The sequence below is a fragment of the Dromaius novaehollandiae genome, chromosome 2 (assembly GCF_036370855.1).
Source record: "Dromaius novaehollandiae isolate bDroNov1 chromosome 2, bDroNov1.hap1, whole genome shotgun sequence".
Classification (NCBI taxonomy): Eukaryota; Metazoa; Chordata; class Aves; order Casuariiformes; family Dromaiidae; genus Dromaius; species Dromaius novaehollandiae.
Genome location: NC_088099.1, coordinates 143,395,327 through 143,517,222, shown reverse-complemented (window position 1 = coordinate 143,517,222; position 121,896 = coordinate 143,395,327). Strand labels below are relative to the sequence as shown.

Here is a 121,896-nt window from a genome sequence, read left to right as displayed (position 1 = left end):
TGTACAGTAGGACAGCTGGGTACTCAGTAGCTTGATGAGAATGAGTGACTAACAGGAGGAAAAGAGATTTTTCCGGATGCCCTGGAAACCACAGAAACCTGTTCCCCTCCTACAATATGCTCTGCCTTGACCCCGGTCTCCAGCACAGCGCACGTTGCACCCAGACCACGGCAGGGTCCGAAAGCGCCGTCCTGGACTGCACTCCCCACATGTCCCAACGAACAGCACACACCGCGTGGGGGTCTTTAATGTACTTGCGTTTCCTGGGCCCTGTCTGCTGTAGACATTTAATAATGTTTTACGGGAAGTCGTTTTGCTGAGTGGCTCTTAAAATGTGAATGCTTCGCAAGCTGAGTGCTTGGAAGTACTCTGTCGGCAGAGGCCGTGGGGCAGCGAAGCGAGAAGTGTTTCAGCTGGTGGGAACTGCAGCACCTTCAGTGTTTGCAAAGCCCAGGCGGTTTCTGATGCAGCTGGACAAGGCTTTAGCAGTGTGACTCACAGGGTCTTTAGGAAAAACTGACCCTCTCCTGTTAGGAAGAAAATGCTCCTCTTGCAGCTCTTCAGTGAAGCTTTAGGGGACTCGGTGGGCAGCAAAGCCACATTTTTCATCATCTTTCCCATTCCCAGTTCCCAGTTCATGCTGCCCCAAAATGATGCTTTCTCCCAGCTCGGCCTGGCCCGGCCCAGCACTTGTGAATGGCAGGGATGAAGGCCCGGAGCCTTCGCTGTCCTCCCCCGAGGCAGGCGGGAAGGACGGTACCGGGGCCCAACGCGTGTGTGGCCATGCGCATCCCGGGAAACCCACTGCGCCGTGGCCCCGGGAGCCCTTCCACGTCGCTGTCCTGGGAGGCAAGGTCCCGAGGTAAATAAAGATCTCCTTTCACTTCTGCCTTTTTTATGGCTAAATGCTACATTGTAGTATGACCCTAACGGAGAGTGAGGAAAATGTACTTTGCAGGACTCTGTTACACTGGAAGCTCTTATAGCACAGCCAGCCTGGAGGCGCACTGAGCGTGCAGGGTGCCCGGGCCGTTTGACCGAGGCACCAGCAGAGCCACCAGGCTCCGATCTGTTTTAAGCCTGTATTAATGTGCAGCTCCATAAATAGGCTGTTTTTCTTTTTTTAATCTCAAGAGGAAATAGGCACTGGTTTCAGCTACCTGCCAGTGGGATTTGAATTACTTTTAGCATCCCAGTGCTAATCCCAGCTCCAAATTTAACCCAGGTAAAAATTTGAAGAACTTAAGGACCATGCACAGAGCCGCAACAGGAGCGCGAGACACGGCCACCTCCAAGCAGGGCAGTCTGGAAATCCCTGCGGTGACGCTCGGCTGCCTCTCCCCAGCAGAGTCGGGTCTCCAAGCGACCAGCCCCAGCTGCGGTGCCACCAGCACGTGCCCTGCCCTGCTCCCTTCCCCAGGCTGCGTGCTAGTCATCTGGGGCTAAAAAATACCTGCAACCTGGAGAGGGTTCAGCCGTGGCTGGGAAAGCATCAGTCAGCCAGCTAGGCTGGCCTTTCCCAGCGTTGGAAGACTGGCTCTCAGCCCTGTGCTGTCCTTTCCTTATTTTTTTTCCCTCAACCGCCCAGTGATGCCTTGCCACACAGGGGGCCCCGTGCCTTGCCCTCTGCCTTCAGAAAACCGTCTTAGCAGCGACGCTGGTGGCGCAATTCAGCCTGCTGCAATGTGCCAGCCCACGGCCGACGCATGGTCTAAGACGGCATTAAGCTCTCCAAAGAGGCTCAGCTGGCCCCAGCGCTGTGCCGTCGCCCCGTGCGCGGTGACGTTCGCCCTCAGCGCCGCTGGGTCTCCTCCTGCGGGGTGCTGAGCACACAGGTCAGCTCTGAAAGGAGAACTGTGCCGGGGCTTATTTCCCCCTTAATGGTCAATTGTGAGATGAGTCGGGCTTTACCTGGCGAGGATGGAGCGGGAAAGCTGGGGCGCTGGAAAGAGCCCCCCTTCCTCCCGAGGCTGCGTCAGCCGTGCGCTGCCCCCACCATGCCTCCGAGTTTGGGGGCCGAGGGCGAACCCCCAGGAATAGCCTTGGGGCAAAGCACGCGGGTCCGCGGTGGCACCGTCCCTCTCCCTCCCCAAGCGCCGTTGCCGCAGCGAGGCAGCGCCCCGGTGCGCCGTGGGTCCGGCTGGCGGGGCCGGGAGGCTGCGCTCCGCCAGCGGCGACGGCGGCAAGCGCTGGTCCGAGACCCGCTGCCTGGACCGTGGGGGTCAGCAGAGCTTCCAGGCGGCAGCGTGAACACAGCGCCGGCACAGGCCACGGAGCTAGCTGCAGCAGAATATTTATTAGTAGGAAAGAACATTTAGGGGATTTCAGTAGGAGAATTTGTCTGAACCTTCGGTATCCACCGTGCATTGGTTTTCATCAAGTTGGTTAAGGTTACATATTCATATAAGAAAACAAAATAATTCATATTTAGGTGCAATCAGTAATTCCAGTATGAAAAAGCACCATGTCACAAAACAGTTTACAATACAAAATTCTTCAAAATCTAACATTTAAAAACAATATTTGTTCAACAGTAGTAACCATACAGTAAAAAAATTCTTATTTCCCTTCAAACAATACTGCTTATATATTTTGGCACTGAAAAAACTATCACAAACGCGCCTTTTTAATCACACAATGATGTTTTGTGAGTGTCTATATAACAAGGGAAAACATGCTTTTGAAGTCAGTCATTTTGCTAGGTGCAGTTTGAACTGCTTTCTCCTTAAAAAAAAAATAGAAAAGGAAAAAAAAAAAAATTCGTAAGCTGCAGCATGTCCTGTCTTTTGGCCCAGGACACAGTTGGGAGACATCTCCCCTCGAATAAGTCTAGCCTGCCTGAAAGGCTGGATCCAAACCCCTCTTCCCTCTCCAACCCCTCTCCAAACCTTACAAGAAATGTAGAGCTAAACTTCCCAAATGGTCCCATCTTTTATGGGCTGACTGCAAATTCTCCCTACATTAAGCACCCCAATAAGATTCTCGCCCCAAACTCACAGCTCAGGCTCTTTTTTTCTTAATCATTAATATGTAATTACTTTTAAATTTTAGTTGATTATTTTTAAATTCACACAAGCTGTCTTAAAATGTAAACCCATCAGATTTGTCCTGACGCAGCCGATACAGTCTCAGAGGGAACAGAGCATGCACATGAGTGAGACTACGGATGAGAAAGCTTGCTGGTGCGGTCCCGGCAGCGTGCCCAAGCGCGGGAGGCGGCCGAGGCCCTTTCGTCGCGGTTTCCCCCTGCGGACTCAAGGCAGGCGATGACTGGAGTCAGGGGAGCCCCCAGCCCGTCTCGGTCGCTCGTAACCCCGACTGCAGCCTGCTGTGGTGGGGCCTGGCACGCTGTGTGCATTCAAAACGCTTGAATCCGTGAGAGAGAAATACAGAAAAATAGACCTTTCAGGAAGAACTAGTTTCTGCTCAAAACTGACCCCTATTGAAATGAGAATGCAGGTATTCTACTCTAAGTGAAATGACGGCATCCGTGTGCAGCTATCACAGTCCTTTAAAAAGGCTGATTCTAGTGAACATGCATTTCTTTGTGCTATCTCTATAAGCTGAGCAATAACAAAAAAAATCATTTTAAATAGTTTTTACATTTTACATCAAAGATGCCACTACGAAAACACAATAATTAACACATTAATTAGTACAGTCTTAAAAATGCAAACCAACGCTGGTAAGACTTCCATACATTCTGCATATCGTATGTACAGAAGAGAAGAGCTTCTCAAGAGGAGAGGACAGTCATCGAGAGATAATCTGGGCTTTTTTTCTAAGTTGCATAATACAAATACATTATCAGCATAAGAAAACTTTACTCTGACACTAAGAATTCAAAGAAGGTCCTAATTTAAAGTTGATAGAAGGGGAAATGATGCGTGTGCTGAGGGGCACAAAACACATACACAACCCTCCACCAAGTTCTCTATCTCCTCTTTGACTTGACCATCTACTTTCATTTTCCAGTGGGGTTTAACACGTCACGCTGCAGGCACACATTCCTAAAGCATGCAACAGCACGGAGACATATCCTGAGAGCTGCCCTCAGTCTTTCTGAAGGCAAATCACCCTTAGATGTCATTTCCAACAGGTTTTGCCCGGCTAAGAGCTGGCTGGAGAAAAACTAACACATCACAACTGCTATAGGTAAGTATACGCACGACACTAACAGTTCTAGACAGCCATAAAAAAGCTATACGGACCTAATTCATTTAATTAATATTTGTCCCTCTCCTTTCTGAGTTGTAAAAGTCTTTCTTAGGATATGTAGGTTTGCTTAAAAAGCATTGATCTAGAGAGGTATCTAATTTTGCCAAGACACAGGATACGCTGAACTCCATGCTGCTGCGCTCAGTCTGCCCTTGGTAGCTTGTTGAAAATTACATTTGGTATCTCTACTCTGCAATGTTGAAACAGCCTAGGGGACCACAGACGAGAATAATCTCTTTGTGGAGTCGTCATGGACTTTGAGGGAGTCCATTCAGCTTTTGGCCATGGTGTATTCCAACTCATTAGTCTCTACAGAATCAAAAGTATTTGTCCCAATTTACACAGACAAGTCTATAACTATTTTCTTCTGCATCTATCATGTCATCTACTGGGCAACATTTAAAAATGAAAAAATATCAAGTACTTCTGTCAAAAGAGGCAAATATTAGTCACCTCTAGTCCAAGAACAAAATAGAACTGAATGTACAAATGTCAAATGTAAGACCTCTTGGATGAAGTTGAAGTGAGCAAGTGGAAGAAATAAGCATATTGAAATGCAATCCAAGTTTCCCCTTGCAGGAAATGTGCTGACAAATATGATCCCCAACTTAAAGAAGCACTTTATTTTTACTAGGCACAGTGAGGCCACCTCTAGAGTAGTTGCTCAGGCAAATCTGCTCTTGGGACCATTGGGACTTTGCTAGCACATAAGCTAAAAGACCAGCAGGACTGCATCTAAGAGGAGCCAAAAACAAAAATCAAGAACACAACTAAAACATGAATAAGGAAATCAGACAGAAAAAAAACAATGAAACGATCTTCTAAAGCATTCAAATGACTAATACGAAGCATCATGTTTTTAGTAAGCTTCCTTAGATCTTTATCAGATTGAAACTCTGGTTTCCTTTTTTTTAATTCCAGATACTAAGAAAAACTGTTTGGCTGCCCTGGAAATGGGAATAAGCTAATGACAGGAGATAAAAAGGTGATTGTGTCAGGGAACTCCGAGTTCTTTCCCAGATAAGTGTGTAGTAGCTATTAATCCTCCCTCTGTGTGCAGTCAATTAACAGAAGAAACAAAGCCTAGAATTTAAGAGGATTTTCTTTGGTGAGTTCACTAATCATTGTCATCCAGTTCAGTGGGGGAATGTGAGGCCAGCCCTGAATACTGCTGAAACCCCTATCCCCAGGACAGAGAAAACCAGAGACCACCCCCTTCACAAGTGCTTTTGACAGATGGCTGGAAGAGTATCAGCCCGACATTGCTGCGCCAGAGTGTCTCCTGGACCGTGGCAGCTGGATGCTGCAGGCAGCACTGGGGCACCGCACGCCGAATGTTGACGCATAGGAAGACACTGTTCCTGCCTGGAAGAAATCAGTTCTCTATGGAATAAACCATGAGAGTGGAAAACAAACACTGGTTGGGTTCAGTCTGCGGTGGATCAACAAATGCACATATGATAATTAAAACCACATTGTTCCAGAGGTTTAATGTGTTCTTGAAATGTTTAATACTACCATTACTTAATAATAGTAAATAAATAGTGTGGTTGGCAAGGTAAACACCAGGGGGCGAAGGTTGGGAAGCAAATCAGAAGCTGTATCACATAAGTGCGTCAAGCCTGGCTCCTCCAGATGTCAGGGGCTAGTGTTCGTCGTTCATTCAGAGACAGAGGGTAGAGGTGGCTACTGGAAGATGGTAACAAAGCCTCTGATGGCCTGACACCCTCGGCGCCTGCCCTGGGAAAGTGAGAGCATCTTTAGTGTAATACCAGCGCAAGAGGGGAAGATCTAAGACATGTCTGAACTGCACAATAAGTGAACCCAGCGGAGACGGTGACCATCGTGTGCTTCAGGACCGGGAAAGAGCTCAATGGACTGAAAAAAATCAAATGACAATCTTTGTGGAAGGACACAGAGTTTCCAGCCTTAGCACATCATGACTTTGTTGGGACTGGGGTAATACGTGAGGGCAAAGCAGCCCAGGGAGTCACATGGACTGAAGCAGTGCAAAGGAGCTATTCTGTACTGACTATTGCTAAGGGTGACTTTCACCTTGTGAATTCAGACTTCCATCTAAAGGCAGAGATGTGACTTAAAGTTTTTCTTTTCTCTGACCTTTTCATATTGTTCACTACTACCCAAGCTTTTTTTTGCCTCATTTATTGTGCATTAGTTAGCATTTTACAAGTCACATATTAATCTCAACTATACATTTTAAAATAACACTATGACCTGTGGGAGCAAAAAGGAATTAAATCTGTACATCCCCCCAAAAAGCCTCACACCTGCACTTTCTGGCTATTACTTCTCAAGATAGGCAGAGTATACCTGAAAAGTTTGTAGATCTCATACTGTGAAAATCCCCAGCCCTGAAACAACTTCTATTTCAGTATGGATAATTTGTAACCAACAGTAGCAGAAGCCAAACTGGAATAATGGATGTTGCTAACTGAGACACTCAGGTAGCCAGAGATGGTTTCTGGGAGGGACTAGAAGATTCACTTTGCAGCTGACTGATCATCCTACAGTTCTGAATTTCAGAGGGATCTAACTACGTCCAGACCTGTCCTACAATGGTCCCAGTTTCTAGTGTGACTGCTTTTCATGCCAATTTACAAACTGTGGTTCTTTTTTTTCTCCATGTGCTTAAAGCACAGCTCTTCTCCTGTCTAACATCCTATTCTTACCTTAAAAAGTTGATATAAAATGGTCAGCACAGGGTTCCATGTTGTAAGTGCCTCACACTCATTTTGCACCAAACATTCTCAGTTTGCAGGTGAAGATCTTTTCACCTTCAGCAGCCTGAAAAACATCATTGAGGCTTTGAAAGTCAGCTAGAATTTTTCCTTCTTGTCTACCATGACCAGGAGGAAAGTTCCTGCAGGCAAAATTTTGCCCTCAGTTATGCTTAGGAAATGCCATCTGGTCCTCCTGCCACCCATTTGTTTGACTTCCAACAGGGACACACTGAACAGCTTATGTTGCTTATGTGTAAGAAGGGACAGAGTCATTGTCCTTCTCTAGCAGCATGCTCATGCTAAAGGTGAGTATTTAAAGGGTATTTTGTCAGCATGCCTGACACTGGATGCACCGAACACAGAGCTGCTCAGTTAGAAGGTGCCCTTTTTCTCGTACTCCTGTCTCACATCAGACCATGGATCTGATTTATCACTGCTGTGTATCTTATCTCTCTGGTGCACAGTCAATGGAAAACTCTGCCATTCAGCCCTGAGCGTTGCCTGACTGTCTGATGCTTGCCAAGTTTCTTTATGCTTCTAAGCACATTTCCTGCCCATGATGCCAAGGAAACTGACTTCCCCCACTTTCAGACTGCTACATGAGATCATATCCAGTAAGATACAGAGTAAAGAATGCATCCAAATACTTGTGCGAATGGCAGGTAAAATATTCTGCTCCCCTGGTCTTGCACCAGTTACCTGACACCTAATTTCTGAGCCCAAAGACCATCTCACCACAGAAAACCAAATAAGCATCATTAGAAAGACAAAAGGAGGTGCTGATGTAGTGAGATATTGGGAGAGGTCTTGGCTTGACCCTCCCCTTCCACATGTTTCACTCGGTGTTAGTACACCAGGCTTCAAAAGGAAACTCTTAGGACCATCAAGGATGCCTCCTTGCTACATTACTAGGATGTTGCATCTTCATCAGTGCTATTAAAAAAAAGATGGCTTTTTAAAAAAGGGGAGACTGCTTACAGCTTAGGGCATTAGTTCTGAAGTAAGGGATTTCCTCCCCACACCCGTGAGCTCCCAGCGAGCCTGCTGCCGTCACCGTGTTCCCCAGTTCACATGTATGCAGAGACCTACAGCCACGGCAGAGTTCCTATCTCAGCTTAGTTTGAGGATTAGGACTCAAGATCAAGTTACCACAGTTCACCAAGTTTCCATGAGTCAGCTGAGCTGTGGTATCTCTTCCTGTACGTGCTTTCAGCCCACAGCAAATGCAAGGTAATGCGACTTAGCCTAGTCTACGGTGAAAGAAAATTAAGCTAAGCCATGTTACTTTATACTTGCCATGAGTTAAGAGAGCACGCATGCAGAAAAATCCTGTGGCACAGCTCATGGGGGGGGGGGGGTGATTTATGAAACTGTGGCGACTTGGTGATGTGTGAACACTTCTTGTGCCAGTACGCGCTACTTCTGCATTTAGACCTCTTCCAGCTATAGAATTTATGCTCTTACAGCTTATTGTTTTAAGCAGCAGTATCTAGAAAATGTGGAGGTCATGTATTGTAACAGAGGACCATGAAAGATGAACTGCCTCAACAGTAAGGTAAAAATCCTAAAAATGCCTAAGTACAGTAAGAGGACCAGCACAACTCCGTTTCCCTCAGGAACATTCACTACTGTGAACACACAGGTTTTCAAATAATGTTGACATATTGATCTTTCTTCATTTCCTCTCAAACCCTAAGTGCTCACAAAAGCATATACACACCGGTTTTACAAAGGTTATGTTCCCTGTTTCCAGCCCCAGAGCACAGTAAAACCAAGACAGGCTGCTGCAGATAGCATAAGCCATAGTCCTCACTGCACATCTTCTGGCCCAGAATCTAGATCAGCCTGGTAAGTTCACTGGGAATGCCGGGTAAATGGGGCTGTCATTTCTACCAGTTAAGTCTATATGCTGGACATACTCATTCTTTTATCTGGATAACACATGAGTCAAGGTTACCTCTTGCACATGCAAGCATTACTGGTGAACGTATCTACGGCATTGAGAGGTGATGTGAAACAGCATGTACTTCCTGCCGTCTTTCATGTGTGGGAATATTTCTAATAGATCTCTTGAAAATGTTTAACTTCCCGTGTTACTTTATACAGGATAAGTCTGAAAACATTCTGTTTTGAAAAGATTTATGAAGGCTATTACGACTGTAAATGATAACAGTAGCAAAACAGTAAATTCCAATCCAACACACTGCATACCACTACTGTTTTGCTGATCCGAGATCCGCAGATGTTCATATAACAAATTCAGTTATGGGTCACTTTCAAAGTATGTGTAGAGTTCATTTTGGCAGAGATAGAAAGGGACAGTTAATAATTTAAAACAATACCAATCATCAGTGGTAGTCAGGTAAAGAATAACCTTAGCTCACTCTGTAAATGTTTATACAATATTCTTATCTCCAGTTACGTCCTCTGCAGCTGTAGGCTAATTCTTATTCTTCCAGATTTTGTGAACTGTGGAAAGAATTACATCTCCACTGGCCTGGGGTCATGTCACAGGTTGCGTTTTCAAACATGTGTTGTAAAGCATTAACACATGAGGCAAGCCTGGCCCAAAAAGTCCAAAACTACTGAGCTAAAACAAGCTGGGAGATTAGGTTCTGGGCCAGAAATATCTTATAAAACTAAAAAGAGATGGAATGCAGTTGCTTAAATAAAAGGCAACATTTTAATAGTTTCAGATAAATGCAGCTGCTTCCACTTCTAAAAAAAAGATGGAACTGTAGAAGGTATCCAAATACATCTTCAGTAAATGTCAACTTTTACTGGTCTGCTTTTGATCTGGAGGCCTGCACTGAACCCAGAGATTAGAATTTCAGTGTTTTTAAATAGACTTGAGGGTTCCTCTAACACGTCATTTAATTCTCCCTGTGCAGTGGTGGTGATAGAGCATCTCAGGAAGTGGCTGGTGCAGCAGGACTGATTGTTTATATCTGACAAAAGGGATGTTAATCAGTGTATGTCCACTGACCTTCATGGAGCACTTTGCAGCAATCTAGCCAGGTTTGTCCTACTGAAAAACAACCCTCAAAGCACAAAAGAGAGAACATGGCTTTGAATATGCATGAGGTGATGGATACAGAATGTCTCCAGGTAAAACTGAAAGTTATCTCGAGGAAGGTAGGCACAGGCTTTTCTTTGAAGGAATAGGTTTGCACACAGGATGTCTAATGAAGATTCGGAAGAACTAAATAAGAAACATCTCCATCAACTAGAAGAATTTGTGCCAGTGATGTTTGTAACAGCTACCAACACTAAGTGTTGAAATCTGTTTGTGTCTGTGTGTCTGTGTTTGGGCCTCTTTTACTTTCTCACTTTCACGTATACCCACACACACCTCTGCCCAGTATTTCACTGAATTTTGCAGGAATACATCGTCAGTTGGCTCTCTGTGATCATTTGAGACAAAGGTGTGTGCCTAAAAGTACTTATCAAGTATGCTTATCCACTGGTAATTTTAGTACAACTGATTAGGAATTTTATCTAAATTAAAAGTAAATTAAAGATTTACTATGCGCTGCATATTAAACCTGGCAAAGCAAATGGTACTGAAAAATTAAGTCCAAGAAATTTTATCTCTTATTGTTGTGCACGCTAGCTAGTGTTCAGCAAAAAATTATTCATAACTCAGCTACTTCTCCATGAGTTCTAATTAGTGCTTAGCTAATCCTCATCTGCAAAGCAGACTTATTTTACTTAGTTTATTTTAAATTAAGGCTACTTGGGGATTAGCGTCTACAAGGTCACTTGACACAGTGCCAACCTTGCTGCTCAGACAGAGGTTACTCTAACAAGCTGACCGGTCCCCAACACTGTGCGCTGCCTACACGGATACCTCACCAACAGGATCACAGAGCAGACTCTAGCTAACAACAGATTACCTCCAATTTAGTCAGCATAATGCCTGCTGTCGCTACAGCTTTCCTCTTGCAGCAGTGCTTGTAAAGCCACTAAGCAATCCCACATATGCATACTAGCTTTGAATACAGCAACTCTGACCAAAGGATAAAACTTTGCAGCAGCAAATTTCAGAACTCCTGCATCTAGGCGAAAAGATAAACATTCAACATTTCTCTCAGAGCTGATCTTTTTTTGTTGTTTTAATTTTTATATATATAAATATACCATAAAGCGTACCATTTCCTTGTTTCAGTACAGATTTTTGAACTTTACTAAAATAAATGAAATATAAATGCTACAATTTTATGCTTAAAACAAGTTTTGATGATAGCCTTCCTCTAAGAGCAGGCCCAGAACCTGCTTTAACTACACGGAGAGAGACAAAACCACCCCCAAAACTTTATACTACACAAGAGCATTCAGAACAGCAGATTTGCCTCAAGTTTAGCTGCTTGCAGGTGTTGCATTATCCATTCAGTTGAATGCCCACTCTCCTTAGTAGAAACTGCTTTTTTACTAACCTGAAAATTTCACATTCAACATGTATCATCTCCCTTAAATTCATTGTCAAGACCCAGTTTCAACATCCATGTCTGCCTTTGCTGATCCCCAATGGCAAGAGGTATTGTCTGTTGTGGATTTTGGGATCAGGACTGCAAATTGCTGAAGTTTCAGATAAAGCCACGTGAAATCAACCACTGTGAACCTACTAAGCCCATTGATCTTTGTTTTCTCCTTCTCCTTCACAACCTTGAAAATGTTCACAGCATTGAAACAAGGAGGCATAGGTGCAGGGGTGCGGGCAATATAGTCCTCACCGGCTTTGCACACGCATACTTCTTTGTGATACTGTCTTTGAGCTTAACTGGTGCCTCCTGGGCAGGGAGCAGAGGTGCGGATGAACTCTACCCCTGCTGTAACCCTTTTGCTTCAATCTCGACTACACTTTCAGGTCCTGTGGGTGACTATTCAGCTACTAAAGCAGCAATCTCAAATTCGTCGATACGTTTTGCTGCCAAGGGTTTTGTCGTCGTTTTTTCTTTTCCTTCTCATTGCATACTTTCCAAAACAGACACGTTAAAACAAAAAATAAAATCTTTAAAACAATGATAAAACCACAATATCTGTTTAAAACAGTACTGCCTGTGCTCTGGACAAATCGTAAAGAGCAATTTAGCATTCTTATAATCAATCCACAACAAAAGAAGCTATAAGATGCCACAAAAGAAGGCATAATTGGCCATACAGAGGCAACACTACCATGAATGTTGTTTGGCAAGGAAAAAAAAAAAGCAGATACATAATTCATCCAAAGAAGGGGTTCAGAACTGCCCGGCGCTGCTGGGGTCGCACTGCAGGAGGCGGACGATCGACGGGTCGCTCTTGGCGCCGCGGATGAACTCCTCCAGGGAGAGCTTTCCTGGAAGAGAGACACAGCGTCGCTCAGGGCGCCCGCGCCGCCGCCGTGCGCCCACCGAGCCTCCCGCCGCGGATGGAAATCGGCAGGATGCCAGGAAGGTCCCTGGGAAAGCGGAGCGGTGCCTTTCCTCAGCTGCCTCCCGAATCGCTTTCCCGGCGGCGTCTGAGGAAACTGCCGAGGCGGGAGTCCCCCAAACCCCCCTGCCGGGGCTAAGGCTGAGCAAGGGCGACCGCTCGAGCCCACCTATGGCAGAGGCAAGACCTGGTCCCCCCAGCAAGCCATGTAGTGGACGTACAGGGTGGTTTTGTTTGCTTTCATTCAGCAACCGCCTTTCTAGGGAAACGCCAGTACTTGTGGACTCTGAAAAGGATTTTTAAAACCCTTGAATGCAGGACACCAGCACATCCATCCCTTGCTCCTCTGTGGAAAGCGTTGCGCATCTATTACAAGATTTCCCTTCCCCAACGTTAAGTTCATTAATTGTCAGGAGAAAAAGGTAATTTTAGGGGAAAAAAAGCCCTGCTGCAGGTGTCTAAGCGACGTTCCTCAAGCAGCGCCCCTCTCCAAACAACCTGGCCAGCTGCAGATTACCTCACCGCAGTCTGGCTGCTTTCACGGAGCAGCAGCCACCGCTTGTTTTCCTTCTCAAAAAAAAGAGGAAAAGTGGCGGCCTGAAACACGAAGCGGGAGATAAGGCCGTGGGTTTGCACGCAGGCTTCTGGCAAGCAGTATGATTAGCGGGCGTAATCTAAAGCTTTTCTTTGCCTCCCAAGTTGATGAATATTTCAAGCCCGCTCGAAAGCCCAAGAGCGCTGCTTCGGGGAGCGCCATGAAGAAGAAAGTAAACACCTCGCCTGCCATTTACAATACGGTAATGGCACCAAATTTCCCAGTTTCCTGTCCCCATAACCCCTTCCCACCCGCCTTTCCTAACCTGCCAATGGCACTTGCTATTTATTTGCGCGACAATCCACAGGTTGTGACCCAGGTGCTTGGGGACAGCGGAGACGAGACCAGCTAGTGCGGGAAAACAGCCTTTCTCCTCCACGTGCGGCTGCTTTCCCTGGCATTAGAGGGGGCCGCAGGGCTCCCGGCCCCTGTGGGTCGCCGCGCGCTGCCGTGGCACCACGTCCCATCGGAGGGGCCGTGCAGGGGCTGCCCGGGCTGCTCAGGCCTCCGCTGCCGCAGCAGCCGCCACCGGCTGCGGCCCGCTCCTCTTCCCTTCCCCGCGTCCTCCTGCCCGGCCGAGCCGCCTCTGCGTGCGGCAGCCATGCCCACCGTGGCTCCGCCTGGAAGGACGCGGGAGGTGGCATCTGGCTGAGAGGGACCCCCCACGGGCACGCAACGGCCTCCTGCCCCCCTGCCCCGGGTAGGCGCGCGTCCCCCGGCGCCTGCCGGCAAGCCTACCATCGCGGTTGGTGTCCATCTGGCGGAAGATCTTCTCTGTCCTTTTCTCTGGTGTTGACTCATCTTCCGGCATCTTCATTACAGAAGAAACCATCTTATAGATTGCCTGTGTGATATGACAGGAGCAAAGAGCTGGTAAGAAACACATTGTCCTAATGAAGTGATATGATTATTTAATGGTGAAAGAAATAAGTAGAAAATATCGCAGGAACATCAGCCTCGATCTGCTCTCCAGACTCCCCATGGGAGTCTAGTGGCACCAACGCGTACGGTTGCTCTCTTCAGTGAGATATTTATTTATGAAATAATGTGTTTCCTTATTTAGTCACCGTTGAACACAATCTGGGTTTGGACTGAGGTTACATTTTTCCTTATTAAAATAGTCTTCAGATTGATTTATCACTTTTACAGCATGTTAGGTCCTTGCAGCTGACACTACTTGGGGAAATAGTAAGACAACCAAGATCCCGTCCTGCCCTGCGGTGTACTTGGCGTTTCAGCCACCGTCAGCTGGTTTCACATCTTCACTCTGCCTTCCCCTTACCTCATGTTTGCTTTCCCTCCGTTCGTTTTCTGCCTGCTGGGAGGGCAGTGGCTCACTCCCTAATTTTGCAGCGTGTGGCATATAGTGAAGACTTGACCAACGACAAGGTGGCCTTTTCCTTTAGGATTTATGTGTGTACACAGCTAAAAAACCCCGTTCACAATTTGTTCCACAGAGAGCAGATGTTCTAATCCCTGATAAAGCTGGTGCCACCCATAGCTATTCTTTGTGCAGACAAACCCATTAGTCATGTATGGTATCAGCCACCCTTAAAGGAGGGGTAATGTTAATTTTAAAACAAGAGAGAGTCATGGTCTCTGAACTGGTTATCCAAACATTGCCTGCAAATGAGAGCATGCAGAATAAGCAAACTGCTGTTTTGCCTAGGAGATAGCTTTACAGAGCCACACAGAGCATCCCGATTAGCTGGGACAACAAAAGCAGTCAAACTGCTGTAGTGTGGTGGCCTTGGTGGAGCCTCTCAGCCATTTTCAGAGGCAGATACATTAGCCCAAGGCAGCATTGCCCTCATCTGACCAGCTCCTTGTGGTTGTCATTCCAGCTCGTTAGGCTCTAGCTAACCAGCACTGCACTGGGCAGCCAGCTTGCCCTCCAGTCCTTGTCTGTAGATGTGGAATGCTTTTTTCCATATATTCAAATTCATGCCTCCCCCCCAGCACAGTGTCTGCAGCAGTCAGTTGATAACTTACTCTAGACATCATTACTTTGGCTATTTCTTCTCTGCTTTTGCTTCTCCTGCTTTGGGAGGCTTGATCCTTGGCCGAGGCCCAAGATCACTCCCTTTACCTCCACTGTCTAGCTTTTCCATTCATGAAAGCACTCTGCCTTACCTTTTCTAATCATCTGGCCCAGGGGTCCCAAAGGGACTGCTCCTGGGGTGTGGCAGCACAGACTGACCAGCTGGAGGATGCTGTTAGGTAACTTAGATATTTTACCCTCGCACTAGTGAGCATCCACTTCCTTAGCCATCTCACTGGCTTCTCTTCTGTCAGCAGAACTAGCTCACCTTTCAGATCTCCTAGCCTTTAAATAACTTGAAGCATTACACCCTGAGAAAGGCATTTCTCTGTTTAATTAAATATTCATCACTTATGCTCAATGCAGTCAAACATCTGCTCCCTCAGTTATGTCAGTAATGCTGTGGCCACAGATTTCCTGGTCTGCCTTCCAGTAACTCTGTAGCACTGGTTATAGGACCAAATGGAAGAACAGAGGAGAACATTTCAAAATGAACAGTTGCTGGCTGAATGGAAAAGTGATGGGCACCCATTTAATCATCATCATCCTGATCTGCACTGTTGCAAGTGCCCAAAGGCTCCCAAAAGAATTAGGATGCTACAGAATTGGGCAGTCTCTTAACACAGATATGGATGCTGTCCACACAAGATTGATCAGATAGCCAGGAGAAGACAAGAAGGGACAAATATACAAGCAAATGAACATAGGGATAAGGGAGCTGCGGGAAGGAGGGAACAGGGAAAGGAAAAAAAGGAGAGGATGGACAGTCAGAATGTACACCTGCCTCTTCTTGGTCAGCAAGCAAGACATGCAGGGGTCAGAGCAGAGATGAGGCTTATAAATCTGCCAGTGTTTAAGCATGTCCTGTCTGGCTTTTGTGTGGGATAGGAGGAAGGGTGGAGGGGTCATTCCCTCACTCTGGGTGAGAGGACAGCAAAGCAAAAAATCTGTATTGAAAGTGTGGGAGGAATGCCATGGATTGGGAGTGCAGTCATGTTTGCTCTGATCAAAGTAACCATAGTAAGAATATGCAGATTTTTAGGACAAAAAAAAATTGTTTCAACATGACTTCATCCTACAGGGTCCTTTTCACAGAGGCGTGTGAAGGGAATAACAGATGAGATATTCTAGGAAAGCCAGATGGGAATAACATAGTAAACGTTCTTTTCATACTGAAAATGGTTACTCTGGACAAATTCTTATGGTCTTACTCAGAAGTTCAGTGGGAAGTTTTCCCAAACTAAAAGCCAGCTAAAGCTGATTAAGAAACTTGGGACTTGCCCCATATTAATTCAGTGCAGCTACACTGAGTTCTTTATTGTGAGTTTAAAAGAGAAAGCTTTCAAAGGAAGTAGGTTTCATGCAATAACAACATGGAACTGCTTGAAAGTGGTTAACTGTGGCCTATATAACCTGGGAACGAAAGGCTGCAGGGGCTATGGAGAGCTTTCTCCACACCACATGGCACAGAACTCCTTGGGTGGAAAGGCAATGGTGGCATTAAGCAGGAGAAGATATGGAGCAGGTCATCAGCAGAGTCATTCGGAGTCAGGGTAGCCTTCTCAGGTAGGCTTCCATCAGGAGGGCTTGATGCAGCTCCCTGAGGTCCGTCAATGTCACCAAGAAATTGTGCCTTAGGATCCCTGTGTGTGTCACTGGAGCAAGCATAGACTCCAGCTTCATCTACAAGTGGCTAATTCCCTGCTGAGCTCTCCCCTTTGTTTTTCCACGTACATTTGCATGAATGGCAATGCATGATTTAGTGCAAATTTTACCCTGTGCACCCATTCACACCTGTTTTGCTCCCAGCTGCTGTCCAGTGTGGAATTCGTGCCACTCTGTCTGCTATTGCTGAACTTGGTCCAGAAACCTTTGTGGAGGCCGCGCTTTCTTGTTATACTTGGCAAAGTATCAAAGAACTACTTATGGTGATGGCAGTGATGACAGCACAAATTTTGAGGCAATCCTTTTTACTCCGCTGAAATAAAATGGAAGAACTTCATCAGCTAAAATGGTCTCATAAAGAGAATAACTGGCCTGAAAAAATTGCTCTCCTCTCCATCTCATGGGGATTTTGATACTCTCCTTATTGAGAGCCATATCAGGTTCTGTTTCTTCCTGACTTAAAATGTTAGCCTAATGAAAACATTGGGTATGCTGTGTTTGTAGTAAGCTGAAAGTGCTGGTTTCATCTCTTGGCTCAGTATTCTTAAGGTGCCTTATGATTCCACACTCTAATAAAATGTACCCTTAGCACTGGATTCCATCTCTTATTTTAACTCTTATTTTAAGAAAATCTTGCCAAATATGTCCCATTTCAGCAAGGGGAACAAACACAAATCTTCTAGCTAGTTCTCAGCTATTTTTGAGTTGCCTGGGCTATTTAAATTGTGGATAAACAGATGAGAGACACAGAAAGCATTTCTAGAGAAGAGCAATCTGAGAAGATCTGTGGCAAGGTCTGTCAGGAGGGCAGGCTACAAAGACTCTTTCCACAGTGCTTTGCAGATGTGCTGTGCCTAGTAGCTATAACACTATTCCATGGACTTTCTTTCATTAGGCTCTGTGAGGGACAACAGTGAGTCCATCACAAATATCCTTCATGTTATGTGGTCCTCCAGTCTGTGCTGCCAGCTCCATACATGTGGATGGTTCATGTATTTCTCTAAGTAGAGCTTTGGGGAGACTTGTTTAGGGGAAGGTCATGTGCAGGCCCTTTGGATGATGAGTCCGTTACAGGCTACGAGTATACGGTAAACATTGCTATGGTAAACAGAGCTTAAAGGAATTCAGGTGCTTTGCCCTCTAGCCCGTTGTTTTGCAGAGAAATTGGGCTTCAAAAAACTGCTATTGACCATTCATACTCATCTCCCTGGCAGCTGGCCAGTTACAAAGGCTCCTGTGGCAGAGGAACCCCGAAATATCCTTGGGTGACTGAGGAAGGGTCCCACCAGATTGTCATGCATGGTGGGTGTCAAGATGGTGGGCTGCACAGGCGCTCCTGGACAGACAGGAGCACTGCGACACGGTGCTCATCAATCCAGCAGCCTGAAACTCTACTAGGAAAGAGGATCCTGGCCCAGTGTCTTTAGCTGGTATTGGGGCTACATCAGTCATTTGCCTGGCAGTGGGAGGGAGTGACGATGTCCCGGAACGGCCTGCAAACAGCTTTTGATGTTGTCTACAAAGTCGTAAGCCCCGATTTCACGCTATTGCTAGGACCCTCTCTCCCTCACCTTAACCAAATAGCTCTGTGGTTTCAGCGTTGCCACTACTGGTGTCACCAGCAAACACCTTGTGATGTTGAGCAAAGAGTGCAAAGCCTTCATCGCCAGCAGCAATGTTAGATTAGACCATAGCATGAGAGAGGAAATGCAAGTAGCCATCAACGTGACACTGAAAACGACTACAGAGAAATGACTTTCAAAGCACAAAGAAACTCAGACTGAAAAACAAGAAATGCGTGTCTTGCCTCTATGTTTTTTTCAGATACAGTAATCCCAGGGGCACCATGGAACAATAATAGGGGCAGCATTTTTCAGTGAGGCTATGACTTTTACATTGATGGTATTTCTCTTAGCATTCATTTTGATGTATTGTCTCATTCAAAGGTCTTGATGAAAACATAATAAATCCTCCTATATCAATATGCAAATGTATGCTAGATAAGGGACTTGCAATAGGTTCCTGTGAGACATATCAGAGATATAACAGAGTTCTGTTTTTCACTATCAGAAAGATTGTGACAGCTGAGGGCCCCCGGAACACATCTGAAACAGAATCCTGCCTTTCCATATTCAAAAATAATCATTGGTAGGTGAAAAGCTGTTTTTAAAATAAATCTAATCACTATGCATCAAGGGAACCTCTAAATAAAGCAGGAAAATATGCTCATTTACTTTAGTTTCACATTATCAACCAAACGTGCTTCCAGACACTCTGCAACAGATCTTACCCCACTGGGAGGAGATATGGGTGGGAAGTGCGATACAGGGGCATCAGTATGACCATTAAAAACAGGAAGGAAAGAACAGGCTGAAATACACAAGCAAATTGCCTCCTGAGAAGCTCCATTGCACTAAGGGCAGCTCCTCTGTCTGGACTGATGGTCTGTGGTACAGAAGTGACTGCTGTTCAGGCGCGTGAGCCTGTTTGTATCCATAATCAATTTTTATATGGTCCTTCAAAATTTGGGGCGAGAGTAAATGAGAGAAAGCATATGTCAATAAAGTTTCAGGTGCATTCTGAAAGGAGGTGAGAGCTAAACCTCCTCCCAAGAAATGTAGTGCTAGAACAGAGGGATAGAGAGCAACATGTGCCTGCCATGCAATATGAATGTAGCGGCAAAAAGCCACGAAGTCTCTCAGGTGCTGCAGCTGTACAGCAAGGGAGCAGAAAGGCCAAGCGGGCTGAAGGGCCAGGCTGAAAACTATGTATGCAGCCCCTGTGGAAGGAGAGAAGAGAGGTGGCTGTCTGTGACAGTTTGAGAAAGGGCTCAAGGGCCATTCAGGTCTGACATTGGTCAAGTTTCTCTGATCTTCAGTTTCTCTGACCCCAATGAGTTCTTGGACTCATTGCTATCTTGTGTTTTGCAATTTTGCCCATATACTGAGTGAGCCTTGTGAAAAAAGCATTTGAAAACTCACATCAAGTAACGCATACAAATGGAAGAACATGTCAGTCAGCTTGCATGCGTGTAGTAACTCACATGGCCCTGTGTGACACTCACGTGTCCATTTGTTTTTTTCCCCTTTTGGCTGCAAAGAATGCAATTTTAGAAATATTAAACAAAAAGATTGCTTCCACCAAGTGTCCCAAATTAACAAAATATAACCCTATACTGATCCCTGAGCTGCACCTTCATTTCATGATGGCATCATGGCTGTAAAGAATGATGCTACAGTTGGTACCAACAGGACTATGAATAGGAGGCAGAAAATGTCAGCATCTAAACAAGCTGGTGAACAGATCTGTGGCAGATGAAAAAAAAAGCCATGTTTCCTTGCTTGGGTCACTACGGAGAATCCAGCCATCAATATTTTAATTAGATTTGACATGAACACAATTGTGGCCTTGTTCTCCATGTTTGCAAATCTTTTGATCTCAGGAGTTTATATTGCTGTTCAGCACTTAGGCCTTCCCTGCCTAACTGACAACAGTAAGGGGCCCTGCGGTCCTTGGCGCCTCTTCTCATGCTGAGGAACAGACACTTGCTCGGGTTGGCCTCCCTCGTGTTTGCTTTGTGCTCTGTTAGCTCTTTTGGGATTCTCTTTATTTTCTTTATGAAGAGCAATACAGTTGGAAAAAAACAATAACTGACAGCCTGGTTACCTACCAAGGAGAGTGAAAGATTTGTGAGGAGTACCGCATCTTCTAATTCAAATATTCAATGGAGTTTGCCGTGACACTGAGACAGGGATATGTCTGAGTCTGCTTTTTAACTCAGATACAAGAACACAAAAAAGAATAATTGAAAAAAAACCCCCTACATTTGCAGTTGAGCCTTGTCTCTGCTCTTACTGAAATTGTGAGAGTGCTAGTGTTTGCTACTGTCTGGAGGAGCCTTGGTAGAAAGACAAGCACAGCATGCATTAGAATAATTCTAAACATGCAGTTTGCCATCAGAGATCATAATTTGTGGGCATTTCTTTCACTTGATTTCTAGCACAAATATAAACCTGAATAATACAGTACATATTTAGCACTTCAAAATTTCCAGTGAAATAAAGGTTCCTGAAAACAGGCTTTTTTTTGACAGTGCTGCATTGCACAGATTCAAGCTGTGTAAATATACTACAGAACCAAAAATGCTTTAAAGCTTTCAGTAGAGTGATGTGCCTTAGAGGTAAAGACATGTTAGAGAAAGACAAAATGAGATGGAACTCCTATTAGCAACACAAGAAAATGCATCCAGGGTAGTTGTGTATGGAATCACGATAAACCCAGGTAAGGTTTATCTGTAGTGGCAACTTAATATGAAAATAACTAGATGATATTAAGCATGCAGACCTTGCTTGAATTAGATGATTAGATTGAAGACAGACATCTTTTAAAACAAGTCAGCTGGTTCTTTATAACAACATAATTTCAAAGTAGATGTGCTTTCTATTGCAGAGGGAGCCTGCCTTGCTTAAAAGTACACTACCTGAGTGGGTTAACCTGAGAGACCTACTCAGGCCAATTGTAATTAACTGACAAGCCAGGTCTTCCCAGAGGACAAAATCACATTTATCAGCAGGTTAGTTGCTGTGCTGAAGAACTCCCAAAGGAGTTGCCATGCAAATGCCATGCTCAGGAAAACCTGCAGTGGATATCAAACGCTCGAGTTTGGATTGTGATAAGATCTTTGCTTATATTCAAGCAAATATACCGAGATCCAAGAGCATACGCCCTCAAATGCTGCCAGAGCTTTTCCTTCAGTGTCTCATTGAGACTTTGGTTCACAATTTGTTTGAAATGAGAGAGGTATAAGGGTGCCTCTGAGCAGAACATACCTGCACAATTTCCAGCATCTCTGACTTACTGATGTAGCCGTTCCCATCAAGGTCATACATGCTGAAAGCCCACTTCAGCTTTTGCTCCAGTTTACCTCTCGATGTTACGCTCAAGGCTATGATGAATTCTCTGAAGTCTATTGTTCCATCTCCATTAGCGTCAAAAGTGCGGAATACGTGTTCCGCAAATTTAGAAGCGTCCCCATAAGGGAAAAAGTTCCCATATATTTTTTTAAACTCCTCCATAGATAAGTGTCCACTTGGACAGTCTCTTAAGAAGCCTTTGTACCATTCCTGGATCTCGTGTTCTGTAAAGTCTGTACTTTCTAGCAAATCTTGCATGACTTCAGGGCGTAGTTTGCTGTTTTGTTTTCCCATGGTGTCAAAATGTTATCTGCAGAAGAAAAACAAACACATTATTATTATTATTATTATTTATTATTAATAATAATTATTAGCTTGGAGGCTTTAGAAGAAAAGTGTTCTGGATTCTGAGTTTCCTGACTACAGTTGACTCCAGGGAATTAATTTAAAGTCTGAGCAGTGTCCACTACTACAGGCATACTCTGAAAAAATTAGCAAGCCCAATCTACATGTTGATTACATTGTCTTTTCACAGTCTGGAGAACAGTAATTACACTGAATTTATTGCCATCCTGCTTTACCTTTTAAATCACAATGTAAGCAAAGAATATTACAGGGTGTAGGCTGACTGGTAGCTGTGTGTTACAACACAACCTACATCCTAGTCATCCAGCTGTCTCAGGGACCTAGCTTGGATGAGCTACATATTTTTGTACCTCTGGTGGAAACTAGGGTGCTACAAAGGATTGCTTTTACCTTGTTTTCGCTCCAAAATACGATCAATATGCATCTGTAGTGCACACTGAAATCAGGAGCTCCGAAGCACTTCTAGATACATCTCTCCAGCCAAAGTCAGAGCAACAGAGTGACTCCTAAGATGCCTCCCTTGTTCAGCATGGAGCAATTCCCATTTTACTTCAAATTTGGATAAAGTCGGAAAAGTTGCTGGTGGTGAATTTTTTCCCCCTCATAAACTATAAATGTGGTTTTTAGTTCTCCCTGTAGTCAGAAGTTGGAGCTTCTAAGTAATAGTAAGCTGGGTGGCCAAGGTTATTTGAAAAAAATTCTTACAAAAAACCCCCCCAAAAGTAAAAAGGAAAAGAGTGTGCATACAACTGGAAATTCATTTCCCTTAAATTAACTACCAAGAAATATTCCTGGATACCGCTTTTATCTCCAGTGTTTCAGTTAAATCACTTTAATTATATTTTATTTAAGGCAAGTTGCTACATATCACGTTTTTCAGCAGATTCCCTAAGGAGTGATGCCCTTTGGGTTTTAAGTTTTGAAGCCTGAGCATGTTGGCTCTGAAGAACAACATCATTAGTTTTACTGGAAGTTTAACATTGTCCCTGAATTATGGGAAACCATTCTTTATCAACAGAAACCTGCCTAAGAGTTTATCATGTGAAAGACAGTCACAACTTAAATCTGAGGTATGGATAACTTAAGTAGAGTTGTGAAATAATTTGTACGAGACTCCGATACTGTTGTCAGAATGGAGTCTCTGTGCCACAGAGATGAATTTATGAACAAAATCTGGAGTGGCTAGTGAACATTCAATAAGATATCTTTTCCAGATCAAGATAATATTTTTAAATAATGGAGAATAAAATGGTATCATAAAATGACAGCAACAGCTGGTGAAAAGTGTACTATCTTTTGTAGCTAATTACTGCCTCTTCTATTAGGCACTTGGAAAGAACAAATTGAGGCTCCCCTGACGGATGCTAATTTTTCTTATGGTGAGGTTCGCTTCTCCCCAAAGTGAATTTGAACTCCCAAGGCAGCTTGAGGATCACCTCCTTAATCTCCTGTGTTTTTGTATCAGAGCCACCAAAAAGTTTTTTTCTCAAAGGCAAAAGGGTAGTATCCATCTTAGAGGCATCTAAGTCTCCATAGGATCCAGAGATGACTGTCTAGAAGTTAGAAGTCTAGTCTAAGCTTATTGCATCTACAGCTGATGGAGAATTGGCTCCCCCACCCAAGAGGGGAGTCTAAAGGGGTGAGAAGTACTGCCTGCTGGGATCCTCTCCATCTCCTGACCATTTCAGGGGCCTGGATGACTAGTTTAATCCAAATGAAGCCTTTTCTTCCCAAAGTGTCTCCAAAACACTTGCAAGGTGGAAAATGCTACCTCAAAGGTAAATATCCCTATTGCCTCTCCTCCTTGCATCCTGATCAAAACATCTCACAGTTTTTAAGGACTGTGAGCTCTTAATACCCTGAAAGTGGCAAAGAAGCCCTAATTTCTACAGGCCCAATCTGACAGCTGCAAAGGGCAGCCGAGGGTTGCATTACCTTCAGTGGGTGTTGGATGGGGTCCATAATAAGCAACCTGGGAATTAGCTGAATGAACAGATTACATTAGGGCAGCCAGATGGGTTGATGTCAGGCAAAAGGACACAAGCCAGGTCTGCCAGGAGGATGGAAGAGCAACTGCACAAGTGAAGTGCTGAGGCTTAGTTTAATGGAGCACCAGTTTAATAAAGAACAAACCAGCAAAATCCCACAGTAGTTAGCAGCTATCCACACCCACAGTCTGCAACTATTACATGGCCCCAAGGGCTGCACACTTTTCAGACCATTACAGTAGAAAGGGAAGACACCTGAATAATGTGCAAGCCAGCTGCTGTAGGAGTGAGCTGGCATTAGCAATATAATCCCTTGCTGTTTTTTAATATCTCAAACATTTGAAAATGCAAAACTCAGCTTATACATTTCCAGTCCAGATTCTTTTGAAAAATAAACTAGTGAGGCAACATTTAGGCAGTGGCTTTCAAGAGATAGCCAATGTAAATGTGTTTCACTCCAAAAAAATGATGTATTTATAGCTGCACAAGCCTGCAGGTGCAACATATTTTTACCGAATAATAAAAAACATAGCAAAGCATGAACACACTGCAGTGTACTGTTAAGTGAAAGTATCACGATCAGAAAAATCTATGTTCTCCAGGCATAATGGGAGAACTAACTATATATGCCTTGCAATAACAGGCTGAAATTCACAGCCACTGTGATGTCAGACAACATAGTTAAAATCCGTAGAATTATTTCCGAGTCCAATTGTGATGAATTTGGATCATATTCTTTGCCTTCAGAATTGTTCCTTATTAATAGGTTGTGCCCTAGGAACCATAACAATGGGATTTATTGTGCCTTTTCTGTCAACAACAGATCAAAATGCTTTTGCAGTGCAAGTACAGAAAATCCTTGAAGACACTTGGAGATCCTTAGAATCACTTTGTACACTGCTGTCTGCCTCTTCAGGATAGAATAGATTATGGAGAGAGTACAGTGGGCTAAGGAACTTCCAGATAACAATGGCAACAATAAATACATAGGATAAAACAAATTTGGGTGTGATTTTAGGCATTTTTCCATGGTATATCACCTCTGTAGAGCCTTCAAAATTCTAACAAATCATTAAATGTTAATAATACAGCCATGCAAGTAATAAATGGATAACAATTACAGTGGCAAAGTAAAATTTTGACTATACCCAGAAGTAAATATTGGGGATATGCAAAACAAAGAGGAATTAAGTGTTTAATGATGATGTTTAATTGCATTTCTTCTTCTGATGCAGTGGTGCTAGACATAACATACATGAATGACCTCCTAAATGGGAATACATGACATACTTAACAAAAATATTAAGGTCTTGATTCTGAAGATAATATTATATGTTAAAAATGTATTGGTATAATTGAAGAATTGGTATAATTTCAACCGACAACTACATAAGATCAAAAAGGAAGCTATCACTACTATGTGGTTGCTATGGAAAGAATCCTTGTGTGATGATTATTATAGCAAATGTCATAGGAGCTGCTCCATAAAGTAAATATTTAGAGCTAGCTCTAATCAGGTCTAGAAGTGGAATTTTTAAGTTGAGACTGAAGACAGAGCTTTTTGGCAGACAACAGGCTGTGACAATTCAGCATCTAGGAGAAAAAATAAATCAAATGGTGACTGACACTACCCCAACTGACTTTCAGTGCAGTATATTGTGTGCAGACAAACCTTAATGCTTTTTATAGCCTTCAACTTAAACACAGAGAACTGACTGGACAGAACGGCAATGAACCCTTATCCTATCATGTCTCTCTTGCCAGCAGTTTGCTGCTGTTCACTTACAGTTTTTACCTAGATCTGAAACCTCAAGGTAAGGCAGACATATCGCCTTGCTCAATCAGCAGCCTTGCAGGAGCTGGGAACCTGCCTTCTGGAGACTAGAGCAGCCAAGAGCATGCCATCAAACTGGAGCTAATTCACCACCATGTTAATGCAATGGAACCATCTGAACATATTTCTTTAAAACAAATCCCCCCCCCCCCTTTTTTTTGCTTTTTTTGTTTGGGGAGTAGCTAACATCAGCAAGTATTAGAAAGAGTTCTAGCAATGGCTGTGACGTGGAGCGCACTAACAGTGTTGTGTATTCTACTGCCTGCAAGAACTGTGGCTCTTTTATCTTGACAGCCACCATATAAAGACACCCTGTCTCTTCTTTTTGTCGAGCCCAATCTGCCAAAGACAGCAAGATACCTTAATTTCGATTTAGGCTTTAAGTTGGATGAAAGGCTGCAGCTGAGAAAAAGTATAATGAGAAAGGGGCACTTGTCTGGCAGAAGTGTTGCTCTAAGAAGGGAGAATTTAGAATATTGGGTACTTTTCAGCTAACAAAGTACGAAGCCCCTGAAAGGTGCAAAGAACCAGCCTGCAGAGATGTCCTGCTGGAGATGTTTGCAGTGGGCATAACAAGGCAAATCGCACCATAGGCTTGGCTACAAAGATCATCTATTTAAAAATGAAGGCAGACAACTTTTCAGAAAGAAATGATGAGAACTCCATTATGTGATTTCAGTGCTACTACACAATTTAAGATTAGGAAGCACAAAACAGCAAAAAAATAAGCTTTAGGCAACCATCTTTCAGTGGCAGAGAGATATACTAGACAAGGCAGGTAGCCTTTTACACAGCCAGTTTGTAAAATCCTAAACACAGGATTCACGCAAAGGCAGCTCTGGGTCATGGAAGGAGAACATTTCAGTAACATAGTACTAAAGCAAGCAGGACACTTCTCTGGCATAGCCAAGAGACAGCAGGTTGAGACCAGCACTAGCTCACTTGGCTAGCTGAGTGAATATGTCTGTATAATCCTACAGAAAATGAGGATGAACTATCTCTGTTTCATTTTCATTTGTCTTCAGAAACTGTCATTTCTTGGTTTCTTTTACACACACATTCTGATCTGTTTACAAGGAAAAATCCATTTATGGGGCAATGCTGTCTTTAACATTTCTAACACATAATTTGAGAATTTCCTTGAGAATAGCAGTCGTGGGATTTCAGTCTCTGCCAAGCAGCTGAAGAAGTTCCTGACAACTGCTGCAATGAGCCAAAGGTTTAACAAGACAACATCACTTCTGAAACAACATTGCCTCCATGCAATGCTACTATCTAATAGTCTCAAGAAAGTAGCACTCCAGTATGAGTCAACCCCCCAGTGGCAATGCCTAATGGTTTGTCTACAATATGAATGCTTTGTGCAGCCTACATGGTTCTCCACTCACCATCACCATTGTCCTTTTTCCTCCAGAGTAACTATTGACTACTACAAAAATCTGGATATGTGACAAGTAGGCTCATTACACCATCTATCTCTCGGTCTGTCTACACATCTGGACATGGCAGGGATCTCAACTTCTTCCACTTTTATCCACCAATAGTCATCTCCTGTGACTGCATACTAGCCTCCACAATCCAGTGTATAGGGCTCCTTCCAGCTAAATTCTCCTCCCATCACTTTCTGCTACTCCTTCTACTAACATCTCTGCCTGTCATTGTGTAATTCCCCTCTGTCTGTGTTGCAAGCTCCAAGAAAGGGTCCTGCTCTGTTCTGGTTGACCAACCAGATCTCAAGCCATTTCATAGGAAGGATTTATAGCATGGGATCCCCCTACCCGGCAGTAAAGACAGGATATGAGGAGAAGTGAGTGAGAGAGATGTCTGTGGGAGACTGTAGGGTCTCTCAGGTCTCCTTTCCACTTTTCTGGGAAGAAATAGATGTCTCACCTGGAAGATGCAATTCTTCTGGCTTCTGGCCTTCTGGTCAGTCTTGTTTTCAAGTATTTGCTGAAGCAGAGGAGAGAGATGCATTCGTGCATCTCCTGAGCCCCTCTATCTTGCCTACCGGGCTGTATTGGAAAAGCACAGCCAACTCCTGCTCTCACTCTCCAGTGAGTTCACTCCAGTGCGAGGAAGACCTCAAACCCTACCACAAGGGAATGTTCAGACCTGGGCATTCATGGTCCAGCCCCATGACACTGTCTTACTGCCATGGAGTGGAGGTTGGATTGGTTGCATGTTCCCATGGCTTCCAGGCCAGAATTTTGCCTTGCTCTCAACACTTTTTGTAGAGCTGGAGCTACTCTTCCTTTTCCTCTGCCAGCTGCTGTCATTGCTTGCTAAAGCTTCAGATGCCAAAGACTTCCACTCTTAGAGTGTGTGGCAGTCTCTGCAAATTCTGCAGTAATTTGTGATCAAATGTATGCATGTCTCCAGATGCTTCTCTCTGGTTCCTCTTTATCAGTTCCCTTACAGAATGGGGGAAGGCATGTGCATTTAGAAAATCCAGGTCTTAGCGAACATATTCAGGGATAGATGCTGAGTTTCCCTCATAAGGTCAATTATTCCTTCAGGCTTTAATACTCCTAACTGCTCTACAAGCCATGTAATGAGATGGTTCAAAGCAGCAGCTAGCTGAAATGACACATTTTCTTCCCATCTGTGTATACTGTTTCCCTGGAACACTGATATTGCCACGGCCTGGTAACGAATGCAAGTCCCACAGTAAATGCACCAGTATGAGGGCAACGCACTGCTTGTCATCTTGTAACTCTCCAGTGAGACTCAGCTTAGCAAGGTAAGGACCTGTGTTCAGCGATCTCTGCAGTGCCCCAGCATCAGGAAAGCTGTGTAAATGTTCACTGAGCTCCTGATGAGCAAGTCAGGCAGAGCACTTTTCTTTCTCATTGCTCTGATTTTGCCTTTCTGATGTTAACAGCCTCAGAGACACTTCCAGCTGTGCTTTCTACTTTCTGGTGCTAGTGAACAGTTTGATGCCAATGGAGGATATCACTCTTGGGACACAGTGCTTTTGGGTAAAGCAGTAACTGCACTGGAAAGAATAACTTCTCTGGTTTTAGTTTCCTGCAGTGAAGAGCAGACTATCTGGTCAAGGGGTTTTTCTTCCCAGTTCTATGGAAAACTGTCCCACAGCCCCTTGGAAGCATCCATGTTGTTTCCTTCTGGCCCCTTCTAGTTTGTTTTCATACTTCCATTTGAATAACCACTATGGCAGAACTTGCCAGGAAAGGTTTTTGTTTAGTTTTTTTAAAGCAGCATCTCAGAACATATTTTTGAAAGAAAACCAAACTTATTAAAAAGCACACAGGGACTTAACCAAAAAAAATAGAGAGTAAAATTTTGAGCCTGCCATCCTCAATTAATCTGCTTATATTGGCAAACAGCAAAAAATGGATAAAATTCACAAGCAAGATTCATTAAAAAAATCTGGCATTATTTTATGAATATTCACAAGGAATAGCATAAAATATATTTGCAGTGCAATATAACAAGCACACAATGCCTGAAACATGTACCACAAAGTAAAAACTTCTCTTAAAACTATAGCTGGCAATACACAACAGGATGGAAGAATCATGCAGGAATGCAGAGAGAAAAACAGAAGAAATTTATTTATTAACAGAAGAGACAGTGTGCACATACACCACCAAACTGCCATTGGCTACTTCATATCCTGTGCATTACTCGGCTTTGTAAAGCTGGTTCAGTCACAATAAATGTCACTGATTTTAGACTAGGCTCTTAGGTCTAATTCCAGGATCCTTATGTTTTTCCTGCTGCAAGTTACTTTTTGTTTCATGTTACCTTCCTGCTCCTCCAACTTCCTTACAAACCCTTAATCCTTCCCCTACCGAAAGTGCTCCTATTTGCTCTTCGGACAGTATTAGGTTTTGTGCTCTCCTACTACAGCCTCCATGAGAAGCTAGAGACAAGAATCAAAAATAAAACCCTTGTAGCACTGTCCTTTAAGAGAGGTGGGCAGGCCAAGCAGGAGCAGCTGCAAGGCACTCATGTGCTTCAAACTTGGAGGCCCTTACAGACATCAGACATCAAAGCCTAGGCCCTCGTCCCTTCAGATTACCCTGGCAGAGAAATGTTCCAGCTGCTCCACATTGTCTCCCGTCTCTCTTTATCATGATTCCTTTGTACGCCTTGGCAGGCAGTGGGGGCAGAGGAAAGGAGAGGGAAGGAAGCAGAAAGGCAGTGCCTCGTCAATAAATGCTAATTTATTGCTATCAGGATCTTCAGCATCACTGGGTTAACTGGACAACAGCCTAGTGTTTAATCACGTCACTCTCAGCAACGCTCACACTTTCCGCTGGGATCGTTTTGACAAGCTTGCGGTGCTAGGGGTTGGAGCAGCAAGACGCCTCCTCGCCTGCCTCCCGCACCTCTGCACCAGCTTCGGAGCCAGCGGGGCCACCGGGCAAGGCCTCTGCTTCCACAGCATTTCCTGTAGGGCTGAGTGTGTGTGAATATTTATAGCATTAAGAGGTGGAGGAAAAGACCACATTATGCAGATCTGCATAGAATGGCGTATTGTGCAGTGACACCGCTCTCATTCACGGTCTGTCACTCTTTCTAGTGTAAAACCCCAGATTTAGGACGTAGAGCTTGTCTATAAAACTACTCCTAATTTAAACTTGGTGTGTATCTATGCATTGAAGGGAAATGTCTCTGTATTTGCTCATATAATGGACGCTGTTTGTTCCATCTCCCTTCATTAGATTTTGCCTTACATATGGGCACGGGGACATGGTCCAAATCTGTTCTTAAACCTCTGGTAATCAGCTACTTCCTACTGGATTGAGAGCACAGCCACCATGCGCAGGAGATAGAGCTCACTCACCTTAGCACAAAATCTCTGCCATTTCAGGCAGAGTGCAGCTACTAAGGAGGTTTTTAGGCAGGTTTTCTACTCAGTTAAGGTATAACTTGTATCTCCATGTGGGGATAGACAGGCAATAAAGACTGCCAAGAAGTAGAAATCGAACAAAAAGGGGAAAACTCACAGATACATGGTTAAGCCCTCTTCTAGACTGCCAAAGAGTCCCATTATTTGATGTCATTTCTTCCTCATCCTTAGAGAGCTCACTAGAATAAAAATCACATCAATATTCATGTGCTTTTTTGGTTCATAATTATTCTTTCAGGAAGAGCTGAGGAACAACAATTTACCATAGGCTTTGTAAGAAAAAAGTGATTTGTTCATTAATCCTGACCAGAACTGTCTAAGGTCTTTAAAATGACTAACTCTTTGTCTTCCAGACTTCAGATGATTCTGTGGGGAATTAGATATATTTTTATATATTTGATTTCTTCGAACTCTCTGGAATAGAGCATTTTTCTAAAAGTATGTTTGCCTCTGCCTAATTTTTCAAGCTAAAGGGGAACAGAGACTTTGCTACAGTACATTATGACATCCAGCCTTGGGAGGGTGCTTTTCCAGCTTTTATCGCATTCAACTGTTTTACTAAGCACAGGACATTTGCGGTATTTATAAACACCGGAGTTAAGCTAACAGCAGGGGAGCTGGCAGTATCTCTCAGCCAGTTCCAGCTGGGGCTGACTTTATCTAGTGGCATTCTTTCAAAGGGAGACCATATATCAAGATCCCAATGGTGGACTTTTTCTGCAGAGATTGAGCCTTCTGTGAGAGTAATATGGGACCCTAATGTTTCTTTGCTTAAAAATCCCTTTCTGGAATGTTTTCTAAAATGCTTAACGTCACATTTTTCAAGTGCTCAGTACCCACAATTAAACTTGGACTTCCGAAAAGGAACACAACTTCCATTTGGACACCTGTGCAATAGGCAGCTTTTCAGAAAGAATCTGTAGCTGGTAAACTGAGATCTCCCAGATAACCACACCATTTATTTTGGTACCTAACAAGGACCTGAGTGCTTTAGAAAAGCCAACCTACCTACATGTCTGCGTCACTGCAATTTGTCTTTATCCTGATATTCACATCTTCAGTTACGTCAAACGGAATTTATCCTCCCCTCCTCTGAAGTGCCTCTCTCCTTTGTATAAGGCACCCAGTGGCAGTAACAAAATCTTCCCCAATACACCCAAGCAGACCAGTCATCGAATTCATTTAGCAACAACTTTATCAGGTTTCTAATCTGTCCTACATCTCGTTCAGTCCTTTTATGTAACTATATATGCAATACCTTTGCTGCAAGGTAGTGGAAACTAAAGCAGAAAGCTACTATTGCACAAAGAAACATGAGAAGCCTATGTGAATTCATGATCTTGTCGGTTTTTTTAACTTTGAAAATAAATAGCATGTGACTCCCAAAGAGTGACATTTGTGCTTAGTCTACCCTTAAAAAATTGTTAACAGATGGTCTCCTATCCCACAGCAGAGACTCGGTGTTGACAGATATAATGAAAGCATGATCTTGAAAAAAACAGAGCCATTAACTGGCAAACTAGATATTCTTAAAGATGCTCTTATGATGGGGAAAATAACGATAGCGGAGGTTTCTACCTGGAGAGCGACTGTGAGTTTTTGATCTGTCTTGAAGAAATTTAGTGGAACTTTCTCAGGGAAAGCAGGGAACAGGAGAGTGGGAGTGGGAGGTTTTGGCAGCCAGGATCAGAATTTTGTAAGGAGATGGAAACAAGATGCACTAAGATAATGTTGGCGTTCACAAGTTTATAAATATGAATGTCCATGACAAGGATTATTTGTCCAGCACCGAGCCCTGTCAAGTCTGACTGAACACAAAAGATCCTAAAGTAAGGGATGATATTTATGACTAGGCATAGTCATTGTAGGAATTTTGAAAACAGTTTTCAAAAAAGAGTTTTTGAACTACAGAGAAAACATTAATTTTTTCACTTCATTGTTTCACTTCTAAGAATTTTTAAATCCTTGATCTTGCAAGATGAGGATGTGAATTACTGGCTCTGGAAGAAATGCATTGGGTGAACATTTTCTTAGTAGAACCTGTTTCTATCAGATAATGCAGCTTAGTTGAAATCAAAATGTTTTGTGGGAAAAGTGTCACGTTCAGGAAAATAAATTCTGGGAAAATGTCAGAATCAATCATTTCAACTTTACCATTTCATTTTAACAATGAGAAAAGTTTCAATTTGACTTTATCTTTTTATTAATTTTGTTTTGACTTTTATATTAGATGTTAGTTTTAGTGTTACAATGGTTTTGACATTATTGAAAAAAACAATTCATTTTCAGTGAAATGAAATAACTCAGTGTTTCCAAATCATTTTTTAACTTCCATCCACTGGGAAATTTTGATGTTGTGTTCCAATTTGTAATGAAAATAAATATAAATGTCAAAATTTCCTGTGGAATGGGAATTTCAGATTCTAACCAGCTCTAATCAACAACAAAGCCATCTGCTTTGTATTAATGACTTGGGGCAGTATGCAGCACTGCTGAACAGGGTAATATTCTGCTCTTCAACATAGTTCATAGAAGTCAATGACATATGGCAAGTTTATAACTCCTAGTAGTCTAGGGAAAGTTTGAGGCTAGCCATTATTATTCTTCATACTGTATTGCCAAATTCAAGGAATTCTTCATTCAAACCCAAGATTTTCTTGGGAATGTATGAGAAAACATCCTCCCAGTGACATATGGCACAGTCTACAGCCCCTACATTTAAAGATAATTTGTTTAAACAGATAGATCCTTCCTGAACTATAGTACAGTAAGATACTTTCATTTTACAAAGGTTTTAAATTGTTAATTCAAATAAGCTATTTTCTCCATGACAAATTCCTATTTTTGAACATTAATAGGAAGATAAATCTAATTGTTTTCAATTTTCATCACTCAGATGAGTCATAATTTGAATTCTATTTGAGAAGTCATATTGGCATGATGGATTTTAGCACCAATAAAATAAAATAACATTTTGATACTGGTTTAATACACCACCTGTGTTATTTTCCCTAAAAACTCTTCCCCGTCTTTACAGATACATTCTTCATGCTGCAGGTAAGGTATGGGAAGAACACATATTTGTCCCCAAGCTAGTTCAGCAATCCAGTCTACTAGCTAAGCTCAGCTGTGTCTCTTGAAAAGTTCCATGTGGACAAGAATGCAGTTAGCTTTGGTGATGATGGTGCCTCCTTTTTTTCTAATAATTGGATGATTCAAGCTGCTCATCAAGGTTCTACTCAACCCAACCAGAACTAAACCCCCTTACAGGAGCAGTACCATAAGCACGGGGTAGTGGGCAGCCCAAGGAAGGTAATCCTCCTCTCTCTTCCTCTGTAGCTAGGTGCTCTTCAACCATGAATGTAAGTCATGAGGTAGAGCAGGCAAGGAAGAGTTTCACTCTAAACTAGTAGACCAGACACTCATTTGGGTGAGAAAAGAGCTTAGGCTCCAGACCCCAATCCTTGGGTGTCTGTATCTTTAGGGGCATCTCAGCACGAAGGGAACCATCTTGGGAGTGAGGCTTGCACTGCTCTTAGTGTCATTTGTAGATAAGGTACGCTGTGCTCTCCATGGGAGAGGCAGACGCTTCACTTAAGTGTACTGATCTGCCCTCTTCAGACACCTCTGATCCTTATGCAAGCAGTGGAAAGAGGGAACAGCCTAAGTTAAGCGGAGGGGGGGTCTCCCACTGGCACATCTTCGAGGTACCTGCTTTTCTCTATTGCCTGTCTGGGGAATGTGGGCACCTGATCCGGGTGGGCTGGACCCAGCTTCCTACCACAGGTGTCTGATGCAGAGACACTGGATTCTCTTCCCTCCGGCTGCAATTTGCACACTAACTTCATGGGAAACTCAGCCTAGATATGATGGATGAGGTTAATACAAGAAGACCGATTTTTAATCATTTTGAAATTCAGGATGATATCCAGTCCTGACAGTGCACTCTGATAAACACTAATCCATGTCTTACCCAAATGCTAGTTCATGCATAAGACAGGGTGCTACCTGATTTTAGAAATTACTTAAGGGGAACAAATTTGGAAGTTTGGGCAACATAGTAAAGGTCAGTAAGCAAACACCCTTAAGAGGCATAGAAAAGCATTTTACAAATTAAGTACAGAAATGATTTGCTGTGCTTCTCTCTCACACACACACATATGCACACACTTGTGTAATCTTTATGTTCTCCCTATTACTTTTTATCCCTAGGCAAAGCAGTAACAGTTTCCCATATTAAGTACAGGTAGTAGCTACTCTTATAAACAATACTGTTTTACAAAGGAGACCTTGTAATGGCATCTGTGATTCAGTCGTAACATAGACTCTAGTAAAACAAAAAACATTTATGAGCAACTAAGTCAAGAAAAAATATTTGGATGTTCATAGCATCACCCACATTGTACTGAGGAATTCTGTAGAAAAATCAGGACGGAATCTAGACTGAAATATCTAAATTATCTATTTGAATGCTTTTCTGCCTTCACTGAAAACTATTTTGTACAAAGCCAACTGAGATGAACTCCTCTGCAAATTAAGGGGTTAACATCCTCTGAGGAAGTAAACAAAGCTCATGAGATAACTGTTTTCAGACAAATAAACCGTTTTTTCTCATGTGAACAACAAACAATTTATATTATTGTTGAGAAGCATACGTGGGAGCACCCTTTCTTTCCTTGCAGAGTTTAAATTCAGGAATATCAGATATTACCCAATATGGAATAAACTGTTACTTTCCACCACTTCTTAGCAATTCTAAGAAAATAAAAATGCTGCTCCTATTACATTCTCAGGCCTGTTTACTTTTGCCTCTTTACTGTTTTCAAGATGTCAGCTTCTCTGAGATTTCAGTTTGCCATTCGCTTTCCTTGTATGTGGCTTCTACTGCCTGTCCCCATTTTTCATTTCCTAGGACTTCTGTTTACAGTAACCTTGATTACAAGATAAATCCTTTGTTTTTTTATTTCTCTTTTTCCCTTTTATTTGATTTTTCTCTGCTATTTCCTAACTCCTTAGAGCAAATGTCTTTCTTCTTTCTCCTGTTATCTTTGAGAAAGTCCATGTCACATCTTTTCTTTTCAATTTTTCTTTATTTCCTCTGTATTTCTGTTCCCAGTGTTAGTGTTTCCCAGACGGTACAGTGTGTAGAAACAATATCCTAACAAAGAAATATGTTATGACCCAAGCAGCAGGGTTTGGAAGCTTTGGAAGAAGGCCATTTGTAGCAGAATCTCTTTCTCTCACATGAAGAAATCTGCAAAAGAAATAGGTAGTGAAGACCTATTCTGTATCTAACTCTCTGCAAATTATTCCCATTTCAGCCATGTCCTTTTGTCTTGCTGCCTTTGTCTTAATGGTCAAGTACAGCTGGTACTGAAAGCACTTTCTGAACTTTGTCCACAGCATCATAACCAAAGTTTCATTAGAAAATCAGATATTGTTGATCTGTTTCATTTTCCTGGGAAGCAATACTTTCCAGACATGGAAAGGAGTGGAAACAGTATGCGAAATGCTGACTCTAACCAGAATTTTTTGCCTGTCACTAATGGAAGATTAATCAGTTACATAATGATAAATATTTCAGATCCATTCAGCAAAGTATGCAGTTACGTACTCATAATCTCACTGATATCTGTATCTCTGGCCTTATTTGTTCCAATTTCTTTTCTTGCTCCGTATGCCCCTATATAATCTTCTCCCTACAGTAACCTTAACTTCTCGCATCCTCAGTATCATATCTTATAAAAATAAAATGCCTTGCATTTGAAATTGTCCTCCTCTCACTCTCTGCTACATATACCTCTTAAGATGTCCTTAAAATATCCTCAGGTAACAAATCTTTCTTCCACATTATCTTCACCAATAATTTATCTCCCAACCTACTCCCTGAACACTCCACACTTCCTCTCACTTCATGCATCTAATGTTTCTTAATTCTCTCCTCTACTACCAGTGTTATGAAAATCAGTGAAGCTTCACTGCAGAGAAATGTCATGAACACTGAAGAATCAGCCCACTGTTTGTAAAGTGCCATATAAAATCACCATACAAATTACTTATTGAATAATAAAAGCACATCCTGTTCCACCAAACATGTCTCATATCTTAATGTTCTAATGACTTCACTGGAAAGTCACTTAAATCAGTGAGCAACACAGGAATCCTCCCGTGAATTGCCAAAGGAATCCTCCAAGAAAGATTAAGAAATTGATAACTATGCAAATGTATATAGAACTTCTGGCTTTTTACTTGCTTTTTCTTTATTAGAAGGAGGATGTTCCCCATGAGAGTTACTGCTTTTTAATGAATGTTCTAGGAAAATGAGCCATTCATGAAGAAGCAATATATATTTCATGCAAGGTGCTCTAAAATCTATCACTTGGCTAAATTAAAATGGGGATGTTTTCACATTGTTTTCCACAGAATGATAAGACAGTCACTTTTCAACAGTTTACCAACTGGCACTCTGTAAGATTAATTTAATCTCAATCTTTTATTTAGTCTAAATGAAAGATGTAACTGTCATGATACCATGAATACAGTTCAAACCCCTGCATCGTTCATTCATTTGTGATCAGATGGGAATTGGTTTCAGTGACCCCATAATGATTTATGAGACCTTGAATTATCATATCGTGTCATTCCTCTGGTTTTTAAAAGGCAAGCATTAAAGTCGGCTTTGAAATTGGTTTTCAAGCACTTAAAAAAACCTCCAAAACAATCCCACACAACAACTTGGGGAGAAAGCTGGAATTTTCTTATCATTGCAAAGGAGTAGGAGTGGGATAGAGCAATATCCTAGATTTTGGCAGCAAACCTTTCTCCTGGCAACTTCATTAAACAGCCATTCTCGCTTTATGACTTACCAGCAGAGAGCTGGCATTTCTGAGCATGACTGATGGTCCTCCCTGTGCTAACAGAATTAGAAACATCAATAATTCTTAGATTAATTGCTTAGAAAATTTCCAAGAGGCAAACATTTCCTTATTTATAGACCCTTGTTTTCTGCTGTAGTCAAAGCAGTAGAGGTCAAAGTTCAACTACATGTACTTCACTTAAAGGATAGGATCTCGCTACTCTGAGCTATACATGAGAGCAGAAACAACATAGGCATCCGTGCTATAGGGCGGGGGCCTCATACGGTGAGCCCCCAAGTCCCAGACCCTGAATAAATCCCGACTAGCTCACCACTATGCAGCACAAGAGACCTGCAAGCACTCGTCTCACCCACGTATCTGTATTTCCTTCCAAGGGAGCATGGGATGAGGTCGCATTAAGGGCCTCGAAGAGGGACTACGGGGGCACCAGGAACGTGAGCACACTGAAGGGAATCTGTGCCCCACGACACCGACTCCACCACAAGGAAGGTTTGCATGTGGCTACCAGGTGGTAAAGAACCTGAGCTGGCCAAGAGGCCAGATCCAGATCCATGTGGGAATGACATGCTCTGCTGGAGTACTGGCAAAACACTTCTAGTAGCCACCTCAAGCACAAAGCTGAAACCGAGGGATCTGCTGCTAAAATGAAAGTCTCCTCACTTACATTTTTCCTCTTGCTCATTCAAGGAAAAAAAGGTTTCTCCAAACATGTTTCCTGCAGCCTTCCCCACCCGCTGCCTAGATATGCATCTGAAAATCCAGCAGTGGGCTTGATTTCTGACTGGAAGTCTATATGAGTGCTCCTGAAGACTCCACATGCTGCAGCACAGCTGGGTACCATCATGTCATCCTTGATGTTACAAAAATTGTGTGTCATCTCCCTCTTCTATGCTTGCAATGGATAGAAAGGGTTAAATATCACAGAATTGTGTGAGAAGAGATAAATACCATTGCTAGAAGTTGTATTTGTGAAGAAAGGTAGTATCTTTTACTTGAGCAAATAATGACTCTCACAGGTACCTTAGCAGGTCAGACAGAGCAGTGAGCCCCAAGCTAAACACAGGACAGAAACAAATGCCCATAAATTAATCCTTGATAACATGCTAGAAACTTGTCAGAAAAGGGCAATTAGCATGTGTGGAGCAGAGAGGGGTATTAGTGGAGGAGGAGGCAGTCATTAACATCTATGAAACAGAAAGAGGCAGGTAGCACCTGAAAAGCAGTGACGGATTAGTGAAAGTGTGGTGAGAGAGAAATTGCAAGGGGCCACAAACTGTGTCATGCCTAAGACCATGGCCAAAGTCAGATGTTTCAAGCTCGCTTTAAAGGTACTATATAGGTCTTCCTGTAAGGATCAGGACTGTGAGGCCAGCGCTGGAGTGGCTGTTTTACAAAAGAAGATTTTCCCAGTCATGTTTACGTGATTTTCCCAATAAAGTACTTCTCAGTCATCCATGTGAGTTCATTCTGACATGTGGACATTATGTAGTCTCACATTTTTCATCTCAAAGGAGGCAGTTAATGCTTTAGAAGATATGTATCATATTTGGGAAAAGGTATGTACAGAACCCACTGATTTTGAAGGTCTTGAGGGGCTCTGGCAAAGGCTGTGTTCAGCTGATCTTTCTTGGTTCCTTGAACAATATACTTCAGCTGGTGAACTGGGCAAGGTTGGAAGCTATTGGAAATCAGGTGGAAGAGCTCCAGGAAAATGTATTTCAAGGTGTGATCTCATTCCTGCACAGACTATTATTCTTTAATGACTTCTCCATATAGATTCCAGCCTGCAAGACTCAGCAGTATATGTCAAAGAGGCATTCTGTTTTTTCCTAGTATATGAACTAATCTAATAAAAATATTTCCTTCCACACAAATCTCCCATATTCTCAGACCATCATGATGATAACACCTGTACCGCATTATGTGGACTAGCATATCCATCCACACAAACACATGTGTTCCCATGTCTAATTCTTGATTGGTAACAGTAAAGTACAGCATAAAGAAAAGAACGAAACTCCCAAATGCTCTAATGGGTTTAAACACAGGCATCTCACAAGCAAGCAGAGGTTCAGCTTTGTCAGCATCTTGCTGACTAACAAGTTCAAGCTGCTCATCTATACACATATGCAGATGAAATTCTTTCCTTCTACCCCAAGGCAGAAGATAGGCAGAATTGCACGGGCCTAGGACAAACTCAGCAAGGACTTGAGGACATACCACCAAATGCCTTCTGCAGCAGACAGTGCAGGGCACCTTACACTGAACAGAATATGGCATGTCCAGCTTCCCTTTGAACCACAGCACTGACATCCCAGTATTTTACACATCACATACAATCCAATTTTATTATTTATTAAATAATGTGTCAGTCCTTTTAAGCACAAGTTTAAGGTGGGTTAAAAGTAAACAAGGATGCTCAGGGAAGATTAGGCAGCTCAGACTTAGCATCAAATTATTTATCCTTCAGAATATGAGTGAGATGCTTAGAGAAAGTACTTTCTGTGTGTAGTAGCTGGGCTGGAGAAAGGACAAAAGGAGTTACATTTTAGGGAACAAAAATCCCACATTCAAAAGGGCTTTGATACGATGCCTAGCAAGGATGATTTGGTCTCTCATTTCTGAGTCATTCGATGTACACCTGCTGAATTACCAACATATTAGTGGTCACAGAGATGAATTAATAGTTTGCTTAGATTTGTATAATACCTTGCTGTATTTCATATACACACATTATACAGAAAGCACAGACTGTTTTTTCCAATACTGTTGCCAGATCTAAACACCCAAATTTAAGCAGAGCAAATAACTGATGCAAAGAAGGACGAAAATATTATCACTGAACTCAACAGTATGTTCTTTCCTAAAAACCACAGCACATTCACTTTGAAAGTAGCTCCAAACAAGAAGTCTCTCTGTGGATTACCACTCCTCTATCCATCCTATGGTCATTTGGGAAATTACATTTTGAACCTAGGAGTTCTGCAGCTTTTATAAATTCTAAAACCATTCCTTTACCAAATTAGATGCTGACAACCCCTCCCCCCCCAAAAAAAGTTAATTAAAATTAGACTGAAAAATGTCTAGAATATCTTATTTACAGAAGAAAGGATGGCTCCTCCATGAGACTGTCTTCTAGAAACAAACTGAAACCCTGCTGAAAGGTGCATGGTAATCACTGAATAAGAATGTTCAGACGCATCTTATTATTTCCAATAAAGATATACAGATCGGGGTGTCCGAAATAGGGAGCTCTGCAGATCTTTACTGATATGTGTACAGGCTAATACTCAAGTAGATGGGTAAGGTTGCACTTGATGGGATAGTAACACCTATATATACTTGTGTACCTCCCCCACCACACACACACTCAAACTATGCAGGGTAGAGGGGACTAGCGGCAATATGCAGGGGAGATTCCACCAGTTTGCAAGTAAAGAGTCTCTCTGTGTCTGAGGAAGCACTGAATAAAAGGCTAAGGGTAGCACGGCTTTTGAATTACAAGTAAATTTCTTCTCTCCAAATCAATCTTTCTCATTCACAAAGAGATTCCACTCTAGAATTTCTACAAGTAATTTCAAAGGGGTGACAAAAATAAAGCATAAAGGACAGACAAATCTAGCTATATCATATCTGCTCTGTTTTTATAAAAATAGATGCAAGCCAAGATAGCTGAGAGATGAAAGCACAGATCACCTGAATTCAGCTTTTCCAAACTCAACTGTTTGACTTTTAAAATTCACCATTATCTTTTAATGTACAATAAATATATGCAACCTTAGCATCAATAATATAGGAAGACAGATGCACTTTCAAAGGAGGAGAAATCAAAAGACATCCTGCTTAGGTCTTTGTTTACCAGGTAGGTTAGTGTAAACCTGAGTGAGGACTAGGTTGCACAGCTGGGATGCCAAACTGAAGTACTAACGCTCTGAGGAGAGAATCAAATGGCTCCTTCGCATCTCCCAGATGCAACAGACCTGAGGTCAGCCGTCAAAGCCGCTTTGTACAGAACTGACTGCACCTTCGTCTGACCTTGAAGCTGCAGATTTGTTAAGCTGCTGCAGTGAGAGCTGTGATCAGACATCCACTGAGCGGGAAGCAGATGCTGATAGCTGACAACTTGCTTCCCTTTTCCATGACTGCAACCTAAAAAAGTGCCTTAAGTAAGGGGTTGTCTAAAAATGTGCTGTCCATTGAACAGATCCTCTCCTGGTCCCTCTCCTGCTCCAGGGAGATTTTTTCTGGTCTATGCGAGTAACAGATTATTTCTCTCCTACACAACTCAGCCAAGCTGGGCAGCATGTTATTAAGCTTTGGCCAAGCTATTTAGAAGTCCATAACATCGCACTATTCTGGTGGAAAGGAAGATTCCTAGAGCCCGAAGCTCATTCCCACTATGAGCTGGACTCACTGCCACCAGGAAAATGACACTGCTAAGAAAGAAGTGAATGGAATAAAGTGTAGGAAAATGCGTGAATTTTAGACAGTGTGCTGGGGCATGAAATAATGAGAGGAGACTCATTTAGTCAGCTTTTACAACAACAAAATGGATTGCAACTCCAGCTCAGCAAAATAATTATGTGGCCAAAAATCAAGACAAAAATGTGACTGCCAGCATTTACATGGCCGAAGGAGCAGTGACTATTAAGCAGCCAGCCTGTTCTCCACCACTGGAAAGCACACTGCCTGCCAGCTACTCCCCTTCCTGCCCGGGGGCAGCTGTGCCTAGAGCTGCTGTAAGGACTACGTAGCAGCAGAGACTGTGAGAAGCTGCTGCATGCTGGCCACAACTCTCTCATTGTGGAACTTATCACAAATGTTGTCCCTGACCAAGAAACCCTGTTTGAGCATTTGTGTTTCCATTTGGGGTTTCAGTGAGAATCTTACGCTGGATCTCCTTGGACAGGCCTGTGTTCTGCTTTCGAGCGAAAGGTGGCACTGTCATTTTCCTTGTTTTGCAAAATCTTTAAATCAGTATTCATCAGCATAATCTCCATTATCAGCTTAATGCTCCATTTAATACACGGATAGCTTTAAGTTAGCAGCCATACTAGCTAGAGCAAATTCCAGCACCAAGCGGAGCCAGGCAACAACAGCAAAACAATGAAAACTCATAACTCATCAAAAAGGTGATACCTGGCAGCTCCAAGAAAATACTAAAGAGGGAGGCAAGTAGCAAAGGAGTAGAGCAACTATGTTTAGAAGGGAATGGGACAGCAGCCTGAATACGTAGATCTGAATTCATGTGTCGCAGCTCTGGAGCCATTCCTTTAGGGTATTCATCTTCCCAACACTTCCGTCCACCAAGGAAGTCTCTGATGAAGAGTTCAGGCACAGAGCAACAAGAAGTAGATCCAAATAAGGTCAGACACCTAAAGTAAGAGCGAGATGAAAAGTAGGGCCCCTCCACCCAAACATGCCCAAACTAAACAACTAAAAGATCCTGCTCAGCTGCCATTTGTCCCTGGAAGTGTGCAGATGTGAAAGATTGCCTTCTTAATCACATTTCTCAATGTAATCCAAGTTATATATACCAGTCTTAATAGGGCCTAGCACTTACCCCATATGCAATTTTTCTGGAGATTCAGAAATGAGTTATTCCTTTGGCTAAGACTCTTGAGAAAGTCCATCTGGAAGGCATGCACAGGGAGAGGCCAAGCCTCTCGTGAAATCCCAGGGTCACTAGCACTTAAAGGACAAAATATTAAACGTAGGCCTTGTAGCTCTTAACCACATTAAGCCTTCTCCTCCTACTATCTTTAATTTTCAGGAATATTCCTTATATCCCACAGGCAAAAGAGGTATAAATTATTCATCCCTCCTGGTGGCTCAGTATTTCTGTGGAACAAGGAATTCCAGTTTCATTAGCTGAACTGTGTAGGAGGCAGAAAGCAGAGTCCGGGAGTTCAGGCACTCAGAAACCAGCACACTAGTCCCAGCCTTCCTATATATTTTGTCCAGTGCAGTTTGGTGCTCATGGTCTGACATTTTCTGGTAATCTGTGTGCCTCACCACAAGGCAGTCACAGTTATCAATTCATCTCCAGTGAAAGTCATGGAAAATAAATTCTTCTTTTAAAATGATAAGGCTTCCTGTAAAAACTCCAAAACAACGAACTTTCCCTTCAACTTTCCAAAACTGTTTGCCTTTAGGTCAAAAGCAAATATCAGTTGCTCAGAAGAATTTGAAAGAAGTTTTCAGTAATCAGAAGTGGAGGGGGCAAAAAGAGCAGAGAAAATCAAGCCTATGTTTGCTTTTCTGTGTCTGGAAAGCTGTAATGGCAGAGATCTTCTGTTTTACGTGACACGTGTGTAGTAACATTACCTAAGTGAATAGGAACAGATCAAAAAGAGTTCATGAGAGATGTAATAGGCTGAGAATACTAATAGTCCTATTGACCAAGCAATCTCTTTGATAATTATTATTTCTCTTCATGAACCAGAAGTGCCACAATGTGGTGCAGAAACTTCTTTCAAGGTCCCATTTTTTAAAAACTCCTGGGAGTTTGTCTACACAATGCTGTAGAAATACACGATGAGAGAAGCTCTGGTTCAACGGCCTTTCTTTGGGTGGAAAACCAGGAGCACAGCGGACTTGAAAGACTTTCGCGGACCCTTGCGGCCATCAGTGGCCAGGACAAGAATTAGAAGCTCCCACTCTATTTTCTATAGCATGCTTCTTATTATTCCTCTTATCAAGTATTCAGTCATCAGTATGTAAAGAAATAGGTTTCTTCACCCCCTGCTTAGAAGTTGTACTTGAAGTCCCTGCTTGTGTGCTGGCATATATTAATTATCTTCTCCAATTTTTCTCTAGGAAAATTATAAACAATAAAAATGGATGTTTTTCAACTGAAGACTTTTAAAATGTCACCTGTACCTTAGTGAATGGAATAAGAACATAATTAAGCATTTGCTCTTTTACTCCTATTAATGACTGTAGAATAGCCAGAAAATTCCAAAGGTTGTGGCCATGGTAACAGACACCAGCTCAGGAAGAAGGAAATATCCAAAGTTATAATTCAACATAAAGATTGCTCATCTCCATCCCAGAGCTGGAAGTTTACAATCAAAGCTTTGATGTATGCTCTGGTCCTTCTGTTATGATTTCTTCATATGTATGTTGCATGTTTATTGTGAGAAACTACCATTTATAAGAGCACAGTGTGTCTCAAGTGCTACATTAATTCTTATCTGAAGGAAGGAAAACTGCTATTTTTTGACAATGGAGTGGGGCAATTGCTAGTAAATGCTTTTTAAGAAAATGGTAATGCAGTGCGGTGGTAGTGGGTCAGATCTCCTCCAATATAGAACCGAGCCTGGAGAACTCCTTGACTTGGCAGAGGGAGAACTAATGGAAACTAATGAGACTCCCCCAAAACGCCTATCCTCATCCAACACTGGTCATTTCCTAAAACATCCTCTGTCTCCTCTTACACTCTCCTGCCTGGGAGCTGTAGGTCAGATAGTCCACTCTACCTTGCAGCTCCTCAGGCACGTGCCATTCGAGAAGGAAAAGACCATTAGTCAAAGCAAGCCCAACAAAATAAGAACTGCAACAGAGAGTGGCTGGACAAGCTGAAGCAGAGGTGGTGGAGGATTATACAAATGTACTGCACACAGAGCTGATAGAGGGGATCAGGAGCTGTGCAAGATGATTGAAACTGCTTGCACCAAGAGTCAGCAGCGAAGGAAAGGCCTTCTCTGGGTGCAACGGTTATGTACAAGTTATGTGCAGTCATGTAACAACTGCCTCAAACAGGAACTTATAAGCAATGTGAATAAAGACTGAAGAGCCCAGGCAAAAGACATGTTTCCACCCAGCTGCCTAGTATCAGCCATGGTTCATACAAAAGCTACAGGCACTCCTCTTTGAGATGCACACATGGTAAAATGTCTAGGAGGCCTGAAAATAAGCAGGCAAAGGAAGGTCTGGGGAGCTGGTGAACCCAACTGAAACCACCAGTTGGTATTTTTGAAGGCTTTCTGAAAAGCTGGTTTGAGGTTCACATCTATAATAGGATATACCACAGCTGCTCTCTGGAGGGCAGTTGTGAACCTGTCTCTTGCTTTAGGTGCAAGTAAATAGGTCACAACGGCTTCCTAAACAGGCAAGAATTAAGGACACGGTGGGAGTGCCTGAAAATGTTCTTTTTTGTGTGTGTGTGTGTGACTTCCCTTTGAAAAGCAGTGCACTGTAAGTGCTCAAATAGCACAAACAAGAGTAATTTATTAGGATTTTGTTAATATAGAAGCAATGTGTATTTTTTCCTGGGGGGTTTCACGTTAACAAGATTCCATTATGAGCTAACAACAAAAGCTTTTAGCACACAGTTTGGACCATTGCACATTAGGGCTTTCATAAAGCAAGACAATGTAACCAAGACAAGAATTTCTTTTTGTCCTCATCAGTAATGGTTCCAAACTGACATTAAAATAGCCCTTACAGAACACATTGCTAGAGCCTACAATGTACATATTCCCTTTTCAAATATGAAGTTAGCTGAATGTTAGGGAAAGTTTGGTGTTGCTTTGCAAACTCCACTATCATGGCCTACGGAAATAAAGCTACACAGAGCTACTGCCACCAATGTACATGGACTTCCTGCCTGTGGTTTCTAACACCATCCTCATAATGTGGCCAGATGAAGAAATTAACTCGGTTAAGTTGCATAAGAAAATCTGGTCCCATTAACAGTGCAGGACAGTCTGATCATGAGTGAAAATTAATGACTTGCTAAGACTTATGATATGTTTTGTGGGGTCACAAAGCATCTGACTGCCCCTTTCCGCAGCTGTCCTGTAAACATGCAGCCATCTCCTTCCCAGGTATTGGTCACACCTCAGTAGAGCTATTTCCCTTCTGCTGGATTGTAGGAACAAAGAAGTGCAGGAGCTCCTCTGCTGAAGTCCAAGCTACCATTCAGGTTCATTCCCATATACTCCCAGCTGTTAGGATTTCCTTATCATTTGCAAAATATCTCCTATCACCACGTTTGGGTCTGCTCATCAGGACAGCCATGGGTACATGGAGCGCTCTGTTACAGGATCTCATTTTCCTGACAAAGCCCATGTCGCTGTCTCTCTCTCTCTCACTCTCACCAACACATCATCCTGCCTCCCCTGCCTCCCACTGCTGCCACAAGATGCCTGTGGTTATTTGGTAATTCCCAGACACCATCTGACCTTGTGCCCAGCTAGTTCAGCCATTCCTCACCCTGAAGCATGTGTACAGCCCGCTGCAGGCTGCAGTGAGATGTCTCCTCAACATCACCGTTTCATGGGCTGCTGCTCTGTTCCTAGACCTTCTGATGCCACTTCTTGCTACTTATACTGCAACAACCTACATGAATTAGGCCCCTGTGGTGCCACAAATATTTGAAGACTATCCCAGTCCCATGAGCCTACATTTTTAAAAAGGGTGGAGGTATGTGAGACAGAGGAGACGGGTGGTGGAGGCAGAAATCAGATGCAATATAGAAGCCAAAGACCAGTGAGGTGACAGGTAGAAGTCTTGCTTAACTGACATATTTTCCCTGTTACACCTCGACTCCCATTGCCTACTCAAAAAGGGCAGGAATGAAGAAGATCCAGTGTTTGTACGTGTAGTAGAGAGGGACTTTTGCAGGCAGCAGGTACACTATTGGTCTCTCCATTGCCCAAGAAGCATGGATGCCAGGCAGTGCTGGAAGTGTTGAAACCGGTGGCTTTGCTGAGCTGGCTGTGTTTACCGGCGACTCGAATACCCAAGGAGAGAGGAGGGCAGTGGAAAATGGCAGCCAGGAATAGCTGCAGAACAGGGAAAGGAAGGGAGCTGGTGAGAAGGGGCAGGGGCAGGGGCAGGCAGGTCTTCTTCTCATGCAGGACAATACTGCTCTCTATTTTGCTTGAAGGGTTTCTCTAAACCCTGCTTTGTGCTGCCTTTCACATGAGCTGTGCAGAGTGCTAACAGATGTTCATATACAGAGGGAGGGAAGTTTTAGTGCTGCTCTATTTACTTACCCCGAAGATTTGCTTGCAGACGAGAACATGGGAGCAGCGTAACAGCTACCTGAGGGAGGGCTTTATTTCCCGCTCCTCTGGAGCGTTAGCAATCGAAGGGAGTGGAGTGTGCCATGAGGCTTCACTTCACTGGAGCTTTTATGTTTTAAAATTGGGTTAGCAAATTTATTGCTGCAGTAGCTTAATCTCACAGTGCATTATCTGTACACATGATAGACTGGAATATGAACTAATTCTGTCAATAAAGTGACTGTTTGAATCTTGATTGCCAGATACAAGGAATTCAGTCTTTCATTTGAGATGCTAAGTAGCTGCAGTCTTACACAGTCCCCTCCCCACAGGTTAGGGGTTGGAGGCTTCCTATATCCAAGTTTTCCTTGGCAACAGATGATGCTGTGGGAGGAAAGGAGAGGTGGACAGATCAGGCTTCAGGCACCCGGGTACGCACTGTGACCCTGCACCAGCCAGCCACAGTAGCTTGGGGGTCTGCAGCTCCTGGAGATTTCTCTGACTAACACCTCTAGCTTTATATCCACTGGGGACCCAACTGCCCTGCCGAAGGGATGCTCCCCTGGGAGTTCCAGGGAATGTTCTAATGTTAATAATGAAAGGTATTTATAACGCAGGGAACACTCTTTACTAAGAATTCATTTGCTATTTCTGAAGATTTTTTCTTTTTTTTCAAAGTGAGAATCATTCACTTACTTACGCAAGGTATTCAGAAGTAGATGATAACATTGAGAGGTACCCAGCACCTCAAATGCTGTAAGGGAGGGCAAACACTGCATTTTGCTGTCATCTAAAGGGCAGCCAGAGATTCAATAGCCTCTCTCCTCTTGCTTCATTCGCACCTAGAAGAGATGCAGCCCTGTTCTCAGGTTTGTGGGATGTCACCACTAATTCCTCCTAAAGTCTCTAAACCCTCTGGCATAAAGGAAGAAAGGAAGATAGTCAGATCTTTGTGGGGAACTGCAGAGAGAAGTTGAGGGAGAAGTCTTGCAGTCTTAATTGAAGAACTAGCAGGAATGTTGTTTTAGGACTACAAGATATTTTTAGTCTTATCCATTTTGAACGTAAAGGGTACAAATATCATTTTTGCTATTCCTCTGCAGGCCAAGATCTTAGCAACACAGCCCAGAGCACAAAAGAATTTTCACCCCATTCCAAATTCCCATAAAAAAGTTCACTAAGCCTGAATAATGAGTTTAGTCATTTGAATCATGAATTTGGCTTCATAACCCACTGGGAGACTGAAGCAGAGCAAAACATGTCTGCTAACACCCAGACTTGAGCACCACAATTGGCAAGTCCTACTGAAGAGAGATCTCAAACTGAAACTGTAGAAATGTTAGAGGTTAGAACTGAAGTTTCTTGGCAGAGCTGACCTTATATGGAAACCTCATAGAAAGTCTGTTTGCACTAGCTTTCAAATCAGCACATAAGCTCTCATTTCTAATAGATATATTTAAAAAACGTGGTTAATTTAAAACTATATAGGTAAAAATCAAAGTAAATGATTCCTGCTGAGGGATGTGCTGGACAGAATGATGTTTCCTTTTTAAGGATAATGGGTTGACCTGAAAGAGGACATCTTAAGTGGAAGATGATTACAATAGAGTTCTTCAGAGATGAGTCTTGGGATAGATCTTATTTAACATTTTCATTAATAATCATGGTGCATAATCTCGAAGCAGTGATTTTGCTGTTAACACCAAGGTGGGAAGTACAGCTAGAGAGCCAGGCTATCACACATGGAAAAATGAGATGATTTCAGCACTGGAATAGTGAAAATGGGATGAAATTCCTTATTACAAAATGCAGTTTCTGAGGGACCAGTAGGAAGAACTCATCCTTTTAACTGGAAGTGACAGAGTGGGAGGAAAAGCTGCAGATCCCATCTAGCCATAAGACGACTATAAAACATCAGTATGGTGTGACCTGCTGAAGACAAATGCAACTTCATAACAAATCTGGTGAGAGAGTCCCAGCACTAGGAAGTATCAATGCTATTAATCAAAATACAGCACATTGTACAAGTGTTTGGTGATAAGAGGACTCACCTGGATTGCTGTAGTACATGACCAACAGTAGGACAGGAAATCATGTTCAGGAGGAGGGAATTCAGCACATCGTGGATGCAGAGGACTGTTAAGCCAAATAAGGGAATGGGAAGCCTGTGCTCTTGGAGGAGACCAGAAGAGCTCAGCTGTTTAGCCTAGCTAAAGAAAGGCCAAGAGGGGCTATGGTTCTAGTCTATAAATACATCAGAAGGGGTAAACACTAGGGAAGAAGATCTATTTAAACTGAAGGACAATGCTGGCATAAGAACAAATGGGTATAAACTGGCCATGAATAAATTTTGGCTGAGAATGAGAAGCAAATCTCTAACCACTGGAGCAGCAAAGTCTGTGGAACAGCCTTCTCCTTAGAGCATAAGAAAAACGGCCTTACTCATGTGAAAAAGGAGTTTGAAAAATCCATGAATGGGATTTACATGACATAGTTACCAGCAATAGACTAGATGACTCAGGAGGTCCCCTCCTGTCCTGTGTTCCCCTAGAAGAGAAATGGCATCTTGAAAAACAAACGCTTCTTACAACAGACAGTTTTTCAAAACGTGTGGGATTTACTGCACCACTGACACAAGGGGTCACCAAGAGGAGAGCCAAAGGCAGTAACGTTAAGTAAACGTGTTTACAATGTGTCTGTCTTCCTCTGCACTCTGTAATATCCCACCATTGCACATCAATAATGTGGTGCAGCAAGAATGTAAAACAGAGGATTATATAAGCAGATGAGTGAGTGCCAGGACAAAGCAAATAGGCCAAAAGAATCAGTAAGCTGTGTCAATTCAAGCATTAAAGAGCATTAGAAACAGCAATACAATTAGCACAATAATTAATTGAAATTAGGTTTTAAAAGCAACCTCAATAAAATTCTCATCTGGTTGGGCTTAACCTTAGAGTCAAAAGGCTTTACAGAATATGTTGTCCGAATCTGTGAAATAGTAAGTTTCCAGTTTTCTTTGAAAGTGAACCATGTGCCCAGTTTCTATCCAGAATTGATGGGGCATGTAGTAGTCATTTCATTTTAGGCAGTTCAGGCTTTTTGCAGTCTTTCTTCCTCGAGGTGTTCCCTTCCTCCCCAGGATGGAACACAGTAACATTTATTTTACATAGCATTTTCATCCGAAGATCTCTGACGTTTGCAAAGATTGCTGAGCGATACCTGTGTTTCAGCGTTGACTGAACTGATGCTCAGAAAGAGGGAGGAAAGGTTTTTGTAAATGTCTGTGTGACTGTGCATATCATCCAGTCCAGTGCTCCTAGACCACCTGGGGTCCGTTTTCAAAGAGACCAAGGAGCCGATCGGTTCCTAGGGCTGGATCCACAGAGACTCGCAGCGGGATTAGATGCAGGACGGGTGCTCTTCAGGTACTGCCCAACCCTGCAGACAGCTGAAGTCCCAGGGCACAAAAGCTGTTGCCACTGTAAGTCTCCTAATGCCCGTCCTGCTGCTCTAGGCCATGCCTGGGACCATCTCAGTTGTGACAGCTGTGAGGTGTCTCAACCTGTGCTCCCTGCATGAGCCCCGTCATGACGAACACGGAGGTACCCCTCAGTTTATCGCCTTGATGCTGCAGGCGGTCTCACAGCACCCTGCGAGCATGGGGCCCCGCGTCTCCCGCGGCCATGGTGCGCTGGCTCTGCCTATTCACATCCCCCCATCCACGCTCTAACCACAACCACAGCAAGCACCTTCTTTCCTCACTAGCTTTCAGCACCCTCCGTCCCTCCAAAGGCAAAAGCTAATCCTCAGATATTCATGTAGCAGTTGTAATAAATAAGTAGTAATTAGCAGCATGACAAACATGTCAATAAAATAACCTAATATTCCCCCCTCAATGTGTCTTCTAATTCTTTACATATTTTAGATACTGTAAATAACAACTTCAAGCAGGGCTGCCCCTGTAGTAAATAACACATATTCTTTGGATGCTGCAGGGTACAGGAGATGTTTGTTCCAGCTTTGTAGCTGACAGGTGCTTATGTGCAAATAGTTAAGGAGTTAACCTGTATGAAAGTTGTCAACTGTCCACATAATGGGGAAGATCACAGCTGGAGGGGAGCTGTTGCTCCAGGATGCAGCCTTGTGCAGAGTTTTCCATTTTCAGCCCCTGAAATTATTGGCCGTGGATTTGAAATAGCAAAAAAGTACAAAACACCAGTGAATGATATCAAGAGACTTCACTTTGTTTCTGTAAAATGAATGCTAGACCTGCACATGCTGCACAGCAAACGAAGAGAAAGCCTGCTCTCTGATGAGTGTACAGAAGGCATCACCTAATGAAATGAAACCGGTTCAAGATGAGACAGGGAGACAACATCTGAACTCTCTGCTCACATTTTGGCTATTGCAAGAGTTTCCTCAGGCCAGGAAAAAAATAGCTGAGAACAGATACCACAGTACTAACAAATTAATCTGATGCCAATTTCTCTCAGAGGGCATGTAATATGTTTAACCAATGTTCCTATTAGAAACACCAAACCTGATTAGTTTATGTAACTGCATTTGATGAAGAAGGTGGATGTTGCTGAAAGTTGCTTAGTGGAAGCATACTATAGATCTTCCTTTTGCCCACTTACAATTACAGTGATCTCCTTCATATATTAGATTCAGTGACTTATAATTAAATGCATTAAAGATTCCTAGAGTAAATCACATTTTTCTTAATATATTTAAGCCATTTTACAGAGTCTTTTATTGATTGAGGGAGGAGAGTTTTAGGAATAATGTGCTTAAACTGATGTGACAAACCATCCAATTATCCAGCACTTCTCAAGGCTAATGCCTGAAGTAACAAGCATGTCACACGACTGTGCCATTTTCACTTGTGCCAGACACCTAAAAGGTAGCGATTATTAAGCTTTGTAACTGGTGGTGGAGTGGGAGATTTCAGAAATGACTGAGAGAAAAGCCTGTCACTGTATTGTTTGCATGTACAACTTTGGTACACTGTGAAATCTTGAACAAAATTACCCACCAGCAAAATTAGATAGCCAACTTTAATTAGTAAGCAATAGTGAGTTATGTCCAGTTGAGCAGTGGCAATTTGGACAACACAGATTGTTGAGTGGAAAAATTGGAGCAAAATGCAAAAGATAGAGAACAATGACTACAAACACTGGTGAAACACACAGACAGCTGAATAGGCTTTTATTACCAGTGAAACAACTGTGCTTTAAAATAGGAGCACATTTTGGTTAAAAAATGAACAAAGTCAAGGAATTGTACATTAGAGGCAGATGTTCAGTGAAACTAGAGATTTTAAGAAAGTTTTTGTGATGATGCTTGGAGGAAAAACTTGTTTTCAGTTTTGTTGTTAAAGAACTATCTTTTATAGTTTGGGTTTCTTTTAGAAAGACATTTCACTTTCAATAGAGAGAGCAGTCATGTAGCTATGAATGCATGGTAGGCTGCACAGGACACATCTTTAATTACACCTATTCTTCTGCAAGTTCCTTGGGAGACAATTGCTCAAGGCTAATAAGGGCTAAAACATATTCAGTGATTCTGAAAAATGTCTTAATGCTAGTCTCCCAAAATCTCTTGTATTATTTGGAGCAAAATAGAGCGCAGCAATTGCTGTTTGCACTTGAAAGGGGAAAACTTTTCAGTTTCATGCCGTGTTTTGGGTCCTGTTTCAACGCCTAGGTAAAGGCCTCCATGAACAGACCTGCCAAGACATCATCATCATGGTCTTCATCTGACTGGGATGGCCTCAGGCACTGACTGGGTGATTTGCCTAAGGTCACAAGTGAGTCAGTGGAAGGGTTTAAATGAGGACCCAGCCTGAAGAGTCCCAGCATGACAAATCTTGCATGCTGGCAACTGACACAAGCCTGCCTCCGTTCAGCATCTCGGCATCTGAAAAACCAGTTGCATTTCCAGCATGCAGCAGGGTTTGAGCCTGGTCTCGCTGTACCGGCTGCACAGCTGGTGCTGCCCCGGGGAAAGGAGCTGGCTGCCCCGAACAGAGGGGTGGGCAGTGAGTTGGGAGCAGGCGGATTTGACTGGGAAATCTGAGGAAAGCGGAAAATACTCTATGTCAAACAGAGGAAGTAATAAAAGCAATCAAACGTTCTTGAGAAGCCAAGGGCAAGGAAATAGGTAAATGCTCCCCTGGCTCTCTCAAAACTCTGCTGACATGTTCCAAGACCAAAACAATAAAGGTAGAATTCAACAAAAATAGAAGCACTGGCAGCAAACTGCACCCAGAAATCTCCTTTGTTTTCTACCTCTTTCAACACTGAAGTTTTATGAAGAGAGCACCTAGACACCACATCCCTCCTGCAAAGTGAAATACAAAATACCTTCAAGCGCTGTACAGCGGACTTAATGCTATGTGCTGCGCTGTGGAAATCTAAGCTGCAATGTTATTAAGCAGCGCACAGCGTGCACTTCAGGCAAGGGAGGGTTTAAAAAACAGATATTAAGCATAATAAACTTTAGAAAAGTGGAACACATCAAGCTATAATTGAGAAGGTTAATACAGATGATAACAATTTACTAATTTTGGAGAAACTGTGAAGCAGGAGGAAGGGTAATACTGAATATCCGTCTCTGCAATTTCCACATCTCTAAAATAAATGCAGTGTAAACTAGAAAAGCTTTAAAACTGAACCAAGCAGTATGAAGCATTTGCACCAAGCAATAACATCAAGTCAGCATCAAACCCACATACTGAAAAAGAAATCCCTCTGTGCAGAATGCCAGCAGTGTATGTGGTAATGTACAGGTGGCTAAGGAGCCTGTTTCTCCATAGACTAAATGATGAGTTTTCTTCATCCTTCCTTCTAGCCATGTTCATCACTTCCTTCACTTCAGTCCTATTAAAAAATCACTGCTTTGTTTGAACAGACTTGAACTGCCAGCCTTTTTGTCATGCTTCAGCAGGCTGGTTTCCTGCTGGTGGCTGCAACAAGAGCTCTCCCGAGCCTTGGCTTTCAGAGAAGCGCCTTTCTGTTTCTAAGAGTTTTTCTAAGGATTTCCACCTAGATACATGTGCTGAGGTACAACACATCACCTATGCCTGTGAAGTAAATGCATCTGGGTGCCCTCCCCAGAACTGGGGCCAACTTGCTTGGAAATACTCTCATCCATATGATTAAACTTTGAAGAGTGGCCAGCTGCCTCCTGGGGCTGGTCCAGTTGCACAGGCTAAGCCCCAAACTGGGCTTGGGCACCCCCTGGGAGGATATGACTTAGCTGGGAACAAAACTGTGACGGGGACTGCCAAACAAAAATTGTCAGGGACATGCATATAGACACAGCCACTGAATCAAGAAAACCAGATAGCTTATCACACACTTGAACACACTTTTGCCCCTAATGTTAATGAAAAAATAAGAAATGTCTGGACTTGGGGGAAGCAAGCTATTACCCATTGGGAAAAGACACAGGGCCCTAAATCTTTCTGAGCAAACCAGATCTGGAGCATGCATTGCAAGAGGCCTCAGGCTCTGAAGTGAACTTCCTGGTGCTCTGAGCAGGTTGCAGGATCAGGCGGCTTCCAGTGATGGGGCCAGCAAGCCTAGGAGGGTTAAGTGTGTGGGAACAGGAGTGTGGCTTGGCTGGTCCAGCCTCCCAGTGCCTCGTATTTATCAGCAACACCATCTTTCCGAGTGGTGCATGACTCATCTGGGTCTGGCCACCTTCTCCCGTGGTGCCTCTCACTCTGACGCTGGGGACTTTCCACAGAGAGAAGGGTGCTGCTCGCTCCGGCAGGGCAGAGCTGTGGGCTCCTGCACACAGAAGCGCATCCCAGTGCGCAGCACAGGGCAGCTCCTCTCCTGCACTTCAGCCCGGGCAGAGTGCGAGGAGCAGGCTTGTCCCCAGTGAGGGGAATGAGGATGGGAAGGTCCTCACCTCTCATGCAACACTTCCACAGCTGGAAGGCCACGGCAAAGGCAGACCACAAGGATGTGGCAACAGTAAGACGCTGCCATGAGCTTGTGATTTTTAGGTCCTCTCGGGGCTTCCTTTCCTCCGCTCTGTACCCTCATGGGCAGACCACAGGCACCCAGTCCTGCAGCACGAAGTAACTTGTCCGAGTGCCTCAGTGTGGCAGAGGCGGCGGCGAGAGGGAGGTATCACCCACCAGCCCTGGCTCGGTGCTGGCAGGAGCCCCTCCGAAACAGCTGCTTGCCTGGGTCAGCTTTCAAAGACAGGACACCAGAGGGACCCTGAGGGCTCGAGCTGCATTCCAGCGACAGCAGCTCGGCGGTATCCACCTGCTTCGCCGGCGTTGGGGCAATTGTCCCTTTATCTTATTTTCCCACACAGTTGCCCTCCGTGCTCCTGAAAGGAACATCCACCAGCGAGAAATGCTTCTGGCCAGGTCCAGCTGCAAAGCCGCTGTACGGGGGCAGGGGTACGCTGCCTTCCAGCCACCTTCCCACCACGCGGGCCAGCAACACACCCCTTTGTAGCTGGAGGCCATTTGGACATGTTCAAGCTTCCCGTTTGAAAGAAGAATAATAAACGGTTCTCTGCAATAGCAGCTGCAAGTGCAAAACTGAAGCTTACCCCTGAGAAACACCACTGAAGGCTGTCAAAAAAGAATTACCAGGCTCAATGGCTGCAAAGTCAAAATTGCTTTAAATGCTGGGAATTGCCACCTGCCTTATAATCTTCCATTAACATCCAATGACAGCTCAGAATTATCTTGACACAGACACAGGAGAGCGTGCAGCTGTCCAGTTTTGGCCACGGAGTCCCCTCCTCTCTGAGTTCAAGCCGTTCCTTTGGTTAAAAATGTTATTTTGGGAAAGAAATGAATAATGGGAACAGCACTGTAAAAGCACGGGGAATGCAGCAAAGAAAAGAAAAGCTGCTATTTTAGAAAATGCTTCAAACTGTTAATCATGACTTGTCTAACTCCTTCTCTCCTGCCTGCTGCCACACTGCCCTGCGCGTGGGTCAAGTTAGCTCTCCCCCGTGCCTTGCACCGGAGAGCCGTCCTCTGCAGAGGACAGCCAGGGTGTCAGGCACTGAAGGCACAATTTTACTACAGGTTCCTGGTATGGGAGCAACACCACAGTGAATGAGTAGCAAGCTGCAGTTCAATTTTTAATCAAACACTATGAATTAAGTGAGGTGGAGGCTTCTGCAAGCTCCCAGAGTTTAATGAAAAGCAGAGCAAAAATCAGGGAAGCAGTTACACTACTAGCTCTTCCATCATTTTTTATCGCATTTAAAACAGCCGTATTTTTTAAACTGGGGTATCACAAGTGTTATGCGGACATAGTGAGTGGGGGGGTTGACCCTGCACACCAACTCACAGCCTCTGGTTTGCAGAGAAGAGACATTCATTACTACGAATAAAGAAACTGAATTCACCAACACTGCAAACCTAGGTAAATATTCGCCATTGTATACTTAATAAATTCATGAAGCCCACTGAGGAGCTGCGGTGGACCATGTTCTACTGCTGTTGCATCAGCTCTCATTTATCCTTGCCATCAGTATGACCACATGCCTGCAAGGTCTTTTTGCAGCCCTGATACACACCGGCATGGCTCTCCTGCCTACGGGGTCCTTCGCCGAAGGAAAAGACGGGTGATGTCTGGGCTATGGCTGCAGGCGGCTCTGCAAGTAATCGTGACAAAAGGGAGCAGCCGCCTTCCTGCGTAGGCTAAAACGTAGCAAAACGGAGATAAAATAGGAAACAAATAAATGTGGTGGAGCTGCTGCCATGATGATGCTGGAGGAAGAACGACTTAGATCTGAGCTCTTGTTTTCAGTTCCTAAACATTTACTGCTCTGCTGGGATGCCCCGTGAATTGCCACGTAGCAGCAGGGCTGTGGGCTGTACTCTCACACTCGATCTCATTTCTGGATTTTCAGAAAATGGTTTGTTTTGTTTTATTTCAGGAAAAAAGCTCCAAACATGTGCAAAACCACTGCTCCCTACATTTTCCCTTTCAGGAGAAGTATGAGGAAAGAAAAATCTATGGTTTGTTCAGAAACAGAACAGTTCCTCTTTGCACTGCCTTTGACCTTCCCAAGTCACAGCACTTCTCTCTTTCACTTAGCTCTGCTTCTCAGCTTCTACCTTAGTAGAAACAAGTGAGACCTCCTTTGCAGGGGTGACGATGCTCCTTCAGCAGAGCTTTTACAGCAGTGACAAAGCAAAACCTAGAAGGACTTTCTGCGGAGCTGCTCACTAACTAGTGGCTCTTGCATAACTCAGTAACTGAATAGTCCCACAAGGATTTCAGATTGTAAGTGGTTTAACATCATGTGCCATTGAACATTACATGCCCTGATACTCGCGTTGGGGATTTCAGTTAAGGAAACCCTCCAATGTGGCAAGGAAGAACTGCAAATTCCAATAATGTTTTAAAATTTTTAGCAGTGAAACAAGTGAATGTGAAGGGTTTTAGCACTGCGTAAAATTAGCGATAAAGTTCAAGCAAGAGGAGACCATGGTTACGCTGAAAGATACACGTTGGCCAGCCATAATTTTAGAGCATTCTTGTTCAAACCCGCTTGTGAAATAAGTCTACAAAAAAGCAGGCTATCCTTCAGATGTGACTGCATTAGTAGGGTCAGACAGATTTTATATAAAAAACACCCACACAAGATAAACAGCTATGAATAGGACACTTGACAGACAGGTCCAGAAGACAACAGACAGTGTTTCTGCTAAGATATAATTGCTCTAATTGGACCTGTGCTTGCTAAAATGGTGAAGTTAAAGAGGGCTCTACAATCATGCTGCCATTCTGCACAAAAGAATAGTGTTGTGATAGGAAGCATATAGCAGTTGTGGAAATAATCAGCTGCTTTGTGTTCATTTTCCCCTGGCATCTTGGATCTGCCATTAGGAACGTTCACACAACATGAGTAGAATATTTTCTTTAGAGTTAAAAGTTCTCAGGGTTGAATTGCTTCATAGCTGAAGTCTCTTTAAGTATTATTCAGCTTAAGTTAGACACTTCAAATGAGCGCGATCCATTGTGTTTTTGTAATCCTGGAAGAGACAGAGAAAGGCCGTGCGAGGCATAATCAGCAAATGCGCCCGCACCGGGAGCGAGGGAATTCTGTGAGGAAAGGAGCTGGCTTTGACATGCTTCTGCTTTAACTGGTCTCCTTTGGAGAGCAAGCCTGTAAATTACCTGTTGTGTTGTCTAATAAAACCTCCCTGCACAGAATCCCGGCACTTCCAAAACCTGGTCTCTTTTATAATAGGAGAACAAGCTCCAAACTCTTAAAGACAAAATCTTTGTTCTCCAGTAGCATATCTACTGTGCAAGGGGTGATCAGGCAGTGTTCACCCAGCCCTATTTTAAACACAGCATCCAGAAGCGAAGGCAATTCTTTTAGCCCCTTTTCAATCAGATGACAGCCAAACAACAAAATGTCAATATTAGCTTAGGAGGCATTTTGCTTTCCTGAACCCTCCAGGCAGCTGTTTCACATGAGATCTGGCAGGTCAGTGCCAGAGACTCCTTGAGACGCTGGGTAATGCTATCAGCAGTCCCTGCTTGGGGCAAACGTCCCTGTCACTGCAGCAGTGCAGGAGTAGTCATTGCAGAAGAGCCAAGAAGTTGCAAGCCTGTCCCCAGCCTTTTCCTGTTTTATAAGCTGCTCATGGAGTCACTCCCAGGCTCTCCTTTCCTCACTCTGCACCAGCTCTGCCCTGTCCCACATGGACCATCCTCCTGCAGCCACGGGGCCAGCCTGATTCTGGCCCGCTCCCAAGCCCCCGTCCTCTCGACAGTGAAATTCAGCACACTGCTAAGAAGCTTTGCAACAAATGTGGCAGGTATAAACCTGTCTCAAAGCCTTGCTAACCGCCGTGTGCACCTGCTTCCATGCACAGACACAGCGAGCTGAAACACCGACTCCTGCCCCCCTGCAGTCTCTATGCACATCTGCAAAAATGCTGAGCTGCTCAGAAGCAGCTTCTGTCCAGCCTGTGATCAGGCTCCTGTCCTCACGCAGGGCTCCTCGAGATGCGGCCGCTTACCCGTAAGGACCGAACGTGGCTCGTTACACCCCCCAACAAACATGCCTGCTCATGTCACCTCGGATGCTGCTATGCAGCTCCTGCCCTCTGCTCACATCGCAAGCAACAGGTCCAGGTTGCAGGCTGTGCGTTACTGAAAGGCGAGTGCTGGGACAAGCACCCTGCCCTGCTCCCAGGCTTCATGTTGTAGGGCAGAGGAAAAGGGTCTAGCTCCTCAGAGCCTGCTGTGGGGGCAACAGTGTCCCTCAGCCGCTAAGGATCCTCTCCCATGTTGCGAGCCAGCACATTTACTGATACAGTCCTGGGTTCACAGGGACACATCTGTACCTCTCCTACTGCAGCCCTGCCACTGATCTTTCCTTCGAAGGAGCACCGGGAATCGCTGTCTGCAGAGGTGTGAGGGATGTCTGGGAAGCTGGAGGCACTGAATATGCCCCTGCACTCAGCTTCTGCTTCCCCCCATCATCTGTTTCCCTTTGTGCTTCACTAGCTCTGCTCCTCATCCTGGATTGCCCAAAACCCTGACCAGCTGGTGGGAAAAATTGGTGACCGATGATGGTCTCCAAAGGATTGTGTGTTTCAGATGAAATCAGAGGGGATTTATCAACACAAGTGCAACTCAAAAGAAAGCATGTGCTCATTTCCAGCTAGTAGCTCTGTGAAAGCCAAAGATCATAATTAAAAATAAAAAACCCTTAAGGACTGACATCAGTGAGATTTGTGCAGCTAAAACTTTGCACGATATGGTGAACATGTACAGCAAAAGTCTTGAATTAACAACAGAAAAGAAACAGAGCTGAATTGGAGACTCCATCCTTTGCTCTTTTCAATGAGAGGAGATATTTCTGAGAATTCCAGGCATTGGGCAAATTAAAAACAGTGTTTCAGCCCAAACTACGAGCTTCTTGGCTTTTCTGGGTGTAAATCAGATCCTTACATTATCTCAGTGTCATTTTGTGGCTGAAAGCAATTCAGCAACTATCAGCATGGCCAGACTGAAATTCAACAGAACAGGATCTGAGGACTTTAGCTTTTAATGATTAGATGTTTTTGTAGACATGAATCTTACAAAAAAATGAAGTTCGGCAGAAAGTTGACAGTGTTGAGACCATAGAATGGAAAGCAGCTTTACAACCCTATATTCACATTTTCCACCTATAGGATTTCAACATTTGCTAAAGTTGTAATAAGGGCAGCTTCTTCTGCTCCCTCTGGGAAATATCACATTCAGCAATTCCTGAATTACAGTTTCTAATTATATTTTCATACTGTAATGCTGTCTGAAATGCAAATTTGATGACAGAATAATTTGATCCATGTAAAATAATTACAAAATTACTGTTTCTCAAACCTCAACTTGTACTCCCTGCTATTTAAGAAGATAAATTTAACAGCAGTAAAAGTACAGCCAAAACATATCCTATTTTTTTAACTGTTATCTGACTATAACTGTCTCCCTAGTGTTTGGCTCACCACAGAACATTATTTCTAAACTATGGCTACCAAAAACATTCCAGAGCTAGGATTTTTTTACATTAGCTTGGGACCAACAATGAGGTCAACTTCTAGTTTGCATTCAGAGTACCATATCCATGGCATCTGGTTTTAATTGAAAAAGCAACTGTTGATTAAAATGCCAAATCTCTACTGCTGCTCAGTTACCATTTAAACCAGTTGTTGCTAATGTGGATGCAGAACATTAAATTAGCACAACGTGATGATTTTTAGCAGGGTTGAAACTAACTTCGGCAATATGTAATTTAAGAGCCTGAATCTCAGTACTGCTGCAGGAGTTCCCGCTGTTTGTCAATCCCTTCCATATGGGGGTTTTTATCCCCCCCATTATCACCTTGAGTGGTGGGTAGGACCTATACAATTACAGCTGAACTCTCGTTCTGCCTGAAAAGTGCTAGAAAGAGTTGAAGTGTTCTGTGTTGCAAGATTTATTCAGGTTTTTATTACACTTCTCGCCTGAATTTAGATTGTCATTGCCCATCGACTCAAGCAGATCAAGGTAGAGCACGTTAAAGGCTTGAGTGTGTTATTATTACTAGGCTAGAGGCATCAACAATTTGAATTTGTTTTTAATGTCACTGGCTGAATCCAGTTGTAGGAGAAGTGATTCAAGGAGATTTCAATTCTGTTTTTAGCCAAGCTCTCCTGAGGTGAAGCGCTGTGATTCTTCAGTAATTACTGGTCTGCTCACCCTCCTTTGTGGATAGAGACAAAGCTACAGGAAGAGCTCGCCTTCTCCTCATGTGCGTGCCAGGCGGTCACATTTGCAAGTCATGTTAAGGCTGATGGGAGTTATGAGGGTCAATCTGATATCCCCAGAGGAAGGTGGAGTGTTACTAAGTGTGTGTGCATGGTCTTTTTTTTTCTCTTTATGTTAGAAAATTTCAAGTTGGAGTAAGTTTACAGTCTAAAGGTATAGCCTTGGATGGAAGATGAGCGGTGGATTGCAATCCCCTTTCTGCTCTTCAGTGGCAGGAAGGAGGCAGGAATTTAAAGCTTGTGTTTGTTCCCTTCTCTTGGTAGCTGAAAACCACCACAGGGAAGAGACTGAGGGATGCTTAACACTATATTGCCCTGAGAATTTCACATGCTCCTGAGGTAAAATTCAAGCACGTGTCAAAATGGCTTGATACTACACACAGCTAACCAAGCAAAATGAGAGCATGAAATCACGGGGAACAGGCACATGGCCCTGGGACCTCTCTCACACCCCATTTCCTTCACTTTCTCTGGTGAGCGACTCGTGCTTTTTCCACACTTTGCAGACTCTCGCACCATCTACGAGCCGCCTCGCTGGCCGTGTCGCGGCCACCTACCCCTCCAATGGGCAGCCCCCAAACCTCCCGGCACCAGCAAGAGGTGACAGAGCTTGTCATTTCGCCAAGCAGGACACATCTTTGTGCAACTTATGTGGCACTCAGCAGCTTCCCCTGCGACCACGCTGTGAGGACTCTCCTGGTACAGCAGGAAGCAGGTTATCGTCCTCTCTCAGGTCAAGTTAATGCCTTTATCAAGACTTGTTCAATACTGAAAAAGCAAAATGTGTCCATTTAAACTAGAGGAGAGGAACCCATTTTTAAAATATTTCTAATGAATAGCTCTTGAGCAAATCTACATCAATTATTTTTACCTACCAGGTGTTTTCAAGGCATCAAATGCTACAGGACGCTGTATTCAAGCCTAAATGAATGAGATGGAGCCCCAGCCCTCCCTGAACATCACTGCTACGCTGACAAGTAAAGTCACGTCTCACCTAGTAGGTAGCAGTATCCACACAATGGAGCCAAATCTTACTAATGTGAAGACGAATAACTTTTTTTGCAGGAAAGCTCCCACTAGTCTCAAAGCCATCACTGCTCCCCAGGTGCCGACCGCTTGTGGGCTCTGCCCAACACCAGAGCCTCAAGCACGCAGGGCTGGGTCTGCCGCCTCCCTTCGCCACCGCCACCACTGCGCTATCCAAACTCGATGAGGGCTCATGGACTGCAGTCACCCAAAATACGAGCTCCTCATCCAGCCTGCTGAGCAGCTACTCCCAAGGCAGTCCAGCCTGCTCCCCAGAGTACGGACAGCACCAGCAGCACTAGTGTTGGCAGTTCATGCAACCTAAGAAAGGGTCGATAGCATTGTTCTTGCAGGAAGCTGAGAACGAGGTATTAATCAGCATCATTGTGAAGTTGTTAGGAAATTATTTTTAAAATATATATATATACACACATATATATGTATTTGATTTGCTGATACATTGCCATCAGGTGAAAAATTTAATAAACAAGATTTAAAGTATTTCAGTCTTCAAAATGTTGATATTTTTGACATAAGAGTTAAACTGGAAAGAACAGATTAAATAACACCATGAATAAAGGTTGAGAGGTTTTACATGCATTTATGACTGTTGATCTATTAGGAATGCCAAAAGCACTGAAATCTACAGCGTTAAACCATAACTTTCTTTACAGAAGTGCTTTCAGTGTTAATCTCCACCTTGAGGCACTATTGAAACAGCTATGTCTGCTGTATTTATTAACATTAGAATAATTTTTATATAATTATTTTATCTTTTATTGTGCTGTATTTTAAATTGTTGTGTAGCTTCATGATTCAGTGGCAGCTGCTGAAAATCATTACCACTATCAATAAACCCTTTGAACTTTGGGGGGAAGAGAACAGGGAATAGGAGTATATAATCTGAGATGATAAGAATGATCTAACATACTTTTCCAGGAAATAATGCACATGATGTTTCATCTGTAATCCGTTCTTAAAACGAATATGTACGTTCACACACGAACTCAGGCAGTGGCAATAAACTTCAGGAACTCTGGAATCTCCTTCTTGATAACAACCTTCTCTCAATAAGAGCAATACAAAACCAGAACCAAATTCCCTCTTCTTTTCCAAAGAAGATCCAAATAGCATTTATTTTTCAATTACTATGGCGCTGTTCATGCTGCAGTTCTTTTTTTAGCTAATCTGACCGCTCTTACTGCACAACAGCAAAAGAAAGCTCAGTGCGTGTGTGAGAAAAAGGGTAAAAGCCTATGTTACAACAGCGTTGGTCTCTTGGCATATTTCAGATAATTTTTCAGGAAGCTGTTGATCCTTTCCTCTGTAAACATTATAGAGTCAAGAGTGCCACATGCCCCAAGAGAAGGACAGAAAGCCCCAACAGTGTACAACTGCTGTGGGTGCAGGGAGCATGTGTGAACAAAGATGATTCAAAGATTCAAACTTTTGGAGTTTGATAGCAAGCTGTTCCTATCTGTATCTACTGCTGGCTTTCTGTTCATTAAAAACATTGGGTATAAAAACATCTCAGCTAGAAGGCATTAAAAAAAATTCAAGTTCCAACAGAAGTATAAAGCCGTACAGATGCCCAAATCAACAAAATGCCTAAACATGAGTTCTTTTAACTCCAATATAGATTACCCTAAGTTACTCATGTTCATTTATATTCCTAAAGTGTCAAATGAGAACAATATCATTTTATTCTCCTTTCATGGATCATTAATCTAAATTTAACTCTGCTCTGCAGTCTGCACACAGAATTAGTAACTGGAAGCTGCTTTGCATTTATCTGATAGTGCCCGGCTTGTTCATCAAGGCAAACTTCCAGCCAAAACAAACAAGTGAAAAAATATCAATCACGATAAGCTGCTTTTTATCCTTCTTTTTTTTAAGAAAAAAGAAAAAAAATACCTGACGAAAACATAAAGCAAATGGTTACCTCACACGGCAGAAATGCAAGTTTTTAATAGTCCATGCTCTGGCAGCCCCTGAGAAACAGCAGCAGCAACAGCAGCAGCAGCGGGGATAAATCCAGCATCCACTAGGTTCTCACAAGCCTTTGGCTGCGCGGCCGAAACCACAGGCTCTGCCTCCAGCTGACGTCAAAGTCGCTGTCACATGGCCAGATGAAAGCCAAGAGAGCATTGGTTGTCCTAGCAACCGCAGCACTGCTCTGAAATTATTTCAATAGGTCATCTGTCATACTGTGTGCACATTTGAACCATCATGGGCTCCCTGACAACCCAAACACCAAGAACTCGGCTAAGTTGGCTCTAGTGGGGAGTTGTACCATCTTCGCACCGCGGCTGTTTTAACTGTGGCCTTTTAGGAGAACGCGCTTCCCTCCCTCCCTCTTCCTCTTCCTCTCGCATCCCCAGCATCAAGCAAAAACATCCCCTTTTATGCCCGGTTCGCCCAAGTGGATGCTGCATCTCCCAGAAACGCTGGCCTCCGCGCACCGCGATGCCCCGACAATGCGCAGCCGGGCGCTGCACAGGCTGCCTAAAATTAGCATCTCTCCAAATTACACACAGCCGAGGTTTTATTCATAGTGACAAAAATTTGTGTTCGATTGTCAGCATCTCTGCCCAGATTTGGGGAAACCTTGCAGAAGCAGAGCGCTGCAAGCGGACCCCAGCCCCACGGCGAGCTGCGCTGGGCTGCGCGGCCAACCAGCGCCCGGCGAGCCCCGGCGGCAGCAGCCGTAGGTCCCCAGCCACGCTCATGCTCGCGCCCGCGCCCGCACGCCTCGGGCCCCGGACCCTCCCCGCTCTCCTCCTCCCTCTGCACGCGCGACCGAGAGCAGAGCCGCGCTGGCGGCGTTGCTCCCGCTGCTCCCAGCGAAACGCCGCGGGGAGGGGGGACGGCAGCGGCGCCCCCGGCCATCTAGCGCCGACTCACGTCCAGAGCCTCGTCCCGAAGGCAGAGACGCGACACCCGTCTTGGGTTTTCTTGTAATGCTAGCTGAAATCCACTCTTGTCCCCAGATTTCCTTTCTCCCTCCCTACGCACTGCCCTGCAAGCGCGCCGCAGCGTGTGCGCAAGGGGGCAGGATAGGAGAGAGCGAGGAGGGAGGGAGGCAGAGGCTGTCACCTGTGGGAAGCAGGAAGGAAGGGGAAAGTGTCAGCCACAAGAAAATGTGCTCGTCTGCATAAATGAGGATTACTGACTGGTGCACGGGACACAGAAATACTAGGAATCAAACACAGTAAATGTCTGTATTAAAAATGGACTGGATATGTAGCAGCACGGGGTCTTAGGGTCTAAGCATGCAGCTTATCCCCTGGAAGACCCTCAGGCAAAGCTGGTTTGGCCCCTTCATGATAGGCAAAACAGAAAATATTAGAAATTGAAAGGAAAAGACAAGAGAGCCCAGGGAAGGATGCTGACGGGTGCTGAGGAAAGGCTCCCAGCGGCTGCAGCGGCGGCAGCAGGCTGCAGGCAGGGCCGGGGGACGGGGAGCCTGCCGAGAGCCGGCTGCCTCCCCTTCCCCTGCTCGCAGTGCGGGGACACCAGGCGCTTGGGGAAACCACAGCGCAACAGCAACAGCAAATGCCGGGTTATATAGCATGTAGTGAGACGTGTGGCTTTCCCCAGTACAGCTTATAAACCGCCTTTCAAATGCTACCAGTGCACTGGGGTTTCCCCAACACCTCGGAGGACGCGGGCAGCACCTTCAGCTCACTGCCCTGCTCTTAGAGCGGGAAGAGCGATATTTCCCTGCCAGATGCAGGGAGGGTTAAGGTGTTAAAGACTGCGAGTGTCTCAGATATTCACTGTTGCGATCTAGCCCCCAGATAATGTGATTTAGCCCCCAAATAATTGGAAAATGCTTTTTTAAAAAAAGTATGATGGATGGATGGATGGACAGAGTGAGCGAAATGTGGTGTGAAACTAACGCCAACACGTGGTACGTGCAGTAGCCCATGGAGCCGGCATCTCTCATCCGTGCACTTCTTTCGCTCACCTGATCAGTTATACCTAATTAGCAAAACAGTGAAGAGGGTTCAAAGAGTTATTGCAATAGAACAAAGCAGTCCAAATTGTCTAAAATTCATGCCTTAAAAAGAAAATAGTCACAACTAGCTGGAAAGCCTGTGACAGTTTAATAGAACAAGTAGAGTATGGTGAATTAAAAAAACCCCACCATATACTACATATGTTACATATAATCACACATATTAATCCACTGTAGAAGACTGAAATTTCATGTCAACACCCATCAATGAAATTGTACCATAACATAGAGATATATTCTTTTCATTTATTGGTAATGTTTGTACAATACAACAGAAAGTTTGGGATTACGATTTAAAAAGAGAGCCCTCCAATACCGCATGGCACACTACTTTCTGATTATTAATCTGTCAAAAATGTGTGCATATGCAAGATATTTTAAAGTTTTTAATTTTTTCTAAGTCCTTTTCACAAAACCAGACAATATACCGAATACATTCTAAGGGTCACAAGACATTTCAATTACATTTTAATAATACTCTAAAAATATTACCAGCGGTTCCATCAAAACATTAAATCATAACAGTTGCTTCTTTTTACCTACCCCTGGCTTTGGCCAGAGGATGAAGATTTTGGCAAACACAAATAAAGACTTCAGCAGACGTTTGGGGGTGGATCCCCACAACCATCCTAACGTTCAACCAACCAGCTACATGAATAGAGGCCCCCGTCACCACAGCCTTCCTCCCTGATGAGGGCTGCTCGCACCCTCATTCCCAAGGCCCGTGCGGGCAAGAGCCGGCCCCGCGTGGCCCCGCGGCGCTGCCGCGGTGGGTGCCCACCACCAGAGCTGGCTGCCTGCTGGTTGCTGTTTACGCCAGGGGGGCAAGGTGGCCGAGGAGATGGTGCAGGGCCTCCCTGCAGCTCCCTGGGAACGGCTGCAAGAGGACCCAGCCTCACTCGAGCCCCACGAAAGGCCAATTTTCCACACCTACAAGCACACATGCGCTCAGGGTACCTGCTTTTTCTAGTATAAAAATAACCCTTTCGCTCGCCTTCAGAGGGTATTTCTGCTGCAAGGCAAAAGCCCTGTGGAGTTCCTTAAATAGGGATGTGTTTATATGGACACGCTAATTATATGTTGCCAAAGCTTTAGTTTTCAGTCAGTTGCAAGACTAAGTGAAAAAACAAAAAACAGGCCGAAGCTCTGCAACACATAAAATAATGGCAGCCTGAAATGTACAGTTTCCACTTTCCAGGGCTCGGCGGCAGTCCTGTCATGCCTCCCCACAGATGATGACAGGAAGATGATTTCTCCACGGAGAAGTTTTCTGAATTAAATCACTACTTCTCCACAATAATGTAATTGTAACTCACAAACCTTTTCAGGAATAGGGACAAAGTAGAAGTTCACACCACACAAACAGAAACTGGAATGGAAAAAACAGCAATCAATCCTCAGAGGGACAAAAAACCTGCAAGAAGTGGTAGAAAAATATTTATTCCCTGATTTAGTTTAACTTTTCCATGATAAAACCCCCAGTGCCAAATCTGTCCCTTTCTTAATGTCAATCAACCAAGTGAATGCTAAGCAATGAGACATGGGCAGTGAGTGGAAAAATAGATAAAAGATATTTAAAGGCTGAAGTCTACTGAGAAACAAACCAGTTTCATCAGCCTGGGAGCACAACCTTAAGATTCACGCTCATCGTCTCCTTATTGGGATGCTTTTGCTCTGTACCATCACGCGTTTGGTTTCCCATCAGAAAGCAAACTTTCTTCTTAGGATTTGGAGGACAGTAATAATTGCCACGTGTGGGTACAAGGAAAGAAAGTTGTCATGACATGACTCACTATGTGGGTAAAAAGATAGGCAGCTGAATACATCGATCAGAAGTTGGGGCTCACCCCAGCATCCAGGGAATCAGAAATTGCACCAATGAGTGCACCTAAAAAGCTCAAATGAGTTTCTGGCAGAAAGCAGAGGTCTTGCACATTTGGCTCAGATGAATTTAAAAATGCCAGGCCAGGAGCAACCAGCCCTCCCGAGAGAAGGCTCAGCCCCCTGAGCTGAGCTCGCCTGGTCTCGAGCCAAGATCGTGAGGATGCACAGCCCTTCCACAGAAGCACACAGAGAGGCTGGCAGGCAGCAGGGCTCAGTGCCAAGGCAGGAGAAACCCTGCCTCGCTGCTGGCAGAAGGGAAGGGCAACCTGGCCAGCGTCTCTGCCCCACACTAGGGACACCCTTCCTCCTCCCCACCTCGAGCCGAGCGGGGTGTTGATGCCTGCAGGGTGCCCATGCAATGACTCCCTCACCCTCAAGGCAGCGGACGATCTACCAGAGCTTCACTGAGTGCGGCAATATGTGCTATATGTAATAATATACATATGACATACATATCTTTAATGTACAAACACACTGATAATACATATGTATCTGAACATATGCAATCATTTACACACATATATAACACTACAAAGAGGAACAGAATCCAGCTTTTCTTCCCATACTTGTTTTGACTCTACAGTGCTAACAATAGATAACATTTGTTTGCCCATAAAATAGAAGACACACACAGAGAGCAGAAATACTATATGGGCTGACCTTTGAACCCACAAAAGACTAGAGCTTCCCTAATGTCAATCTCCAAAACAACCTTGCACTCAGAAAGAAGTTATATCAATTTAAGCAGCTGAGAATCCACTCTTGACTTTTCTTTTACTAAAACATTTTAAAAAGTGCTTCAACTTGAAATCTTCTTTCAAATATTGAAGACTTTTTGCTGCTTTTAAAAACAAAAGGAAAAAGCCCCAAGTAGGCATTATTTTAATGTAATCTATCCAAAAAAACCCCATATATTTTGCTGGTCTCTGCAGCTTACCGTTTGAAAGACTTAATATTTCCATTGGCATCAGTAATACAGATAAAAAAGAGACAGAAACAAGGCTGAGCAAAATGTTGTCATGTTGACTTTTGCTCTCATAGAAAAACAGGGTGGAAAAAAAACAGACAGGAAAAGACATTTTAGTTTTCTAACAGCTGACATGGCATTGCAAGCAAAGGGATTTTTGAAATAAAAACAATAAACAGAAGTGGTTCACTCTGCCGCATTCACTGAAGGTGGCCCAGTGAAAGCCTTATTGTTCAGGCCAAATCAGGTGGAAGATGGCTTCCCATGAATGCAGCACTGTAAAAAAATCTGATGCCCTCCTTTAGTGCCACCAATTCCTGTTCTCAGGGAACATTAGTGATTCCACTTTAGGGATCAATAAGTCTGGCTTCATGTCCAATAACTTGCAGTGCTGCTTTGGAGATTTTCCTCATCACTGCCCTTTCTAGCAATGAGAAGAACCACCAAACCCGAGCTCTAGGAGGATACAAGCACTGGCAGTGGGTGTCTGTCCCTGTATGAGGACCTCTGGCATGTAACACTGAGGAATGGTGGAGGGATTTTGCGCCACAAGCTGTCTTTTCGTTATATACCACAGAAAGGATCTCTTGATCTAAAATAACTTTTCTGGCGCTCCAGCTTAAATAATGCGATCTTTAATCAGGTCTTTAGACCTGATTAAAATGGTTTCTTTGGACAGAGGGAGATGTACTGAGATCTATGCAACAGCCTCGCACTTTAAAAAAATTTACGTGCTTTAAAACCAAGTCTCTTGTGTTTAGGCAGCTCAGCTCATGGCTTTTTTACTACCTGACAAGGGGAAATATGGGGAGATGGAGAGGTGGAGAAGGTAGGAATTTCCTGTGGCTTGGGGAAGGAGCACAAGTCCCAAGGGCCCAAACAGGAACAGGAACCCCCTCCCACAGGGAGGAAAACCCACCAGCAGCATCTTCCCCCCAGACGATGTCACTCATTCCCACTGACGAGTACATCCACCGGCTCTCCACCATCGCTTACCAAACCTTCCCCAGCTCTGCTCCTGGCAACCCCACAGGTGGAAGCTGGTGGCTGCTCATCCCTGGCTGCTCCTCCTTACTCCAGTGGCAGGGCCCTGCCTGCCCCCTGCTCCTCTGCATCCTGCACCATGCTGAAGTCCATGTCTGCCCCCCTCCCTGCCTCTTCTTCCACATTTCCCTTGAAAGGTAGGGCCAGTTTCTCACCCTCATCTGCACTGTCATCGGTTAGACAGGAAAAGCATCCTGAGACACAAGTAAGACAAAATCCACTTTCTGCCTCCTTGCAGATCATCCGAGACTGCATCTGTACTGGTATCTATAAGGAGCCAGGGCCCATATTCTGGCACAGAGGCTTGGTGTCACAGTGTGGCTGGTATCTATGTGGCTAAGCCTCTCCCCCAACAGAGTGGCCTCATTGCAGCCACCTGTGGGGAATGACCTCCAGCCTGTGCAGGCAGGCGGAGCGAGAGGAGCTGAGGTTGGCCACCACATCCCAGATTTGGCCTCTGGGTAGTAGCAGTTGTGCTAGATCACAGAATTATACAGAATCACAGAGGGGCTGAGGTTGGAAGGGACCTCTGGAGATCATCTAGTCCAAAACCCCTGCTCAAGCAGGGTCACCTAGAGCACATTTCCAAGGATTGTGTCCAGATGGCTTTTGAATATCTCCAAGGAAGGAGACTCCACAACCTCTCTGGGCAACCTGTTCCAGTGCTCTGTTACTCTCACAGTAAAGTTTTTTGTCATGCTCAGACAGAACTTCTTGTGTTTCAGTTTGTGCCTGTTGCCTCTTGTCCTATCGCTGGGCACCACTGAGGAGAGTCTGGCCCCATCCTCTTTACACCCTCCCTTCAGATACTTGTACACATTGATCAGATCCCCCCTCAGTCTTCTCTTCTCCAGGCTGAACAGTCCCAGCTCACTCAGCCTTTCCTCATATGAGAGATGCTCCAGTCCCTTAATCATCTTAGTAGCCTTGAAAAGATGAAAATACACCCTTGCATGAATCCTGCCTTGCTGGCAGTGAAGCACCAGGAGACAAGGTCAAAAACTTGAGAGAGTAGATGAAAAAATGAAATGCTATTAGCTGGAAAAACATCCCATCATCTAGTAACCACAATCAGCACCTCCTAAGGGACCAGCCAGAATTATCTTGTAGCTGAATGTGGATGCCTTCGGTTAATTGATGCTCTTGAGCTGTGCACGCCTTCTTTTCTTCTCATCGGGGGGCCGAGCTGAAAGAAACCGGGAAAAATAGTTTGGATCAAACAAGAATTGATTACTTGGCAATGTGCATGGGAAAAAAAATCACTCTGGATCAATAACAGAATTTTGGACATCTTTTTAAAAAAGCCAAGGATATATGGAAACAAAAGTCTTCCTTTGGAGCTGGACTTCAGTGAGGAGCTGTGTGGGCAGGAGAGGTCACTGTTGCTTGACAACTGCCCTCCCTCCACCCGGGGGGCTGTATGGTCAGGGAGCAAAGCCCACCCTCCCCTCTCCAAGCCAGCAGCGCTCACCGAACTCTGCAGTTTGCACTGTTTAAGCTAACCTGACTCATTTGGAATGAATCTGCAGATTGCTTCAAGTGCCCAAAAGCAGCACTTTTCGGAGAATAACAGATTTGCCAGTTATTTTTTCCCAGATCCAACTAATATTTCAGGTAGTGAATTAGCCCCTGAGCCCTCTTGCCAGTATCTCTGTGGTCTCACAATAACATTTGCTAATTGTCTAGCTCTTCTGCGTCTGCTCCTTGCTGTGTGCAAGGCACATCTGAGCAGCAGATATTAAGATCCTGACCCAAAGTCATCTAAGCACATGGATAACCTTACACTGGCTGGGACGTTACACGTGTGCTTAAGTATTTGCTGGATGAGAGCCCAAGTGCCTGACAACATTGTGGAAACTAACCGTGCACGCAGTGATAGCGACTGCAGAAAAACAAAGAAACAAGATAGAAATATCCTTTTGCTCTCAAATAAATCTTTTTCCAGTAAGGAGAAAGGAACAAAACTCTGTAACAGGAATTCTCTGTCATCTGTATTTTAGTCCCACCTATATTAAAAAGGAACTTTTCCAACTGTTCAAAAAAATCTCCACAGCATTTATCGCACTTGGCAAATTTCAAATATTTTTGTTTTTTCTTACTGAACTTTTCCTTTCCTCCCACTCCCTCTTTTTCTTCCCCCTTTCCTTGACCTGCTGCAGTCCACTTCTGTGAAGCTTATCTTATCTCAGTAGCTGCTAGTAATTAATTTTGTAATACTTAACACCCAGCCTCAACCCTCACGTGGAAATATTATACCATACCCCTGTTATGTTTGGATATACTATATATGTATCTCAGTACTCATATATATATATGGTATATACTATACCTCTGTTAAATGTGCCGGCATATGAGTATCCTGTTTTATTAAAAACGAATTTAAGACGCCCTTTGACGTGATGTCTCACTGCTCACGTGCAGAAGTTAGAGCGTCACGTTATCCTTGCTTCTTGGAGTCCTCCCGGTCCTGGCACAACGCTTTCCATCACTCTGGGGCACTGAAAGGCAGATTAGCTTTTGCTGCTGGAAACCTGCCTTCCTTTGTGAAGGATGACAGCATTTCGCAACCCGTTCCTGGGAGGCCGGCCGGCACATATCTGCACACCCTTGCACCCCAGGCATGGGAGGAGCCCCTGAGGGCCCAGCTCCTCACGGCCGTGCATGCAAGGCGGGACGAGCTACGTTGTCTGGTTCAGATCCTCACCAGCTCTCAGAGTCCCGGTAAGCGCAAAAAGCCACAGGCGGTGCCGTTCACGGGACACGGTCCCAGGCAGAGAGAAAGGGCCCAAGGCCTGCAGTAAGGTACCCCACTGCGGCCTCACTGCCCCACTGCCGGATGTGGGCTGGACACTGTATTTAGGCTGCCGATTCCCAGGGCAAAGCAGTGCCGGCTTCTGTCAAACTGCTGTGCCAAAATGGGGGCTGGTGCGGGCCAGCACGCCAACAGGCAGGATCCCGCTGGTGCCTCAGGATGCCCCTGTGGGCTGCCACAACGTGCCCCCAGGCTCAGGCAGGGGCACAGGGCTGAGCACCCATAGGCTGGTCACCACGCTCCCTCCTCAGCTCCCATGCTGTGGTCACCACGCTCCCTCCTCAGCACCCACGCTGTGGTCACCACGCTCCCTCCTCAGCTCCCACGCTGTGGTCACCACGCTCCCTCCTCAGCTCCCATGCTGTGGTCACCACGCTCTCTTCTCAGTACCCACGCTGTGGTCACCACGCTCCCTCCTCAGCTCCCACGCTGTGGTCACCACACTCTCTTCTCAGTACCCACGCTCTGGTCACCATGCTCCCTCCTCAGCTCCCACGCCATGGTCACCACGCTCTCTTCTCAGTACCCACGCTCTGGTCACCATGCTCCCTCCTCAGCACCCACGCTCTGGTCACCACGCTCCCTCCTCAGCTCCCACGCTGTGGTCACCACACTCTCTTCTCAGTACCCACGCTCTGGTCACCACGCTCCCTCCTCAGCTCCCACGCCATGGTCACCACGCTCTCTTCTCAGTACCCACGCTCTGGTCACCATGCTCCCTCCTCAGCTCCCACGCCATGGTCACCACGCTCTCTTCTCAGTACCCACGCTCTGGTCACCACGCTCCCTCCTCAGCACCCACACTCTGGTCACCACGCTCCCTCCTCAGCTCCCACGCTGTGGTCACCACACTCTCTTCAGTACCCACGCTGTGGTCACCGTGCTCCCTCCCCAGCACCCACGCTGTAGTCACTGCACTCCCTCCTCCCCAGACTCATCCCTGCCCTCTCTGCCTTATCTGGCCAAACAGTGAAATATCATCTGTGTTGAATTTGAACACAATGAGCAACTGACTCTGCTTTATTTCCCTGCTGGTCCTGATCATGACATCTCTGTGTCTCCTCCCTCCAAATCGGCCAGGACTTCACCCAGTGGCTAATCTGTGCTCTTTGATGTTTGATGGGTATACTCTAAATTGCCAGACTTTGCCATGCCTCTAACTTTTTATTACTGGACAAGCACAGCTCAGATCAGAATAAAAAGATCTGCTTGAATGAAAGCCCTTCGAGTTTCACTGTCCCGAAGGGGAACTTGCTGTTCTTGTACACATTGTTATACAGTATTTCTGGCAGATGCTTTATTAACTTCTTCCTCCACAGATAATAGAGGAAGGTTTCCTAGTGTCAGTAGCTGCTGAAGAGATAGTAATGAAAGCATTTTTGGCATCTGTTTCCTTGCTTAGACCAGACATCTTGTCCCTTTCCTTGATAACATGCCCTTTTCCCCTTTCTCCCTTTGATATCCAAAAGGTAAGTGGTGATACATTCGTGATAAATTGGCTAAATACAGGAGGAGGAGCTAGAGAGGGTATTTCTCTGAAATGCACCAAATTCCTGATGACTTCTGCATCAGCTCTGCTCCAGCACAAAGAGGGGACTGGGTACAGATGTGCACAGAGTCCTGCAATAGTGGCCATCTACTTTCCTTGGACAATTCACTTCTCATTTTTGCCTTTTCCAACACCTTTTACTCTCCCTAAGCTCTCCAGTCCCACACAGCCCAGAGCTATGGACTGCTGGTATCTGTGCCCATCCTCTCACCTCCATCTGCAGCAGGATTTACATGTGTAGGCTGGTAGGCAGATACCTGCAGTGCAAATATGTATCACCTGCACAAACTGTGCTTGAAGGCTGCTTTCATACTATCGGCCCTACAAAACCAGCACTGTCATGAACCAGGCACAGAGCAATTTTAGCACTACTAACACTATGTTGCATCTGTGGTAACAAAAAAAAGAAGCCCTATCAATCTTCAGGGAGGTAAGAGCAAAACAGATTCCCCTGCCCCCTATGATTTTCTCTTCAGCTCTCTCTGCTCCTTCCCAAAGAGATGAAGACAACACCGAGTCAGTTATGACCCCTGGACACTAAGCCAAACATTTCAGAAATTTTCATGAGAATTTGAATCCACAGACCTACGTGAAGGTCCCAGTTGGTGCTTTGTGTTTCTCTGCAGTGCCCTTCTTCTGAAAACATTGCTGGCATTATGGTTTGTTTTCCCAGGGTGCTGATTCATAAAGCAAAGTGGTACACAAGGCAACTTTCTAATTGGATCCCACCCAGTAAACAGGCAGTCACATGCTAACTTTACTTTGAACTGTGCAATGCCAGGTATGAACCTGAATGCAAAGGTAGACTTGCACAAATCAACAGAAGTCTTTCTATTGATTTCAGTTTACTCCGGGTATAGGTCTACATGGTATTTTGCAGACAGATATGAACTCACTCTTCCCCTGGTTTGAACTGACTGAAAGCTACATTAGCATGCTTTACCTGGCAAAAAAAAAAACCCCAAAAACAAAAAAAACAGCCTAAGAAGGTAACCACACTCAGACAATGGTTACTGTGGAGCACAAGTAAGATCGAGCCAACATCTGCCTTCCAAAAAGATGCAGAAATACCCCAAGAATTAGTGAAAGCAAGCTAGAAACAGCCAATGGCTTTGCACAAATTCTGTAAGATTCAATTATAGATATTTTTGGATCTGCTGCATTTACTGCTCTTATCTGTCTTTAATAGGAACTAAAACTATATCATACTTGAATTTAAGGAAAAGGGCCTTGGTGCATAGCATACCTTTCTGTTCTTTGCTGAAATGACATTATCCAGTCTCAACAAATGTCCTTAGTGTCTTCCTAGCAAATGAAAACTAAGACTATTTTCCCACATTATCTCTGAGTGGGATAACGCAAGTCACACAGCTGTGATAAATCCCAGCAACCAAACTCATCAAAACAAAACAAACCAGAGCAAACTTGAGGCTGTCCCTGCCATGAGAAGACTCTGCTCTGGTGAGCCAGATGACCAGCCATCCGGGCAAGGTGCTGTGAGCTCTAGCCCTTGCCTCCACAGCTCATGCTTGCCTTGCCAGTGTGGGCAAGAATGGCATTTTCCACATGTTCTGTGTATTAAATCTTCATATTTTTTTTCTCCAGAGGGGTGAATGTCATCCAGGTGTTTGAGGATAGTATCTTGGCCACTAATGCATCAACTTTTTTAAAAGATGCAAAGAGAGGACAAATACAGACAGCTGTAACAGCCTGTGCTCCTGACCAGCCTGGTCTTGCCGCTCCCCCAGACCTGCTCTGCTCAGCCAGCCTCTGTGGGAGGATTATAAACCCTCAGAGGGAAAAAAAACAGGCATCTGCTCACTGCCATCTTTTATTTCCCTGTTCTTCCCCATGGACTTCTCTTTATGCTGCCTGATAGTAGAGCCCTGTGCTCATCTTTCCAGGGCTAGGCAAAGTATTGCAGCTGCAAATTTTATCCACTTCAAGAAGATTCAAGCAGAAGACCAATGCTTTATTAATGCTGAACTTGATGATCTGCTTAGACTCCAAAATGGTGAACAAGTAATTGAAAATTTGGAAACAAGCTAAGTAAGAGCTGTCCCAAAACAGTGTTAACTTTGCAAAGAAAATTGACATAAATAGTTCAGAGCCAGCCTACAAAGATGACAACAAGGAGAGAAAGAAGTGGAGTTATTATGCATAGAGACTAGCATCCAGATTAAAGATAATCTAAGTATGGTCCCAAAACTAATTGAATTCTTCATCTCGGTTTGCAGTAAGAGGATGATAATGAACAGAGGGGCAAAGACAGGGTAGCTAATTACACTAAGAAAAATTACCAAACCTGAAGTGGAAGCAAAATTCAAAGGGGTTTAATGCGTTTGAATCAAAGGACCAGATGATCTGTATCTCCGAATCACAGAATAATGAAAGAGCAAATGAAATAGTGAGTCTGACAGCAAGGATTTTTAATAAATATTTTTACTTCGGGGTAGTTTAGGCTGTCTGCAAGAAAAGGATAGTGAGAACACGCAAAAGTATGGGCCCATTTATATGGTCTATATAGCATACAAGGCATAAAACAAAATTTCAAGGAAATAACAAGCATAAGGAAAGAGGATGCAAGCTCATACTTTTATCAAACAGATGTGTCCAGCTAAGCCATACCTATCTTTGATAAAAGCATTTTACTGGCCAAAGGAAATGAGATTTATCTAGAATCCAGTAAACCATCCAACATGGCATCATCTGGGAAATTATTAGTTCAAACAGAGATGATGTAGATTAGTACAAGACTCGTAGGGTGATAAGGAACTAGCCAGGGGGTGCAAAGACTTGCTGAGCTCTGAGGGGGGCTGGCAAATGCTTACAGCAGAGTTCCTCAGGGACCAAGCATGGGAGTGCTCTTCTTTAATGTGGCACACAGAGCAATGCTGTGCTAATGAAATCTGGTGGTGAAGATGTTGCCAAAGTGAAGGATGGTCAGAGTATCAGACAGGAAGGAGCTGCATGGACAGATAAACTCAGACTAGTGATGGACAGATAAACTCAGACTAGTAAGGGACAGAGATGATCGAGGGAATGGAAAGTCCACCCAGCTAGAGGGAAAAAAGAGTAAATTCTTAGCAGCATTTCCTCAGCACTGGTCAGATTGGCCGAGCCAACAAATGTTTTCCAAAAGGGCACAAGGATATGGGGCGATGGCCCCTCCTGATCCCAAATACATCCTGCCTGCCTCACAAACACTGCCCTGAGAAGACAAGGGAGGCAATGACACCTCTCCCCATGCACCCTATGGGTGGGTCGGTAATGCTCAGACTCCAAAACTTTCCTGTTACATAAAGTAACTGTCTGGCAAAGAGCATTGATTTCTTGAAACTATAGTCCACTATAAAGGGAGAAACAGTTCAAGTATCTGACTTCTCTTAACTGTCTGCAGTGCTGTCTCTTTTGAATTGTCTGACTGAAAGGTACTTCTGTCCTGGAAAAAAGCACAAGATGTCATTCCTAAAAAGCAAATAAGTAAGTTCCACTAGGGCGGTACTTACTCACTATTTTAAAATGTTGTCACGAAACATTTCATAACTAGGCAATAAAAAAACAAGAACAGTATAAAGTGAGTCTGGGTTCATCTGGAAATTCTGTGTTGGAAAATGAATTGGACAAGGGAGATTTTCATGTTGCCAAGGGGCAAATTTTATTGGATTTCAAGATCTTCAGTGGATTAGCAACAAACAGCATCTACAGAACAGAGAAAGTCAGTGCCACCTCGACATCACCAGACAAGGCATAGATTGAGCTAGGTGATCATAAGAAGGGGAGCAGGTCAAAAAGAAAGGAAAAAAGTCATTGTCCTGTTTTGCCATATTCTTTGTCATTGATTTTAACAATGGCCAGCAAAACAGATAAGCCATTAGAAATACATCTCCAAAAGGAAAACAATGCTATTAGAGGGAACAGTGTCTAACTTAGAAGCTCCTAGGATCAATAAGAGCTATGATACCTACTACTTGTCAAAACAAATCCATTTTGGTTTGAATTGGAAAAAATGATCTTTTTTTCCCCTCCCTACAGCGCCAGAGCAAACTCACTATAATTTGATGTGTGAAAAAGTGTTACTTGGAACTAGTGATTAAATATTACTGATAAACAGGAAAAACCTATGTGATGTCAATCTACCATCTGCTTAGTATAGCAAGAATCCCACGTTACAATTTCCAAAACTATACTTAAAGTAAATTGTTCCAAGAACTAAGAGGGAAACCTGTTTTACTATAGAGTTATGTCTTTTAGCCCCTCTGTTCCCTGTTATGTGACTCCAGTCCTGCTCATTGGGTGGGAGATGCTAATTTGGGTCTCGTCTAGTAAGGTACCAGTTTTTCAGAAAACATGGATGAATTCAGTATCCTTGAAATCTCCACCCTTATGCCAGTCTCACTGAAATCAGGCAGTGAGTTCAAAAGCTACACAGGGTGGCAAGAGAGGAAAGATGAAGACATGCTCAAAGAGGCAGCATGCTCAAAGAACGTAACAGAGCAAACCCCTCCTGTTCCTGTGGCCTTACTCACACTAGAAGTCTTGTTGGAGCTCAGATAATGCAAAGGTTGTATGAAATACACTGCAAGCTGCCAAAAGTATTGAAATCAGCAAGTTGGCAAGAAAAAAAATAAATCTTCCAGTGAGCTACAGCATTTTCAACAAGAGGGTAATAACAAAGGCAGAGACCTTTGGCCTCTTATTCCTAGAGTATTCTGCACATTGAAAATACTACTGGCCTGATTTTACTCCTCCATGTGTACTACTTCCAAAGCTCCAGAGCCCATTAATAGGTGTTTTGGAGTGGGGATTGACTCCTCTGGGGAGAACAAGTGCAGCCTGCTGACACATGCCTAGGCTGTTCTCCAGCACAAGCCCTACTCCCAGCAATACTTCAAAGGCTAGTATCAGTCTCAGAGAAATACATGCCCTTGTGTTGTCTGGAGCCCTCTTCAAGGTGCACCCTTGAAGTTCCAGGTCCTTGTGCTGCAATCAAGATGAGCTACAGTCCCTTTGCATCTTGCATGAACTGGTTGGTCTTTCTTATTCTCTAAAAGAGGCAACAGGCAATGAAAAGGAAAGGTCGTTCATCATTCTTACAGCTTTCCAGGCAGATGATCTTCCTCGGTTTTGCAGCTACTCTGGCCTCCAACTCAAACTCTCTCTTGTCGGGGGGGGGGGGGGGGGGGGGGGGAGGGGGTTTGCTACTTTCAGATCTCCTGGGCAACATGCAAGGGGAGTTTGCACTGATGTGCCAGGTTCTGCTGCCATGCTCTTAGTCTTGAAGTTAAAGTTTAGTGGTTCCTGCCTCTTTCTCTCCATATAAGGGATATCCCAATAAAATTGGGTGAGAACAAAGGTAGCAGACCTACAAACCTGTTGAGATAGATGCTACAGCTCACAGTTCTCTTCTTTCATATTCACTCTCTGTGTGCAGCTGCTGTAGCATCCTGACACTGAGAACCAGCACTCGCAGCTGGGAGCCCAGTTAAAAAATACTAACTCTTATCTGACTCAGAGGTCATCCTTGGTTATAGTGTTTGTTATGAGATTAGCTCCCATTGCTTCCTACTAAACAAAAGATTTAGTGACACTCCAGAAGTTAGGGTTGACAGGATAAAAATGGTATCAGAAGTCTGGAAAAATCTAGTAATTATGCTTAGAAGTCTGGAAAAATCTAGTAATTATGCTTAGCAAAGATGTATCTGTTTTTGGCTTTGTTATCAAGTACTCTTTAAAAAAAATGTAAATATATCATTTGGAGTCCCATTCCTACTTACATGGGTGTAAGTGAGAAGTAACTCTACTGTAATCAATAGTGTTTCCCTGGAGTGATGAAGAGTGGCAGGATCCAGGACAAGTTCAAGTTGCATCACAGGGAGCCAGGGCTGAACAGGACATTAAATACTTAAAAGCCTGGGCAGCCTGAAAGTCCCTGCTCCCTCATGATTGTTATGATATAAATGAGTTCTACATTGGTACTGGGAAAATGTGCTGAAGTATTAAATAGGGTGGTTATTTTAATTAGTGGTACCACCAGAGACCCTATTACACTAATAGAACATAATGTGACGTAGCTCCCACAGTCTGTCACTAGCCAGAACGCCTTCAACAGGCAGAGTTCATTCCTTCTCTTATTAAGTTTCCCTGCCCTGTGAAGCCTGTCCAGATGCAATCAATAACTGGATGAAAGACTGTGGGACAGGAGCAAGGCTGTTGTAAGGGCATGGTGTATATCTGAGTGGATTCATGCTGGTACACAAAGCCTGAAAGGACCCCAGAAAAGCACCTCAAGAAACCTGAGGAAAATGTTACTGCATCTAAATACTGTTTACTTTTGCAGTGGTTCAGGGTACAGAGTTATGACTGGAAGTCAAATTCTGATTTCAGTAAATGAATTATATCAGAGGTCAGTCATAAAGTCTCAAGGATATTTACAAGAGACTTCTTTATATGGACAGTGTTTATGAACAACCCTGAAACATTTGGAAATGATTTGTTTCTTCAGACACGTACTATTTAGCTCACCATAGCTAGAGACAGATTTTGGACCAAGGAGGGTGGAAATGTATCCAGATTCAGATTTTTAAAGGTGCTTCAGCCCAACTCCACTCTGTTGACGTACTTAACTAATTCAGGAGTCTGGGTCTTGCTTTCAGAAAGAGTAAGGCACACACTGCTTGGTCCACAGGCAAACACATACTTTCTTTCAGTTGGATGTTGCAATGCTCATTTCATTATTACATATATGAGGCTTTGTTAGAGCGTTCTGCTAACCCCACTATTTATTATGCCTTCGTAACGTTATGGGCCAGGGGCTGAGCGGAAGTTGTTCCCCGCACAGTCACACTGAAATCAAGAGGTCCTGCAAGGTTAAAGTGCTGCTTGGTGTAGAAAAGTTAGAAGTGTGAGCCTGGGAATTTCCAATGTCCAACACCAGAGATTTTAAAGTAGGATCACATGAAAGCCATGACAGGCAGGTTTGGCATCCTTCTCCTAGCAACCTCGTTTCCTACTGAAAGTTTATTGACACTGTGAAGTGCAGGGCATTATATCCCTCTCTTCAAACATCTTGCACAACTGAAGGTTAATCAGATGTATGTCTTTGCAGTTACCAGTCTCAGAGTTAGGTTTAGGCTGACATCTGAGCTCTGCTCTTGACTGGCAAATGAGGCTGTTAATACCTGAGTTCAGCCAGCCAGGACTGAGATGCAGGTGTCCGGTGTTCCTGTGTTTCTGAGGGCCGTGGGCACGTATGCTGTGAGTACGAACTGCAGAGGCCACAGCAGGCCAGGGGCCATGCTGCAGAAAGGGGCACTGCACTGCCACAGTGTCCAGCACGGACATGCATCCCCATGCCAAGGGCTTGCCTTCGGCAGCTGGGCGCATCCCTGAGGCTCAGGTCCAAGTGACCGCTTGTCCTGAACTCCCAAGGGTCCAGCAGTTTTGCTGGACTCAGGACAGCAAAGTACTGCAGCTGGCCTGGCTGAGGACACAAGGAAGACTAGGACAAGCATGCATTGCCAAGGAAATGCCACAGATTTCTAATCCTCCCACCCTGTTCATTAAATCCCTGTCTAGATAGAGTAATGCTACTATTTTGAGTGCTGATCAGAAGTGAACCCATAGTCCTTTTGATGAGAAGCTACCCCTGAATAATACGTGCTGAAAGGAAAAGGCTCCAGCTGTTATCACAGAAACATGAAGATTTGAAGGGCCACAGACCATCTCCACACTTGCAGCCCATACAGCCCAAGGGGAGGTGGCACATGGGAGCAAAGCATAGCTCAGCACCCACGATCATCACAAATAACATAGCAATGGGAAATGATGGGCCTCACGAGTCCCCCTGCACAGGTCTCCTCTGACAAGCTGGCCCTTTTACCCAGGGAGGCCAGTACCAAACACAGGCAGCAGAGCTTACTGCATCTTGGGGAGGTCCCACAGCCAGTGTGAACACCCAAGCTGACCTTTGTGTAAATGGTTCTTATTTTACAGCCTTTTAGCTGCTTCACAGACCGGTTAGTCCCTTTTAAATGAAAAACGTGAAGTTTTCAGCTAGATTCTAGAAAAGCTTTCCAAATTAGTGTCAGCTTAATAACTATCAGGAGCAAGGTTGTACTGCCAATATCAGCTGACTCTGGGGATGGGGCCAGAGAGCTGGGCTGGGGCTAAGCAGGGGGAGTGCACAGCTCGGGCCGCCCCACGGGGGAGATGGGATGCCCAGGCCCGAGCCGGGCTGGCCCCAAAGAGGAGGAGGAGGAGGAGGAAGCACATCTGGTAAAGGAAGCCCTGCTCCATCTGGGGACGGCAGCAGTGGGGAGCAAGCCATGCTGGGGTGGTTTCTGAGAGCTGGCTCACGAGCTGGCTGCAGTGTTATGAGCGGTCCTTCGGAAGCAGCCTGGCTCCCCCCACCACAGCCCACGTGGGCACGGCAGAAACACGGCTGGTACGCTCAGGCACCGACACTGCGATTTGGGAGCGGGAGCAGAGGACCTCTGTCCTCCCACATTTAAAGCCCATCAAGAAACACTTGCTGCTCTCTCTCCTCATTCGTGCCTCTGCCTGTGCTGTCAACGGCTGTTCAGGAGACCTGTCCCCAATAGACTCTTCTAATCTACTGACTGAGCACTTAATCACTGACTTAAAGCAGTGCTTGGGAGGTGAGTGGCAGAGGGTTTCCAGCACTTGCCAACTGGCCTGTGAGACTGCCTGCCTTCAGGTTTGGTTAATTCATACTGTTTTGCTGTTCTGGAAGAGCCCCTAGCTGGGGCAGTGGGGACTAAACATCTTAATTATCTTTAAGCTGAAGGCTGAAAAAAACATGAAAATGCAGTGTGTGATGCCACCACTGTGTCTGGCTGAGCCCGGGGGTCCCTTCCAAGCCATGTTCCTGTTATACAAGTAACCAGCACCGCGAGCAAGCCCACACCTTGGGATAATGCAAATAAGAGCAGCTTAAAAAATCTTGCAAGTGTAAGTGATCTTGTACTGTAATGCCTAATCCAACAGCTGCTGCAGTCAGCGTCAGCCTTTCCACTGACATTAAAAGTTGTTGGATAAGGGCCTGAGTGACTAACAAGTACAATATTTGAAATAGAGGCGTGGGGCATATTTGTAAGGATATGAAAAAAGCCTATTCAATCTTTCTTTGGTAATTAACTTTAAAATATGTCTATTGTATGTTTCGCAAACATGCTGAGTCTGAAAACAGAGAACCAAAACTGTCCCATTTTTGAGCCAAAAAAGAGTATTTGAATGCAGGTGGGGCTTGCAGCAAAAGGGGAGCAAGTGCTTCTGCAAAATAAATTCACGTAAAAAGAAATCAATTGGTGTGAACGAAGAAGAAGTTGTACAAAATCAGAAAATGTGTAATGAGAAATCCTATAAAAAATCCTGAATTTGGCATCCCTCTAGTCTGGAAGCAGCATAACTTGGTTTTTTTCAGGATCTTCAAGTGTCAGAGCTCACCAATAGAGGCTGAAATGGATTTTTACTATACTTAAATATATGCTTAATGATGTCCACTAAAGCCCATATTTTTCTCACCTAACTTTTACTGTGCAAAGTTAGGCATGATCTTAAGCGAGGTACCTTGGCCCCTTCTGTCACTGCAGAAGGCAGACAGGTACCTGCAGAGAGCGATTTGTCCCTTCCTAATGCAGTTAAAGGCATCTTGACTTCATCTGTGCCCCATCTGCATCACAAAAGTGCAGAAACCAGTATGAGGCTGCCAGGGTCTCCAGGGTGACCCTGTGTCCCATTTTAATGATAGCAACCATCCGTTTGCTGCTGAGAAGCAAACCAAGGAGTCTGGTGGCCACGTGAGAGATGAGGCCTGGGACAAAGGCAGGGTCATTCCCGAATCGCTGCAGCCCAGAGGGATTCCTGAGCCAAAGCGCTGGGTTTCCCCGGAAACACGGAAAGGGACGTTGCTCCCAAAGGCCGATACGCAGAGTGCCAGGGAGGCTGCTGGGGCTGGAGGGGAAAGCCAAGGGCCTCTGCGGAGCCGGGCCGGCGCACAGGCTGCTCCATCGCCAGCACGGCGGGAAGCGACGCGAGCTCCAGCAGGACGCTGAGGCACTAAGTGAAGGAGTCAGAGGCCACTCTTAGTTTGCATATATGCTGGACTTGCTTTACTGGGAAATTATAATTTTTCTCATCAGTTTGTCTTCATAAAAAATATAGAATATGACTGTATTTTTACCAGGTCTTCCTGAATGAGCAGATGTTACATCTTGTGTATTCATGAGTCCCCACTGCTTTGTTTCTGCACTGAAGATACAGCCTGAAAAGCAGCTGGGGGCATTTTTAGGACTCTAGGGCATATATTGCGAGCACTCCTGCAAAGCAGGTTGTCAGCAGTATCTTCACCAGGCAGTAGTGACCCAAGAAGCCTTCACAGAAAAATGAAATCACTATAATGCTGTGCAAAACTGTGCGAACACATCAGGAATGAAAGCTTTCTCTCTCATTTCTGAAGTCCCGCATAGTTTTCAAATCGTGACCTTGCCACTCTCATATTTCCTAGATGTTAGCTTCACTGTAGTTATTTCATTTATCTAAGCAGACAAGGACAGGAGGGAGATGAATGCAGATTTGCTCCTGTTTTTTCATGAACTTAGTGGCAAGATTAAGCAAAGAACTTGAATGTGCTGGTCAACAGACAGGCATACTTTTGCAAATATCAAATTCTAAGGATTTCAGAGACCAAGGAGCAGTGAATCTCTGAGTTCATCACATTTTTTACAGCTTTATAGAATCAACCAGTAAGGTCTGTATGTTTTTTCATGGAGCAATAATGCTTCCCCTGTTCAGCAAGAGAGCAATGGGAGAAGGGAGACGGGAGAAATGACAAGTCAGTCTGAAACAGCTGCAGCAGCTCTATGGGGGATGAAAGGCAACACGGTGAGATGCTGACCATAAGACAGACTTTCTACAGTTCTGCCTGTGCAATTCATAGGGCAGCATGTAACACCTGGGAGGATGAGTTTATTCTACCTTTCTTGCTGACTTGACATATGACCTTGAGCATAAGGGGAGTTAAGCCCAGAGGGAGTTCAGCGCAGGGCCCTATACCATGCCTGGTTCAACGGGAGGCTGCCCACCCTCATCAGAAGGGGCAAGTGGGATCCTGGATCTCGCTCAGCCTGTGTTTTAGTCCTGTCCTCTGACTGCAATTCCCCTCCTTGACCTACTCCCTGAGGATGGGTCGATGTGCCCCCTTTCTCAGCACAACTGATGACAAAGTGGCAAAATTGTATTTTAGACATGAGCTCAATGACTAGCTGCTCTCTGGGGAGGAGGGATTCCCTTTTCTGCTGGAAGGTGTCCAGAAGCCATGCATTTGTCCTCCTCCAGACCGCAGCAGCTACCTGGCTGTGGGATGTTTATAAGCATGAGGGGAATGACACCTCTGCCCTCTATCTCCCTCTGCTCCTTTTAGCATGGAGCATTTAAAGATTAACTAGGCATAAAACACATACTGTGTACAGTTCCCAGGCCTGCTGCTCAGAGTTCATGCATGAAAGCTTCAGACGCCAGTTTCCCCAGGCCCTTGATCTGCCCCTGCACCAGCAAAGCAGTGGGTGAGCCAGGCAAAGTGGGGCAGCCCTGAAGGGATTCGGAGTGGTCCCTGTGCAGCAAGAGTGGTCCTGTGCCAGGAGGGGATCCAGCATGTAGGTCATGGCCTCTAGCAGAGGGCAGCAGGTACGAGGCTGCATCATCGCAGATGGAAAGGGATCAAAGTGAGGAGTCCCATACTCCGGCTGGGAGAGCTGACTGCTGAGCGACTGGACAAGCAGAAGAAAAAGTGCCAGGAACCCCACTATCTCCAGGTGCTCAGCTCACTGTAGTGGTCAGGCTCTGAGGACAGCTACAAGGCTGAGGTCTTCCAGAGAGAAGAGCCTACGACGTTGTCCTGAGAGTGGCTTGGCTACCAGCAAAATGCCAAATAGCCCAGGGGGCTCTGGACAAGTGTAAAACGTTGCACTGAGGAATGCAAATGCCCAAAAGTCAGGTGCTGGTGGACTATAGGCATCTTTCAGATTGTGGCAGCCCAAGAGGGGGTTTTCAGGACCTAAATTATGGATTTGGTTGCCCATGTCCCAGCTAAAGACTACTTTAAGTGCCTAATCCTTTCAGTGGATTTGAACCTTGTTTTTTTCTGAATGAAATTCAGCCCTAGAGAAGGCAAGGAAGCAAAATGCTAGTGAGGTGAGTGAGAACTGAGCCTGCTTGCCATATAGCCCAGGCTCTTCATGCCCCCGGGAGAATCCACTAATTAATCCTTTCGTTGTCGCTCCTGTGTCTCACTCCAGCGTCTTGCTCCAGCACACAGAATAAAACCTTTGTCTCAAACTGTAGATACTTACATACCCAGAAATTCCCCCCGCCCCCACCAAATTAGCCTCCTTCCTTCTCCCAGAATTATCACTACCTTCTTGCAGACAAGTGGTGTAAAGCCACTCCACAGGGGCTTCTCATCTGCCTTCCTGGGAGGCTCCTGGTTGCAGATACCCAACCGATGCCAAAAGAAATGAGGGAAGGTGCCTGTAGGAGAGACAATACAGGCTGGAACTGCCCTATCTTCCCCAGGGATTCTTCAGAGACTGAAGAGAGGACAGTGTTTATGTCCGTCCCTGAGTCTTACTCTGCCTGGGAGCAAAATTCCCCTGCTTGGAGTGATTTCTGTTTAGCGTGGAGGGTAGGAGGTGACTCTCTGGAGCTAGCTGATGACTTCTGCCACCTTCAGTGTGAAGAGCTGTTGCTGGGTACAGACCTGCAGTCTAGGACACTGTCCTCTCTAGCCAAATGAGGCATAAGAAGGTTGTCAGAAGAACAGTTCCTCCATCATATGATCATTTTTTAGTAATTGGCTATGATACAAAGGAAAAAGACTCAAATAAAATAGGTACTTTTGTAGATTGAGTGTTATTAAATACATGTACACACTGTATTTATAGGACAGATGCATGTTCAGTTAAATGACTTTTTGATTAAATGTAAATGCATACACAGCTCCTACCTATGTGACTACATACAAACAGAAAATGTACAAGAAATCACTATTTTTCACATTATCACACCTCAAGATCCACCTGCAATATTCACAAAGGTGTCTTACATTTCCTCCCAGAAGAGTCACAGCGTATTAATCTGTTGGGATGCAAACTTCACAAAACCATTCCTGAGCATCACACTAAGGTTATTCTGAAGAGGTCTACAATGCCCTCAAGTGACCAGCTGGATTTCCCATTCTTAAAGCTCTAGTGAACCTGATACAGGCTATTGTAAAAGGGCAAGGAATTGTAGCATCATGTCAGAGAGAAACTACAAAGCAAAGACCATACATAGGGCAAGAGGTCAGGAAGAAAAAAATTCCAACAACAAAAATGCAAAGCAGCCTCTGAGCAGCTCCAACTCAACGCTGGTATCACTTACAAAAGCCTGCCTAAAAAAGCAAGCTCACCAAAGAATAAGTGAGCTCATTCATAACAGAAGCTGAATGAATATTATTTCCCATTTCCTAGAAATGTCACCTATGGTTTTGATGAGAGACATAATACAAATCAGAACGCAGCTGACATGTAGCACATTCTCATTCTACTTATTAGCTGGCACAGAGGGAGCATCCTAGTGTGCAAAGATCTTCAGCTGCTTCCTTTCCTTTGAAGAGAGATTTGAGATCCACCTGTCTAACTTCACAGGCTGGATGTTGGAAGACCTGATTTATCTGTTTTCCCACCATCTCAGCATGAGGCAGAGAAAAAAATGTAGCAAGCTTGTGCCCTCACAGCTCAAATGTCATGTGAGACTCCCAGATGACCCGAGGTCACCACAGAAGACAGAACTGAGGAAGTAAAAGAAAGGCTTTTTGCAGTGCAGTTGTTCAGTTGCTTTAATGAGAAGAACATAACATCTGTCCTCTGGCATAGGAGGAGATGGAGAGGGTGGGGAGAGCAGCTGATAGCAGCTGCACTTAGAAAGATTGTTTCAGTCAGGACGAAAACATTTTCCAGCATGAACACGGTTTGTCTAAACTGCTTGAGTAAAGGGGGCAAGGGCTGGCTGATGGGAACCTGGGCTGAAACCAAAAAAGAGCCTTTCAGTTGTCAAATCATAAAATGCGTCTCATCTGAAGCGAGGGTTGTATGGAAGAGGGAGGAGGAGGAATGCTAAGCCCCAGCAAAGCAAATATCACCATATGTGTGCTTCGTATAAAAACAGAAATGTAAACAGAGCCCTTTCCAAAATAAACACCTGAAAAATAAACACAGAATGGTAATATATTAAACAAAAATAATCACCAAGGTACAGTGGAATGTCTCAGCAAACAGTCACAGGCCCAAGGTGACTACAAAAATCAGAAATGTTGATCTTCCCTCTTTTCACATTTCTCCTATAAATAAAACTGCTGCTAGAGACTCTCCCAGCACCCTTACCAACGACTACTGAATCACGGGGCGCAGTGTCGCAGCGAGGCAATGAGGGCACCAACCCCACAGCGGAGGGAGCAGGCAGCCCCTCCCCCAGGAACACGGCAGCTCTTCGGGGGCCCAGAGCTGCTGAGGCCAAGCCTCGCGGCCCGACCTGCCTTGGCACACCCTGGCAGTAGGACGAGAAATGAAACATCCGGTGCGAGAAGTAAGGGGTGGGGTTGTCTCAGGATAGAAAGGACACAAGCCAAGCAAATTTGAATGAAACATATCTAGTTAATAAAACCAGGAGTCATGAATGGCCAGGTGCTGACCTTTGCCTGTCTTTCAAGAAAGCAACACTCCAGCTGTGTTATACTGCCTAAAAGCGTTTCCGCAGTAGCTCGGTGAGACACCCACACAACCGCTGTGAATCGCCCAGATGTCCCTTCCCGCTCGGCCAGCCAGCACAGCCCTGCTCTGCCTGTCATGGCTCCCGCACGTCTTGGGGCATGTTGGCATGGCCACAAGCCCCAGGCATCCAGAGAAACTGCTTTCCATCTCCTTGATAGTCTGAATCTGAACAGGTATTTAATAACTAAAAAAGTACAAAACTATGTATTTCTTGGTTTACATCCCATGTGGTTCCCAGCATCATTCTTACTCCCACCTCAACAAGGACATCAGGTAACAAGTCCTTCTATGACCACATCTGGGGTGTAAGAACTTTTTGTTGTACCACAGAGTGCCCTAACTCATTACAGAAGCTGGAAAAATGACTGCAGTCACGGATGTCCGGTATAAGCCAAAAGCACGGATTTGTTTGCCCAGTGTGGCTGCATCTGCCCTGGGTGCTGCTCAGCCTGGAGGTGAGTAGCTTCTGGGAGCGACATCCCTCAATGCAGAGCCTCCCCGTGGCACCAGCATCTCCCTGCTCCATTGCCGTGCCGGCGTAAGGCACACACCGGTTGTGTGGCCGCAGCAATGGGAAACGTGGGGCCCCTGGAAGCAGCCCGGCTCCTATCGACGCTTTGTACAAGCCAACAAACGTGGCATTATATTTTTTTCCCCCAGTGTAACACTGATCCGATTCTACAGACTTTGCCGCAGTAATGATCCAAACCAGACACTTCTTTCCTCTCTTTCAAGATCTTTTTTAGCCTGCGCTTAGTGCAGCACTAGGGATGGAGAGAGTGATCTGTCGAAGGACTGAAGCGACGCACAGCCCGCTCCCTCCGTTCCCCATGGCGTTGCGCCCTGATAACGATCCAGAGACCCAGCGCAGCCCCCATGTCACCCTCCATCCCTCCCAGCTCCCTGAGAGGTGCAGTGTGAGGGCAAGAAAGTCTCCCCCCCAACCCAGCCCTACCAGCCCAAAACCGGAATGAGTGCCTAAAGGAAACCCTGAGACCATGCCTACTTACATCCTCCTCCTCCTCTTCCTTTGAAGCCTTGGCTCAAACACCATCCAGGGAATGGATGCGCCAGCTCCATTCATCTGCCAGCCTGGGTGTCTCAGAGCACCCAGAAAGACAGGAAAAACAGGCAATGGATTCTGCAAGTTTTTTTTTTTACTGGGCTGTCATTAGCACTAGTTATTTTTCCACCGTACCTCTCCATAGTAGCACCACCCTTAGGGGGATAATTTCCTGGTTGAATCTTCTTCAAAAGCCCTGGAAATGAATTTGCTGCAAGCCTGACCCGGCATCACATGTTGCAAATAGCCCCCACCCCGGTCTCCAGGGCCGTGCCGATGGGTATAAACCTGGCACGGCCCCTGCCGTACCCACCTCCAGCCGCGCAGCCTCCTTACCGACACCGCAGGACTGCCTGACTGGGAATGCCTGGCGTTGCACTAAACCGGTCACCAGTGTGCTGAGCTGTGGCACGTGCTCAGGCAAGCAACGTCAGCCAAAGCGTGGGAGCATATCGGTGTGCAATGTGGACACGTGTGAGCCACTGCTGATCTGCCGTGGGGAAGTCAAGCCCTGGCACAGCACTGGCCAGGCAATGTACACATCCCGCTGTTTACTGTTTCTTAGCAGTCACCTATTATTTTTCATTTCCCAAGTCCATTTAGCTCCTTGGAACAGAACAGTCTCTTCCTACGTATGTTTGAACAACACCTAGCACAGAAAAGCCTAGCCGTGAGAGGGGATTTGTTTGCATTGCAGCTACATCCCGTAAATGATACACAATTTCGCTCTTGCTTCTTGTGCATTGGGGCTATCTGATGAAAGAGCAGTGGCTTCCTGGTGAAAACGTAGGAGCTTACTGTAAGCTGAACACCAAGAACGACTCGTTTTTTCTTTCCACAAAATCAGCTGAAACTGAAGCATAGTAACCATTCATTTTTTCTTGGGGTAAACTTCAGACAGCAGCAGATGGTTGATAAAGAGGCTGTTTTATATTGTGGTTTTCTATTATAAAATTTTATCTCGGGCAGTCTGTGTGAATACTCATGAGATTAGCCAAAGATGCCAGGACTAGGGTATCTGTTTGCAGTGACTTTTAGAAAACAGAACTCTCCACGTCCCTGTATGCTGTATATCTAGCGTACCGCGCTGGGTAAAAAGAATATTTACAGAAGGTGCTATTAAAAAAGGAAGAATTTACTTTATTATTACAGAAACACATATTAAATCTCAATATTTCCCTACCCCTAAAGTATTTCTGTTTTATGGTTAGGCACTTGCACTGTAAATCAATATGCAAGAAGTCACCTTTTCACAGCAACCTCTTCAATTCCATATTCATTTGGCATGCAGACCACAGGGGCCTGCCAACCTGCTGCTTCTTTTCATATATCCTGGCTATTTAACAACCGTAATTCAAGTTAATGAGGTTGTACTTTTGCTCATTCCCTTAAAAAGTAACACACAGCTTTTTCAGCTAGGTCCCACATCTCTGTGCAGCTGCTTGAAAGTCCAGGTGCAGAATGAACGAGCTGGTAACAACGGCTTTGTCACCGCTGCAAATGTGTTAGTCTTTGTGGCGTTCGTCTTCCTCTATGCAGGGAAAAAAGAAACCTTATGCTCTTAACAAAAAATAAATGAATACAAACCAAGGAACTCAAGAATAACAACAACAAAAGAGGTCTGATTTTGCCCACCATACAAACGCAAGCAGTTGTCACTCTTTTGCTAAGGTATATCATGGCGGATCCTCCTGTAAAATCACTTCAAACAGGGATATGTTAAAATAAAGTGTACAAACACGGAATACAACATATTAGGAGAGGTGGTAACCCCACACAACTGTATACATTGCACTTCATTATGTCTGAGCTCAAAGCTGGTCATTAAAGAGAATTGCTTAGTAGCTATTCTGTATTAGGAAAAATTATGGTATTAATATTCAAGCAAATCTACTCTTAAAATCCCTTGTCTCATTTCTTTAACTCTTTGTGGTATGGACTACTGAATTAGAACCGTTGTCAAAACTGGTCCCAAATTAATCTGATTTATATGCTGGAAACATCCCCTTATATAACTCTGAGCCAGGTGAAGTTGATACAACTTTGTTTACTATTATCATGTTCTTGAAGCTCAAGATTAATTTGCTAAATCAAAAATTGTGATCAAATTCCCTTAGATGGTTCATCTTTCAATTTGCAGAAACCAAGGCTTTGTATACCTGGAAATAAATGCCAAACTGTGCTTGCTGCTCCAGCCAGATGGAGTTATTGGCATTAACATGGTTGAATAAACTTAATGTAATTAAAATGAACATTTTGCCCATTCTGCATTGCATACTGCAGGTGCACTGCTTGATATATTATGTAAAATTATTCAATTTAATTAGTGATGGGAAAGTGTGATAGAAAAGTAACTTCAGCTTCCCCGCAGTCAAGCAAGAATGACTTCTCAATTTTGGGGCAGAAGACACATAACATGTGCCTGTCCCAAGTCAGAGACTTCTTTACTTTCCCAAGCAGTGACACTTTCACCAGCATTATCCGGTGCATTTCCAGACACCTCTGAGGTACCTGCAGTCCGTCCATCCACTCCGCCAGCTGGGCTGCTCTCCCCACACATGGGGACAAAACATGCTCTATGAAGCATAGGTTTTGTCCCTTGCTGTTGCCAGGGTGATTGCCTGAACGTAAGGGCATGACTTGAGAGGCACACAGGCCAGCCACCGGCACATGTGCAACTCCGTCACCAAGGTTTGTCTGTGAGGAGAGAGAAACAAAATATTGCCGAAAAGATAAGCAAAATAAAAGGCATACTCAGTGCCCTCTTTAATCAAAGGAGAAAAATCTCAAGCACATTTACTGAAAGGCCCATTGCAGGACTGGTCAGAGGAAAGGCTTCCTCCCTTGGTGGCCCTCACCTAGGGATCTCGGTGCCCCATGATACCAGTGTGCCAGAGCTATGCAGGATTCACACAGCACCACACATTTTCCTACAAATGGGAATATTTTCTCATGCTCCATTAAGCTGAGTTTCAAAAATACAGACTATATCCCTCATGTTTCGTGTCACAAGCCAAGTTCCTTCAGTAAAGGAGAATTTGATTTACAGGCTGGCTCTCCTATTATCATCCATTACAGAAATCTTTCTTCTAAAGCATCTGGAAATTGTCACTGTTGGAGACAGGGTATTGAGTTAAAAATACTATGAGTCTGAGCCCATATAGCAATTCCTATCTTTCTAACATTGTTTGTATCTAATCTAAATATGCATGAACTGTGCATTATCTATAAATTATGGACAGGGAAAAAAGGCATTTGAAGGAACCTAAATTCAGTGTCTTTTGCATTTGCGGGTTTTTGCTGCAGCCTCACTATCATTCCAATGGAGAGTTTCTGTTCTTCATTTCCTTGGGTTTTTTGAACAGTAGTATGATATAATATGTCATCTGTTTACTGGAATGGGAACCAAAGGAAAATATTGAGAAATCTGATAAACAGTACTGTAAGTTCAGAGCTTGACAAGAAGGCCTCTGAAAGCACATCCCAAACAACTTTCCACCGCTCTTCAGCAAAGGCTGAAATTCATCCACGTAAACTACAACACCTGGACCCTGGCTCCTTCTGGGCCACACAGCTTAATGAAGGGTGGGGAGCGAAGAAACAGCTTTTGTGTCTGAAATTATGACTTCAATATTCTACAGAGACACTGAGATATAACATAGATGAGCAGCTGCAGAAGAGTCTGAAACTGTTTGAATTCTTGCGGTGCCCTTTGGCCTGATGTGTTTGGGCTGTTTGAGCGTGTGTGTGACTGTAATGGGATAAAAACGTCAATATGAGCTTCTGGATAAACCTTCACTTGGGCTTCTTTCCAAACTTAAAGGGGCAATAGTGAGGGTTTGGGGTTCGACTCTGCCTGGTGAACTGCCAGCACAGCAGGATGTGCTTGACTGTAACACCAAAATTGCACCAGTTTAAATCTCAGAATAAGAGCATCCACACTGGGGACTGAACCAGCAGCACTACAAGACTGCAATGGGACTGGTGTAGTTGGACAGTGGCATCTCCCAAGCAGAGGGGGTCAGTGTCTATTTATTCAGTGCCTACACAGAGATTAGAGGGAGCTCTGGTTTTTGTGGAGAAGGAGTTTCAGGCAGGGTATATTTAGCTGCTGTTTTGACACCGTATGATCTTCTCCGTCCCCAAAGTCAAACATATTTTTCCCTTATTGCTCCATGCCACAAAGCTGCACCCTTTTCTTTTGATTCAGACCCCCCAGGACTGTCTCAGTTTGCTGCCAGGTTCATACCTTTGCCGCCCCCCCGGCAGTGGGGATATTGTTTGTCTTCCTCTATGCACGGGGAAAAAAGAAACCTTATGCTCTTAACAAAAAATAAATGAATACAAACCAAGGAAAAGAATAACAACAACAAAAGGAGTCTGGTTTTGCCCACCACACAAACGCAAGGAGTTGTCACTCTTTTTGCTAAGGTGTATCATAGCAGATCCTCCTGTAAAACCACTTCAAATTCACTTCACAGCAGGGACGCCTGCGTTGCTGCTGGTGCAAATGGGGCTGCCCTACAGCTCTCTAATTCTTCGCCCTGAGGGGACTGCTGGCCAAAGTGTCCCTCGTGTTTCCAGACTACTCCGTCTGATCTGCAGAGCAGCTAGTTCCCTTGCTTGTTGTTTGTAAGTTCTTCTTCAGTGCCAAAGTTGAGATCCGCTGGGTCCTGCATTGGTCACCCACAGGTGACCACGGGAAAATGGCATATAGGAGTTGTGGCTCTGGTTCTCCCTTGCACTTATGCAAGGCAACCTGTATGGCAAGGAAGTGTTGCTTTTACCGATGACAAAATTAATTAAACTGGTTATAAATACTTAAATTGGAAAGAACTGCCTTCCTGCTTTAAAGGAGACAGGTTGGAAAACTAGTCAAAACAAAGGAAATTATTGCTAATACTTTCTTTATCCATAGCTCTTTTCATCTATTTGCCTGGGAAAACAAGAAGGTTTATCACTGTCACCGGTGGTGGAAGTCAGAGCACCTATCCCAGCCCGTGACATGTGGGAAAACCAGGAGATGCCTCCTTGTCTCCCCTGAGAGCCAGCATGTACGAGCAACTGCGGCAGCCAGCACACTGCCGCAGGGGGACTGTGCTACCCCTGGAGCAATGGGATTAAAACTGCTGCCGAAATGTCAGCTACAGCACCCCAAAGCGCAAAATCAGCCTTCATAAGCCACAGACAAGCAGCAGCCTGAACAGTCAGAGGGGCCGTTCTCGAGCTCCCGTCACTGTTTGCAGGGAAGCATCTACTCTCCTGTAGAAAAATGTGCAATGTTTCCTCCCGTGCAGATAAAGGCTTAGCATCAAGCTTGGGTGGAGGTGTTATTTATTACAAGCACAAAAGTTTCATATGGAAATGTGACTTTAAATGAAGGCCCTTTAATTACACTTCATAAATGAAGAAGAGAAGAAGCTCCATTTGGGGATTTATTGGCGGGTAATAAAAGAACAAAGAATAGTGTGTGTGTCACAGGGAAGGTCTTCATAAACTGGGAGCTGGAATAAAGAAAAGAGGTCTCTTGTCCTAACCGGGGAGCTGGACAACTTTGAATTAGAGGACAGGAAGCTGGTCTTCTTTTTCCCTGATGAATTCGCCTGTGTTCTTGTTTCGACTTTGTTTAGCTGACAGGCAGTGACTGGCAGATTCATGTACTCCAGAACATCCCACAAGAGTTTACAGAGACTGTGAGCTTGAACTAGGAGCCCTTGTATTGCAACGTTATGATGTTTCTATTATTGGAGCTGCAAACTTCTGTTTTGGATAAACAGTGTTAAAACTGTGAGCGCTTAATGTGTCAGGGATGGGTGTGTGAGTGAGCACTCTATTAAAATGAATGAGAGGCGCTCACGCTGCCTTTCTGCTTCCCTGGCTGCATAGCAAACGCGGCCTTCTGCCTCCACGTAAAGCCGCACTGGTACCACACAGAAATGCACTGATTTGCACCAAGCAAACTACTGCTGCAGTCACGTGAGAAGGTTGTTAATGCAGGGTCTGAGAAACAGCAGTGTTGGATAAAACCCTTCTCAATCCAGATCAACCCATGTGCTTGCTGGCTTAGATTGCAAGGTTTTTCTGAATGGCAGAGCAGGTGCTGAGAAATGCCTTTGGGCTCAGTGACTGCTCCAGACACCATCCCTGCTGGCTCACAAGCCATCCCTCTGCCCACCTTACCGGTGATCTGAAGGGGCTGTGCTACCAGTATTTCTGACAGAGTGATCTTCTTCAGTCCGGCTCGGAGCCTCGCCATGTCCACCCAGCGCCCGCCCTGTGACAGTGCAGGCGCACACCTGTGCGAGACGTTTCCCCTTACCTCTGGGTGCTCCTCACCCACACAGCTGTGGAGAGGCTAAAAAACATATTTTTAGCTGTGGCTTAAAACCAAGTCAGCGCCTGGTGTAGATAAGTGTCAGCATCTTTAAAAATATGCCTTTACAGACTGAAATTATGAACAATGTGATTTAAGCTGATGGGGGTTTCTTGCATGCAGACAAGCCCCTATTCACGAGTTCCTGCGGCTGGCTAGTCTCTTCCCCAAAGGCTCGAGGCTTTCTTGTGCAGCAGTGACTTCCCAGCCCGGTGGAGGCAGGACTGTGAGCACAAAGAATGGTTTTGAAAAGAAAAACAAACCAAGTAGCCCGCCTGCCCGCTCCTTTGGTCATGTCAGCTGTAGGTATGCAGACAGCAAATTATCTGGTACCATTACACAGTGCCTCCTGCATGCTTTCCTATAGCAATGGCAGATGTTTCTCTTGCATCCAAGAGCACCTGCAATTTTGAGTTGTATTTGTAATCAATATGCATCTTCTGCTTCTTAGGCTGGAAAGGTACAATGGTGAGGACAATGACTAGTATTTCCCTTCCTTTACCATTCTCATACCCATATATAACCAAAGGCAGAAAGCACTGGTTTCCCTTCTCCCAGCCTTTCACTCTCCATTGATGACAAGCTGTCCACATCAGATCAGGTTGTTTGTGCTGAAAATAGAGCAACTCTGACCAACCCAAATTCACCACCCTGGGGCTTCCTTACCTTGACCCTAATGATCTCTATTTTGGCCTCATCCAAGGCTGAAACTGAAGTACAAACATAGTTTCACATGCTGAACCACAAGGTCCTCAGGGCAGAGAGCAACATGCAAAGTAAAAACAAAATACACAGAAGGCTCAGGATTTTCCTTTTTTTATCAGAAATGCTAAAATTCACATAAATGAAACATCATTGTGGTGCTGATGCCATGCCATTGAGATGGCATTAATTATAGATCTGGTAGCACATCGTATGTTCTTGAACAATGACAAATGTGCTATGGAAATAGCTGAAATACTGAACGTGAAATAAGAGCTGAAAAATATCCTTGTTTTCATTTTTTTGATAGCAGAGCACCATATTTTCATGAACTATGACGCTTATGCAAATCTGAAGTCAGTTGCAGACTAAAGGAATTAATCAGAATGCAAAGTAGCATAATTTTGTCCTAATTCTAGGAGAAAGTGTCAAACACATGCTTAAATGTCATTCTCCAGCCATTAATTACCTCCACTTAGTGATCCCTTCACAATAAACTTTACAATGAAATGTCATTCACCCTCCTGCCTGCACCGCAAATGATGTGTGTCCCATGGGCAAGCTGCCGCAGGCAGATACTGCAAGCTGCACTGTGCAGCTCTTTAATTACACACGTACCATTTGGCGGCCCTGTCTACTTTGTTAAGGTCTTCCTTGAATGTGTGAATAACTTTAACAGGAATCAAACTAAATTGTGGAGTCCACTTTAAGGTGAGAAGGGAACGAAAGGTCTCTTCTCTAGCCCATCTTTTGGTTCCTCACTGCGGTGCCAGTAGTGGTAGCTCATGCTCTGCTCAGAAGTCTGCAGTCTGTCTTTGGTTCTCAAGCCATGGTTGGGCATAAGAGAGAGGAGAAAAATGCAGCTTTGAACTGGATTGGGGAACTGAGCCTGATTTTTGCTTGCAAAACTCTACAATAGTAACGATGCTGGGGAATAGGTTAAGCTGGCTCGACCCTCTCAGCCAGCTCAAGGTTGCAGCTTGCTTCTGGTTTGCTGCATTTTGCATGTGGGGTGGCACAGCACGACGCCCGAGAGCCAAGGCCCCACACCACCAGGAAAAGTCAGAAATCCACGTTACTGCAACTACGTTGCTATGCAAAATCCTCATGACTTCTCACTGCTAACCCGAACGAAAAGGGCTCTCGCCCCTGCCCGCTCCGTGCATCTCCACCAAGGCTCAGCACGGTGGTGGGGAGAGCCTGCTCCTGCCGACACGGCAATGCGCCCTGCCCTCCCAACCATGCAAAGGGCCACCATGGAAGCATTTAGAGATTTTAAATCTCCTCTTGGGATGAGATTAACTTTTTGGCTGAGGCTTGGATGGAAGAAGACTCCTAAAGTCTGCCGCGGGGCTATGACTGGGAGTCCATAAACATATCTGTGCGTGAGCTTGTTTGAAAGTAAATTACCCTGCAGAGAGGAGATGGCGCAGAATAATGTTGCCTGTGCTTTCATGCTCTCCTAGCTGATTTGCTATGCTTTAGAAGTGAAACGCTCTCCTCAGTCTGGAAACTGAGCTTTTAATAACTAGCAAAAAACTGTGAAACATTTGTTCAAGATCAAGTTAGCCTACTGAGCAGTGCCAGGGTTGTATGTATTTCAAGAATAATGGAAAGGATCAGATCATGCCTGGCCTAAAAAGTTATTTTTAAATGGGTATCTGAGCACTGTAGAGGGCTAGGGAATATATTTGCTCCATTGTCAGAAAGCACTAATTTTACCAATATATTTAGTGAACAGTAATGGAAGATGAAATTGTGTTTGCTCTAGAATAGTAAACATCATCCCTAACAGTCATAGAAGTAATTTTTCTGTTTCCTATTAAGCCAGAATTGATGTTATTGAATATTTCACATTTAGAACATTTATAGATTCTCAAAATTACATTTTCTACTCACCTAATTTAGAGCCTTGTGTTGTATAAAAGAGATCTGATGCATATGGATTACAAAAAAGGAGAAAAGGTTTTAATAAACAGATGAATCGGCTTTTTGTTAGTTTGTTTCACTTCAAAAATAGAAGAATTAAATTATTCCAATCCTACTGCACTTACCAGTTTCAGCAGGTGGATTTGTACTCCCAAATCAGTATGCTGAAAGGTTATTTGGCAGTTTAGCAGAGATACAAACACCACAGCTTAGATCTCTAAGTGGATGTAAACTGTCATTGTTGCATGGAAATCTGGCTGCTCCTTTGCAGTCAAGGGAGCAGCAGGGTTCATGCTTTCTTGTGCATGAACATCCACAAGCCCAGTGCAACCCTATATATGCACAGAATTTAGATTGACTATTTACTGCCAAAGTGCTGGACTCCCAACTCTGAAACTTGGAAGGCGAAGGGAGATCCATAAATGCCAGACAGAGCCTGAGATGTTCATCATGGAAAGACATTGGATGAAAGCTGCGCTCTGCAGTGGGTGCAGGATTTGGCGTGCAATGAGGTGCTGCCTGCTGCTTGCTGCCTCAGAGGCTACAGCAAAACATCAAACCCTGGCCTGTCTGGAAGCCCAGGCAAACCCTTGCTTCTTAATTGGAGGTCATCCAAGCTTTTGGTCCTGGGGCAGTTTCAGGACCCTTCTCAGAAGTTGTGTGGAGATGGTAGGTGCAGTTCACAGCTCAGCACTTCTGCCTGAGGGTGTGGGAGGGGGTGCCTGGCTGTGGGGTTGGTGTATGCAATCATGAGCACTGTCTGTCTCCTTCCCCAGAGTCCCAGTGGGCAAGACAGGGCTGTCACCATCTCTGCTCTGAACACCTAGAATGGCTGTGGTTTTACAAAACACTGGGGCAGTGTTGAGCCTGCCCACGGGGAAGATCACATTCAAAATAAGGTTCTGGAAAGGTTGGTCACTCTGTCTTCATGCTAAAACCGGCAGCTCCATTGCAAGGGCACAGCCATTTCCCTGCAGCCTGCAGGGAGCACGAGGCTAACCAGACTCCTCCAACTTGGGAATGAGCGTTTCACCTGAGACTGAGATGAGTTCCCTCACCACATCCATTTAGAGGCAGGTCATTTTTCTTTCCAGAGTAGGGCAACAGATGCAGATGTTATTCAACGGAAGGAAACTCTGAAGTCAGTACAGGTATGTCTGACAGCAAGATCTAAAATGACGGGATTTTTATAATAGCACCTGCCTGGTAGGAGATAAAAATCACCCCTTACCTGCCAGACACCTTAGTGGGAAAGTGGGAAGCACCTTAAAATACAACCAGTCCACCTTACCCCCTGGCCATCAATACCTGGAGAATCAGCCTGGAGGGATAAGTGGAGGCTAAAGGAGTCCTGAGTTCCTGCATCATCTTCAAGGGTAGCTTTACATATTTTCATTAACTAATCCTTGGATAAAATATCTACATAGCCTGGAAGCAGAACATGACAGCATTGGGTGCCAGCAGAAGGACTTTCACCTTTGCATCAGGTCCTACAGTTAAGGCTGCTGAGATCACTGAGTATCTGGGGCAGTTCCCAACAAAAACAAGGGAGTCTCCATCCCAAGTTCAAGGTCAGCACCACCCCATCCTTCCTGGCACCTCATAGTTATACAGGCTTTTTGCAGCATGGATTTCTTACTGGGTTGGTGGTTCCTTGCTACAATGGATGGAGAAAGGGGATGTTGATAGGATGCACTGGGGAGGATGGGAAAATGAGCTGGGATAGAGGGGAAATGTTTTGTTCATCTCAGACAGAGCTTTGGATGATCCCACCCATAACCTGTCACCTTGCACCAGTAGACCGTCGGGTGTATTTCTGGTCTTTGTCTAGTTCATTTGGCACAACCTTTGATCTCTAAATTGCGATGTCCTTTGGGCAGCTGTGATTTCTACATGAATTAGAGCCTAGGTCATGACACTAATGGTGTTCCAGTCCCATCGGTGCGTGCCAAAACTTTCTGCAAAAGCATCCTTGATATAACGTCAGTCTGAAAAGGTTTTCTAACCCCATCCAAAGCAAGCACTATGTAAATAAAGGTGGATGTGTGGGATCCAAGGATCTCAACCTAATTCAGCCTTCTGTAACCATCCATAAGAGGGAGCTCCACCATGGTCCCATCAGGACAGCTCTGAGCATGGCTCCCAAGTCCGGCTTCCCTTGCAGAGAACAGCGGCACCTTCTTATGTGCTGTTCCAGCAACAGAGAGACCGGAGATTTGAACGAAGCGACTATCAGTCTTGTAGGCCCCAAAAAGGAACCAACAAATAGACCTGAATCTGCTCTGCAGTGTATTTAATAGAAAATTATAGAGACTTAAACAAGTGAAAGTTGCCAGTTCCTCCAGGAAGAATTTAATGTGCTCAGGAATGTCCAAGGGAAAGGTCATATCTCTCTCCCCCTCGCTAGTATAATGTTATCAGTATATTCAAGAAAAGGAAGACAAGCACAAATCTCAACATCCTGAAGGGAACACCCTGGTTCTGGGGTAAGGAGCACAGCCTCCTCCCAACACTGCCCAGCACCAGCCCCTCCGCTCGGCGTCCCTGTGCTCCCTGTCCGAGAAAGCAGACGTCCCGAAGCCCTGCTGCTGCTGAGACACTGCTTTGTGGATGGCAGCTGTTCTCATCAACACACGTTAACATGCCCTGGTGCAGCTGAGCCATCTCCAGGCTGCTGTCACATGGTGAAGCATCCTTCCCCTCACTTTGAGAGGAGCACTGGCAAAAGAAATCTTGCCCCTGCACCAACCTCCCCAAGTGGCCAAGGCAAACCAGTGCCTCTTTTTCCCCCTTTCTGAGGTGAGGACAAAAAGCTGTGAACTCTGGTGTGATCAAGATGACCCCCCTGTAGCCCACAGGTTGGTGTGGAGGCTTCTACAGAGCCTCGTGCATTACCCTTTCCTTATGTGCTCTTTTCAGGGGACATTTTCTCCTGGGGGGTTACAGACCCCTGAAGAAGCTGACTGCAGGTAACAGATCTGAGAGCACCTCTGGTGAAGTGGCTATACCAACAGCATAATTCGGCCACCGACACAGGTAAATTTGTCCTCCTGAAGCCTCTTCTAAGACAGGCTGGCCCTGTATTAGCACTGTTAATGCAGAGACTTTTTCAACAGAGACTTTTTCCCCACCTACATTATTTGCCTGTGCCCATAACATGAATGAAGAGAAAGAAAAAAAGAAAAAATGCTGCAGTGATGCTTGGTTTGCAGTGAGAACTGCTGGAGAAATTTTCCTATGATAAATCACCTGCTCCTATAAACTGCACAGTTTTAAACCATCTTTCTGAATCTATAACATTAGCTCCAGTGCAGGTACAGATTGTCAATTTGAAACAGAGAAAACAGAAAAGGCTTGCCAGAGAGAGCAACGATGAGGATCAAGAGAAGGCTTAGGTTAAGGAAGATGTTGCTATTTAAAGTTAGCAGTGAAGACAATCCCTGGCAGAGGATTTATTTGAACCAGATCAAGCTAAGACGGGGGTGAGCAATCTGGTTGCTTTCAGGCACATTGGGCACTTTTCCTTTGCCAGCAAACAGGCATCTTCAACATACAGAGCGCACTGAGGTGAGCCGTCCTCGGGACTGCCAGCCAACGTGCTGTTAGTTCTTACACACCGCCTTCTTCACTTTGTCGCTTAAGCAACATCTTGTGTTGAACGATCCTGGAACCAGGAATTCACACAATTAAAATAAAAGTTAGCTGGCTGCAAAAGTTGGGTGGCCAGATGTGCCTGCGAGTGCACCAAGGCGTGGGTCCCCCTCCTACATGGAGTGGAAGGCGCCCAAGGTAGGAGCTTAGTCACCGCAGGCTTCCCCCGCAAGAGGAGAGCGGCTCGGAGCAACGCACGCCTCAAGTCTTGGGAGATTTTTCTTCAGAGACTCTTTCTTTTCCAGGGTACTTATGAACAAGGACACAACACCTAACATGAGCACCATGGTTAGAGACCATCAAATTCATCCCCCAGACTGTGTCTACCTTGACACAGCCCCACATGTTAAAAAAAGAAACAAAAAAACTTATTCTGCATTCAGCCCCTTCCCAGGCGAATCTTTGGGAACCTGCCCAGTGCCAGGAGGAGACAGCCTGAGTGACCGACCGTCCCGTGGGGTGGCACACAGCCCAGGGTGCCTGCCCCAGTGCTCCACTGGTGCTGCAACCAGCACTCCCACCCAGAGCTGGCTGACCTGCCCAGGGCTCAAAGTCGTACCTAAGTGGCCATCTGCTTATGTGATACTTAAAAGCACCCTGTAATTGTATGATGTGTATTTTATAAGGAAGCTGGTTTTCTTACTTTGCCCCTGTTCCAGGCAGTGTGTTTTTGTACATATCTGAAAACACATACAGCAGCGCTCCCCATGACATTACTCAGAGCAAACTCTGGTAGTCAAAACAAGTTTGTTTGATTGATTGAAGGTAGGGTAATAATCAAGTGAGTATTTCAAAATTTGGCTGGGAGTGTTGATTTAATTAATAGAAAAAAGAGTTAAAAAACCCCCACACATCCCTCATTCTGTACTCTAGGACAGTTTAATGTTCAGTGAGTAACTTTCTGCTTGACACAATCATTTACTTAGAACAGTAATGCTCTGTCTTAATGAAGAATCTAGTGTTGATACTGTTAGTATGCTAATTATGCAGTAATAAAATTTTAAAAGACAAAAATCATAACAGAGCTGTATGGGTCAGGTCTAGGTCCAGAGTATACACACAGCTTTGAATCTGCAGCTTGACTTTATATGCCAAGCAAAAAAATGTTAATAATGATTAAGAAAATTTATTTCCTGCTTGGAGGAAGCAGCCAGTCAGTTTCAAGGATCATTTTAAAATCTCTTAAGTCTTTGCTGTAACTCACAGGAAGCTAAATAAGCCTCTCTCTCACTGGTGTCTCTGCAGGAAGATCACCTTGGAGCGAGGCTTAAGAAGTGGAGAGCTGTCAGGGTGCTGGAGGAAGGGACTGCTCTCCCCTGCTCGCCCCTCTGCAGTGATTTAGGCAGAGGCTGGCACTCAGCTGGTCCTTCCTCTGCTCTAAAGACCTGCGCTGGCAGCACCTCCCTCGTGGAGACCGAAAACCCTGAAACAGGCCTCACCAGGGGAACCTGGCCTGGGGTGGTAAAGAGCTATTTTTCTTGCCCAGACTTACTTTATAAAACTAAAATACTATGAAATCTATAAAACCTATAAAATACTTTATGGATTATAAAAGTTCATTCGCTAAGACCGGGTGGAGTTGCTGAACCGTTCCGAGGGATTAAAACGCTATTTGTGCCAAGAGCCAGGACAATAACAGGCACTCTGCTAGGAGAGCAGCTACAAATTGAACATGTAACTTTACACGGGGGGATTCACTGCTGCAGTCCTCCAAAAACATGCAACAGGAAGTATAATGACAAATGAGCAGCTCACTGCTAATTATTAGCACATAAACAGATGCTGACTAAGTTTAACAAGGCCCAACGCACTTCAGAAAGCCACTTGGAGATCATCTGCCTAGAGCAATGCACAGCGTAAGCGCTGTCTCATTAGTACCCAGTTTGGTACTTCTGCTCTCCAGGGGAGGAAGCACAACCAGAGGAGAGCTGCTCTCTGCTCAGGAGAGCTGGAAAAAAATTGGGGGAAACCAAAAGGGAAAAAAGACAGCAGCAATTTTCAGCAGTGGCATTTCCGTCTCATTCAGCTGGAGCTCCCATGGCACCTTATACTCTTTGGTCACAGGGAGAATGGAAAAAAGGACTTCTGTCCCCTGTCACCGAATCCTCTTCGCAGCAACAGTGGGCACAGCTCACATTCCCACGTCTGCTAGGTGGTCCTGGCTCCTCAGGGTAGGAGTCAGGCCCCTTTTCTCCTTAGATCAGGGCTGGAAATGACTTTCTTATCTCTTGCTCCTGGATTGCCATTGAGTCTCTCCCAGAGATTTCTAGGCGCGTAATGGGATAGCACAGAACAGAACCAGGTGATGAGGCACGCATGATTTTAAAAAATATATGTATTCCCTTAAAGAAGCCTGCCACAGTAAGGGCACTAATACCATTACAAGGTGAGCTCAAGGAAAGCTTAATTATGATTTTTGTTTGATATGAGTTACTATGCCACTAGGGAATAGTTGCTGGACTTGATAGCCATGAAGGTGGCGATCCTCCAGGCTTTCTGTGCTGAGAATTCCTAAAATACCTTGAATTTCTCATCTCTTTCTAATCCTCCTGGGAGAACCCACATACGATTTAATGTTGCCAGGTAATATGCAGCACCTATGCTAAGAACTAGACAGATGACTAAATCGATTTGCAAACAAAAAGAGCTATCCGAGATCTTGGCCCAAATGCTGAGTAATTTTTAAAGGTAAGCTTAAAGCTGAACAGAGGCAGAAAATCAAAGAAAAGCAAACTGATATCAAAAGGAGGGAAGAGACAAGGAGCTCAGCAATGATTTTGTTGTCAAGAGTTATGTAGCAAAGGTGCTCCACTGACTTCCGTGGAGCCATTCCTTAGTGACCCCTGTAAACGGGAAATTTTCAACAGCCCCAGAGAGTCCAGTTGAAAGGACTTTGCAGCAGCACTGACTGCCCTGGGGCCAGAGAGGTCACAGCAAAGCTAGGGATGAGCAGGAGCGAGAGAAGGCTATAGCTGGGGAGAGGATACACAGAAACAGCATGGAGGAAAGGATAAAGCAAACGCCACCACCACCTTCCTCGGGTAAGTAGTCAACCTGAGAGAGCATCTGCAAACAAGCTGTATAAACAGCTCCCAGAGGGACCAGTTCGGGGCAGGGGCCAGTTGCAGGAGATGGGTAGTGCGTGGAGAAGAGAGAGAGAGACAGGCAACAGTCGCACTGCAGCTGTCTCGTCTCAGCCTCGACAGAAAGCCTGAAGACGTTATACCCCTTGTGCGTAGGTGCGTCATGTGCCCAGCTGCTCACCTCTGCCCACTCCGCTCTGCCCACAGAATGGGTACCACCAGCTCCAGGCCAAACTGACCCCACACCTCCACCAGCCGGGCACATTGGTGGGGCCGTCACCCAGCCCTGAGGGCATGCACCTCCTGGGCTCCTTCCTCGCTGTCCCTCCCACTGAACCCAGTGCGCCAGGCATAGCGTCCGCATCACTCCAGCACTTACATGGTTTAATTTTACATTCATAAGTCAGATATGGACTAGCAGCTTTTGGCTGAACATTTCCTCACAGAGTCAAACCAAACAGCTGATTCACAGGAGTAGGAAGTGGTGTGGGTGGACACCTGAGATGCAGTTGTCATCAAGTGACATCGCTAATAATAAGAAGAGTCCTCCCTTTTGATTTCACCCAGCAGCTTTTGATTCTCCCGGGCCTTCCATTTGTGTCAGATCCACAGTGGCAGCGTTGGTTTCTCACGCGAAACAAACACACCAGGCAGCCCTGCCTGCCTCCGCTAAGTCAAGATCAGGGACTGCATCTTATGCTGTACTTCTCTTTCGGCAAGTTGGTTCATGATCCCACACGGTGCTCCCACCAAGGAGAGGAGACAAAAATGAGTGAGAGAAACAATCTACAATATTACATGGCCAAACAGTTATAATGCTGAAAGAAACTCAATTTCAAGTCTCTGTGCTATCCAAATCACAACAACCATTCAAATCCAGGCTCAAGGTGAATAAGCACTGGCCATCTATTCACCTCAGTGAGCTCTATTTACTGGCAGTGGGGAAAGAAGCTTACGTCTGCTATCTCCGAAGCCAAGGCCTTCTTCACAAGGATGAATAAGCCCAGAGTTTTCATTTCTCCAAAATGTTACCCCCACCAGTTTATGGACAAGCAAGGGAGGAAAGATCCTCTCCAGTGCTCCCGTTGAGGTCATACCTTATAGTGAAGAAACACACACAGGGCTCCTAAGGCCTGGAGGCAAGAAAGTAGTTTGCTGAGGACTGAGATCTCCACCTGAAAGTAGGCAGTGAATCCAGAGCCTGCCTCCAGCAGCATTTATGATTTTTTTCCAATGTTTCTAACACAAGCAGCATATGCAGTTGCTGGAGCAGGATCTGCAGTCCCTCTCTCCCAAGGGAGCACCTTTATCACAGATGCACAATCCCTGCCCACCTTCTTCCTCAAGTCCTGTGAATCTCTTATCCCTTTCTACAAAGGGGTATATCCCACCCCAGTCTATAGATCAGCGATGGGATCAGTCTTGCAGAGCAGGAGTTACAGTTTCAAAGGCCCTGCTGTCCCTAAGCATTGAAACCAGATTTGCTGCTACCTGGGCAAATGCTCTCCCTGTGCATTAAGTGTAAGAGTGAAGCATGACAGTGGCTGTAGGACCGTGCTTTGAACTCCGCTGTGTCAGGAGGAACAGGACTGGCTGGGACATGCTCAGGCTAGGGCATGTCCTGCTGGTGAAAGTCACACAGTCTTAGGCGCGAGGGCAATGCTGGGAGCTTATCTCAGCCAAGATGGTCACACAGTAGCAGAGCTTTAGACAGCATCTTGAGATGTTTATGCTTACGGTCTCTTGGGCAATTAATGAGTTTGCCTGGGCTATGTCTTCCAGCCTGGCACCAAAACTAACAAAAGGTCCAGATTAGGTATCAAGGGCCAGACTACAAGAAGGACTTACATGCCAGAGTCAGTAAGGGCTTAAACCACCAAGGCCTCATGGTGGTAAGCAGAAGAGGACAATGAGGCTATAAATCTGGGGATAAGACAAGCTGCCATGAAGACAGCATTTGAGAGAAGACAAGGGAACATTTGAATGGTCAGTCTGTCCCGAGAGAGAGAAAAGGTTGCTGTAACTACAGTCAATGTCCAACTCGGTCGTTGTGCCGAGTCATTCAAGGTGACCATGTCCTCCCGCAGACATGACGGTCACTTGAGACCTCGTGGGAAGCAGGGTGGAACCTGCGGGTGCCCAGGCATGTGGAGCATTGCATCTCATTGCTTCTCTGATTCACTGGCTTTTGTGCCAAAATATCAATACCACCGCGCCACACTCCTCCTTCCAGTCTTGTCGGCATCTGTGCCACATTGCAACCTCTTGTGTGTGGGCGACGTGTCATATGGAAATGCTGGGCTCAGCACAGAAGGGGTGTAAAATGCAGTGCAGGTGAAGTTGTGGGCCAAAGTTTACTCTCAGTTTTACAGAATGAAAGAAAGAGTGTGGAAGCTATTAAACGGCTGTCTGAGGAATAGTCTGATGACTGCCCAACTCACAACAGTGCCTCCTCTAAGCAAAAGCAGGAATTCCAAATGTGAAGTACTCTTTTCTCTCTCCCCAGTTTATATTCTGCTATGGTCTATATTTGGAGAAAACTGATGTTATGACAAAAATAAAATAGATTTCAAAAGACAGCTTTAAGCTATATAAAGCAATCTTTACATTGGTATTAGACTATGTTCTCATTCCTTAATTTGCGTGTCAATTGCCAAAAGATAGAATATGAGACTGTAATTCAGATAATATATTCACACAGTTCTTGTGGCTGGTAGCATCAAGGGATGGCAAAAATTCAGGATCAACTTCTACTAGCTTCAAACAGGAAAGACTGATTCATTCTAGGAATAAATCTCTATTACAAGACAAAACCCTTCAAAAGCTGTCTTGCGACTGATTTCCCAGAGTCATAGAACATGTATCGGCTACCACAGCAATAGGGACTCTTCTACCATAAAAGGACAAAGTATCAACAAAATCCCTATATATGTGCATCAAAATACATTGATATTCAAAAAAAAATACATCCTGTGTTGTTTTAACAAGTCCCATTGTCTCCTGAAATATTTCTTTAGAAGTGACATTACTTATATTTCTGGGTTATATTTTTAGAATGTCAAAAACAAAATCCCTCTTAATGTAATCAGTCCTGCCTGCAGGATGAGAATGGAAGGGTGATTTTAAGGCATGCAATCCCATACGAAAAGCAAAGCCAAACACAGTATCGAAATGATCAAATATTTGGTGCATTCTCTTATTTTAACATTGCCTAAAGAGGAATTGTTATATAATTTCCCGAATAAAGCAAAAATACTCAAAATGTTTCAAAAATGAAAGCTTTTTGTCAGTCTCTGCTTTTTAAGTTCTCCTTGTACCTATTTCTTCTCCTGAATTTTGAAGAAGTTGTGGGAGGCTGAAGGACCTGGCATCAATGGTATAGTCCCAAAGGCACTGAGGTTTGACTAACATCAGTTTTTAAGCCAAATGCAGCTTCATAAGTGTAGAAGAACAGCTATACTGGGTCAGAGCAAAGGTCCTTCCAATCCACTATCCAGTCTCCAAAGTAACCAGAAGCAGATGCTGAGGGTAAGAGTGTAAGAATCTGGATAATCAGAGCACACGGCTCCTCTGGGACACCCTTCCAGCTTCCAGCAATCAGTGGGTCAGTTTTTCCAAGCCAGAGATAACATCTGGTCTGTTGTGTTTAATGGCCATCTATGGACCTGTTCTGCATGAATTTCTCTAAACTTCTTCTAAATACAGTATCAGCTGGTCTCCAGAAGACCCCATGGTACTGGGCTCTTTGGTTTAAATGCAGTTATGAGAGAAAAGTGTTCTTGTTTGTTTGTTCTTAACTTGCTGCCTGTGAAAATTTGACGAGGCACCTACTCAAGAGTGTTAAGAGCAAGTGATTACTTCTCAATGACTTTCTTCATGCTGTTCACCATAGGGTCATGTAGTATCATATGCCCCCACTGTCATCCCTTTTCCAAGCTGATGAACTCAGATCTCCTCACAGAGAAGCCATTTCACACTTCTAATGCAAATACCTGCAGCTCCACATATGCCTGACACAAGCTCCTCTGTGAACACCTTTAAAATAGTATTGGTTCATGTGACACAGAGCGGAGGACTCAATGCACATTTTGTCTGAAGATATATTCGTACATCCCAGTCCCTGTCATCTGATTCAGATCAGCTTAGCAGTACTGCTAGTGAATGCAGGATAGGAAGGGTTGTGCTCACAGCTGGGACTAACCAAGGTAAATGAGAGGGAATTTACATTTTATCATGCCCTTTACTAACCATGATTTTTTATTTTTCATGTGAGCATTTAAGGAGCACTGCAGGATGCAGGAGGTACATCAGAGCTGGGGTGCTTGGCAAGAATATGGCTAATAACAGCCTCGGGCCTGGGGCTCAGCAGATTTGGGGTTTCAGTTACCACTCTGCCCCAGGCCTCGTGACTGTGACGGCTCACCACTCTGCTCGCTACTGCGACCCGAGGGTGTCACCTTCCCTGGCAGCATGAAAAAGCAGGGACTGCTCCAGTGCTGAGGAAATGAGTCTCTTAGAATAGTTTATGTGTAAAACGGAGCACACAGCTCTATACAGCTCTGTCCGGGGGCCCGTATGGACCTTTACTGCAGTAGCACAGCATGATGGTGGCAGGTGTGGTCTTGTGATGCCCGAGAAACGCCCAAATGTAACAATATCCTGTTGAGCTATATTGACATAAATAAGTGAAGCATTTCAGAAAGCTTTAGAACTTAAGGTTTACAGTATCATGTTCTTAGAGGTGCTTTATTTAAACATTCAACACTTTGTCATTTATTAATGTGTACTAATACCATTAATACATACTAAGCTTTAGAAGGGTGAATTTTTAAAAGGAAAGGAAGCTATTTTCTCTCTTCACTCTTCCCAGAATTGTCCTCAGGAAATTTTTCCCTGACTTATTCCTACTCTAGCTCCTCCACTCCTAGTCACACTTTTTTTATTTCCACAGCCAAACCACTTTAGAAATGGGTTGGTTCTTAAAAGGCAAGAGTTCATTAATCAGTTGGGAAAGCTGCGAGATGTGTGCTTTTACGAAGTCCCACTGCCATTACAGCTCCATGCCGTACACGTGGCTGGAGAAAGCCACTCCTGAAGAGGGAGGTGAAAGAGGAGCGTCTGGAGACCCAGTCTGGCTGGGGAGCTGCAGTCCCTCTACCATGCTGTGGGGTGGAGGAGGACGTGGCATGGCTGGTGTTGACAGAAGTGGAGAGGGGCCTTTCGGTTTGCATGTGCACTTCTCTCCTTCCCACTGCTCAGTGAGTCTAGACTGAGGTAATATATCTGCAGTGGGAAACAGCCTAAATTATAGCTGAAGGCTTTCTGAGCCAAAGGATGCTGGCTTGCTGAGCAAGCTGTGCAGGCGAAAAGGTCATCCTGCTGTTGAAGGCTGGAGGGAAGCAACTGGGGAGTCTGCAAAATGTATCAGGGGAGGGATGCATTTGGATATCTTTTTGCTGCCTCAGTTATCCTTTGTATTAACACTGTGCTTGGGAGAACCAGACATTGCTCTGAGTAACGCTGCTGGCACAAAAGGCCAGTTCATACGATCTGACATTTTCTCTTTAAATATAAAGTAAGGTAGACACAGGAAAGCAACCCAAATGTGCTGGTTAACATAACAGGGACTCTCTCCTCTCAACAGGCCAGCCACTTCACTACTGTAAGCTGGTTATGGGCGTCAGAGAGAAGGAGGTTGCTCAGCAAGGCTGCAGAGATGGAGAAAGCAAGCTTTCTGACACCTGCGAGGAGCTTCTTCCAGCACAAGCAGCACATAAATGCTTGTGTGAAAAAACATGCGAGCGATGGGGAGTGGAGCGAGGGTGGGAGGCAACCCTGCTGGGCAGACACTGGTGTTTTGACAGCACATGAGAGATGATGCCTGAGTAAGGAACTGAAGAGCACTGTAGGAGAGTAGGGAAACCTGATGGCAGGGTGGATAGAGTGAGCTGGCGTGTTCAAAAGAGTTTGCTAGGAAAACAGCCTTCATGGCAGGATCTGGGCAGATATCCGTAGGGCAGTAACCTTGCAATAATTGAGATGTGTGAAAATCTGGGTTAGGAGAGAGAATACAGAGACAGAAATGTGGAGAAGTTGCACAGAAAGAATCTGCAAGTCTTAGGCATCACTTGGATGTGAGGACCTGCAGCGAGGGCCAGCCTGGAAATGATGCCCAGACTGTAAATGCAGGGATGAAAGTGTCTGCCCAACAACTGAGGCAGATGTAGCTTAGGGAGGAAGATCAAGAGCTCTGTTCTAGGCATCTTGAATTTGTGTTCATGGGTAGAGGAGAGATGCTGTTATTAGAGCAAGCACATTTGAAGCACAGAGGCAGATCTGTATTTCATCAGCCAAGGAAAAAAGTTCCCCATGGCCACACTCCTACAACAACAGGAGATGTAGCTCAGCACCCATCCCTGGACTTGCTGTGTATCTCCATTGACTGTTTAGGGAAAAGGCCACCTTTAAAGCAAGGCTCATCTCTGGCAGACAACAGCCAGACATACACGACCCTGTGTACCCAAACACCATGATAGGGGAAGCCGTCGGGAGCCAAAAATGAAACTAACTGTGGTAACACATTCGGATTTACCAATAACCAACTTACTGGCACTTATTGGGCTGGCTTGGTCCTAACTGTGTATTATTGTTTGTTCTGCAGCAGCACCTGCAAGGGAATAACTAGTGCTTTCGTCCCAGGATAACTTCCTGCCCCTTCAATTTATATGCATGCTCCACACAGATGTGATTTTCTCTCCAAGAGCAGGTGAGGACTGCAGGAAATTCAACAAATGAACCTCACCAGCCTTATTCAGGCAGTCTGACAGGGAAAGGGCTTGGGGAAGGGGCTAAGAAGGGTAAAATGGTCCAGAAGTGGGGCAGAAATCCCTTTAAATGAACAATTTCTCCCCTTCTCTCCTTAAAAATCATATGGTAGATACGGCTTCAATGGTTTGTTTGTGTACGGAATCAACAGATATAAGTCTATTTGTGAAAGCAAAGTAATGATACAGCCTTGGACTGATTGCTGTTTTTACACAGAGACACTCCGTGGCACATCTGGTACTAGGAGCAGGAAGCCACCTGCTTTCAAGCCTGCCTAAGAATTATCTCTTTGCTCTGTATTAACTGTTCTTACATATACAAACATTTAAGACATTTCCTAGAAGATGAACAAACTTTCCTCCCTTCCGTGCATTTATATGACTATTTCTGTTTCAAAGGAGACAGATAAAATGTACTAAAAACAAAGAACGTGAGTCCATTTGGAACACAAACATCTTTTGTCATGGCTTCAATGGCTTATTTGTGTACCGAAGTGCACAGCCCAGCCCTTGGATTGTCCTTTCCATATTAGCTACAGACTGAGCGAAGGAGCATGTGCAAATCCCAGAGATCCGCAGCATACTCCTCCTCTAAGACCTGCTAAGCTGAAAACCTTGAATCCCTAGTGCAGCAGGGACAATTCATTTAAGGCAACAACTCAAACACTTCACATACTTCAGTCCTACTTGCGAAAAGCCAAATGCAATATACCCTATTCTCACAAAAGCTCCTCTCGAAACTGGTGAGTTAGGAAGCAAAGTAACATATGATCCAAAATAATTGGCCTACTAAACAGAAAACCTGCATTGCAAGGATTATCCTTCAAAATAAGGCAAACTGCAGTTTACAGCTGTGTACTAGCTGCTACCTGACATCCTGACATATTACAATTTTTATTTTGAGGTTTGCATGATCTTTCTAGAAAAAATAATCAATTTATGGCACAACATGGAAGGAGTGATAAAAATTCATTGCAAATGGTCATTCTGGAAAGCTCGAACTGATAGGAATTTTGGCTGATGAATTTCATTTGGGAATATTTTAGTACAGCTGGTATTCCTATAGCATTGATCATCAGAGTCTTCATCTATTCGTCCTTCACTTCTGCATTTTGGTAACTCTACAGGATATACAGAAAGATCTTTAAGAAATATATTAATACCAAATGGTGACAACGATCTAGTGATCACTGTAGGACTGTCTTAACAGATCTTTGAAGCAGTGCTGACAGTATATACAATGCTGTGATTGCATCCTGAATACGTACTATATTTTGAAAGAATTCTGCATTTTCAGGCCCGTTTTAGTCAAGTATACCTGACAACTGACTGGGAAGGGAGCAGTGATAAGGGGTCCACCTCTGCCATGGGACAGGGACCACATGCAGGTTGCAGCAATGCAGCTGGCTTTTACTTGCATCCTTTCAAGCCCCTTTGTAATTTCTCCAGTTCTCCCAGTCATCTCCGTTACCCCCCCAACACACACACACACTTTACCATCCTATGAAATGATAAACAGCAGAGAAAAATGTTTTAAGCATTTTAATTCTGGACTTACAGGGATATATTTTAAAAGTGCTCCCAAGGACAGTCCAGGATTTTATCAGCAAGGCTGTGAGTCTGGCACAGGAAATTCAGAGAAATGTCATGGAGACATCATGATGACAGCATAACTGAGGCACAAGAATGTTGTTATTCCGTAGAAAATCCTCTCAGCTCTTTTCACATGTCTAACTCAGCCTGAACATTAATAGATGACTCCCCTTTTCCAGCAATCACATGTTTTATTGGTCTTCACCATGTCAGTACAATTATCTACATTTGGATGTTGCAGTATATTTTTCAGCTATTTGTATATATTTATAAGGCTCCTCCTGAAGGACCCCAATTAGGCTGGAGATGTATTTTGTTCTACAGCAGACATCCAACCCCTCTGACAGCTTACCCAAATAGACTCAGTATTATTAACACTGCCCTAAAATTCTCATTATGAAATGCCACAATAGGATGTTTAGAAGAATTCCAAATTTGGCCATTCATGCTGAAGATTCCCATTCTGGCTGTTACAGATCAAATATTTCTCTTTTTTTGAGAGAGAGAAAAAAGCTGTTCTTGCTGTTTTTACAAGAACCTGACTATGAAAAACCTAACTGGTTTCCAGTGTTAACATTTTTTTCTGTAAGGCTCTCACCCTTCTGGCCTTACTGGCTGAGACCTGTGATCTGCCTGGAGATACCGTCCCCATCAAGCCTGTCCTGTCTCCCCGCTCCATGCAGAACTGCGAATTTGGCTGCTTGAAAAACCACATTTGTGCATCCTTAGGAAAAGCTGCAAGGTCTTAAGAGCTAACCCTTTCCCGGGAGCCTGCCCTTGCCGAGCGCACGCCTGCCGCTCGCCGCTCGAGAGCTGGCCAGACGCAAATGTCTGTGACCTCTCTTGGAGCACGTCTGTCCGCTCCGAGGAAACCAGACACCCCGGGAACGGCTGGGCCCACGTGGAATGGAGTCAAGCCTTGAGACTGGGAATCGGGAGTCTCTTTACCATGTGTTTTCAATGACCCTTGTGCTCCTGGAGAAAGAAGTAGTCTGCCTCCAGCTCAGGCAAGGCAAGAGCCAGAGCTGGTGGAGGAGAGCCAGGGCTGCAGCTGCAGCTGACGGGGCACCAGCTGACTGGGCACCAGCATCGGCGCAGAGCGGATAGACCTGTTTGGTTGCACTGCCTAGGCAAAGAGATGCAGGGAAGTTGCTCGGGGTCAGGCTGGCAAACAGGGTGAGAAGCCCGGAGAGGGAGCCTGGGAGTTAATGAGGGCTGGGTGGGAGGAGGACGGACTGAAGGGGAAGGACTGGGACCGAGTAAACAGACTTGGATGCAAGAATGGGGTGAGGTGGGTGGGATATGATGGACAGGGCCTGAGATAGATTCCAGATCCCACTGAAATCGGTGGAAAGATTCCCATTGGCTTCAACAGACTTTGGATGGGGTCCAAAGGGCGAAGGAACAAATCATGTGAGCAGTGGAATGCAGAATTTTGAGAATAACAGAACAAGCATGAATCCTATCAAAACCCATTTCTGTTGACAAAAAAATTGAAATAATCAACTGAATATACAATGCAAGGCAGGAGATAGAGAAATATAAACTCCTGAAATCATGACTCCCATTTCCCAGGTGAGACTATTGCATTCTGCAGTTCACTTTGTCCACAACAAAGGACAGCTTCTGTCATTTGCTACTTTGGCGGGCAGAAAACCAGAAGAAAGAGGCAAAAAATTTGAGAACTTCTGAAAATTAGTCTGGTTTAAAATAACAAAAGCAGCACCAATAACATTTTTTACATTTTGAAACTTTGATGGCAGAAAAGGTGAGAAACAAAAGCTGGTATTGCCCTTGATCATAAAGCAAATGGAAGGTAAAGTGACACCTCCAAGTGTGAAGTTCTGGGGTCTGCAGACAGCACTGAGAAGGTGCCCATGAACTTGGAAGATTTGTCTCCTGGCCTCTCTTGGCAGAGGATATAAACAGCCTAATGGCAGAGGTAGTCTTGCCAAAAGATAAACAAAAAGATACTGTTTGATATAGCAAAAAAAGACTATTGCCAGCATCACTGCAGACTTGCCGAGGCAAACTTAGAGGAAGCAAGGTGACAAGAGCATGGCAAATGCATGAACACCGACAGGAGGTTCAACTTAGCAGCCGAGCCAGGGTGGGAGCTCATTGCCACCAATAAAGGACTTAAATATTCTACTGAGATTTCCTGATTTTCTTTTTCTGACCTCTCATATAGACACTGATGAGTCTGCTGTGGCAGCTAAGTGCAATATGGCTGAGGGAGCACAGGGAAATGTCTGTGGCAACAGTAGGAAAAGGCAGAAAAGCATCCGTACCAACACCCTCAATGGAGAGTGACCTGTTAGGCCACCCCATCTTAGTTGTACTGAGAGAGAAGCAGAGCTTGTCCCCCATCCTGACATCCTGCTTATTTTATGGGTGGCACTGGAGATCAGGAGCCCCATGATGCAGGGCTTCAGCTATAGGATTTAAACCCTGGACAGATGTAACAGGTGCCTCAAAGCAGGAGAAGCTCCTGCCGAAGCTAGTCCCTTCCTAGACACCAAAGTCAAGTGGTCATGAGGCATGTGCCTTGAAAAGCCCGACTTGAACAGCTCCTGTGCCAGGGGAGCTATCTGAGCTTACCACAGACTGCACCAAAGGCACCATATAGCCCACTGGAAAGCTACAGTTGTACACATCAGTGGAAACCACATTTCCCCTCGTTTTATCCCTTCGGTCTTATTTCTCTCCATAGGGTCAGTTCTAAACAATTCCACCCTTTTCTGGAGACTTATGCTTTCCAGATAGCTGTGAGCAATTATCATCTCATTTTTCCTTCACGTCAAGAAAGTTCACAAGAGCCAGATATAGTTTAGAGAGCTTTGTCAGCTTGGTCAGCTTAGTCAGCCCTTTCAGACCTTCTGCCACTTTTGTTGCCTTTCCCTGACCTTGCTCCTGCATATAGATAGATGGCTGGAAAGATGGTGCCCAGAAGTAAACAGACCATTTTGTTTGCAGTTAGAGCAGAGGTGGAGAAGCCTCTACGTTCCTGCTCCATATGCTTTGCCGCAGTCACATAGCCCTGCAAACTCCTGGGAGCTGCCTGTTCTCTTCGCTCTCTTGATTTCAGAGAAAAGGCTTGGGACTGGGACACTGCCGAACCTGAGCATTAGACAATTCAAACACAAACACAGAGTCAAAATGCTTATTTTTAAAAAACGTTTTCTGAGAACCCAACGCAATTTCTTCATGCTTGGCATGAAGCTACATTGAGCTACATTGAATTTGTTCAGTTCTGCTGAGTTATTATATTAAAGTTATTCGTTAAATTAACATGAACATTCTGCATGTGACTCTCATTAACTCCTCCCCAAGTTTGTGCTTTCTAATGATTGAAGGAGAAGTGATTAAAGGTTGTATTTCTCTAAGATATCTCAGGTTTATTTTTATTTCTTGACCTCTCCACATGCTCCTGCATGATTTCTTTTCTTTGCAGCTCCACCATGATTCAGTATTACACGTCCATTTCATGATTGTGCTCTCTACTTCTTCTCCCACCAGCTTATTCATAAAAACATTTGCAAAGTGTCAGACCTTTTCTCATGATGCCTCTCTCAATCACTCATTACCCCTCATCTTTGTCAATGGCTTACAGCCTGTTTTTGTTTCCCATATACTAAATACTGCGGCTTTCTTTAAGCAATGCTAGGAAAAATCCTATTAATCATGTCAGTGGCAATCAAAATTCTGGTCAGGTTAAGTGAAATGTAATTACTCATTTTCATCAGGCAAGCTGCTGCCCTGCACCTGAGTTTATTAACTAGCTGGCATATCTGATCTGGGGATGGAAACAAAATGCTACCGGATGTCAAAGGAGAGAAAAAGAAAATCTGCCTAGCTGGCCCACAACTTTCTAAAACCCTGCGTTGTCTGTGCTTGGCTTTTCACGACTCATTCAACACATGCTTCCCCAAAGGGCACTGTCAGAGGCAGTCTGCTTCTGCACCAGGATAAATGGTTTCAAGGATTAAACACCTCTTTCCTGGCCGCAGAAGTCACTAGCAATGCCATGTGGTTTGTCAGGGTGCCCTTTGCAAGACTCCAGCCCCCTCCTGGTGAGGATGGAGCCGAGGGGTGGCAGGAGCCGACCTGTTATACTCGAGGATGTATTAAAGACTGTGGGCAGCCCTGCATTTAGCAAACAAGATTCTTTATCCATCTTGTTTTGGGAAGAAATAAGAAGTGTGCGGCAAATGAGTCACAGTATAAAACTGGCCATTTCATAGGCCAATATTTTACCTGAGGTGTATGGTTAGCCCTTTTTTACCCTTTTTAACAGGGCTAAATCTGACACCCAATAAATATTCATGTTTTCTTCACTACCAGAAATGTTCCTGAGGCTCAAGCTGTTCATTTTAATAGCTGAAGCTGTTATCCTTAGTGTGGTTCATAACCATAACTAGGCTAATGGAGCATATAGCTAAAATAGTTATTACTCCCCCTTGGAACTGAGAAGGCCATTTCAGAAGTTTAAAAGGCTTTGGATTTATTGGGAAAGTCTTCACTGAGCTTTTCTCCTTGCCAGGATAACTCCACCAAAAGAAATCCTCTTATTGCTTCCAAAGACCTCTTCATGGCTGCTCCTTCAAATATCCACTCAAAAACACAGCAATTGCCTCTAAACTACCTAAACTGCTAATCCCAGCATCAGTTGCCAAGAGCAATCTGATTTTCTTGTCCTTGGCTGGAAAATTGCTAGAAAAATTCAAGTACCACCATGAGTGGTGGTACATCACCGGGGAGCTTGCACGTCGATGAACACAGAGCCTTACTGGCAGACTAGATGAGAAATAACTTGCCTCTTGAAAGGAGTTGCACAGAGGGTTTTATCTGAGGGGTGCCTCCAGGACAGCTCCAAAACCACGTTTATTCTCCAAAACCACATTTGCTCTCCATTCCAGCAATGACCCTGACTGTGCCTGGCCAAGCCCAGCCCAGTGGCACCCATGCATGGGGCTGGGCAATCCCCCGCCAGCTCAGTCCACCTCTGCGGGCCACTGGTGGGCCATCCATGGATGGGCTGTGGGACACCGGGGTGGTCTGCTCCCATGGTTGGCCTTCAGGAGCAGCTGGACCAGCAGCAGTGGCCGGGTTACTCACCTCCATAAATACTGCAGTTGTACACCTGTCCTTCCTCCCAGTGGTGCAAGAGCCATAGTCGCTGCTCCTGCGCATGCTCCATCACACCAAACTGCTTTGGTAGCTCCACTGATACCAGTGAGACCAAAATATACCCATGGAAATGTTTCTTTCATTAGGCTGGATGGGTTTGGTTCCAGTCCAGTATAGCCATTTTTACTTTCTGCCTTAGTTCCTCCTTCATTCTGAGGAAAAATTTAGTGAGGCAGATATACCTCCAGAAAGGAGAAGAATATGACAGCAAATGGAACAGGTAGAGGCTGAAATCCAGCCTGTAGGCTTGACTTAAATGTATTTATTCTAAGACCAGTACTAGAGGTTCAAGGCGTTGGCTGCAGAAGGCCTTAGACCATCTGTGCAAAGGTATCATTATGTCAGAATCCAGACGACTGAAAGTGAATAAACACAAAACTGACTAGTAGATATCTTTAAGATGACTGGCAGTTTTTTATAAACTTAAGGGAAAAAATCAGAATATTTAAAATAATCAATGAGAAATCAAGGACCTTAGAAAAACTGAAGCATTTTTGGAGGCTCAGATATTCAACCACTCAACCAACACCTCATCTGAAAAACAGTCAGTATATTTAGATTTCTTTATTTTATTTTGTTAGAGCTATTATGGTTTAATGACCCAGTGAAATTCACTTATCTAAGGCCTTCAGTTATCATGGATTCATATAGTGATTTTCTTCATTAGAAATTAAAGATATCACCAGTCAAACAGTACTGAAGATACAAAAGGGTATATGACCAAAAACTGAAGTACAGAAAAAGTCAGTAGTAGAAGCCTTCCTACCTGATCTGTTATCAGAATCCTGGGTATTTAGATTTTGTTTAGTAGTGCAATGGTCTAATTATATATGATTTTGATAATGCATATATTATTCTGGTCTAATTATATATGATTTTGATAATGCATATATTATTCACATTATCATGCACAGAATGCGAATACAAAACCCCCTTCTAAACCAATTTCCTTTCCAGGTTGAAATGAGCAGTTCCTCAGGGGACCAGGTGAAACAGAGAGTTACCAGAGCTTGGAAAAGAGAAGAAAAGAGTGATGTCATAGGGAAGCAGAAAAATCAAACAGATCAAAGTATTCATTAAATAGCTCAATTTAAGCATGAAACTAAAGAATCACAACAACACACACAAAGTATTCTTAATTGCATAGGCCTCATGTACATTTATTTACACCAGGAAACAAATGGCAACCCATCTTCGAGATCGACACAGTCCTCATCCAGGGGGAGAACTGGATGGGGAACAATTCCTCTCAGCAGAACCTAATTACATTCATCAGTTAAATCTCACTAAGGGTCCAGGGTTTGGTACTGGTTTTTAAGCAGGAGAGGAAGAGAGGAGTGGACAATACTTAGGGGACCTTGTGTTTGATTTAAGCTGCAGTGTTCCTCAGAGCTTAGTGCTACCACCCATGACAAGCACTCTGGGTGGGCAGGGGTACCTCCATCCCCAGGACATGTTCCCCCATTTGGCCACCTGGCCCAGCAGGCTGAAGTCTGTCCCAACGGGTGCTCCTTG

General features: G+C 44.5%; 1 protein-coding gene and 1 long non-coding RNA gene across 5 annotated transcripts; both read right to left on the bottom strand.

Moving 5' to 3' along the window:
* Positions 1-2,277: 2,277 nt before the first annotated feature.
* NCALD (neurocalcin delta) lies at positions 2,278-65,884 on the bottom strand. 4 transcript variants are annotated; one of them, XM_064507643.1, is made up of 5 exons: positions 65,773-65,884; positions 64,783-65,044; positions 21,499-21,892; positions 13,702-13,807; positions 2,278-12,294 (listed from the first exon to the last, which is right to left on the bottom strand). In XM_064507643.1, exons 3-5 carry the CDS (start codon positions 21,874-21,876, stop codon positions 12,197-12,199), a joined length of 582 nt encoding a protein of 193 aa, XP_064363713.1. In that variant the 5' UTR covers positions 21,877-21,892; positions 64,783-65,044; positions 65,773-65,884; the 3' UTR covers positions 2,278-12,196. The 4 variants fall into 4 exon arrangements, with proteins under 4 accessions (XP_064363713.1, XP_064363711.1, XP_064363712.1 ...); XM_064507641.1 differs by having other exon boundaries at positions 64,811-65,044; positions 65,773-65,882; XM_064507642.1 differs by lacking the exon at positions 64,783-65,044.
* A 3,065-nt stretch (positions 65,885-68,949) lies between these two features.
* LOC135327616 (uncharacterized) lies at positions 68,950-74,192 on the bottom strand. Its single transcript, XR_010388009.1, has 2 exons — positions 73,114-74,192; positions 68,950-71,970 (listed from the first exon to the last, which is right to left on the bottom strand). It is a non-coding gene; the product is annotated as an uncharacterized LOC135327616 (long non-coding RNA).
* Between the last annotated feature and the right edge of the window lie 47,704 nt (positions 74,193-121,896).

Excerpts from the sequence above, each read along its gene's own strand:
- NCALD (XM_064507643.1), bottom strand. The coding sequence starts at position 21,876 with ATGGGAAAACAAAACAGCAAACTACGCCCTGAAGTCATGCAAGATTTG. Across the intron at positions 13,808-21,498 it reads AGATGCTGGAAATTGTGCAG|GCAATCTATAAGATGGTTTC; the intron begins GTATGTTCTGCT and ends CATATCACACAG. Across the intron at positions 12,295-13,701 it reads GATGGACACCAACCGCGATG|GAAAGCTCTCCCTGGAGGAG; the intron begins GTAGGCTTGCCG and ends TCTCTCTTCCAG.